The sequence below is a fragment of the Rhamphochromis longiceps genome, linkage group LG6 (genome assembly GCF_057381845.1).
Source record: "Rhamphochromis longiceps isolate RC_006_pf linkage group LG6, R_longiceps_female_GT1.1, whole genome shotgun sequence".
Lineage (NCBI taxonomy): Eukaryota > Metazoa > Chordata > Actinopteri > Cichliformes > Cichlidae > Rhamphochromis > Rhamphochromis longiceps.
This window is the reverse complement of record NC_140562.1, coordinates 17,587,549-17,728,833: the sequence shown is the minus strand read 5'-3', so window position 1 is coordinate 17,728,833 and position 141,285 is coordinate 17,587,549. Positions and strand designations below refer to the sequence as shown.

Below are 141,285 nucleotides of genomic sequence, written 5' to 3'. Positions count from 1 at the left end.
CAGCCGAGGATGAGCCTCTCGTTTGTGATGACAGAGCTGATGAGCTTGTCGTTGCTCGTGAGCACGGGGAGGATGTCTGGAATCAGGTGGGCTACTTTGTTGTCGCCTAAATAGATGCCGAAGTGAGTGAAGAGGGATCTGGGAACCTCTAGCACGTCTCCCCTGCGAAGGGGTGGCGATGGAGTGCGTCGCTCAGCGCGCTCCCGCTGCCGGCTTTCTAACCAGCTGGACTCAAAGAGTTTGAACTTGAAAAGAAGGGAGACCTTCTCCACCAAGAATGTCAGCAGCTGCAGCATCGTGAACATATGCGGAGGAAGTACACCAGAGTGCGTGTGTGGAATGGCCTTTTTATCCTTCCTCGCACGAGGAGGAGAAAGACCGTCCAGAAAATCCCAAGGGCACGATTGGCCAGGAGTAACTTTGCGCACGTGCGCATTCTTCGTAGTTCGTCTCTTTAGCATCTTGCCTTTAGTTGTTTTCTGCGGTGCACACATGCGCAATTGTTTTCCGCTAAACCGCTTTAATCTGTCTCACTGAGCGCAAAACGAACTCGTGTGAAATATTAGTTCAACGAGGAACGGCAGAGTACGTCTGCGTTCAGACTGCAGATTTGAAATGTTAAACAAGATGAACTCATCATGATATGCATCAAAAGTTTTTGAATACACTGTAAGTTAAGGGAAGTCCTCTTTCACAGAGGCTGTATAAACTCTATAAACTCTATTCATAACAACTGTACTGCTCTGATAGCCACTTGTGCTCCAGCCTTTATTGTGTTTAAAAGTGTAGGAGACAAACAAAAGCAAAGTTATAACTACAAAGGAAAATCTCTTTTTAAGTTGTGTTTTTCTGTATTTTGCATCATGTCAGCAAAGCCTTTTTTATTTATTTACTTAGTAAATGACAGATTTCTGGATATTCAGTATCAATACGTTTTTAAAAGCACAAGCTTAAGAAAAAGAACATTTGCATGAACAAAATCATTCAGTCACATACATGTGGCCAATTTAAAATCAACAGTTAACCTAATATCCATGTATTTGAACTGTGGGAGGAAGCTGTGGAAAGAACCCATGCAGATGTGGGTTCAACCACATCTGCATGGGTTTCAAAGCCAGGGGTGTCTTGCTGTCAGGAGATGGTTCTAACCAGCTCACCACTTTGCTCCAACTGAGTTTGCTCCAACTGCTCCAACCGAGTTCGATGGTGTTAGATACCTGTACATAAAACAACTAGAATAATATAAAAGAGTATTTAAAAAAAATAAAGTTAAATGAAAACTTTGTTCTCATTGGAGCTTTTTTCTGTCAAGCTAATTATTGTCATGCAAACTGTTTTTTTATTTGTGTTTTCAAATTGGACAATTAAGCTGATTATCACCCAAACAGGCATTTCTGGGCCGTGGATTTTGTTGACTCACAATCCGTCCTTTTCCATCATCAATCCAGGATCAGTCTACCAAAATAAGTTGGATGGCCTACACTTTCCCAGAGGAACCATATGATGAGATTACCTTAATCCTTCAGGCTTCACTTACACGCTCATCTTTAACCCAGATACAAATACTTTGAGAAACACAACAGCTTGTTTCGTTTTGTGCTTGTCTTTGGATCATTTGTTGCACATTTGTCTGCTGACCTCGATTCTGCAAAATCCTTTCAGAAAAGGATAAATCGTTGCTGGTATTTGACTGTGTCTGTGAGAAAGCCGGTTTAATGAGGTGTGTGTTTGATTAATGACCATAAAAAGCAATAAGCTATACAGCTCACTATAAAACTTGAGTTACACTCATAAATTATAAGCAAAGATGAAAATCAAAGTCTCATATCAATATTTGTGCTGGAGGTGTCCTAATTTAAGCTATGATTATGATTAATTAAGATTAATCACTTTAATTTCAGCGTAAATTAGTATTAGTAAGACATGTTTGTCTTTTATTATTAGTATTATTGGATAGATGAAGTCTAAAAATGCCAATATCTGCTTAAGGGAAAACCTACAATGTGTAGGTATTGCATCTAGACCTAAAGGTAAAGTGATTCTCTGATTTATAATTCAGTGTCTAAAACAATATTTACAATGAGAGTTCATTAAAAACTCTAATTGTGATGAATGAAGGACCCAAGTAAAAAGCAATGGGTTGCAATCAGTTGAAAAACTGATATCAGTCTCTCACGGCAGCAATGGTTGTTAGCAGTAGCAAACAACGAGATATTTGGCTCTTAGCTGGGGGTTATTTCTCTGTGTAGCTGACATCTAATGTCGAAAAAACATCAACGGGCAACAAGTAGCACGCACAGCTGTGAATTCACCTGTGGATGATAATGAAGAAGAAGCCACTTTCAGCTGCTCCCCACAGTGGGTGACTCCAAATTTTTGATTTTGTAGAGATTTGCACCAGAGGCTTTTTCTGACACAATCCCAAAAGGGATTTGTGTCTCCAGCTGGAACCAGCGACCTTTTGCTTGCCAAGTAAATGCTCTAGATGAAGTAATGTTTCATAAAAACTGCTTCGTGGTCCAGTTTTAAGGAAATCATGAGTAATGTTAGGCTATTCATGACTTTGTATCTGATGAGTGCGAGGGCCACAAACAGTGCACAGAACATTGTTATTGTTATGCATTCCACAAAGGTTCGATCTGATGTATTTCTTATTAACACATGAATGTGCATATACAGCAGACAAACACAGGTAGTTGCATTATTAACATAAAAAGTTTATTTCCACAAAAACACACCAGCAGAAACAAATAAAGTCTGTGTGACTTAAGCTGACTACAAATCTGTTACATTACATCCTGATATTAGAAGAATTACTGATGATGATAATGTACTTTTTACTCATTAGTTTGTGATATGTGGACAACAAAGTGTCAATGTCCCCGCATGTGTTACTGCAGATCACACCACCTTCAGCTGAGGCGACTTAACGTGACCGCAGGTTGAACCCGAATGTGGCCAAACCGCAAACCTTTGCCCTCCATCCTGGGGAGATTTACGCCACAGTCAAACAGCTCCAGAATTATAGTTGTGACCGCTGAAGCATCCAAACAAGGCTCTTTAAATTTAATTCCTGGTCAGATGACCTGTGAACTATGCTGACTTTGTTTTTCAGCTTTGGTGTTTAAGTTGATTACTGACATAAGGACGTATTTTCCTAAGATGTGGAATGTGGATGTTTTCATTTTAAAGAAAACTGCATTTATTCTGCATAATATTCTTGTGACCTATTTCCAGAGTATGCACAGTCTTTGTAAAGAAAACTAAAAACTTGCTTTTTTGGTTGCTTTGCATCCTGATAACGCGCGAACAGTGTAAGAATGTCAGTCGGGCATGAGCATGTGAACACATCGACAATGGCCCAAAACACATCTAAACATCCTGAACCCGGTGTTTAGAGAGCGTGCCTGTGTCTTCATGGCACTTAGAGAAAGAAAGAGGCACTTTCCATCTGGTGTCTCTAGAAAGTTCAGCAAAAGTTCAACACTGTTTAGGTTCATGGGCCTGGCAGTTCATTCTCAGGTCAGCGAGGCTTTATATCCATCCTGGGCTTGTTTTTTTTCCACATAATAAAACTTGGTCACACAAAGGTTTATCATTTAATGTCAACATGGGGCCCACAGATCAACCATTATTAAGCTATATTAAGTCACATGTATCTTTACTGTTTGTTCTGTTGTAATAACAAGAGGTGTGTTTGCTCACAGCACCTTGCAGAGATGGCCACAGAAAAAACTATTTTCAGCAGCTACACCTTTTTAAAACTACACAGCATCTTTGGAAGGATCTGTTTACTTAGTTGTGCCAGTTTATTTGATTTTTCCACCATACTGCAATATTATAGCAGTGAAGTCTGCAAACAATTTGCAGTAGAATTAAAAGTCAATTCTTTCATAAAAAGACAGCAGAGGTACTTTCAAACTCATCTGCCTCACGAGAGCATGTTTCCTGTAACTGTGACTCAAACAAGCAGAGCAGCATGAAACTGGAGCCTTGTGATGAGCTCAATTGGTGCTTTTACTGGGATACACACACAAAATTGCATTAGTGCCTGCATTTTTACCTGTAGTTTAGTTTAATGCTAACTGTATTGTCTCGCAGTATGTTGGTGGGGGTTAGCTTAACCCTCCACGGCATGATCCATCCAACTGATCCTTAAAATTTTATTTAAAAAAAAAAAAGAATGGCAGAACACTATTCAGTAAAATGAGGCACAGAAGAGAGTTTGACCTTTGACCCGGGGATGAAGCAATCCTTCAAGGAGCCAAATCCGGATTGGACGTAATGTCAGCTGCTGTTAAGACTAGTGTCTCCTTTATCTCTTTAAATTGAAAAAAACATATTAAAAATATGCATGTACAGAAATTTTTTTTTTTTTAAATATTAAAGTATTTAAAGAAGTAAGACACACTTTAATTTAATTCATTTACCAAAACAGCATTGTTGTAGGTCATTTCCTACAACATTATGCAGTTGCATTACAATAATGTTTGGTTTCTAAACTCTGGTCCTTGAAACTGCTTGTTTTAGGTTTTTAGGTGCTTCTCTGCCCCCACAGCACTTGATGTAAGTGATTTAATACCCACCTGATCATTTGACGTATATGAGCAGGGATTACAGTCACATTCCCAGAGCATTGTGTGATGGCATATATTAGCTGATTTGTTGACTGATTTGTCAACAGGGAACCCCAAGGGTGAAATTCATGTGATAGAGTAGTATAAAGGCTAGTATAAAATTCCTCATGATGTATGCATGTATCAGTATGTGTATTTTTATGTAGCAAGAAGGCTCAGGGCTCAAATGCACTGGGTTCATTAACTCAGTTAGCTGTTATTTCCCAACACCATAATAAAGGTCAAAAGCCATCTGGGTCTGCGGACACTGTGGAGTAAATCTGAATATGTGTTCATGTATTGTCTTATGGGTATTAAACAACTAAGTACTATTGGTAAATGCAATAAAAATGTAAATTCCCTCAGAAACACAGTATTGTCTAAAAAATGTAATCTGCTAACACTCACCCTGCATGCAGATTAAATGTGCATTGATGATGAGATTACTTCAGATGGCCTGAATGGGACTATATGTCCCTCTAAAATAAAGCAACTTTATAAAATGTTTTAAAATGGATTCATCCACAACAAAGCTGTTGTTAGTTACACTGATGTGTCCATGAAATTGGAATTAGCCACTGACAAAGAGTGCTGCAGTTACTCATTAATCATATCTGAGCTTTCTTTGACCACACGCCACAGTTTGGGGGTTTTCTTTGCTCTTTCACGTTGGTCTGTATTTGCTTCAGTTTGACTCCAGCTCAGACAACAGTAACGCAGCAGCACATGTGGTCCTTATAAATTAAGCCTGTAACTTAGCTGCTTTGTTTTCCTAGAAAAGTAGATTTTTCCTGCAGAATTAAGGAAGAGGATCGTTAGTGTTCCCCTGCATACATACAGACTGCAAAGTCCACAGGGATTATTCCACTATGATTATTTCCAACAGCATTTTGTTCACAGACACTTTGTAACAGAAACTTGTTTTCATGAAACTTCAGTAAGGCAAAGCTTACTTCGGTGCACTTCAGTGCTGCTTATGTAGCTTATTTTCAAAGATTTAGATAGTTCTGAAAATGGTGTTAGAGTTGTCTGTTCTCGCTCAACAACAACAAAAAATAACCATTTAAAAGTCAGTTCACTGCATCAGTTTGGTGGTGTGTTTGGTGTCCTGTGTATACAGTATGTGTCTTGTGGGGTCTATTGTGATTCCACAGCCACTAGTGGTTGGTTTTACATGCCCGTGCAGTCAACTTTCAAAATAAAAGTTTCAAAGTATCACAGCCTGCCCTGTTATTGTAAAACAGTTTATCTAGTAAACATATTTTAGCGACATTATAAGGCTTGGTGGATTCACTACAGAAAGGTTTTAAAGGCTTTACAAGTAGTCTGCCCGTTGTAGTTATGATGAAGGCCTTTCCTGATTTATACCATGACCATATCATCACATGTCAGAAACCACAGATAACTACTTTGCTAGGGTTGGGGGACCCTTGTTAGGATAGTAAAGAATAGTAATAATTTTAACCGGCTGACTGAGAATCAAAGTGATCATTAAATAAAATTACTGTTGTAGGGAGAAAAGTCTCATTCATGCAAGTGTAAATTAAGCAAGCCAGAATAATTTATTAATGTGTAATTTTGGTTATTGTCAGTATGGACACTTAACACTATCTTTTGTGTTGTTAATAATTGTCATTTTTAATCAGTCTAAAATATAAAATCCAGTTTTTGTTCACAGGAACATATTATGGCATTTTTACAAGGATTGCTTGTTGTTTGTTTTATCAAGCAAAGATTAAGAAAGGTAAATAAACTATGTTACAATCTGAACTCTTGGCTAGAACGAGCTCAATTACGCTGGTTTCCAAATTCAATAATACTGTCAGGTCTTAAAGTGCAAGATGAGTCACGATTTCTTCAAACTTGCTGACAGCCTTACCATCACCAGAGTTTACAAAGACGTACAGTACATGGCGATCTCATACAAGTGTCCTTTACCACAGCTATGAGTTTCAGACCGCGTCAGCTCCTGACAATGATGGCTGTTGGACATTTGAGTCACAGGATTTTCACAACAAAGTGAGTGGGATTGTTTACCTATGAACCCCTTATCAAAGTCTGGACTGAGGACCTTGTTCAGATAAATAACCAACAGAGTCGAGCTGCTCTTCATTCTCCAACGAGACGAAACCACAACTGGCAACCAAAGAAACATGGCTCCATCACTTCTTACAACAGCAGGGGGACTTTTATTACTTTTCTCTTTCTCGTCAGCAGTAAGTCACTGAGCACTGTTGCACTTTTGCTGATGTAGTTTTATTGAGCATAAAAATTGTATTGATTGTTCCTTTTTTGTGCAGCAAATCCGAGGAGACAACATACAAGAATGCAGGCTCAATGATGGCTTTGTAAGTGCGCAGCTTTAAGTCAAAGCTTTAAATGTTCTTTCGGGATGGATTATATTTCTATAAAAGCACACTATCGTAAAGAGTTTTGTTTGTTTTGTTGACATGCTCCATCTGTGTTTAGGGAAAATACTGTCCAACCACATGTGGAGTTGCTGATTACATGCAAACATATACAGAAACGGTGGACCGGGATTTGGACAGCTTGCTAAGGGAACTGGAAACAATTGCCAATTTGACTCGAGGGGCTGAAGAAACAATTACCTACATGAAAGATACAGCTGTGGCACATCAAAAGAGCTCTGACCCGGGTAACGCAGTTATTTTGTGACATCTAATCATCTTAACACTTACATTGATGCGATCAGGTTGAGCAGCATATTGATGCGAAATCGAGAATACGGTCAAACCAGCTCATTTTTTCCATTTCAGACGTGCATTTCAAAAGGTCAACAAGTATCCTGGATGATGTTGTTCGGTTTCAGAAGACCATAACTGCTCAAGAACGGCAAATATTGTAAGTTACCTTACCAAAAGTTCAATTTATACTCTTATAACAGTTAGTTACTCCACTGCATTTGGTTACAATGCTCATCTGTTGATTGATTTTTTTTAAATCAACAACATATAAATGATTCTTTTTGTTAATATAATGTGTTGTTGCTGAATAAACATGAACTTCTGTCACGTTCTCAATGTGCAAAACACAAAACTCTAAAGGAAGCTTGAAACTGAATCTCGATACATAGCAGCATCAGTGTCCACCTATTCCCACAGTTCAATGCACTCAGGAGACATTTGTTACCCACCCTATGTCCCTAAAAATCTTTGATCTTATACGTTATATTAGATCTTTGTATAAGTTTGGGTTCATACTCAGGATTCATCTCAGCTTTTTATCTATGTATAAAACCAAGGTACATGTCATAGACTGTAATCCTCCCTTCCAGTGAACTTCAGAACGTAATCTCCTCCAATGACAGAAGAATGGCAGACTTGAAACAGCTCTCGAATCAGCTGCAGCAGAAATGCAATGAGCCCTGCAGAGACACAGTTGAGATCCAACCCACCACAGGAACAGGTAAAAAAAAAGAAGAAACAGACCTCTAGGTCCGTTTCACAACAAGTTTCTCAATCTTGTCTCATCCAAACAACATTTGTTCTCTTTCAGCGTTTAGTCACAGGCTAAATCAATATGCTGCTTCAGAGCAGAGCAAACATTTATCCTAGATGTAATGTCCTGTGACCTTTTCTAGTGGATGTGATTACATAATTATTTACCCAACTTAGAAAATATTCAGGTTTTTGTGTTTCATAATAGGCTGCTCATTTTTTAAAATGCGTTTTTCTAATCAGACTGCCAGGACGTTGCAAACAAGGGCGCCACCACCAGCGGTCTTTACTATGTGAAGCCAATAAAATCAACGGAGCAGTTCCTGGTCTATTGTGAGATTGACAGCTTTGGACGTGGCTTCACAGTAATTCAAAGGGTACGTATCATCTGAGGCCATAAGTATCTTGATCTTACATTAAGTGATTCCTGTGTATTTATTTTGGGATGGAAATGAATAATAAGAGTCAGACAAAAGTCACGTACACGTGAAACCTAAGAGTAACCAAAAATCGAGGCTTTGGCTTTAAAAACAAGTCCTCTTCGGTGTCATTAGCATTTCTTTGGACCGTCCCTTTGACTTGAGAAATCACGACAGTGATTTAATAACAGAAATCATAAAATGAAACGTTTGTGATCTATTTTAATTAATCTCTAAATTTATGTAAAATTAAATATTCACTACAATTTTCATTAAGCCATGAAGGCATTAAATCATTAATGTTTTGTTAAGTAAGTGGAGAAACCACCCAATAAACTGATGAATCTGATCACGCCTTCCTGCCTACAGAGACGTGATGGCAGTCTGGACTTCCACAAGAACTGGGTCCAGTACAAGGAGGGCTTCGGTTATCTCTCACCAGATGACACCACAGAGTTCTGGTTAGGTAACGAGAAGATTCACGCGCTCACTACCAGCACCAATTTCCCCACTGTGCTCAGGATAGAGCTTGTCGACTGGGACGGCAACAAAAGGTACACACACACGATAACAGATTATGTAAGAAAGGGACTTGTGGACAAGGCAAACATGACCGCTCTAGTAGCGATGTTAGCTTAGAAGAAGAAAAGAGATGATTCAACAATTGTTACCAAAAACTAACTTTAGATCCACGATTCTCGGTGGCCGTATTTCTCCAGGTATGCCGACTATAACATGTTCAGAGTGGGACCAGAGATCGACATGTACCGGATGACCTACGGTTTCTACTTTGGTGGAGATGCAGGAGATGCATTTGATGGTTTTGACTTTGGAGAGGACCCCAGCGACAAGTTCTACACAGCACACAATGGCATGCAGTTCAGCACCTTTGACAAGGACAACGACAAGTACGACGGAAACTGTGCTCAGCAGGATGGCTCTGGCTGGTGGATGAACAGATGTCATGCTGCACATTTGAATGGAAAATACTACCAGGGTAAAACCCTCCTGGCTAAGAGCAGCCATAGTTAGCATAAACAGAGACAAATGCACTAATTAATGTGAGGTCTAAACTGTTTGCATTATCTTTATGCAGGTGGCAGGTACACTGAAAAGGATGCTGGTGAATATGGCTTCGACAATGGCATCATTTGGGTCACGTGGCACAACCGCTGGTACTCCCTGAAAGAGACCACCATGAAACTCATTCCCCTCAGCCGCATCACAACAGGAGGACAGCAGGCTGGAGTTAAACAGTTTGGTGGACTTGGAGATGGTTAAAAAAAGGGACCAGGTTTTTGTTATGCTCTCACTAACAGCCCTGAAAACTCCTTAGACTAAATAAAATGCCTCCATAGAAACTTACTGACTTTTTGTTTTTCTGTAATGTCTCCAGAATATCTGAGTTCCTTTTTCCTCTTCACTGTTTTTCACATCTTTAAATAAAGCTCTTTGCTTCTCTAGAAATGGGTGGTCAATATTTATATGGATCAAGTTGTTGTCAGCTCAGATATACATTAATGTAAAGTCAGTTTGGCTAGCTGCTGAATTATAAAACCAACAAAAAATATGTTTAAATGAAACAAAAATCTGTCTTAAGGTATAATGAACAGTCAGTTATATACACCTGTGTGTGAAGACATGCCCTGACATAAATGCCACCTTAAATACTTATGTTGTGTCCACTTTATTTGCTGTAATAAACCCCACAAACTGAATGCCACATCAAAGCCCTCTTACAGAACTTATTGCCAACTGAGTTTACTCTAAAAGCAACAAAACACGGAAACTAGGCCATGATTTTTTCTCTTTCATAAAATGAGCAGTTGTAAAATATCAGCATTGCCAGCGACCATCAAAGCACAACACCAAAAAGCTGGAAACACTTCAGTACGAGTACATAAAGGGTTCTTCAGAGAATATCTTCATTACAGTAATGAAACGTAAGGTAGGAGCTTAATAAGCATGCCCCTTATACCTTCAACCTTTTTATTATCGAAGAATTCATTCAATTTGCTGTCAGCGTTAATGTCGTTAGAATAACATTAACGCCATAACCGCATTAACACGTCAAATCTCCATATTTGCCCCCCGCCCCCCTCCAGATCTCCATCTCCATCTTTGCCCCCCTGGACACAATCAACGAGTTAACGCCATTTTAACGAGATTAACGCTGACAGCACGAATATGCAAGGGAGGTTTATGCCATAGCTGTGTAAAAGCAAGTAAAAGTACTAAAAATACTGACTAGCAATTCTTTATTATTTTTTATGTGCAAGCTCTTTAAACATAATATTTTTAATGCCACAATATAGTTATTTTTGTTATTCATGAATTTTCACATTTACTGTTTTTCAAAAAGCAGAAAAAAATGCAGCTTTAAAAAAATAGTTATTCATTTACTTGAATAATAAATACATTTACTGAAAGAATTATTCCATTAATTTGTGAGAAGTTCAGTGTGCCAGATCAAATTTGTCTATTAGAAATTGAAATTTAAAAAATAGCAACATAATTTTTGTTATCGTCATTAACGATATAATTTTGGTTTAAAACAATTTCTTGAGAGATTTACAAAGTATTTGTGTTTTCCTGTTTTTATGGCAGGTGGTCTAATGAATTAGTTACTGTGTGATCTCAGCATGTTGCTAACTGAACAAACCGTGTTGTGTGCTTGTCTGACCTAAAGCCATTTGTCGTATTGTTGCAGAGTTATTGGAAAATCACTGCCGTGTTTCTTTTGAACCACACCAACACCATTTATTTATTTTGTATTGTACTGGTTGTTCTTGTCCAGACGCATCATCAGACTCACATCAATATCTCATGGAGTTCAAATTCCACCAGATCCTTTGTACATAATTATGCCAAATGACACATGAACTGCTATGAACACTGACCAAAGACAGTCGGTGATATTTTTGTTCTGTTTTAGGTTTTTTTTTAAATTGTTTTTATTAGTTTTTTTTAACTAATCTCACAATAATGTCAGTAAAATATTCATCTTAAACTAGATTGTTTGAATTTGCCATCCCACGGCACAGGCATCGCCCACACACAGCTAGGTTAAAGTTTAGACTGGATAACCTTTGATAGATGTTCTCTTCTGGGCAAACATAGTCAGGTACAAGAGGAGGGATAACCAAACTATGGCCCGTGACACTCCCCCCCCCACCCCAAATTAACAAATAACATTCTCATTTTATAAAAAAAATTTTTTTAAATTCTGACATTTCTGTGATGAATACTGTGTAAAAGTATAAATCATTCGGTGTTTTCTGCAGTAAGAGAGTCAGACTTATAATAATATGTATTGATATTTTGTATTTTACTCCTCGATTGAAATTATGTTCCCATGTAATGATTTTTTTGGTTATGTTTACATCGTAGTCGAATGCTGTAGTTTGTAGTCAACTTTTACTTTTGTTTGAGTTATTTCGAACAATTATCGAGGTAAATAAAGTATGTTACAAAAGAGACTCGGTTTGAGTTGCAAATCCAAATCTAACAATTTCATCATCTCCTCAATGCAAAAAATGAGTAATTGTTATTGGGAACTTGCTTTGTTGTCATTAAGTGTTAGGGGCTGGGTCTGTGACCCAGCGTTTTGAGTTTATTTTGTATTTTTGTCTTTCTTCTGTTAAATTGCATCAATGTTGAGTTCTCATGTTATTTGGTTCAGGGTTCATTTGTGAGTTTCTTGCCCTCTTAATGGGGTTGGGACCATCAGTTGTGTTGTGCAGAAGTCATGTTGGTACACAGCTGACAGCCCTATATGACAACTGTTAGACTTCATATTATGAACTGAACTGAAGGTCAGTCAGTCCAGAAACTTGCTAAAACTTTAAATGTGTCCTCAAGTGAAGTTGCAAAAACCATCAAGAACTACGACGAAACTGGCTCACATGAGGACCTCTCCACGAAAGGAAGACCAAGAGTCCCCTCTACCGCTGAAGATAACAGCACCTCAGATTAGAGCCCAGATAAATGCCACAGTTTATTTTAGTTCCAGTAGCAGACACATCTCTACATCAACTGTTCAGAGGACACTATGCGAATCAGGTTTTTATGGTCAAATAGCTGCTAAGAAACAACGACTAAGGAAAAGCAACAAACACAAGAGATTCGTTTGGGCCAAGAAACACAAGGACATTAGATGAGTGGAGATCTGCGCTTTGGTCTGATGAGTCCAAATCTGAGATCTTTGGTTCCACACGCTGTGTCTTTCCACGACGCAGAAAATGTGAACAGATGGTCTCTACATGCATGGTTCCCACTGTGAAGCATGGAGGAGGAGGTGTGATGGTGTGGGGGTGCTTTGCCGGTGACACTGTTGGGGATTTATTCAAAATTGAAGGCACACTGAACCAGCATGACTACCACAGCATCCTGCAGCAACATGCCACCCGTTTTATGTTTAGTTGGACGTCCAGGCGGTGTAAGAGCTGTTTGACCAAGAAGGGGAACAATGTCCTGGCCTCCACAATCACCTGACCTAAATCCCATTGAGATGGTTTGGGATGAGATGGAGGTGACGACCTCATGAAGCTCATCGAGAGAACACCAAGAGTGTGCAAAGCAGTAATCAAAGCAAAGGTTGTCTATGTTGAAGAATCTAAAACATAAAACATGTTTTACAACATACTTTTAGAATATTTCTGCTTATCTGAAAGTCTTTACACGGTTTACTCTTGTAGGATCTATTTCTCTTCTTACATCTTACATTTCCCTCTCCTGAATTTTTTCCTTCTTTTTGGCTATTATAAAAAAAATTCTGCCCTCCTTGTAAGTGTCCCAGGAACCACATGCCCGTCCATGTAAAGTTTATTTTCTTCCCACATCTTTGCAGATTTGAAAGTTAGCTGTAGCACTATAAACTAAAATCTTTCTTGTCTGCCTGATATGTGTCAACCAGCAGGGGGCGGACGTGAGTAAATGTTAGGAAGCACTAAAGTCTAGGGTTAAAGTGTGCCATTCCACTACCTTCAATTATGCAAAATCATGCAAAATACCACACATTGCTGTCAGAATCAAAACTAAACAAAACCACATGAAAAGTGGTTGAAGTTATATCCTGATGAGTTTAATGGATCTGCCTCTAAAAATATGCACTTGGAGAGTAATTTACCCATATTGTAATAATACAACACCACTGTTTCTCTACAGAAAAGGGAAGCTAATTGTCCCCCTGAGTTGCAGTAGCATAGGTCAATTGATCATAATGAACCTACTGGAGCACACAAGGCAAATTATTACGTGACTTACATCTAATGCCTTAATTTCTGCATGGTTTTTACTTGATTTTTTTTATTTTGGTTTTCCTTACACTGCCAAGACAGAGCAAATAAGAGAGCCACCAAAAGTGGTCTTTACTATGTAAAACCATTAAAAGAAACAGAGCAATTCCTGACCTATTGTGAGACTGGAGCCTGTCCCAGGTGTAAAAACATTTGTTTTCTGATCTTCGATAATAATTTTTCATAAATTCCCTCTGTCGTCAGTTTTTGATGAAAAATCTATCAGAATTTAACAAATGGTTCTTGTCTCTGCTCATTTCTTAATGCCTGACGTGATGGCAGTCTGTACTTCCACAAGAACTGGGCCCAGTACAAGGAGGGCTTCGGTTATCTCTCACCACAGAGTTCTGGTTAAGCAATGAGAGGGTTTACCTGCTCACTACTAGCTCTAACTTCCAAGTTGTGCTCAGGATACAGCTTGTTGACTGAGAGGGCAACAAAAGGCACACACACACGATAACAGATTATGTAAGACAGGAATTGTGGACAAGACAAACACGACTGCTCTAGTAGCGAGGTTAACTTATAAGAAGAAGAAAAATGACTCAACAGTTGTCACCAAAAACTAACTTTAGATCCACAATTCTGTGACAGAGACAAAAGTACTAATTAATGTGAGGTCTAAACTGTTTGCATTATCTTTATGCAGGTGGCAGGTACACTGAAAAGGATGCTGGTGAATATGGCTTCAACAACAGCATCCTTTGGGTCACGTGGCACAACCGCTGGTACTCCCTGAAAGAGACCACCATGAAGCTCATTCCCCTCAGCCGCATCACAGCAGGAGGACAGCAGGCTGGAGTTAAACAGTTTGGTGGACTTGAGATGCTTAAAAGAGAGACATTTTTAATGCTCTCACTAACAGCTCTGAAAACTCCTTAGATAGGACTCGTGAAGCCAAGTTTCAACAGAAAACCACAGTTTTATTGCTGGCAATGAACAGAACAATGAACCAGAACCGGGAACACACAGGTAGACTCTGAAGGTACGACACGACACTGAGCAAGGGCAAACACTGGGCTAATATACACAAGGAAGTAATCAGGGAATGGAAAACAGACGGGAGACACAGCTGGGAGACATTGGGGCTAACGAGACAGGAGGAGCAAAGCTGGACACACTGACATAAGACACAATCCTTCAAAATAAAACAGGAAACAATACACACTAACCTAAGACACGGACTGGATAGAGAGAGATAGACTAGACACTGAACTAAACCTGCAATAAACATGAGAACACAAAACCTAAGAACTAATCCCTAAACAAGAATAACTGAAACATAGATTAATAATAATCATCATCATCATCACCAACACAAGCACTACAAGAGAATAAGAAAATAACCCATAATGCAAAAACACACCAAAACACAACAACTCAAAATACTGGGTCAAACTGACCCAGAATCGTGACAGGGGCTATGTTATTGGTGGGCTTTTGTCCCCTGCTATGGTCTCCCATGTCAAAGCTGTCCTGGGTGAAGGACCTGACAAAGAGCTGTTCAAAAACCCTTATGAAAAGATGATCCAGGGAGCAGTTCACCCTGCCTGATATAGAGTTACTTGGGCCCTGCCCTAAAGTCAGGCCCAGGGAGGGTGACCGAGGGCAAACACCTGGTGGCCGGGCTTTAGTGCATGGGGCCTGGCCGAGCACAGCCCATATAAGGGACGTGGGCCCACCCTCCTGTAGGCCCACCACCCTCAGGATTTGCCGTTGGGGGTCAGGTGCAATGTGTGCTGGCTGCGCTCAGGGGCAGAGACCCTGGCAGACCGATCCCCGACAACCAAGACTAGCAACTGGAACATGGAACATGACCTCTCTGGTGGGGAAGTAGCCTGAGCTAGTGCATAAGGTCGAGAGGTACTGGCTAGATATAATTGGGCTCACCTCAATGCACATCTTGGGCTCTAGAACTAGTTTCCTGGAGAGGGGGTGGAGTTTTCCAACATAGATGGCAGGATTCGGGTCAGGAAACAGGTCCTTACTGTCATTTGCATCTTTGCGCCGAACAACAGTTCAGAGTACCAGGTTTCTTTGATTCCCTGGGTGGGGTGCTTGAGGGTGCTCCACCTAGGGACTCTGTCATCTTACTGGGAAACTGTAACGCTCATGTGGGCATTAACAGTGAGCCCTGGAGGGGTTTGATTGGGCCAGATCTGAATCTAAGTGGTGTTTTGTTACTGGACTTGTTACTGAAGCAAACCACAGTTTGTCCATAACAAGCACCTGCGGGTGTCCATAACTGCATGTGGCAACAGGAGACCCTAGGCCTCAGGTCGATGATCAATTTTGTAATTGTATAATTAGATCTGTGGCCATATGTTCTGGGCACTCGGAGGTGCTGAGCTGTCAACTGATGGAACTGGAACCGATGGAGAATCTGAATGGAGGCGCCCAGAGCTCCAAACAGAAAGGAGAATCTGACCGTTAGTTGAACCTCTGATACAGATGGAACAATGTGGTTTTCATTTCAGTCATGCAACACTGGACCAGACCTTTTTCCTCTCAATGATCAATCTCACTGTTCACAATGAAGCAGTTCGCAGTCATGTGTGAAGTGGCGGGAATAAGAATCAGAACCTCCAAATCAGAGGCCATGATCCTTGACCGGAAAAGGATGGAGAGCTCACTACTGGTCCGGGACAAGTTTAAGTGGAGTAGTTTAAGTATCTTGGGGTCTTGTTTGCAAGTGAGGAGAAAGTGGAGCGGGAGATCAACAGATGGATTTGTGCTGCAGCGATGCGGACACTGTACCAATCCATCATGGTGAAGAGAGAGCTGAGTGTAAAAGCGAAGCTCTTGATTTACCGGTTGATCTACATCCCCACCCTCAGCTATGGTCACAAGCTTTGGGTAGAGACCGAAAGAATGAGATCTCGGATACAAGCGGCTGAAATGAGCTCCGAAGGGTAGTTGGCCCCTCCCTCTGTTCGTAAGGGACAAGGCAGTGTAAGGAGTTCGGCCATCCGGAAGTGGCTCACAGTAAAGCCACAACTCCTCCATATCTATAGGATCCAGTTGAGCTGGTTCGGGCATCTGACAAGGCTACCTGCTGATGCCTCCTCGGTGAGGTGTTTCAGGCACTTACCACTGAGAGGAGGCTCCAGCTCCAGGACAGAACCAGGATACGCTGGAGGGATTATATCTTTCGGCTGGCCTGGGATTACCTTTGTGTTTCCCTGGACAAGCTGGAGGAGGTGGCCACGGACATGGAGCTCTGGGCGCCTCTGCTTAAGCTGCTGCCCTTGCAACCCGGCTCCTCTTGAAAGATGTTAACTTTGTATGAATTTGAATTTAAACACTGGGACCAGGATAACAAAAGGTTGAACATAAGTGGTGCTGGTACTGAAGTAAGTGGTACTGACAAGTAAACTGACAAGAAAATGCAACCGAAGGAGCATTTTCAACTAATTAGGTTAGCTGACAGCAGGTCAGTATAAAAAATCAGCATCTCAGAGAGGCAGAGTTATCAGAAGTAAAGATGGGCAGCGGTTCATCAATCTGCAAAAAACTGAGGCTACAAATTGTGGAACAATTTCAGAATAATGTTCCTCAGTGTAAAATATGGAAGACTTTTAATATTTCATCATCATCTGCAGTGCACAGGGAATCTAGAGAAATCTCTGTTTGTAAGAGACAAAGCCGAAAATCAGCGTTGTATGCTGGTGATCTTCAGGCCCTCGGGTAGCACTGCATTAAAAACAGGCATGATTCAGCCATGGAATCACTGCATGGGCTCAGGAACATTTCCAGAAATCATTAAAACACTCTCTTTAGAGAGAGCAGTTGTCAACTGTCATGCCAACGTTCAGCATGCCTTCCTTAGAAACATACTTCATCAATACTTTCTTTTTCATAAAATTAATTGTAATTAATTAGCATCGCCAGTGACCCTGAAAGCACTGTGATATAAATGACACACTAGAAACAGTCCTGTATGGATACAAGATATGTAACTAGATCACTCTCCAGTTACAGTAACTCAGCGTTGTTGTACCGGATTCTGGATGTAGCAGCTTAGTAAGGATATTCTTGATGCCATCCATGGCCCCTGACTTTGTTTTATTAAATGATTATAATAATTTGCTTTGGATAATCAGTCTTTTAATCATTTTATTACTTTTTACTTATATTACTTGTGACTTTTAGATTTTAGTTTGCAGAAATTTTGACTTTTAATAAATATTATCTTCTTTTCCTGTGGTCGCCCAGATAAACTATCTTTAAAAAAAATGCCTAACTGAACAAACTGTGAAATGAAATCTTTGAGGACAGAAAACCATTTTGTCACATTGTTGCAGAGCTTTCAGAGCATCTCAGTTGAATTGTTTATTTTGAGCCACAGTTTATTTACTTTGCATTGAACTTGTAGTACATGTCCCCGTGCATCACCAGACTCACATCGATAATCCAAATTCTGCCCAGCTATTGGCATGTGATTTTGCCGAACAATGCGCAGATTTCTAAAGCTTCTTAACAGGACAACATTATGTTAGTACAGCCAGTGACTCTTTCAAAAGCCAGTTTGTTTGTTTTTTTATTAAATTGGCCTCAGAAATTTTTGAAAAACACTGATATAAACATGACTGTTTAAATTTACTCTGCCACAATAACGCAACACACACACACTGCACCATTTAGGTTCAAATTCGAAATGGATAACCATTAATAGATGTACTCTGCTGGGCAAACATGATCTGGCACAGAAGGAAGCAAAACCAAATTTGGCCCTGTCCTCTCACCAAATCTCAAGCACACCAAATCAGGAAATCAAGAAAATGATGAAGAAAAGTGTCGTTGAAATATACATACAGCCCTGAACTCAGTAAGCTTTATGACTGTGTGGCATAGAAACAATCAATCAATCAATCAAGGCTTTATTCGCCACGTGCAGGTTGCCCTGCAGTGAAATAGGACCCCCCCCCACCCCACCCCCACCTTACAGACACAACACAGACATTACATGGGGATACAGGTCGGAGATCTGTAGCATTACAGAAAAAAAACCACTGAAATATACACTACAATGGAAAAGTACAAGAGGAAAAAAAGAGACCTCTACTCATGCTGGGCTCCTGGGAGGAAAGCATGAGAACAGGAAACAAAAAAACTCCTCTGCACAAAAAAGCAATAAAATTTCCACAGCACAACATTATGGAACACGTGACAAGCCACAGGGTCGGGTGGGGGGTGAGGAGTAATCCGAAGCAAACACAGCAGCCATCCTGCCCAGCGCTACCATACAGCATACAGCATACAGGGCCGGTGCCTTTAATACCATCCGGCCCTGTATGCTTCAAGAAAAACTGAACAGGATGGAGGTGGACCCCTGCCTGGTGGCTTGGATCTCCGACTACCTCACCGACAGACCACAGTACGTCAGGCTGAAGGACATCACGTCTGACACAGTGGTCAGCAGCACAGGAGCACCACAGGGAACTGTGCTGTCCCCTCTTCTCTTCACCCTGTACACCTCTGACTTCTGCTACAACTCTGAATTATGCCACATTCAGAAGTTTGCAGACGACACAGCCATCATGGGGTGTATCTGGGATGATCAGGAAGAGGAGTACAGAAGTCTGGTGAGGAACTTTGTCGCATGGAGTCACACAAACCACCTGCAACTCAACACCTCAAAGACTAAGGAACTGGTTGTGGACTTCGGGAGGTCTAGAGCAGGTCCACTGCCGGTTCAGATAGAGGGGGAGGAGGTGGAGGTGGTCAACAAGTACAAGTACCTCGGGCTGTGGGTGGACAATAAACTGGACTGGTCATGCAACACAGAGTACCTGTATAAAAAAGCCCAAAGCCGACTGTACTTCCTCAGGAGGCTGAGGTCTTTTAACATCTGCAGGAAGCTCCTGAGGATGTTTTACCAGTCGGTGGTTGCTGGAGTACTTTTCTATGCTGTGGTGTGCTGGGGGAGCAGCACAGCAAAGAAGGACTCATCCAGGCTGGAGAAACTGATCAGGAGGGCTAGCTCTGTGGTCGGCATGAAGCTGGACACTCTGGTGACAGTGGCAGAGAAAAGGACATTAAAGAAACTGATGGACATTATGGACAATGCCAGGCATCCTCTGCACACGGCCATTAACAACCAGAAGAGTCTGTTCAGTGACAGGTTGCTTCTCCCAAAGACAAGAACTAACAGACTTAAAAACTCCTTTGTCCCACACGCCATCAAACTGTTTAACTCCTCTCTGGAGGGGAGAGGGAGGGGAAACAGGAGGACAAAGGAGGGAACAACTAAGCTGTAGTGCCTCTTCACCTCACTGTGCAATACCTTTGTGCAATACTTTTGTAAATAGTCAACGGTGCAATAGACTCAATACTTGAAATGTGCAATTCACTTGTATTTTTATTTTTATTCCTATTTATTCTATTTATCCCCTTCGTATATTTTATTTATATTGTCTCTGTATTTATATATATGTGTGTGTAATATTCTGTAACTCTGTAACTTCTGTCGGTGCTGTGCTTTTTTGGAAATCGAATTTCCCAGAGGAACCCACCCGAGGGATTAATAAAGTTCTATCTTATCTTATCTTACCATTCCAGTGCGGGCTCAGACCCGCTGTGTTCCCAGGAGGGAACAAGCATCGAAGGCGTTTGGAAAGGGAGGAGAGATGAGTGTGTGCATATCAGTGTATATGTATAAATGGTAAATGGCCTGTATTTATATAGCGCTTTACTAGTCCCTAAGGACCCCAAAGCGCTTTACATATCCAGTCATCCACCCATTCACACACACATTCACACACTGGTGATGGCAAGCTACATTGTAGCCACAGCCACCCTGGGGCGCACTGACAGAGTATGTGTGTGCGTGTCCAGAGTTCAGCTGAGACAGTGTCCTTCGCCCTGCTAGGCTAAGTAAACAGTCTTCCAGCCAACCCAATGTTGCCAATGTGGATTTGTTCAGGCTCTTATATTGAGGATTTCATTAGGGACAATGAAAACAGTTCCAGCTCACACATTCTGAGTGGAAGCTGAAGAAATGCCACTTTGACTCCATAAGAAACAGTTCACTGCTAACTAGGCGAGGACTAGAGCAAATGAAAGTTTGTGTAATATGGTTATGTCCCAACAGTTCTTTGTTCATCTACTGAACATTAAACATGACAATAATTTGACTGTCACCATCCATTAAAATAGGACCCTCTGGGAATCACCAAGACCTTGTATATTATGAGCTACTATTCATCAGTTAGAGGTTAGTCAGTCCAGAAATAAGCAGTCAAGGTGATCAGAAGTAAACAGACAGAACCATTTATAATAATAATAATAATAATAATAATAATACATTTTATTTGAGGGCGCCTTTCAGAAACCCAAGGTCACCTTACAAAAAACACAATTAATAAAAGGAACAATAGTGATAAAATACATAAAATAAGTTAAAATTACAAAACAGAGCGTGACAACAGATAAAATCAGCATTAAAGCGAATAAGCCAGTTTAAACAGATGTGTTTTGAGCTGTGTCTTAAATACGGAGAGGGAGTCAATATTTCTTAGTGCAGGAGGAAGAGAGTTCCAGAGCCGAGGAGCAGAGCGACTGAAAGCTCTGTTCCCCATAGTGATAAGGTGTGAGGACGGAACAGTAAGATGAATAGCAGATGATGATCTGAGAGTGCGGGAAACAGTGGTGATATGGAGCAGGTCACACAAATATGAAGGAGCAGATTTATGGATACACTTGTATGCAAGAAGTAAGATTTTAAAATTTATCCTGGCTTCTATGGGCAACCAGTGAAGCTGCTGAAGAACTGGGGTAATATGAGCACTTAACGGAGTGCAAGTTATGACCCGAGCTGCAGAATTTTGAAGAAGTTGGAGTTTATGAAGGGACCTTTTAGGGAGACCAAATACGAGGGAATTACAGTAATCAATACGGGATGTAATAAGACTATGGACAAGGATGGCAGCAGCATGGGGAGTAAGGAAGGGACGGAGTCGGTGAATATTACGTAAATGGAAGTAAGCAGACCGAATGAAAGAGTATTATCAAGTATGACACCCAAACTCTTAACCTGAGGGGAGGGAAGGGTGGGAGAATTTTCAACGTTAATGGAAAAGCTGTGGGATTTGGTTAAGATAGATGGTGTACCAACAAGTAAAACTTCAGTTTTATTACTGTTAAGTTTGAGGAAATTGGAGGAGAACCAGGATCTAATCTCAATAAGACAGTCTGAGAGGGAGGTAGGTGGGAGGGATGAATTGGGTTTAGAAGAAAGGTAGAGCTGGGTGTCATCGGCATAACAGTGAAAATTTAGATTATATTTTCGGAATATATAACCAAGAGGAAGCATATAAATAATGAATAAAAGAGGCCCCAATACTGAACCCTGGGGCACACCAGCAGAAACAGGATAGAGAGCTGAAGAATGGGATTTAAGTTGGATAAACTGAGTGCGGTCTGAGAGATAGGAGGTAAACCAGGTAAGTGGGGTATGACTAATACCAATGGAAGCTAACTGTCCAGTTCAGAGTCACACAGGTAGCTGTAGCCTGTGCTGTGGGGCGAGAGGCAGTAGGCCTACACTGAACAGACAGACAATCATTCTCGCAATTTAGAAGCACTGATAAACCCATGCATTTTTTTTCTTTTGGACTATGTCAGGAAATGGCTGGACACCACTAGATTTGATCCCTGTGGATGTAAAGAAACAATGCTAATCCAGAACAAGCAGCTATTAATGATAAACCTTTTAAGTGCAAAAACAAAAAAATCGTGGCCACAGCAATGGAAATAGGGCATTATTTCTACAATTAGCAGGAGTGGTAAGAAAGAAAGGAGCAGTAGAGCGCAGACTGAACTGGTTAAAGCAACTTGGAGAGCACAAATTATTATTATTATTATTATTAGTGTCAAGAAAAGAAGGACATGCTGTGTTCTCGCTTCACGCAGGAAATATAACGAGATTCGGAAGAGTAGAGGTTAAAGATTTGGCTTTTTTCCATTTCAACTTACCTCCTGGCCTATAGGTGGCGCTAATAAGCTGCTAGCTGTCCTTTTACCTCTTTACTTCCGGGGTATTCGGTCGTTGGAGCGTCGCGGTAGTCATGTTTTTGCGTCCGTGATACTTTTCGGGGAGCGTGCTTTGTTTACTGAAAAAAGGGATATTTTCCGCTTCTTTATAATACTGCTTTATTTTTACCGCCACAATGACTGAGGTAAGAAGATATTTGAAGTCCGTTTTTTTTGTGCTTCCGCCCGCCCGGCAGACACATAGCCACGCTCGGCTAATAACTGCAACCACACGCTTATGGTTTTGTTTGCATTACACATAGTAAAAAGTAATTACTCCCAAAGTTTGCCGTGGTTGCACTCGTTTAAAACCCACGTTTTACTATTTATTATCATCTACAGGATGTTCAGAAGCACTCAGTCCACACGCTGGTCTTCAGATCTCTTAAAAGGACTCATGATATGTTTGTGTCTGATCACGCCAAGTCCATCGCGCTGGATGATGAAAGGTAAACGTCACAGTGTTACCTTCTAATGATTTGAAGTTGTGTTTTGGGGTAAATTAAATTCACATAGCAAGCTCTAATGTCATGTGAAATTGTTGTAGAGGTTCGATTGAACAATTTTGTACTAGCGCTTTGTATTAATATTGCTCGCTAGTCCAGATAAATGAGGAGGGTTGCCTCAGGAAGGGCATCTCATGTAAATAAAAAAATCTTTGCCAGTAGTGAGACCTACTATCATTTATGGTTTGGAGAGATTGGCAATGACAAAAAACAGGAGCTGATGCTGGTGGTGGCAGAGCTGAAGAATCTTTTCATTGGGCGTGACTGGGGTGGATAAAAATGAGTATATTGCAGGGAGATCTCAGGTCGAGTACTTTGAAGACAGAGAGCTGGATGTAGAGAAACAAGGCGGAGATGTTTTGGACATGTGCAGAGGAGGGTTTGGACAAAGGGTGTTTAAGATTGACCTCCCAAGCAGGAGAGAAAGACAAAGGAGGACATGCAGAGTGTTTGACACAGGACGATGTTCAGGATAGGGTGAGAAGGAGACATATGTTCTGCTGTTGTTGGGGAACAGTCAAAAAAGAAGGATTTGTAGATGCAACACTAAAGAGCATCAATTTGTCAGGAGTTTATTTTCAGTTTACCAACAACTCTTTTTGTCTGTAAATTTATACTGACATTATGGTAATAAGTAGGAAGTTAAAGCGCTATCAATTTCCTGCTCCAAGAAACAGAAATCTCTGCTGCTGAACCCCAGAATGTAAATTATATCTACTTTAATACACCAGTAAAAACTTCAGGATATTTACTGTGTGTTGTTCATGTGTTTCAATATCATTATGCTAATTTAATCAAACATATTAGATGTTTTAAGGGGAAATGCATCATTATGTCATCTGCTTGCAGCCACAAGTTGAAGATGGGGGTTAAACTGAAAGCAGACTACGGTGCAGTGTTACACCTGCCCATCCTGAGGGAAGGGAAAGACAGAGCCTCACACCTTTCGGGCAGCATGGAAGGCCACCAGAACTACGCTCAGCCAGGTGAGGATGAAAGTGTCACTGCATGTCAGAGTCACTCTTAAGTGTGCCAACAATTTATTATTAACAAATATGTGGAAATGTAGATAATTTTTTTATTATGTTTTGCTGTCAAAAAGCTCCGTTTGTCTTTAAATTTAGCTTTTCTTTGTTATTCTGAAACCTTTTATTTCAAAACTACATGATTTAAAGACATTTTGGGAATATTATTTATGTTTTAGGTGAGGACCCAGAATACCTGATCACTGGGACACATGCCTACCCGTCTGGACCAGGTAAATACTCTCAATTTGTGACTTTTTAATTTAATTTCATCATCCAATTGGAGCGTTTATAACCAGTATTTTTTTATTCGCCAGGGGTGGCATTGACCACTGACACAAAGATGCACAGGAATCCCAGTGACACCGGAGTACACTCCATGGCGTTAGTTTTACCCCCATCGCAAGCTAGGTAAACTTTGGCCCTCACACACACAAACACAGTACAAAGGCAGTCAGTCACCAGTAGTAATTTAGCATAAAAGCACTAATAACAAAATGATGCTTACTCACACATAAACCATCATTTACTCTGTGGGTCATTTGTAGGCAGGACGCGAGTCGCACAGCAGCCAGTATTGCTGACATCCACCGGCATGCAGGAGGAGCAGAGCGATCTCACCCTCCGTCATCTGCAGTGGTAGGTCACAGTGTATTCCTACTTTTACTCAGCCTTATCGGTTTGAAAGAAAGAAGTGCAAAACTGATCATCCGTGTGTTTTCAGTCACTCCTGGAGGGAGGTGGGACCAGAAATTCTGCCCTCATGAGGAGAGCGCCCACAATGCCCAAACCTCAGTGGCATCCGCCATGGAAACTGTTTCGGGTAACTATAAATCATTTCAACTTTTCTAAGTTTAAGCTTTGCTCGACACGATACAGTGGGTAAGGTCTGGGTTCTGTGTTTTGCTTAACTGTAGTTTGTTTTGTCTGGTAGGTCATCAGCGGCCACCTTGGCTGGGTGAGGTCCATTGCTGTAGAGCCTGGGAATCAGTGGTTTGTCACAGGCTCTGCTGATAGGACTATAAAGGTGAGTCAAGCAGGAAATAACAGTAAGCGACAAACTAAAAATGGCTCATCTGACATGGACTGACTAAATTAGCTCTCCTCCGAGTCATCTCTCCTCGGGATCGTTACCTGTGTTTGTTTCATAGATTGTTTTCTGTAGGCTCCAACATGCCACAGTGCCTGCTTGCAACTTTAATACCCTGCTCTTCACAGATGATTAAGTTATACTAAAAGCCCAATTTTTACCTATTAAACTGACTATGTTTCTAAATTAATCTCAGATTATCTTAATTTGACTTGAAGGCTGCCTGTCTTGACAGATCTGGGACCTGGCCAGTGGAAAACTGAAACTCTCTCTGACTGGACACATCAGCACAGTGCGTGGGGTGGCGGTCAGCAGCCGCAGTCCTTACCTTTTCTCTTGCGGGGAGGACAAGCAGGTCAAATGTTGGGATCTGGAGTACAACAAGGTATACTTTCAAACAAGGGAGTTATTGGTTTGTGTCATTCAAAACAGTTTATTTAGCGGCTTTATGCTGTAATGATTTACACATTCACCTGTGAAGGTTCCTTTGGGAGGTGACACAAATGTTTTTTGGGGGCTGCATCTGGCATAAAAGCTTTTCCCAATAAAACAGGCACAGCCCTGGTGAATAAAGGTGCAACTGAAACTAGCTAACTTGCTTCTGTTGTGGCTCATTTTCTTCTTTTTCTCTCCTTGTAATGTTGTGGATGTTTCTTGACTATATTGGTTTATATTTTAGGTAATTAGGCACTATCACGGACACCTCAGCGCAGTGTATGATCTGGATCTGCATCCAACCATCGACGTGCTCGTGACGTGCAGCAGAGATGCCACAGCGAGGGTAAGCTCTTACTTTGTGTTGAATCAGCGAATGACATTGATGGAATGACCTAAATGGATCAGGTTTAAGCAGTACAGTGCAGAAAACTGTGTGACAAACAGCCACAGACTGAGCAGCAGGCATACCGTCATCTAAATGTTCTCCGTTGATGTTTCATCGTGGGACTTTCAACTGCGTTGGTATAACGACCCCTCACATATTGAGGTGGTTGTTAATCATAATGGAAAATGACCGAAACAGAGTAGAGTCAAGGCACATAGGTACTAGTGAAAAGAAACTTACCAGTCATGGATCGGCCCCCTCCAGCGCTCAGACCTCAAAGTGTGGGATCATCTTCACAGAGGAGAGAACCAAAGACAGCCAACATCCAAAGAAGAGCTTTGTTTGTCCACCACAAAGCCCAGACTTAAAATTACAAGAAAGCTTGTCTCAAAGAGAGAAGAGAAAATACGAAGAAACGAGGGGTGGCTCAACCCTTTTGCACAGTACTATATTATAATAATAATGGATTGCATTTATATAGCGCTTTTCGAGACCCTCAAAGCTCTTTACAGTTCCACTATTCACTCTCACATTCACACACTGGTGGAGGCAAGCTACAGTTGTAGCCACAGCTGCCCTGGGGCAGACTCTTCCACTAAAGGGCTGTGTTCAGATGTGATGTGGGTTATGAGATGACACTAACTGCTTGTCCTCCCGGTCCATGCAGGTGTGGGACATCAGGACGAAGGCAAATGTGCACACACTGACCGGTCACACAAACACTGTGGCCACGGTGAGATGTCAAGCAGCAGAACCACAAATTATCACAGGTACAATTATGTTTTTTCAAATCGCTCACAACAGCAGTATAAACCCCTCAGTAAGACAGGTTTTAAAGTGGTTTCTCTTCACTCTTGCCCCTAATGTGTGCTTGGTTTGTGCAGGGAGCCACGATTCAACCATCAGGCTGTGGGATCTGATTGCTGGGAAAACCAGAGCAACTCTTACAAACCACAAGAAGTCTGTGCGAACTCTGGTCCTGCACCCCAGACAGTAAGTGGTGTTTTATATGGTGGCGTTGGTTGGAGTGGAGGAAACGCAGCATGCAGACTCCTCAAACAATGCATATTCAAAATTGGTTTGTTGTTATAAATATGTTTTTACAGAAGCTCCTTCGACATGAGGCAGGTAAATGCAGGTGTTACTAATCGCATCAGTTAGTTTTAAGCCTAATTAATGTGATTAGTAACACCTTTGTTTACCTGTTTGATGCCAAAGTGAATCCTGTAATTTAAAAGAAATAAAGTTTTGATTGATAATGAAGATAAATTAAAGCTTGAGTCATGATTTAGGATTACAGGAGCACATTTGTTCATAACTTTAATTGCAAGAACTCATTAAGAGTTGTTGTTCTTCAGATATCGATGTCATATTTGTTGTTTTGCAGATATACTTTTGCCTCTGGATCCGCCGATAACATCAAGCAGTGGATGTTCCCAGATGGAAACTTCATCCAGAACCTGTCGGGCCACAACGCCATCATCAACACTCTGGCTGTTAACTCTGATGGCGTGTTGGTGTCTGGAGGTAATAAAGAGCTGCGGTGCTGTCTTTAACTGTCTGCCTTTTTTGTTTGCTTGTTTTAAATCATTTTATTGAGGCTAATGTTGACCTCATTACACACAGCCGACAATGGAACTATCCACATGTGGGACTGGAGGACCGGATACAATTTCCAGCGTATCCACGCAGCCGTGCAGCCCGGATCTCTGGACAGCGAGTCGGGAATCTTCGCTTGCATGTTCGACCACTCTGAAAGCCGACTGATCACGGCAGAGGCTGACAAGACCATTAAAGTTTACAAGGAGGATGACACCGCTGTACGCTACACTGTTACACTCTACTTGTATTTCTGTGCCGATTCTTATGCAGCAGGAAATAAAATAAATAATAACCATGTTTTCTTTCCTGCAGACAGAAGAAAGCCACCCAGTCAACTGGAAACCAGAAATCCTCAAGAGAAAAAGATTCTAAAGATTTATTTGTTTTTCTTGCCACAGTAACAGCAGTGAATTATATTTCCACCAACTTTTGTTTGCTTGTGCTTTTTCTGTCAGGCAAACTCTCAGCTTTCTCAGAAGCATGCTCTTTATTCTAAAAACCATTTGCAGTCCTCATTGTATGATGTTAGTCCGATAAAGCAGCCGTTACGGACTGCCAGGAACCTCCCCGAGCGTTTGTTCTTGATGATAACGGCTCTCTGATAGCTCTGATCCGACTCGTCCACCAACAGAAGCCACTCTTCACCTTCAGAAGGACAGACTTCAGAGTGGACCTGCTCAAGTCAAACCCTTCAAAGGAAATGTGTTTGGAAGTTTTAGCCAAGAAAGAAAAAACTTGTATTGTTTCAGCAGAATTGGTGTTTGTACAGACATGGAAAGTTTATTATGCTCCATTTGAATAAAGACCACATTTTTCACATGCCTGCGTTTGTTCAGTTGAGGTGGGTTTTGTGTACTCACCGAGGTATCCGTGGGTGAAGGCGTTCCTGTAGTACTTACAGCCGTCACCCTTGATCTCCTCTCAGTAGCACTGATCTCCACAGGACTCGCTGAGCTCCACTGTGGTTCTGCTTTCAGCAGGTTTCTGCATTATCTGCTCACCTGTGAGGTCAAGTTGGAACAGCAGAAATGTTAGATGAATCTAAAGTGGCTGCCACTTTGTAATTAAGTGGTTGACTATCAGTAGACTTGGGAAATGAAAGGCCTAGTAATGCTTAATATGTATTCATGCTGTGTACAACGGGATTATTCTATGAATAATTTTCCATATTTTTCTCCCAGTTAACAGTAATTGAATTGCTTTCATTAAAGCGAGTTTTTACCAGACAACCTTTCTATTGAGGGGGATTTATTATTCCTGTTGTGTAACGATGTTCAACTAAGTTTTTTATGAAAATGTGGCTCAGCTACGAAACAGTCTGGCAAATTTCTTCTGACCTCTGAAAATATCTTCACTTAGAGAACTGCTCATTGGTTATTTTCTCTTTTTGAGACATCCTTTGGCACATGGTGTTGTTTGTTAATGTTTCCATGGCTACCTAAGTCCTGCATGTAGAGCTTGGAGAGAGAACGACAGAAGGCTCGGCCAGGTTTCTTCTTCAGACGGGCTTTTCTTGGCTCTGGCTGCTCCTCCACCTCCTTCGGAGGTTCTTCAACCGTCAGTAGGTGGCCCGCATTATACATGATCTCCTCTTCTAGAGACCTGAGACACATGTCAAAGTGCTCTTCATCCTCCTCTGCATTTCTGGGAGACGACAGCATTGATGGTTGAGAGTTCAGATGTTACAGTTAGGTGCACTTGTGATCTCTAAAATATATTTTATTTAGCTAAGATATTTTTTTCCAAGACAACATGAAATGGTGACATTGTTCCAGGAAATTCAAGGACACGTGTGACTGAAGGACGACACTTTCTAACAAATGCAGTTTCCGTCCTGCTAAAATTTCAGGTTTTAAAACGTGTGCTCCTCACCTGAAGTCCACCCACAGCAGGCCTGCAGTGATCAGTCCCAGCCACTCACTGGCCTCCCAGTTGTTTGTCAACATCACCGGCATAATGATGACCTGCCGTTTTTCGGCATAGTTGAGTTCCTTCTTACAGCACTGTGATGCCTGGTAAGCCGGAGTCATAAACGGACAGATCACAGCAGCCTCTTCCACTCCTGCAGCCATGCTGAAAACGCACACAGATTTAATATGCACAACACAGTAGTGATGAAGCCCATCAGAGATTAGAACAGATGAAACCTGTTATCCACGTCACTTTGAATCTAAGGATTCTTAAAGCATGGTCAAAGGTTAAAACCTTTTGTGTCACTATTTATGGGGTAAAACTGTGGAATAGTTTTACTATAGATCTACAGCAATGCTCAGGAATTAGTAAGTTCATGAAAATACTTCGAAAACTGATTTTGGAAGAATATGATACCGATAAAGATGATCACCCATTGTATGTATAAAAATATCAAATTATATCCAAATTATATCAATCACGGTAGCCATGTTTATATAGGTTCTCCTCGTGTATTGTGTGGAGTATGTGATGATGGGAATTAGGTGAATTATGTGGGATCAATAAGATGTTGAGCAGGGGTAGGAATTAATAAGTATGTTCATACTTCTTCCTACTCCTTTTCAGACCAAACATTGTTACATTATGTCAGACGATTTTGTTTTATTTCATTATATATTTTTTGTTTATCTGAACACATACATGTGTGTGCTTATATCTACATATATATTCGTATCTGTAAATGAAAATATATGTAGTGTGTATATATTGTTTTTTTGTTTTATATGTCTGAAACAAATAAAGATACAATACAATACAATACAATACTTTGCACTCACGCGTCGTTGATGTTGCCCGTCACCCCTCCTTCGATGTCCCTGTGTCCATCCACACAGGGAGCCCCTCATCTTTCAGGTGATCGTATATCTTCTTGACAAGAGGCTGATCATCCCACTGGTAGGAGAGCAAAATGTGAGACGGCATTTTTTTGGTTTTTTAAATTTTACTTAGATTTATGAGAAAGAAAAAGTCCTGTGATGCTTTGGAGTGGGTGGTTTCTGAGTTGCTGAGCAAACTAACCCAGACAATGAGCCCCTTAGCTATGCTGCTTGTTTACTGTGGTCAGATTACACCTGTTGTGCGGTTGCAGCAGGCCATGATCGCAACTACAAGCTGCAGGACAAACGAGAGGTCAGCAATGACAGTAAACTGTAAGACCAGCATTTTCCAGCCATTCCTACCATTTATTATTTATACTGAGCACAGTTTAGACTTACAACAGACAGACTGAAGTCTGTTATGAAGAAATAAGAAACGCCCTATTTGTGTTTATGATACCATTTACTTTAGCTATGACGGATATTATTGTAATGTTTTTCTGGTTTAAATATAATTAGTTTAGGTTTTTATGCAACAGTGTTTTTAAAGAAGCACAAACTGCACAAACAAATTTACATTTATTCAGAAATCCTTGTACATTAGTATCAGCTGCTAACAAACTGCAATCATGTCGTTATTATCAGGGTGGTTTCTTTCATCTTGTGTTAGTTTTATGCTTCCGTTTCAAAGAGAAAATCATAAAAAAAAGTATCTTGTTTGTGAAGTTTTAAATATTTTATGCAGAAACATTGAAATATTCAGGAAAAATTAACTATCATCATTGTAAAACTGTAAAATTGTATATAAAATAGGTTTTTGTTTTTTTTTCCCCAGTGAAGGAAGCAAGCTCCCATGCAGTAATCATCTTTTATACATTTCAGAGCTCTTGCTTGCTTTATGCTCCTGAGAGCTGTGGCAAGAATCTTCCCATTGAACATGAGATATCAATGTAAAGCCCAGGATGTCCTCTATTTGGTACAGCAGGACTTATTGGGATAGCTAAAATAAGTCAAAAGATATAGATCAAGAATAAATGTCCATTACAGAGGACATAAATGAATAGGCTGGTTCTCAGCTATTCATGGACTTTGCAAATGCACAACCCCCACACAGCCACTAGGGGGACCCCAAGCTGCAAGCTCAGCCTCATATATTTGGGAAAATATTTAAATGACCTGTTTTCATTTGGAGCCAGCTGCTCTCTTCTGTGTGTTTACTGAAACACTTGTGTGGTTAAAACTGAAATGTGGGATATTGCCAAAGCTTGGCTGCAACGACAGGGAAGCTGTGGTGGATCATTTAAAAAAAAAAAATCACCATTAGGATATCTTGTTGTGAATGAAGTCTGCATATGATGTATGACTGACAGCCTCACATCTTCACGAGGAGAATAAGGGTGGCCCAGGCTGCAGTGAAACCCGGATTGCATCAAAATGTGTTTATTTTTTAAGCATAAAATTAAGAAAAGAAGAAGAAATCTACAGAAATATGCCCATGATAAAGGAAATATTTGCTTCTGTGGAGGAGGAGCCAGAATTTGAATAAAAAAATAAAAACAAAAACAGAAAGCTGAAGTTGAAGAGGATGTATTACTCTTCTTATTGTTGTTGGGCTTTTCTTATTTGAACTTTAAAATAGATGCTATAGTTTCTTTGTATTTTAATATGGTATTTCACTTTATTTTCACCTTATGGTGTAATTTTCACACCGGTGTGGATGCCAGTTAGGTTTTGATTTGAAATAGCGGTTTCATTAATTTTATGTTCACCTGGAAAATTTTGGAGGAAAACTGTGCGAAGAAGCTTCATTATTTACTTTTATGTAGATTTTAATTGCTTGCACCAATTTTTAGGTCTTTCATCTGAATTTGAGATACATAATTATCACCATGGATCATTGGATCAGCTTAAAGAATTTAACCTCTCCACCCCCACCCTCCCAGTTATCGTGTTATAAACAGCGATCCCCAAAGAGAATCTCAAAAAGCTAGAAACGGCCCTGATAAACTTCAGTATTTTGCTGAGAAGCTCGTGTGGATGTTACATTGAGAATCCTTAGACCTGAGGAGACATCGTCACCCCAACCCCCCTAGGACTAAGTGACCGGATAGCCTTGATTTTTCCTTTCTTTTCCTTTTAAAGAGTGGTACAGTTTCTGCTTTTTACCAGCAGAGTGAGCCACCCTAACACTTATATGTTCCTTTGCTTAGACGGGAGCACTTTATTAAATCACTTCAAGCTCATACTAACCACATTACCACAAAGGGCTCAACTGGTGTGATATCCGTATTTATTCCACTTTCCACCTGACTTCTTCCACAGGTCAGCTATACTAGGCCACGTGTCAGCAAGAGGCACTGAAGGTAATCTCTCAGCCTAATTAAATCTTAAGCAATCAGGGCCACAGATGGAGCCGACCAGCGTGGGACGCGCCGCCTGCCAGGAGGAGTGTTCACGGCGCACAGTTGGTGCCAGTCAGAGGTGTCGAGTTATGTGAAGGAGCCAAAGGGGGATTTGCACTGTGCCATGGCTGATTAGGCAACGGTTCACGCAACAAGCTACTGAAGTACGGTGAAGGAGAATGACCGCTCGCAGTCGCCCTGCGCGCAAAAACGCGTTCGTCCGTTTCGGTTCGGAAAAGTGCGCTCAAACGTGAGGACAAAACTGAGGACTTCGACTCGAGAATATGCTGGCGGGCATCGACCTCAACAAACCGAGAGCTCAAAGCCACGCGTAAAGGAGGAATGGGGTGCAAGGATGCCTCAGCTTCGCTCCTTCAGACGCTCGTCCTGTCCCTGCTGTGCGCACAGTCGCTGGGACAGGTCTTCAACCTCACGCTGTCTGTTAAAGAGGGTCTTCCGGCCAGAACTATCGTTGGAGATCTGGGAGCGGGACTAAGCAGGCCGAGCACTGGGTTTTTCATCTCAGAAAGCAGAGACTCGTATGTTTTCAGAGACTTGGAAATAGACGCGGACACGGGCATCATCTCCACAGCTGTAGTCCTGGACAGAGAGAGCAGGGATAAGTATGAATTTGTGGCAGCCACTCTCACAGGTGAGATGATAAAAGTGACAATAGAGGTGAAAGATGTGAACGACCATTCTCCCGTGTTCCCCTCCGAGCAGGTTGAGCTGGAAATATCAGAACTGAGCCCACCGGGGAGTCGGTTTCAGATTGAAGGTGCTAAAGACCAGGATGAGGGCGAGTTTGGTACTCAGGGATACAGGATCACAGAGAGTGAGATGAGTGACTTATTCCACCTGGATTATCGCAGTGGACCTGAGAACCACCTCAACCTGGATCTAGTTCTTAACAATAAGCTAGACAGAGAAGCGCAGGACTTGTACACGCTGACAATCGAGGCCTTTGATGGGGGGATCCCAGCCAGGACTGGGACTCTTCAGGTGAACATCCACGTCCTGGATGAGAATGACAACCCGCCTGTGTTCAACCAGACTGAATATCACACCTCAGTGCGTGAGGATGCTCCAGTCATGTCTGCTGTGTGTCAGGTGCAGGCCACTGACTATGACCTGGGTGACAATGGCAGACTCACATATGAGATCAACAGGAGGCAGAGCGACCCAAATGAGGTTTTCTCCATCAATGAAACCACCGGGGTGGTCTATCTCAACAAGCCGCTTGATTTTGAGACTCAGGCTTTTCATGAGTTGATCATCAGCGCGAGAGACAACGGGGTTCAGCCTGAGTACAGCAGCACTTTCGTGGGTGTCAGAGTGCTTAACATCAACGATAACAGCCCCACCATCAGTGTACTGTTTCTCAGTGACACAGGAGATGCTGTGGTGTCGGAATCAGCAGCAGTCGGGGACTACGTAGCCCGGATTTCAGTGTCGGACCCCGACCTCGAGGGGGAGAGAATCACTGTCACACTCGAGGGAGGTGATGGGAAGTTCACCCTGAAGCAGACAGATGACTTTCTGTATGCACTGTGTGTTAACTCTGAGCTGGACAGGGAGGAGAAGGATTTGTATGAGCTGAAGGTGCAGGCATCAGATTTTGGCAACCCTCCCCTGAGCAGTGAGACGGTTTTCCTCCTGAAGGTGTCGGACATGAATGACTGTTACCCAGTCTTTGAGAAGGATGCGTATCTCATAAGTATTTCTGAAGATGCTCCTCAGGGGAGTTCTCTCATCCAGTTTCAGGCTCGAGACGCAGATGAGGGTGCAAACTCAGAGGTCCGATACTCCATTCTGAAGTCCAACCAGGACAGCCTGATCGACATCGACCCGGAGTCAGGCCTGGTCGCCACAGCTGCAGCTCTGGACAGAGAGACGCAGATGGAGATATGGTTCCTGGTGGTGGCAGCGGATGGAGGAGAACCGGCTCTGTCATCCACAGCGACAGTCACGGTGCTCGTGGAAGACGTCAACGACAACGAGCCAGTGTTCGAGCAGCAGCTGTACAATGTGTCCATACTAGAGCAGAGCGATGTTGGAAGCTGCTTTTTACAAGTATGTTGGAGGATATTCAGCATCATTTTGGTGACTTATCTAAAAGAACAACACATTATTGTTTCTGAATGGTTCTAATTACATTTTCTGTCCAAGAAGGATCCACAAGATGATAATAATGATAATAATAATTGGCACTGAATCAGAAAAGCTTATTAACAAGGCAACAAATATATATATATTTTTACAATTTGGGGAGCTGACACTCATATGAAATCACATGCATATTTATTTATTTTTTTACAAGAACACATCCACACACAGACCAGGGGAGCGTTTCACTTGACTTGGCACTCATCTCAGTAAAATATCAGCTAACATGGATTCACAGAAACAAAAATAAAGATATCTTTGTAGGTTCTGAAAGATTCACAGTAAATATCCAGCATCTTGTGCTCTTTTGCTGTGTCTGTCTTATGTCTTATAAGACAAAAGTAGCCTTCAGTCTGTTTGCACAAAGCCGTCAGTGTTCCTCCTAAAGATGCTCAACATGCACCCTTTCCAGCTTAGCTCTGTGGCTTTAGTATGACAGATGTGCTGCCTGGTACCACACTCCAGCAGGCTGGCACAAAGTGCATCCCAACACAAAGGAACATTTGTTTAAGGGCACATTTTCTGCAAACAAGAGATTTGATGAATATATAAGGACTGAAAATTTCTAAACATCTGGCTGACTTTTAGTTGTTTAGTTCCCGATTCGAACTTTAGCTACGACGCTTCAGAATACTGAAGATGTCATCCAAAATAAATGCGAGAACTAGCAGGAGCAGAGGTAACCAGAATATCTGGGAAGTCGTCTATAAGGAACCCCCCTCTGTCGCATGATTTTGCAAACGCAGCACATATGCTTTATTCTAAGAAGCAAGCTTCAAAAAACTGAATGGGTTTGCGTGACTGTCCAGACCTTGACCCGTGTCTTTAAACTTCCTTTGATCAGAGTTCACAAACTGGGAGGTGATATCATCTTTATGACTGTAAAATGAGCGCTCTATCTGTGAGACATGTCTGCAGTCACAGCCACAGGCAGACATGAAAGGAGCTGCACAGGATATAAGGCGCGTTTTTACTATAATCTTTATACTGCAGGGATGGTCCTCGCCCTTTGATTGTGGGGATTTTTTATGCTTTTATTATGTTGACTCTCACTGTCAAAGGAAGACGCGTATTATGATTCATAGTACAAAGCTTAATCTAAAAGCTGGCAGTTACTGTAGTATGGGAGTGCTGTTTTACAAGGAATATTTCTTCTAATATATAAACACTTAAACATACCAAAAACTGCTAATTTTTACATAAAGTATTTGAGTAGGAGCACTTCATAATTTACTATATATATATATATATATATATATATATATATATATATATATATATATATATATATATATATATATATATATATATATATATATATATATATATATATACATATATATTGCAGTTATGTGCACACAAGCTTCATAAGATGAGGGACATGAATTGAAACACAAAGCATGAATGAATTCATGTGAAACTGCATGAACCACAAAGACTGTCTAGTGTGTGCTTTGATTCAAGAACAATATATTCGTTAATGCAGTTATTGATTAATAATAATTAGTCAGTTATTAATCACGTCCATGTCATTTCATACTGAACTCTTTCGTTCTCAGATCACTTAAAAACTGGGCAGCGATGAACACAAATGTCGTAATCATTCAATCATCACTAACTAAGGAGGTGTTCTTCCTCGCTTCATCATCATCATATAAGTTCAGTTATATTGTTGAGTTATTGATAAAGGCCTTGTTATTATTTTCATTTTCAACGAGCAGTATCAGGTACAAAATCTAAGCTCACCTAAACCAAATAATCTACCTGTGGACATTTTTCAAAAGTGTTTCTCTTAATTCTTTATATTTTTATTAAACATATTACATGTTTTACCTTTGTTTTATTTTTAGCATTACAGTGTAATTGTTTAGGGTTTCCCCTTTAAACATGTGCTTATTGAAATAAAGGATCAAGGCACCATTTTTACCAGAAAGGTAACAGTTACCTGTTAAAGTTGTGAAGAAAATCATCTTAGATGATCATAATTACACCATATGCAGCACATATAGCACATTATAGGCTGATGATAGGTTTTAAATTAATTATTTAATGTTTTTTTTTTCCCACATATGACCTTAGATATGAATATATAAGTTTTACACTAAATTGTTCCCAGTTATTCTGCAGCACTGGTTTTAATTGAATTTGTCTTTTGTGTTAACGAAATGATTTAAGATGTTTTCATTTTTGCACCTCCTGTTTTCATGCCTGCATTTCTCTTCTCTTTAGGTCGTCGCTACAGATGCAGACAGCCCTGAGTTTGGGACGCTGCTCTACTCTCTGTCTGATGGCTTCGACAAACAGGCCACACATCCGCTCTTCCAAATAAACCCCCACACCGGAGAGCTGTGCGTCTCCCAGGATATTGATCGAGATACGGGACAGACAGTCCACGACATCCTGATCAAGGCTGAGGATCCAGTGAGTGACACGCAGATATATAACAGTGGATTTCATTTAAACAATTCGTCCCTAATTTCTGGGTCCTAATAAAATTCTCTCCCTCAGGGAGGCTTGAGTGCTCAAACCTATGTGCACATTGAGATCGAGGACTTGAACGACAACGCTCCAGTGTTCAGCCCTGAGGAGTACACCGTGAGCATCAGCAGCCACGCGCAGCCTGGCACAGAGATCGTCAGCGTTATTGCCACTGACAGAGATTCTGGCAGGTTTGGCCAGGTTACCTACGACCTCCTTCCTGGCGACATGTCCACTTTGTTTTCGCTGGATAAACAAACAGGTAGGGCCGTAAAGATGTGAGAACACTTTCTGTTGTAGTCTGAACATAAGTGTGTGGACACAATTTCCAGTGAACCAACTGTTGCTTTTCCAATACTGAAATAAATAAAGCTTTGTGTAGGTTTCAGTCTTGGTAAAGGATAGCATTTTGACTTCTTAAGCTTGATTTGTCACATTGATCCAATCAGTAGTCTTTAAGTAAACCGTGTGACTGGCAGGCTCCATTATTCAGGGATAAACGACTGCTTACTTTGTGTAAGTCCCCATGAAATGATTGTCAATGTCACAGCTCAGCAGGGGTGATGCAGAAAGCCCCAAAAGGCTTAGATCCCCAGGTGGCTAAGGGGTAAGATAAGATTCGTGCTCAGCCAAAATTTAACACCATGAAATGGATAAATTATAGGAAAAGAAAACTTTAATCTGACACTTTTCTGCCTGCATTTGTTTATATAGACATATATTGATTCTCTTGCACTTATAAGATGCATTTTGGTTACAAAAACAAGCCCTGTCTTTCCCATCTGTCAATATAATAAATGTGAAGTGTTGTGAATCTCATTTCACACATTTGAAAAGCAGAAAGGAACTGGGGAAAAATAAAAACATTTTAAATTAATTTCTTTATGTCGTATTTTTCTTCTGTAGGAATGCTTCTCCTGACCTCCACTCTGACCCACCTGGGCACAGCTAATGTAAAGCTCTTGATAACAGCACAGGACGGAGGAGGCTCGATCTCAGTCAGACCTGCAGAGGTCACGATCAATGTTTTACGCAGTGCTCAGGCTCCAGCTGTGTTCCAGAGGTCACGTTACGCTTTCACAGTGCCTGAGGACGCACCACCAGGGACACCTGTGGGGACGGTGCAGGCCATCAACCCAACAGGTTAGACGTGTATTATCTGCTCTTTATTATCCAAACTGATGTTAGAGCAGCTGGGAGAGAGTCATCACAAGGTCCCAGACTCTACCTCTGCTGAACATCACTACAGCAACGGGAGAAGTTTAACAACTAAGATTTTGTTGAGTTACTGTAGAGGACACAACATACACCATATGGGGGAAAAAAGCACTGGGGTCACCTGTAACTTCACCTGCTCTGCCACTTCTTGGCTGTAACCCCACTAATAGGTGATCAGGGAATCACTTGGAGGGACGAAATCCCACAAACTTACTTGTTGCATTGTTGAAGTAACATTCTCAAATTCATTGAGCCATTTTGGCACCATGATGCTAAAATTTTATACTCCAATGGGACTGAAGCAGCTGAGTTCAATAACAGAGAGGTGTGTCCCAATACTTTTGTTCATATAGTGTAATTTGTCAGTCCAATTATACTCTGAGAGCTTCAAACTCTCAGTAAAGGATCTGAATCAGTCCCTCAAAATAAAACATCAGTTTTAAAGCTGAAAAACATTTTGAACATTTTATAAGTTTCTCTCTTCTTTATGCTTTTGTCACGAGTGCAAACAAAAGGAACAAAGCGTAAAAGTGTTCTTGCATAATAAAGCTATAGTAAAAGCTTCAAGCTAGTCCTGCTCCAGCGTCCTGCTGTAATCACGTGCTGCTGAGAGTTACGTTTGTGTGAGCAGAGCTCTGAAAATCACTGAGTTTGTTTTTGGCCGCCAGTTCAAAGAAATTCAGTTCGGATGGTTCGTAAACTTTATCAGCTTTATGGTAAGATAAGCTAAACAAGCAAAGCTAACATCTGTATCTTGAAATATATATTTTTTAAACCTATACAGCTGTTTAATATGAGGTGGATTAGTGTAGGTACTGACATTATCGTGCTTCATAGGTCTCTTGAAACATAATAACTGGATTTAGACACATTCAGAATAGGTGGCTGTTACACAAAGGCATTAATATCCCAACAGATGATTGCGACAGAAAAGTTGCTCAAATCTCCTTTCAGACATGAAGAAGCTAAAGTTTAATCTTTAATCCCTTTGAGTCTCACGAACACATGACAGATAATAAAGAGTAGCTGTGCAGTGTACTGCATCTACATCAGAAACAATCCTGTTACAGATCAACCTGCTCGTTTTCTTCCTTGTTGTTCTAAACTTATTTATTGGGCGCTTTCTGTTAAATATAACAGCAGGTTGTGGTGGCAACAGTTTAAGTAATAGAAGAGTGGATATCATTTATAATTTTATTCTCAGTATCTTAAAAAAACCTCTGCGTAGATGGTTTTCAAAGAGTAAAGGGATTCATAATTATCTCCTCATAGTCTTGTTTTTCCACCGAATGCCTTCAACAGCTAAACGCCCCAACAGCACTAGACAGTCATTCAAGGCTGTCTAATCACCTAAGAGATTAACACTTCGACTTAAAGCAGAAACAGCAGAATTGGGGCTGTTTGACAGGAGTCAAGCACCATTAAGCTCTCTGCTTGTTTCAGGAGTTTTTAGTTTACAGTCGAAGCACAACAAACACTTGCAGGGGATTAATGGGATCTTCTGGCCTGTGCTTTAATTACTTAAAGTGTATTAGCGTGTGTGTGTGCATTCAAAGTTACATCTGATTAAATCCCAAGACATCTAGAACAATGTCTTTAAATGTCTAATTTATGTAAGCCCTTTAAATTTTTATGACTATTTCAAAGGGAAGAAAGTGTTTTTTTTGTTTTTTCTACAGACTCCATGGAATCTGTATCTTATCGAATCTCTTCTGGAGACCCTCAGAGTTTGTTCTCCGTTCATCCAAAGTTGGGTCTGATCACTAACCTCAAGCCCCTGGATCACGAGTCTCAGTCGTACGCTCTTCTGGTTCTTCAGTCCTACACCGACGCCTCTCCCGTTTACAGCACCACCCAAGTCAACATCACTGTAGCTGACGTTAATGACAACGCCCCCATTTTCCCCAAACATAGTGACACCATCACGGTGTCACAAAACACTCGACCGGGAACCGTGTTGTTCATCGCTCACGCGCATGACTATGACAGCGGTGCCAATGGTCGGGTGCAGTATTACCTGAAGAGCAGGGAAAATGGCGTGTTTGTTATTGATCACAATCTCGGGACGGTTACGTTAAATGAGAGTTTAGAGATGGATCATCAGCAGGGATACAAGCTGGAGATTGTGGCCAAAGATGAAGGAGAACCTTCCCTGAGCTCCACCCTGACCCTCTCAGTAAACGTAGACCAAACGACTGCCGAAGACAGCCTGGCATTTGAGACCTTGATCTATCACGTGGAGATTGGGGAGGGCTACAGGAAAGATGCTCGGGTCATCCAAGCGAGGGCTCACCGAACCCGTGGAGCCCACATTTCAAACTCCGGCATCATCTACTCTTTGGAAGGAGAACCTGGCTTCCCTCTGGTTCCGTTTCGGATTCACCCAAAGACGGGATGGTTGTATCTCTCAGCCAACCTGGACTATGAGACAGAGTCCAAGTATCATTTTCGAGTGTTGGCTACGGAGGCTTCACTGTCAAATACCACGGCTATGGCCACAGTGACGGTGCTGGTGCTGGATATCAATGACAACGCCCCGGTGTTCAGCAGGGACGTTTACTACTTCACTGTGTTGGAGGGGTCGTCGCCACAAGGTCTGGTGGGAACCGTCAAGGCCGTGGATAAGGATTCTGGGAAAAACAGCCAGTTGTCCTATCTCCTGCTCTCAGATGGGAAATTCTTCCGAATCAATGCTAAAACAGGTACAAACACATCAAGTAACACCACCTTAAAGTTACCTTGTGCTCCATGGTCACCTATGTGACATTAACCTTTCTCCATTTTCTGCCAGGTGAAATCATCAACTGGGTGGCACTGGACCGGGAACAGTACAGCCAGCACAGTCTGAAGGTGATGGTGACAGATCAGGGTCACCCTCGTCTCAATGCCACCGCCATCGTTCACATCCTGATCGCCGACATCAATGACAACGCACCGCAGTTCACTTACCTGCCAGCCAGTAAAGAGCTGAATGTGCAGGTAAGAACGATGCGTCTTCATCACAACGTGATGCAACTACTGATGCAATCAAAAGCAGTCTTGATAAATTACAGTTACATCTGCGCTCCAAACTGCACATGCTTCTCAATAACATTTAGCTGTTGTTGCCTTTTGATGCATCAGGAAATGCATTTGTCACTTTAGCGGTAAAACTCAGGAAGTTCACATCTAGGCAAAAAACAAATTGTTAGTCTGTAAAGGTACTTTAATGTTGTTTTGATTAATACCTAACCAAAATGACAAGCACAAGGGCAGGAAAAAGTCCTTTACACTAAGAAAAAACAGAAATAAGAAGAAGACACAGAAATAGTGAAGACAGACACAGAGCAGCTCATGAAGCAGGCAGTTAAAGACATGGAAAAGAAAAACTACGTGAAAACTAAGTACAGTTCGACGAGTTAATACAAAAAAACATGACAATATTCCCCATATACCAGCATTATTTAATATTAGAAATTATTACACCGTCACAACATCCCCCACATGTATCAATACATGCTACACAAATTGATATATTATAGATTTTGGTGTCATCGTGTTGTCTCTCAAAGACCTAGTACCAGGCAAAAATGATCTAAGTGGGATAATTTATCTAAGTAATACTGTAGCATGTGTATATGCTAATAAGGACCATGTATGATCACTACACAACATATTATCAGCACACATTAAAAAGCAAGTTTAAGGAGAGCAAATATCAAAATATCATAAATTACTTCAAGCACTAATTTACTGTGAACATAAACGTATATATGTGCCATGAAAAAATGAACTCGAGATAAATATGACTTAGTGTCTAAGATTAGATACAGTTGTGCAAATTCTACACTATATCTTTAGTGTATGTGTTGTTATGTTGTCAGATGTAGTTATGCGCTCTACGTGTTCACTTCAGATATGGGCTGGTCTACAGTCAGGATCCTTGGTCACGAACATGTTTGCCAAAGACTTGGACGCAGGAGAGAATGGAACAGTTATTCATTCACTGGTCACAGGTGAGCTGTAAACGTGTGTCCTGACTGACTATACAGACTTGGTCTGAAAAAAAGTTTTTTTTTAGCTGCATGGGATGTTTTTGGTAAATTTTATGGTTTTTAGGGTGCTGAATCTAAAAATGATCTCCATTTCCCTCAATCACGTAATCACGTGAGTTCACATAAAAAACAGCGATGGAAAAAAATAAATATTATTATTACAATTAACTATGCATAGTGTTTCTGAGATTCCTTACCTTTCACTATGAACAAAATAAACCTGTTGGGACACGATCATCTGAGCTCCTCATGCCACCAAGCCCACCGCACCCCGACCCCCTGTCCTCAATTCCTCACATTTTCTATTTATATTTCTCTTGAGTTTCACTCTTAGAAATATTAAATTAATGTAAGAAATTATTATTGGATATGTTTTTTTGACTCAAGTATAGGATACCAGACTTCAGTTTAAAAAGGGGCATCGTACGCTTAATTAGACTAAAAACAAGAGTTGTGGAAGCAAACCTGACGAGGATGGAATTTAAAAGATATTTTTCATAGTTTCAGTGAGTAAAAATCTATAAGAAACAGTCAGAAAATCCCGTGCCGTTTTTTTGTTGCAGACCTGTGTTATTAACAGTTCGCTCTGTTCGCATCTCTTTTTGTCTGCTTTCGAAGATGATGATCTGGAGCACTTTGAGATTGACAGCGAAACTGGAGATATCACAACAACAGAGCTCTTCAACCAAGATGCAAAAGCGTACTACACTCTGAAAGTGACCGCCAGGGACAGCGGAGTCATCTCTCAGGAGGACACTGCAGTCATTCATGTACAGGTACGGGCTGTGCTCCAGTTAGGCCACACCTTTAAAAACAGTGACATATTATTTAATTGCAGTATGAACGATCAGCTTTAAGTCAAGAGATTTTACAAAAATACTGCATTAACTGTTTTGGAAGTTTACACTCATTTTTATACAGTACAGTATTTTATTGCTTTATTGTTTGTATCTTTTCATGCTAACTTTAAATTAATAACCGTAAAGAGTAAAGCTGGGTTTGGACAGGTGCTTTCCTCCCATAATCCAAACGGAGGGAAAAAAGGTAATTATAGCAAACTAAAACTTTGTCTTTTTTTTGTGCTTTTCAGATTCATGGATTAGAAGATCCGTACGGCCGCTCCGATCGCCAAATTGTGAGACGCATTTTGGTGCGGGAGGACACGGAGCCTGCGACTGTTATTGGCTCTGCACATGTTTCAGATAAAGGGAGATTTCACTATTCCATCACTGAGGGGGACGGGAGTGTTCACTTTGGGATCGACAGCTCCTTCGGTGACATATACATCAACCAGCCGCTGGATTACGAGGCTGCCATGCAGTACTTCCTCGTGGTTCGTGCTGAGGACGCCAGCCTCATTCCCATCGTGAATGTGTCTGTTCTGATTTGCGTGATAGTGGAGGATGTGAACGACCACACGCCCTGGTTCCCTGATAAACTGGTGATGTTTGGTCTGAGGGAGGACGCTGCAGTCGGATCGTTGGCATACGCTTTTCATGCCAGAGACGCTGACGGGACCTTTCCAAACAGTGCCCTCCGCTATGAGCTCGCCTTTGACGCTGAAGTCAGCGGGTCATCATCACCCTTCCCCTTTCGGATCGACCCTTACACGGGGAGCCTGACTGTAGCAGCACCTTTAGATCGCGAGAGCACCCCCAGCTTCGCATTCACTGTAACAGCCACAGATCAGGCGAAGGAGAAGAATGAGCGTAAACAGGCTTCGGTGACGGCTCAGCTTTTCCTGCTGGACGTGAACGATAACCGGCCGGTGTTCGTATCGGCAGACACAGCTCAGGTGATGGAGGACGCAGAGGTGGGGAGTCTGCTGCATCATTTTGTGGCCATAGATGGAGATCAAGGTGAAAATGGGATCGTTTCCTTCTCTATTATTTCTGGAAACAAGAAAGGCTTGTTCACACTGGAGGAGAAGACAGGTATTTGTGATTTTTGCACAGCGGAAAAAATTTATTCTAAATAAAATTTTACCTAAAAAAAAAACTCATCAGACTCACCACATGAATATCAGACATATGAACGTCTGCTGATTCACAGTGAATTCAAACATCAAACATTTCACTTTTAAATGTGAAAATTAATTCTTCTTTTATTTCCTTCCTTCTTTTTCAGGCCTCTTGCTTCTCACTGCCCCGTTGGATTATGAGACAGAACGTTTCCACCGTCTGACCGTCCGTGCGCTGGACCAAGGCCTGCCCTCACTCTCCTCCACCCAGACTCTGACAGTGGAGGTCGGGGATGTGAATGACCAGGCGCCTGTGTTTAGTCAAACCATTTACACCGCCACTGTGGCAGAGAACAGAGACCCTGGAGAACCAGTGATCAGGGTCTCTGCCACTGATGAGGATTCAGGTAATAATTCATTTGACTGGCGATACGTCAGAGGTAATACCAACAAATAATGGCTGAAATGGGACATTTATACTGAGGTAGTGTACATTTAATTTTGAGCTCCAACTATTTAAAAATTCCTAATTTTTGATTATATTTCACAGCATTTAAATTTAGTTTGAAATTGCCCTGATATTAAAGTGGAGACGGCAGTTTCCCTGTGAGCTACCTAGATGGCAGCACTAGCACATGTCCATGAAGCCTAAAACCATAAATCCGCTAACCATGAAAAGATGAAGGCATCAAAATAAAGTAGGAGCCAAATTGCAAAACTACAGCTTTTCCTGGCAAGACAAAGTACAACAGTCCATGTTTATTACTTTTTTCTCGTACCATGTGCCGTAATGCAGCTCAGCTTCCTTGTCGAACTTCAGCTCTGCTGTTTTTTCACTCCATTAACAGTTTAATTGAAACCACACCCTGCTGTTTTCCTCATATGCTTTTCGGTTTGTCTGCTCTGCTCATTGCACATCCCACCGAATCTCATTCACCCGACTCTTTAATCATATTCCCAAATCTACACATCGACACTGTTTATTTTAACACATCGCGCACGGGGCCTTCTACATCCCTTTTCGTCTCCTCATTGTTGACAGTAGGATTCTTTTTAAATACTGGAGATGGAGGGCGTGCGGCAGGGGGACCTGTACAGGAGGGGTTTCAATGTGAACTAACATTCTTGGGGGTGAGAATTGTCCAAGAACAGCAAGCAGACAGCTCCTCTGGGAAATCTGAAAGGTCCTCTCTCATCATGATTTCCATAATCCAAGCCATCTGTGCCAATAGGCGCTGTGTGTTCTCATCCATCTCCTCAAATCGCCTCGTCTGGCAGGCCGGCCTGCTCTCCCACCAGTCTTATTTGATTATCATTTGTGCTGCTTTTTTCCCTGCAAACTCTCACCAGAGATGACCATTGTTTTGTGTCTCTGATGATCTATGTATGTAAGTTTCCATGTGCTGGAGTCAATCACAGAAGAGCTGCAATGTGAATGAGTGTGACAGCTAAACTTCTGAGCCTTCTGGATTTCCCTTTGTTAAGCAAGAGTTGAGATTTTGGGAGGGATTTTTTTTTTTTTAAAGAGTAACTGTGCTGTCTTTGTGTTCAAAAGAAGAGTTTGATTATTTACAAAGAGGTTTGATGGTAAGATTTGGTCATTGTGCCAGGGTTGCACTTTGGCTGAAACTTAAATGTTTTGATGGAACACTTTTGTTTGTTAGTACCCGGAGTGGGAATTGTTTATGGTTGTTTATGCACAAGAGACAAAAGTGACACGGTTTACACCAAAAGAGTTATGAAGAAGACATTGACAGAGTTTTGTAGTTTTGACACCTACCAAGCAAACCAAGTTAACAGCAATGTAAATTAAATCAGTGAACCAAACAAAGCTAAGCAGAAGAAGTCTAGTAATCGAGTTATGCTCTTATAAAACATCATACAAGTGTGTGAATAGACCGTAATTTCAAAAACGTGCAAATGCCCCGTGATTCAAATGTTTTACTGCTATCAGCATAAAAGATATCTTAGTAATCATAGCCTTAAATGCTATACGCATTCCTCGCCTTGTTCTATCTTCTGAAACTAACGTGATGTGAAACGTGCATCATTGTGATGGTCATCAAGACCACAGCTTGCACGTAAAGTTGAAGTGAACTCTGCGTTTGCTTCGTATCACAAGAACCATAAAAGCTGCAAGCAGCAGGCTTTCGCTGAGGTTTTAACTGCCTTGTGAAGTTCAGTGGCCACATTGTTCTCTTTTCCTTGAGATAAGCGCTGCCTGAAACAGAAGCAGCAATAAACATGAATGGACTTGAACTAAAGTTGAATGTGTGAGGTAGATAACGATTCAACGACTAGAGGTATCGGTTTTTCTGGAGATCGTGAGCATAAAAATGCACTGTTGTTTTTGACATCCATAGTCTCATTAGAGAAGCCACATTTTTTGTCTCACCAGTGTTAAGGCCATTTATATCTACTTGAAACTGGAAATGTTTTTTTCAATAGAGAAACTAGCGTGTATCGTTTGTCGGGGAGCATATCTGTAATGTAAATCACTGGATTTCTGTAATTATGCAGCATCATCTGATATATGATCAAGTTGATTTTTTTTTTCTATTAACCTTGATTTTCCTTTTTTTTTTTTTTTGCTTGAGCATTTGTTTTGAGGTCTGTGACAGCATTTACATTCGCCTCCTGTGTTCATGTCCTCAGAGGAGAACGCTGTGGTGTGGTACAGTCTGCTGCCGGGTCCCGGCTATGAGCTCTTCAGCATCAACCCGTACACCGGCCTGATTACCACCACCTCCTACCTGGACAGAGAGCAGCAGCAGCATTTTACTCTCAGAGGTAGGACACATAAGCAAACATCTGTTAGTCCTGAGCAATAACATTTTAAATAACAGTTTTCAACAATAAAAGCCAGAAGTAAAGCACGTATCTATTAACAAAAATGAGAAAGTTTAATTATAAGTTCAGGGTTAACAAACTCAAGGGAAAATCGGCAGTTGTGCAAAACAATGCAGTAAAAGTCACATGTTTAATGACTTCCAGAATGATAACACTGAAGACATCAGAATTATGCTCAGAAACTAAGTAACTCATCACCAAAATGGATTTTTTTTCTGTAATAAATCAGAGCAATCTAATACAACAACAGTGGTAAAAGGAAATCTTGTGTTTGTCAAGTGTCGTGACAAACGCGCCAGTCAGTCGTACAGCATTGGGCAAAAGTCTTGGGAAATAGGTGGAGGAGTTTGTTGAAACGTGTAAAAAAGTTTTCTTCTAATGCTTTAAGTAGTCTTCAGGAATAATTCTCCAGGCTTGTTGAAGGACATCTAGAGCTCTTCCTTGGATGTTGGCTGCCTTTTTTTCGGTTCTCTGTCAAGATGATACCACACTGCTTCAGTAATGTTGAGGTCCGGGCTCTGGGGAGGCCAATCCAAGACTGATGGTGTTTAATGGTGTGTTTTTCTATGCAGGTATGCTTTGACTGCATTGGCAGTCTGTTTGGTATCATTGTCAATCAGATACTTTTCAGATAATATTGCATAGTTGAACAATACCTGACGGTACATTTCTACGTCCATAACTGGTTGGAATGCAGCCGCAGACCATGACTGAGGCTCCACCGTGTTTTACAGATGGCTGTAGACACTCACTGTTGGATCTCTGTTCTGACTTCTTCCCCACATATTAAGATGATTTGAGCCAAAGATTTCAAATTCATTTTCATATCACTCCATAAGACCTGATTTTCATTCTAGTTTTTCTGTAACTTCAACCTTTTCTCCTGTTTCTATTCTTTAAGAATAGCTTCTTGAAAGCCAATAAGACCATTTCTGATGAAGCTTTAGTGAACAGCAGATGGATCAACTGAAGGGACAGATACATCTCTCAGGTGCTTTGTCAGGTCTTTGCTGGATTGTTTTCCGATTTGTTAAGGACATGACTTTTAGATTCTGTTCATCTCCTGCAGATAGTTTCTTACTCTTGCCATTTCTTCTTTTTTCCTCCAGTTTCCTCAGATTTTATAAGAACGTGGTGCACACTAAGTTTTCAGCCAACAGGTCTTTAAGAATCATCTTGTTGGTGCAAAAATACATTACTATTCCTGTCAAATGTGTTATGTTTGGTATTTTTTGTGGATATAACCAACGATGAGATGTGTTTTTGTGGCAGGGCGCTAGAAACAAAGGGAAAATGAAACTGAGAATGAGTGAAAAAGCAGCCAATGTTTAGCAAAAAGACTTTGAAAAACCTCCAGAAAGACCTGGAGAACTATTGCTCAAGACACAAAATATAAAGAAATAAGGGGTGGCTCAAGGCTTTTGCACAGTACTTAAAGTCAGTGCAAATTTCTGTAATTGTTCAATTACAGCCTGTCAGGCAGAAGATACAATCTGCTGATGAGGCAGTCTGTATGGAGGTGATGTTTGTGTTGAGCTGCCCTGTTATTGCATCACTAATGGCTATGATCAAGATGTCCTGAGGAAAACTGGTTTCAAAGACATCCCAGCTAATGTGACAACAGCTGTGTAAACAGAGGAATTTGATTCCTTTCATATCACGACCTTGCTTGCTTAGCCACACACTCACAACGATAATTGGGTGAGAGCCTGCATCTGAAGGGTTATACAAATACTTTCATTCTGTACCTTCTCCTTTGTCACGCTTCACCGGCAAAGCCGTAAAGAATTTAAGGTCGACTTTCTCCGTTAAAGCAACGTTATTCAGCAGATTGATTTATGTTAAGGAAACAGAAGACTGTTAAAGGGCTGAGCTACAGTATAGCTAACCTCTTCTGACTGCACCGCTACACCCTTCTGTCTTTTCGAGAGTTTGCTTTCGCTCTCACATGGGTGCGTGCAGTAATTACATTCAACAGATTCACCAGCGTTTGGTGAAATGTTTTCACATATTTTACCATAATATTTGTACAGTTGCCAGTATAATTAAAAATAAAGTCCCAGTAATTAAATATAATAACAGGAAGGCCTGAATATTTAGAAGCCACGCCAAAATCTCACAGGGCTTATTGGGAAACACTGAAATGAATTGGAAAGAAATAAAAAAATTCTTGTCAGCATGTGTTAAAAGCTGTGTCTCATTATTTTCCGTTGACTGATTTTGGAGTTTTTACTGCTATTTTTTATTCATTTTCAGGCACAACAAATACCTATATTGAACATAAAATACACAAAACAAAAAACAAAACTTGCCTGAAAAAGACTATTAAACATCCAATCTGGCCACACAGTGTCCAGACACACAGCCAATAATTGCCTCATTGCTGTGTTGTAAGAAAGAATCTTGAGTAAAATTGTTACATATAATGTGTACAGCATGGCTTTTTAAAATTATACTCTAGTGTTGAATGAGTTATTAAAATAACAGCGTGTGACATATCTGAGACATTCAGACATTAAGACATCAGGTTTACAATAGCTACACTTTGCTTTTGGTGCTATTTGGATGCTATTTAAAACATGCCAAAGAAAAATAGAAAAAAGGGTCTAAAGAACATGCTAATAGTATTAGGCACTTGTTGTTTAAAACATCAGTACTTATTATAAAGCCTGTGGGTGTCAAGCATTTGAATATTTTAGTAAATAATTAAAAAAGAACTGGTGAGGAAGCCTCTGTGTCCTTCCTTTCTGTTCCTATCTCCAGTCCAGGCTCGTGACAGCAGCGCTCGGCCACTTTCGAGCACGACGACGGTGATGTGCTCTGTGCTGGATGACAACGACAACCCCCCAGAGTTCATGCAGTCATCCTTCCGCATCAGCATCCCGGAAAACCTTCCTCCTGGGGTCATCCACACCGCCCAGGCCTCTGACCCAGATCATGGAGAAAATGGCACCATTCACTACTCCATAGTTGGTGAGAAGATCAGACCTTGTTTTGTATTTCAAGCAACTTGAAAGTTTTACCTGTACTTCATGCCGTCATTCAGTGAATTCAAGGCTACTACTGTAATGATGCCACCTTTGCAACAAGTCCATTATTGGCTCGCATAAAGTGGCAGCTCAGGCAAAGTTGCAGAGCAGGTTAGTTGAGTGCTGATGCAGTCTGAGCAGCTCTTGTAGGTGCGTAACTTGTGGGTAGTCCAGTATTTTAGAGCATATCATTTATTTAACAGTTAAAGACTTGCACAAACTGTCTGTAGTGAAGGGACAAGCACAGCTTATCTACTAACTTCTTGGTTCAATATTGAGCTGTGTGCATATAATGTTTCTGCTTGGAGAGACCATTAGCAGCATACATTTAGTCTGACCTTCAGATAAATGAAGCAAGCAAAATTCTAAATGGATGAATGTCTGACTGCTTGCTTTCAAGACATCAAAAGTGCATTGTTGAGTCGAGTGGCCAAAGTTAAAGTGGAATTATCCTTTATTTCCTTTCCACTGATGTCATCTCTGATTGTCTGCAGGTGAGGACTACAGAGGTCGGTTCACCATCAACAGTCACACCGGAGCCATTAGCACCACACAGGTCCTTGACCGGGAGGAAATGCAGAATTACACACTCACCATCCAGGCCCGTGACTATGGCCCCACCCCACTCAGCTCCTTCACCCAGCTCCATCTGGTGCTGCTGGACCAGAACGATAACATCCCTTCCTTTACCCGCAAGAACTATCATGCCTCTATCAGCGAGGGCCTCCCCGCAGGAGCTGAAGTCCTGCGTGTAAGTGCGTCGGATCCTGACGAAGGGTCTAACGGGGAAGTGACCTACTCCCTGACAGATGATAACAGCCAAGGGGCCTTTTTAATCGACGCCTTCACGGGAGCGATCCGCACCACCAGGTCTCTGGACCGAGAGAGCAGAGCTCAGTACAGCCTCAGAGCTGTCGCTACCGATGGATGCACTCAGGGACCGCTGAGCTCTTTGGCGTCGGTCACCATACAGGTGGAGGACGTGAACGACAACATGCCGGTCTGTGAGCAGACTCCCTTCAACGCGTGGGTTTCCATGAGGACGCTGGCGAACCAGATAGTTACCACAGTGACAGCAGCAGATGGGGATCAGGGTGAGAATGGGACGATACATTATGCGTTATCAGACGAGGACAATCTGTTTGACATCAACACAGAGACTGGAGAGATTTCGCTGAGAAGACGAGTGAGAGCGGGTTTCTCTGGGAGGAAGCTGCAAGTTGTCGTTTCAGACAGAGGACATCCTGCTCTGACCTCTACCTGCCTGGTTTTTATCCATCTGAAGGGAGAACACGAAGGACTGCAGTTCACAAGCAAAGTCTACAACGCCAGTGTCAAGGAGAACAGCAGAGCTGGTACGTTGTATCTGTTTGTCTTGTTTTCACCGATACCACTGAACAGCTCAGTCATTGTTTTTGTCTTTTTCTTTCTAAAGGCACTTGGATTGCAAAGGTGGAGGCCAACGACCAAAGCAGCAGCAGACAAAGAATAACATACACCATATTTAGCGGCAACGAGAACCAGGTTTTCTCCATTAACCGTCACACTGGTAATTAAAATGTTAATTTCTAAATACAACTTTTTAACCAATAAAACCGTCTAATCCCGCAATTTAGGTTTTCTGTTAGTTTTTTGTATTATCCCTAAATTACCCCTTTTCAAAAAAAAAAAAAAATCAGCTTTTCTGGTCCTTCTGCATTTTTTAATACATAAGTATTTCAAAACCATGTATGATTTTATCATATTTTCCCCCAAATTCCTTTTTTTGACTCACGTCTACATAAAGTAACCGTGCAGACACACCAAGTCAAATACACAATCTCATACTGATGTTGGACTGAACGTTCACCACAAAAACTTGAACCTAAAAGTACTTCTGTCGACGCCTTTGTTGTCAGATTGAAAGCTGTGTTTTTCTTTCCACTACTTTACCATGACTTTTCTATTATTTGGTGAAAAAAGGCCAAAGAGGAAAAGGCCCTGTTCACAGAAGGGCGTGAAGTAAGATGTCAATTAAGATTATGATTTCTATGATTTGTGTTTTTAAAAATAAACCTTATTGGCTTGATATTAACTGAGCTGTACTTCCTTTTGAGTGCAGCTTTTACCTTCATGTTACCGTCTTATGTAGGTGAAATCCGAGTGCAGAAGGATTACTCTCTGGACTTTGAGGTGAACCCCCACATCCAGCTGGTGGTGCTGGCTGACAGTGGGCTGCAGACAGCTCACTGCAGGGTCTCCATCACTCTGGTGGACATCAATGACAACGCACCACAGTTTGAACACAGCAGCTACAGGACAGCTGTCTGGGAGGGCCAAGTGCACAATACCTACATTATGCAGGTAAACTTTCGGTAATAACGCCCTCATTGATGTGAGATGCATGCAGTGATCCCTCTAATACTGACCGCTTCTCATATTTTGAACAGGTGTTTGCCTCCGATGCTGACAGCGGCATGAACGGCCAGATTGAATACTCCATTCTCTCTGGTAACCTTAATGGAGCTTTCATTTTGGACTCTGTACGAGGAATCCTTGCGACCAATGTTTTACTGGACCGCGAGATCACTCCATCATACAAGTATGCTCAAACTGCTCAATAAAAAATATTAAGTAAAACTTTATTGCACACATAAAATTGATTCTACTTCCAAAATGGAATCAGCTACAGTTGCATGTTTCTTCTACTTCACTTCTTCGTAAATGTTAAAGCATTTTAACTGGCGTAGTACAGCAATTATTTTGGTGGCATTTTACAATCTTCCTACAGTCCTGGTGAAAAGAAGATACACCTTCTTTCATTTCTAAGCTTTTACGTATCAGGATATAATAAAAATGATCTGGTTCTTAGCAGGTCTTAAGCTCAGATAAATACAATATCAGATAAATCACAAAACGGGGCATATTGCACCCACTCTGCCTCCTGAGATGCAAAACTTCTGGAACAATGTCTGCTGGACAGATAAGATCAAATGTCTTGTTAGGTGAAAACCACACACAGCATATTAGCAATAGTCAAGTGTGTGGTGATTTGGGACCTGGGCACCTCGTATACCAAGTCATCTAGACTCAAATATGAGGCCATGTGCCTGACAGGTGAAGTCTGAAATTGGGTCATGTAACAGGAAATAGATCCCAAGCACAGCAGCAAATCTACAAAACAAAAGGGAAAAGAATGAAGGCGTTGCAGTGACTCAGTGAAAGTCCAGACCTCATACTGATAGAAATGCTGTGACAGGACCTTAAGAGAGCTGTGCACAAACAAAGTACCTCAAACCTCAATAAGCTGAAAAAACATTGCAGAATGAGCCAAATCTCCACTACCATGTGAGAGGCTGATAAAGTCATACAAAAACGATTAGTTCAGGTTGTTGCTGCCAAAGTTGGTGCTACAAGCTACTGAATGATGGAGTGTGCTGAGGTTTTTCACACACTGTTTGGCTTAGTTTTGATAAATAACTAATGATATGGTGTAATGTGTTGTTGCTCATCTGAGGTTGTATTTATCTGATCTTAAGACCTGCTAAGGACCAGATTATTTTTATTTTATTTTTATTTGTAAAATGTTAGAACTGAAAGAGGGCGTACTTTTTTCTACCATGACTACAGGTGAAGATTTTCAGGATTCAAGGTAGCAGCAGTTTGGTTTTTTTTTTGGTTTTTTTTTACAAAGTACTGATTTGTCTCTTTTACAAGAAGGGGCCAAGACAACGTAATAAATCTGAATTAAGCCACCCATGGAGCCTGTAGTTACAACTGACAGTAAGCCTAACCCTCTTCACTGCACTGGTCTTCCATTTCTTTGAAAGGCAGAAAGGAATAAGATAAGATAACCTTTATTAGTCCCACACGTGGGAAATTTGTTTTGTCACAGCAGGAAGTGGACAGTGCAAAAGTTATGAGGCAAAAATTAGAATACAATAAGAATAAATACAGTACACAACTGTACAGAATAGAATAAAATAAAATACTATATACAGTAGAATAAAATAAATATACAATAAGATAAAAATAGAATACAAATACAAATACTATATACAACTGAGTAAAAATACAACGATGACAGAAAGGATTATTGCACTTAGTATTATTGCATATGTATGGATGTGTGTGCTTGATCAGTTAAAGTCTTTATTATGGAGTCTGACAGCAGTGGGGAGGAAAGACCTGTGAAATCTCTCCGTCCCACACCGTGGGTGCCGCAGTCTCCCACTGAAGGAGCTGCTCAGTGCTGTCACAGTCTGCTGCATGGGGTGGGAGATGTTGTCCATCAGGGATGACAGCTTAGCCGCCGTTCTCCTGTCACTCACCACCTCCACTGGGTCCAGAGGGCATCCTAGAACAGAGCTGGCCCTTCGGATCACCCTGTTCAGTCTCTTCCTGTCCCCAGCAGAGATGCTGCCACCCCAGCAGACCACACCATAAAAGATAGCAGAAGCCACAACAGAGTCATAGAATTTCTTCAGGAGTGGGCCCTCCACTCCAAACGACCTGAGTCTCCGCAGCAGGTACAGCCTGCTCTGCCCTTTCCTGTAGAGGGCGTCTGAGTTATGAGTCCAGTCCAGTCTGTTGTTCAGATGAACACCAAGGTACCTGTAGCTGTCCACAGCCTCAATGTCCATACCTTGGATGGAATAAGACTTGACTAACTTTTCCTCCTCCACATTACAATAAAACAGGATTATATCTTTGTGATTGTGGGTGTAACCAAGAAACTCTGTTTTACTCTGAGTCAACAGGCCCGCTCAGCTGAAAAATGGATTTGAGAATTTGACTAAAGCTCAGTTGTATTATTTGCTAATTTCCTACCTTTCTATATTACAGGCTGGTTCTACAGGCAGCAGACAGGGGGAATCCTCCACTGAGCAGCACCGCCACCGTTAGGGTCCAAGTGGTAGATGTCAACGACAACAGCCCTGCCATTCCCCCCATGGATCCTGTACTTATAACTGAGAGTAAGCCTAACTCCTGTCAATGCACTGCTCTTCCATTTCTTTGAATGGCAGAATCTCTTCAGTACATCAATACTTACAGTTTTTGTAGGACAAGATTTAAATCCAAGTTCATTGTAGTTTAAACTACAATCTGCTATTCTCTGCCTAGATCTGCCAGCAGGATACATGGTGACCCAAGTGACTGCAAATGACGTTGACCTGAGCTCGACTATCACCTACAGCTTCTCAGACAACAGCAGCACCAATATTCCCTTTGCTATCGACCGGTATACTGGCGTCATTACCCTGACTCGAGCCCTGGACTATGAGGAGCAGACAGAGTACACTCTGACGGTCTGGGCATCTGACTCAATTCACCAGACCAATGGAGAGGTTAAAGTTCAAGTGCTCGATGTCAATGACAACGCTCCAGCGTTCACCCAGGACTCCTACCAGGTGCAGATACAAGATTTTTCAGTCAGATGGTTGAAAGCATTCATAATCTTAATTATGTGGTACTCAAAATATTCCCCCATATATATAGATATATAGATATAAAATAAATATTCCCCCCTCTAGCAGAGGCCTGCGCTCTTCTGGACAGCACCTTATATACCATATACCAGCACCACATATATAATAACTCATCAAAGTTTGGATTGGATCATTTTCCTAAAAGCCCGTGGCCTAATTGAATGAAAGTTAGAAAAGGAGGTGGAATATGTAAAGAGTAAAAACTTTCAGTAGATTCAGAAAACTTTCTGCAGATGTGATTTGCTCTTTGTTTTTCTCTTGGAGGTGGAGTTATCAGAGCTGGTCTCAGCAGACACGTTTGTCGTGTCCGTGTCAGCTACCGACAGAGATTCTGAACTCAATGGCAAGATCAACTACAGACTGCTTTCATCTCCCCTGCAAGGCTTTTACATCCAGCCAGAGGATGGTAAGGAACGGTGCAACTCATGAAAAGGGAAAGTGCTCCCATACATGATGTATGAACACTGACAGCAAACGATTACTCTATACTCTTTGCGCACATGTATATGGCACATGCAGTATCTAAGTATACCAGAGTTACTATACTCTATACTCATACTCTACTGATATCAAATGTTATGACTGTCTAGTGGTATGATTTCTATATTTAGGAGTTGCTCTCTACATTGAAGGTATCTTTACTTGCACAGTTAAAGTCATGCATGCCTTAACCAACGGCACACTGAAAACCTGACTGGGAGCAGCTCAGGATACAGCAGGAAATGATACTTGGACTTTTTCTTCTGCCAGTAGCATTTTAGCAATGTGGAAATATATTTTTGAAGTCTTGTGCTAGTGAGGTTCTTGGACAAGAGCGAAAAAAAGCCGATTAGAAGTCAGCAAGATAGAGTGCTTTGGATGAGCCGTGCCTGTGTTATTATCGCCCTTTTAAGAATCCCTAAACCCAAGAAAGAAGATAAATCCTACATAGCTGAAACCAAACCAGCTCCCCTCAGTTCTGGCCAGTTCTCTTTCACTTAAGAGTAATTTATGGGCTTTTACCAGGTTTGAACCCCAAATTTAATATCAGAGAAATGCATTTGCCCTGTTTTGTGGTGAGATGCACTAATGGAAATTTGCAGCAATGTTGCCGAGTATGGTGTTTTCTGTGGTACGGTGTGTCTCTGTTAGAGTAGAGCCTCAGAGTGAATGCAATCGTCCTGTAGAAAACCTTAAGTGGCACTGAAGTGGAATAATAAATTAGATGAACAGACACTTTGTTGCATTTCACCAAGAAAATTGCCCTTCCAGTCAGCACATGGAAATAATGTTGCAATGCTGTGTCTAATGACCACGGTAGTTTTGATTTAACCCTTAATAAATTGATAGATTGTTACAATACACTGATCTTAAGAGGAGCAAATCCTTCAACTGTATATTTCTTAAACTGAAGGCCAGGTCTTTGAATTCAGTGAAGAATATTTTGGTCTAAATGACCATATAACCATGTATTTATTTGCTTCCTGATATGAGCTTCTTTTCATATCAGGATTGTCCACCTTTCTTAGTCTCCGAGTGCTTCTTGAAATATCCAGTGTGCATTGGGATCATTATTCTGCTGCATTGAGTCTGTTAATCCATCTTCACAAAGAAAAATGAAGCATCTGGTGTTGTGCTGCTCCTCCTGGGTCAGATGAAGTCCATTCAGGGAAAGTGACCAACTCCAAAATAACCAAAAAAAACCCTTGAAAGTTCCCACCAGCATGTTGCACTGTGGATTTTTCTTCCATGGCAGAGTCATTATCTCTAGTCTTTGTTTTCTTGTATACACATTTCGGTTGCTACCATAAGCTGAGAGAAGAACAGTTTGTTTAGAAATCACTATGGGTGCTTTACAGATTACACTTGATTTAGTCATTTCTATATCTGTGATGAAGTTTTCTGTCCGTCGGGCTTGATGTAGTGATCTTCTGATTACTTTTCGTCTAACAAATCTTGCTTTACAAAAATATTCTATTGTTCTCCCTACCGAGAGGAGGAGGGGTAGATACCAAAAACAGCTCCAACTCATGGTCACACTAAAGTCAGTAAAACTTTATTTTACCCACATTTTTTTATAGATCGTCTTCAAATTCCACAACCTCATATTAGACCTCGGGTGGCATGACTGCCTTGGTTGGCTAAACATTTGACCTTTGTTGTTAGCGCCAAAGATCAAAGTTGACCTTGGAAAAATAATTTCAAGTAACCATTTTGAGTAATATATCGTATGAAAGGGCATGGAGGGAGCTGTACAACTTACTCTTTAGGTTTTCAATGTAACGCCTTATGATGTCACAAAGACACCGTAACAGGCTGATGTCGTCATATTGTAATGAAAGCAGGCTGACGTCAGCATGTTGTAATAAAAACATCTAAGTTTTAGTTTAGCCCCTGGCCTTCGGTGGAGTTGTGCTCTCAGTGTTCTTGTTTTACTATGTTCTGTTTTAAGGGTTGTCAAAATATCTGATTATTACCAGATTTGTTGGTCATGTTTTTACATGTGGTTTCAGACATTCGGATCCACAACATTTTGAATCATGTTACTGACTACCTGAAGTTTTATCTTTGTTCCCGTGCTTGCCAGTATATATATTAAAACTTATTATTAGATGCAGCAATGTATTTCTGTCATAGATGGTCATAGCTGGGAAGACTGCAGGCCAAACCAAAACCAAAGTACTAAACTATGGGCTAAACTTCCAAAGAGTTAAAGAGTTTTGCAATATTTGGCATGTATTGTAAAAAAAAAAAAAAAAAATTATTTCCCCTTGTTGAAAAACAAAGATGTGAATAAAGCCTTTATATTAATTTAGCCTTTATTTTAAGCCTATGATTATATGCTAATAGTCCTGTTTGTGACTGTTACTGCCTTTAGTAACAGTCATGAATGTTAGAACCATTATCAATACAACAATATCAACTGGTCCTTTAAAGCAACTCATTAACTGATGGGAATATATTCTATTTTGCAGGGTCTATTTTTACTAACAAGCCCTTAAAGGCCATCACAAACAGCAACCTGATCCATCTTCTGGTTGAAGCAAGAGATGGAGGAGATCCTATGCACTCCACCGTTACCTCCATAGACGTGCTGATTTTGGACACCAACGACCACGAACCTTCGTTTTACCAGGACATATACACACTCACCGTCCCGGAGGACACGCCTATAGACACTACCCTGCTGACTCTTTCTGCAGAGGACCAAGACTGGAGCCCTGAAAATACCTATTTGGACTATACCATCACTGGAGGAAATGAGGAGAAAAGATTCTGTCTGGAAGTAAAAATGGTTCAGATTGAGAATCAGATTAAAAATGTTGGAAAGCTTGTTCTTTGCAACGCTTTAGACCGTGAAACTACTGAGAGCTATGCATTAACAGTGAGCGTTTCTGATCGAGGAATGCCTCCACTGAACAGCTCTACCGTCGTCATGGTGACTGTAACAGACTGCAATGACAATGTCCCTGTGTTTTCCAGCACAGAGTACCATGCACAAGTAAGTGAAAACAGCCAGTTAGGTACCAAACTGGTCCAGGTCAGTGCCCACGATCCCGACCTCGGAACCAATGGCCTGGTGCGGTATGATATAATTTCTGGGAACAGTAAAGGTCACCTTAAGCTTGATCCTCAGTCTGGCCTCTTAGTAGTCAACAACTCTCTCGACTATGAAAAAGACTCGAAATACATCCTCACCATCAGAGCATCGGATGGTGGCAAATCATCTGAAAACCATAAAGTGGCATTTACGATTGTCTTCATCGCGGTGTTGGATGAGAATGACAATACCCCATATTTCATGTTTCCTACAGTTAACTGTTCTGTGCTGGAGAACCTCCCTGCATTTACCCATGTATGTTCTGTTCACGCTGTTGACAATGACTTAGGCCCTTATGGGCAGCTCACCTACTCTGTTATGTCCTCCTGCTTCATGAACTATGGCAGCGGTAACCCAGAGAGGAAGGAGGCCTTTGCCATCGATCCCCTGACAGGCGACATTCACACCAGACAAACCTTTGACTACGAACGAGAAAGCGAGTACTGTTTTATAGTGGAAGCCAGAGATAAAGGTGACAAAGCTGCTACAGTGAGAGTCCAAGTAAATATCAAGGGAGTGGATGAATTTAGTCCGGTCTTTACCCAGAAGCAGTATCACTTTCTGTTGCCAGAAAACGTCAAGCCTGGTGATACGGTCGGTTACGTGATGGCAATGGACCATGATGGAGGTGTGGACGGGGTGGTGGAGTACTCACTTGTGAATTCATCACCTTTTTTCTCCATTAACAGAACAATTGGGGCTATCTTTGTTTCTGGTCCTGTGTATCATAGGGCAGGCAGCCAGGACATGGTAGAACTGGTTGTTTCTGCAGCTAGTCCTAGATTAGGCTCCAGGACTACAACCTGCCTGGTTTTTGTCAATATCTCTAGTTCAGCTGAAGCACTAACTGGAGTCCCCCTGGATACTCATATGCTCAGTTTGACTGTTTCATTAATCATGTTTCTCTTTCTGCTTATCCTTTTTGTGAGCTTGGTTCTCAGATGTAAGCTCAAAGATGCAGCCATCAGAAAGGCTGCTGCCATTGCTACGCACTTGAGCCATGGCACAAGCTCGCTCACGAGACATAATAACCAAACACAAAGTTCCATGTCTTTGCATGACATTACACGCCCAAGCATCATGGTGACTAAAATGGACATCTCAAACCCATATAATCCATCAGACTCGAGCGGGCGAGGTTCAGCGGAAGGCGAGACAGCCGAGGACCAGGAGATCAAGTGGATCAACGAATACCCCTGCCGTAAAAGAAACGAATCTGCCCAGAAGTCCACAGAGATCCCAGACTCTGCCTTACTAGGAGATAATATCTCTTGCAGTTCCATCGATGTAGGACCAGAGCACATCTTATCAGTCAATAAATGTTTAGTCTCAGGGATAGCCAGCACAGAAAGTCTCTACCACTTCAAAGAGGAAGGAGGCGGCGAGGGACTACTTCCTGGAATACTCAGGATGAGAGATTTAAAGGAGAACATGGGGATAAAAGGGTTCGCCCCCCTTTCTGAAGCCCAGGCTTCTGCAGATTCTCTCTCCTCGCTGGTGTTTCTAGACGAGGAGTTGCAAGGTAGCTACTGCTGGGACTACCTTTTGGACTGGGAACCCCGTTTCCAGACTCTAGCCTCCGTATTTACTGATATTGGGATGCTCCCTGATGAGGAACTTGAAGGTGGCCGTGAGGACTTAGCAGCAGAATCGAGTTGTCTCATGTACCCACCACCTCTTATAACAGGGGTAGCACAGCAGGGCATAAGGACCGTTCCTCCACGAAAGCCAGGGCGTGTGCCAAGCATCGTCAGACGACCCTCTTACCGGAAATATGCTTATTCCCCCTTAGCCAGGAACACTGGACTTACCCCTTCAGCTATGACACCTAATTTCTCCCCATCACTGTCTTCGCTCACTATAAGGACCCCCAGTGCCTCACCAGTTGTCTCAGACACTGGAGTTGGGGGGATCAGACTTGAATCAGGACCCCTCACTGCTAGCCTTTTAGAGGCAGAAATACAGGTATAGCCAAAGATTTTAAGTGACATCACTTTCATTTACGATTCACCTTTTGAAGATTTTTTTGGGAGACACTGCACAGTTTGGTTGTGATTTTGCTGATATTCAGATATATTCCTGGTATCATTTCCATAATAGTCTCATTGTCCACTTGTAGGGTTTTAAGGGGTGATACAGTAATACAACACAATAATATCCTATTGAAGTTATTGTAGTGGTTTGCATTCCGGGCGAAATCGTAACTCACTTCAGTAAAAATACTAAATTAATATCTGGAAAACCCGGCCTGAAACCTGTCTTGCATTATATCCTTGTTATGTACATGTCTGAAAAAGAGCAGATGTTCTAGTCAGCAATTAATTACCGAATGTTTTATTGTAAACATGTATATGAGCAGAAAATGAAACACTTTGTTATTGCAGTTGGTTGCAGCTTCTAAATGGAAACTTTTTCATGGTTGATTTAACTTTAATAACCAAAGAAAGGCAATATTTTTCTGCGGTTAGCTATGTTAGCTGCTTCCTGGAATAATAAAAAATGGTATTTTGAATCCAGGCCTTTTTGCCTCCCCTTTTCATATAATCTCTCAATAAATCCCAGTGAGAAACAGAATACATTTTATTCCTTCAATTTAATACTTTAATACTTTTGAAGCTAAAAGAAAGACTGGGTTAGTGCAGCTATCTCTCAAAACCAAAATGCAGTTCAGGAATTCCTCACTGGTACGAAGTTTATACAGATTGTACTGTTTCTGCTGTCTCTATTCCTGAACCAGCTCCAGATTTTTGTCATTTTCTCATGATATATATTCATGATTGTTTCTGTGTGCTGTCTGTAAACTTTGGCCACCCTGTTAATAAACAGAACTTTAGGTATAATTTTCAGAGAAATGTATAATCTAATCTAAAACATTTGTAAGTAAATAATTTGTAATAAAAAAGTTTCTCTTGGGCTTTTTTGTGCTACCGAGTTTCTTTAGGATAATTCGATTTGCATGTGTACGTATTTCCTCATTTCCAGTGATAAAAATGTTTTTTTGTCACTGTAACTGAGAATTAGTGACATGAACCAGTAATAAAGACAGGATTCTTGTGGTGGGGCAATAATAAAACAGCTCTTTAAAGGCATTTTTGCAACAAATACATTAAACTTTTATGATGTGTTTTCCCAGGATATTGCATTTTACGCTTCAGACGGTTTTCTTTTCATGAATCTGGTCTTTCACATGGTCAGCTTCAATATTTTGCATCTGAACAGCAACAAGAGGTTAAATTCTTTGATAATACTTTACATAAGAAAAATGGGATAAAGGTTTTCAAACTATGTGAACACTTGTGGTGGTGTGCAGCGCTATCACAGATTCTGTTCTTATTCTTCACTTTTAGGATCCTGATGTAAACATTTACATCCTGTGTAAATGCTTTTTATAGACCAACACTATAATATGTGTACACTCTCGAACCACTTTGTTAGGTACACCTGTTAAAGTGTTTTTTAATGCAAATATGTGTCTATCAGCCAATCAAAGGGCAGCAAATCAGTCCATTTAGGCACATAGACATGGTCAAGATGACCTGCTAAAGTTCAAACTGAGCATCAGAATGATGATTGAAGTTATTTTGCCAGTCCTTTAGTATTTCAATTGTCCACACAACCATTTCCAGGGTTTACAAATATACAGCAGCAGCAAATCTTTGCCTGGTAATTAAACATCAAAACATCAGAGTCTGGCTTTTCTAATGTGAACATTAATTCAGGTTATGAAACAAACTGATTAAAATAGAGGAAAGCCAATATCATCACTAGTATATTTCAACCTAGTACTTACTGATGGATTATAATCCTAATAATGAGTTATTGTTGTTATGTTTCCCCCTTTTATTTCAAGTTTTCGAGACCTCACATCTCTCCTGTCTTGTTTAAATGATCTGAAAGTGGTTCAACATGGCTCCACGTGGTCTGCTGTTAATCCAAGTGTGCTGCCTTTGGGCAACATATGAGCCGAGGAAGCAGAAGAGCTAAAGTCTTTATCAGATAGTTTCACAGAAGATAATAAACAGTCGAGCCTTGAACTATACTGGCCAAGTGTGCCCTGCATGTAGCCACTGAGAGATGTTTAAGTATTTATTGACTTAGCCAGCTTCTCTACTGCACATCGCAGGGCTTTGACAAGCTTTCCACTCTTCTGTATTTGTGATTTCAGTGGGTCTCTGGCCTCAGGACCACAGTGATGAAAGATATCTCTAACTATATCAGGTGATCTGGCAAAGCAAGCTTGTGTGTCTCAGCACATAGCTCAGCAGTCCCTGCACCAATGTTAAGAGTTATTCGGTGGATCTTTATAAAACGCTGCCCATCACTCAGGCAGTCAGGTATGAGTACGTTTACAAAGAAGGGTCAAGAAGTCTCAACCACACTAAAATGTTTCAGTACTTACACGAAAGAAAGAGAGGTTTGTGAATAATGTTGAACACATGCTTGAGAAATGTTAACGTCATATTAGGCTGGCTTAAATCATCAGCATGACCAGATTGTTCAGATTGTTTATCCACCGTGTGCTAAAATATTACATAAATGTTTATGTGGACACAGGGGGACCACATCCCAACAAAGTAAATGTGAGGCACATAGACTATGACTGTGTGCTACAATGCGGGGTGTCCTGCTGAAAAGGTGGTCTAAAAAATCAGAAATATCTCACAAACTGCAGGCTAGAAGTTTGGCGTCCAGCATGTGAAAGACAAATCTACTTGGTTTAACTCGCTCGCTAAAGCATTCCAATAAGCATACGCCAAAGTCTATTTTTATCATGTTATCTGCTATTATTGTTATCTAGCGTCTGTGCGGTCTGGTAACACTCTTTGAGTTTCAGCGGGCTTACGTCACTACGACTCTTTTTGAGCATCACATTTTTTGTGATACTTGGGTAAACTGGTCCTTATGCAGCACGTTTCTATTTTATCTGCGCACTTAAGGCACTTTACACAACTCGCCTCATTCACACATTCATACAAGCATTTTTTTTCTATGTAAGTGCTTTCTATCTAACGATGGATTTGTTAGGAGAGAGCAACTTGGGGTTAGTATCTTTCCCAAGGATTTTTGGCATGTCCCGCTCTATCCCCTGAGCTACAGCCACCCTGTGTCACTTCATGTCATATTTACCATAGTCATGGTAAGCAGCAAAAGACAGTGATAAATAGTGCTGCTATCTTCACAGCCATTAGTTATGACAGCGAGAATTTAGAAAGTATAGAAAACGGGACATCGTCTTACTGAACTGGAAGCCTGAAAGTCAGATTCTGACGCAATGATAGTCTCATTCTGTTTAACTTCAAAGGCCAGACTGACTCTGTGCAATAACCTATTGTTTTATGTTTGAGAGGAGACTTTGTTATACCATAACCCATAGAAGCTGTAGTAGCAGTTTGTCAGGCAAGTAAGTCAGCTTTTGACATGTTAATTGAAGACTTGCTATAGGCTGATTTAAGAGCCATATGTTTTACAACCATTAGATTCTTCTTGACTTCTTCCTGCTGTGCGTCATTAAGCGCAGTACTCGATCTATTTGAAAATTCCAAAGATTCGGCCATCGAGAGGTCTGGAAACGAAGGCAGTCTGTTTTAAACAAAGAAAAGCCACAGCTGCCTCTAAAACCTCCTCCTCTCTTCTACTCCACAACCACTTCAGACACTTCTCTTATGTACACATCTGAGCTCACTCCTTCGCAACAAACATTTAGCACATCTTGAAGCATAGTCACTGAGAGCAGCACTAAACAGTTTCGCCTTCAAAGAGCCGATCGTCACACCGTTTGACACGTTTTGAACGGTGGATGTTTGGGTCTTGGGATCCAGGAGCATTGCTCCCTGAACAAAGGTGGTAATTCTGCAAACTTTACCTTCTTACAAGTCAGACGTATGCATTCAGCTCAATGAGTGACTCTTTCATTTTTACTGTAACGTGCAGATGGTTGAAGTGTAAATTAAAAGCCTATCGCCTCATGTAAAAACAACATATATATATATTGCCAACAGCTACAGAAACAGACATGTTTCCTGGTGTGCACAAAGAGAAAAGTCTGTTTATTGTGTATTTTGGGTGAGACTGAAGGCAAAGCACAGTACATTTTATTGCTCATTACAAGATGATTTAAGGGTGGCATAAAATGTTCCTAATTCTGATGCGCTCCTCTGGATACGTGATTATGAGAAACTTGAGCTGTGTTTTGGGTAGGAAACTTTTTGTGCGGTTAATTTTATTTGAGCTCAGGACCTGAGACAAAGCTCTTTGTTTTTTATTATATAGAGGGTTTTTTTGTCGTTTATATATTTTGACAAATGCATCACCACAACTACCAACGCAAGGCAACTTATATAAGACTATGAGCTTATACTGGATCCTCTATTGTCGGATCAGGTCGAGCTAATACTATTCCTCCTGAACCAGGTTTTCCTACCAAAAAGGAAGAAAAGAAGAAAAACGCTCGTTCGGCCTGATCAACTGGAAGAAGAGGCACTGACAAATAAAACCCAGCTGTGTTCTCCTCCTGGATTGGATTTCATATTTATCTCTCTTTGCATTCTGTTGAGATATATGCTGGCCTCTAAACAAGTTTTGCATTGTGGTTTCTGGCTCATATCACAGGGGGCTTGAGGCCCTATGATGCACTGAAAGAATTTAGGTTACTTCAACTTGGCTGAGAAACTGTTTCACGTCGAGGAGCAATCAGGAATACAGCTGAGGTTATAATTAAACTGTTTACATACTCATCATTAAAGGTGTTGATGACTGTTAGGGGTTTTTTTTCTCCTTTTGGCAAAACAATCACGATTTAATGGACAAGTATATAGGACACTATACAGGATGCTGCGAGGCATATTTGTGTGTTTTACCTCACACATGTGTTTGTGTTTGTGTTTAGCTAATCAGGAAGTTTGAGCAAGGACCAGTTTAATGCAATCATAGGGTTCTGATACTTTATATTATTAGCCATACACATTGGATTTAAAGAAAAAAAAATACAAAGTTTGTAATGCTAGTTCACCTGCTGATACTAGTACATATTGTGAAACAGTAATTTTATAATACACAAATATAGACTATATCCATTACTTGCACTTGGCACAAATGATCCCTAATACATGTGTTTACTACTGAGAAGCATCTGTAACATCAATCTGAGAGCATTAGCTCAAAATCACAATAAAGAGAGTGTTCTCCATTAGCACAATACATGGCACGATGATACAGTTTATCTGAACAAGGTTTGTTGTCTATCAGTGTTTTTTCCAGCATTTGCGACAGTCCCGTCCAGTTTGTGCCTGTTTGCCACAGTCATATCATATGAAACGGAGATTTTGAATGAATAAATATTGTTGTTCTGGCTATCCCCAAATCTCTTAATTTCCTCCTAATTTAAAGCTACTAACAAAGTTATTCGAGTATTTTCACAGACTAATCCAAAAATTATCTACAATGCAGAAACATCAATCTTTATAAAAGTAAGTTCACTCGTGGTGAACAGTGTGGGGTGGCATGGAGACCATGTGTGGCCAGCTCATTGGGAACGGCTAAGATGTTCTTGATGCCCAGATTTCTTTGGTGGCAGCTTTAGCATGCAAAACTTATCTTCATCTGAAAGCTTTGGACCCGTGACCACTAGTCCACTTTTAACCAAGCTAGGATGCTCTTGCTGTTGGAGTGGCTTTGCTGTGCTATTTGTGATGTGACGGTGTTACCTCCGTTTTCTGAAACTGTCTTAATGCACTGCGTGTGAAGCTTGTTACTGTTCCTACCGACGAGTTGAGTTTATACCAAAAAGTTCTACTTTGGTTTCATCTGACCACATGACATTCTCCCAATCCTCTGCTGTATCATCCACGTGCTCTCTGGCAAACTTCAGACGGGCCTGGACATGCACTGGCTTCAGCAGCGGAACACGTCTGGCACTGCGGGATATGATTCCCTGCCGTTGTAGTGTGTTACTGATGGTGACCTTTGTTACTTTGGTCCCAGCTCTCTGCAGGTCATTCACCAGGTCCCCCCGTGTGGTTCTGGGATCTTTGCTCACCATTCTCATGATCATTTTGACCCCACGGGATGAGATCTTGCGTGGAGCCCCAGATCGAGGGAGATTATCAGTGGTCTTGTATGTCTTCCATTTTCTGATGATTGCTCCCACAGTTGATTTTTTCACACCAAGCTGCTTGCCTATTGTAGATTCACTCTTCCCAGTCTGGTGCAGGTCTACAATACTTTTCCTGGTGTCCTTCGAAAGCTCTTTGGTCTTGGCCATGGCGGAGTTTGGAGTCTGACTGTTTGAGGCTGTGGACAGGTGTCTTTTATACAGATGATGAGTTCAAACAGGTGCCATTCATACAGGTAACGAGTGGGGGACAGAAAAGCTTCTTACAGAAGACGTTACAGGTCTGTGAGAGCCAGAGATTTTCCTTGTTTGAGGTGACCAAATACTTATTTTCCACCCTAATTTACGAATAAATTCTTTACAAATCCTACCATGTGGATTCATGGATTTTTTTTTCACATTCTGTCTCTCACAGTTGAAGTGTACCTCTGCTGCAAACTACTGACCTCTGTCATCATTTTAGGTGGGGGAACTTGCACAATCGGTGGCTGACTAAATACTTTTTTGCCCCACTGTATATGTAAATGCTGTTAAAATGTTCTGTGTAGATTTCATGATGTAGATGACTGATTTATAATAAGTTACATAATTTCATGAATATATATAGTTTGTGTTGAAATGTCTTTATTTGAAATGTACATGTGTAAAGTGTAAGAGCTAGTGTCTCGTGAGAATACCCTTAACGAGAGTACACAAGACTTTTCATGGACTGCGAGTGAGCAGATGTCTCTCATGAAGCGATTTTAAGCTAAAAGTTTGCTAAAAGAAAAGGCAATACAAGGACTTAAGGACCTCTTTTCAGGACAAGCAGCCAACGAGGTATTTGTCATTTGAGAAATGTTTTTTTTATTTGTGTTTGGACTTAATATGTGTACTGTAAAGTTGCCAATTGGTTTGTACTGTTCGCTCGTGACCAGTTCTCACGGCGTAATGGCGTATCGGTGTACTGGTGATGGTGAAGCTGAGGAGAGAAGGCCCAAGTAATAAACGCCCGTTTCAAAGAACCGACCTGTGTCTGTGTTGTCGTGAAGAGAGCTACAATATATATTTCTCCACAAATCTATAAGCTCATCCATGCTGTGCTGCTGAAAGATTATATAAACATTGTCACACTGAGTGCACGTTCTGTGATTAATTTACAGGCTTCAACGCATTTGATAGGTGACAAAAGAAAAGTTAATCATCGTGATTAATTAATAATGAGGGCCGTTTAGTATTTATTTATAATACAGAGACTTTACCCACAGACATTTATAATCTTAACAAATGATAGCAATGCTATTTACCTACAGGATTAATCACAGAACAAGTAAGCTGCACTCTGTACCCATATTTACCTCAGTTTTTATCGGAAACATGTGGAACATCCTTTCGATGCTTTTCAGATGTTTGACAAGTGTGCGGGACGATATACACCAGAGTGCCTTGCTGTGCCTGCTCCTGATGAAAATTCATACAGACATGATGTGAGATAGCTGAGCAGAGCCAGGAACAAGAGGTTGAAAATGGGGTTCACGCTGCAGAACTGCAGAAACAGACTAGAACTGTTCTGCACATTCATGTTAAGAAGGGAGTTTCCACAGGATTGCATGGAGAACTGAGTAAACTTAATTTAGAGAAAACATCCATATCTCTTAAATATACGAAATGGTTCCTTACAAACAGCAGCACTATTCTCCATTCAAATATAAGTGATAGTTTTACTCTATGCTATTTAAGAGGAAAATGTTGCACTTTGCATTGATTGTTATGAGGACTCCAATCACCTTCTCTAGTACAGTCTGTTTCCAGTTACAGCCTAAAATAGTATATATAGAAATGTCCATAAGACATTTGGTAAAGAAATTTAGTTTACATTGATTCATAAAAGTCATAAAGGTTCGATCATCTTCAAAACTTCTTGAGCACCACAATGAAGCTGTGTCCCAATTAAGAGACTGCACGCTTGAAGTACGCATTTCAAGTGCGGTTACGTCACCGCCACACGACGACGGCTGTCCCAATGCGAAGTGTACTTCAAATGCATACTCCAAATGCGCCGTCGAGTTCCCCAAATATCAAGCGTGGTCCGGTGCACGCTTCGTGTCCCATATATCCCACAATTCATAGCGCGGCGGTGGGTGTGGATAATTTTGGGGGGGGATGTGACAGACTTCATAACAACTTTGTACTTGAAAGCTGTGACAGCTCATACCTTAAACATTTCTGAATGAACTTCAATCAATGATAAACCTTTTTTATTGGAAATTAATTTAAGAGAGTTTAAGTAATATTCAATTTCAATCAAAAACAAATTAAATGATGGGGTTGATGGGGTTCCGCTAAGCGGAAGGAAGGGGGGCCGGGGACTGGTGAGTGTCAGCACCACAGTCCAGGATGAGACAACGAACATCCAAGAATACATTAGGAAGATGGCCCCAACTGACCGAGTGCTCAGTGAATACCTCAGGCAGCAGAAACCCAAGAAAGAGGAGGGAGACGAGGAACCATCATGGAAGGACAGGCCCCTGCACGGTATGTACCACCGGCAGATAGAGGAGGTGGCTGATATCCAGAAATCCTACCAGTGGCTGGACAAAGCTGGACTGAAAGACAGCACAGAGGCACTAATCATGGCAGCACAAGAACAAGCTCTGAGCACAAGATCCATAGAGGCTGGGGTCTATCACACCAGGCAAGACCCCAGGTGCAGGCTGTGTAAAGATGCCCCAGAGACAATCCAGCACATAACAGCAGGGTGCAAGATGCTAGCAGGCAAGGCATACATGGAACGCCATAACCAAGTGGCCGGCATAGTGTACAGGAACATCTGTGCCGAGTATAACCTGGAAGTCCCGAGGTCAAAATGGGAGATGCCCCCAAGGGTGGTGGAGAATGACCGAGCTAAGATCCTGTGGGACTTCCAGATACAGACGGACAAAATGGTGGTGGCTAACCAACCGGACATAGTGGTGGTAGACAAACAGAAGAAGATGGCCGTAGTGATCGATGTAGCGGTTCCGAATGACAGCAATATCAGGAAGAAGGAACACGAGAAGCTGGAGAAATACCAAGGGCTCAGAGAAGAGCTCGAGAGGATGTGGAGGGTGAAGGCAACGGTGGTCCCCGTGGTAATCGGAGCACTAGGTGCGGTGACTCCCAAGCTAGGCGAGTGGCTCCAGCAGATCCCGGGAACAACATCGGAGATCTCTGTCCAGAAGAGCGCAGTCCTGGGAACAGCTAAGATACTGCGCAGGACCCTCAAGCTCCCAGGCCTCTGGTAGAGGACCCGAGCTTGAAGGATAAACCGCCCGCAGGGGCGTGCTGGGTGTTTTGTTTTTTATATATATATATATATATATATATATATATATATATATATATATATATATATATATATATATCATAATAATCTGACAATACTATAATATTGGCCATCTTATATGTACATTACCACAGTGAGATGACTTTAGTCTCATGAACAACATTAACTAATTGTTATTTACTAACTAATCTTAAATGACTGTTCAGCACAGAAATGAAGCCCAACAATCATGTTTTACAGTCCCGTGGTCTCAGCCTCAGATACTCAGCTAATCACAGTGATGTCATGACAAAAATGAATGACCAACAAAACATTTTTCTCCTTCATTTCTGTCAAACAATGCTGTATGTACCGTGTCTCGCGGTTAGTATCATGGTTGCTAGGCAACCTGAACAGCGCGACGAAGCGTATACCGTCCCATTTCACAAGCCTCTCACTTCCGCACTTCCCGTACTTACAGTACGCACCATCCGTAGTACGCGTAGTGTGCGTACTTCAAGCGTGCATACCCTGAATTGGGACACAGCCTGAGGCTGGTATTTTATAGCTTTGAGTAAAAGATATAGATGGATTGTTCTATGTTTTAAATTGATTTGTTTGGTTTTAGACTTACCCATAATCTTCAGTTATGCTTCTGTATTGGTTCACATATTTTTCAGTTCCATTATAAGGATTTTAGGCGGCTGAAGTTTTCGATTAGCTAAAACACTACACTATTGAGGTTTAGCAATCACGTGGCATTAACTTGCCTGTTGTTTTGGATGTGACAATGACTTTGACACTGTAGGAGCCAAGAAACCAGTTCATGCCCATCTTGCAACACCAGAAAAATGTGTATTTGCTGACCAGTTGACAAGTGGTTGATGACAGGCACTGGGAAAGTGATTGCTAAAGCCCCAGGCACAGTCCCCAGTCGGTGACTCTCTGGAAAGCAAAGGTTGCTAGGGGAAAATGTATATACCCTGATTGATCGGATGGAAAAAATCTCATGGAGCACACAGACTTGTTTCCCAGCACTCACTAAATACTGCCTGAACAAGATTAAAACTGTTAAAAAGTGATAACTAGAAACAGAGTCCATTTACCTTCAAAGTAAAAGCTGCGCCCTGGCAAACATGTTGGCTGTAGTACTGAGGCACAGCTTTTACTGTGAAAAATTTTCAACCTTTTATGACCTCTAGTAGTTAGCAAGTGTTTGCACAGAGTATCTTCCATGCAAACTAGAGGAAACTGCGACAATCTCCTAGCAACCAAAGCAACAATAAGGAGGGTTTTGGTGCAGCACTGATTTTGCAATCAACTTCGCAATATTTCGACACACAGCAAGTGCTTAGCTTATGAGATATGACAAATCCGACCGTTATTGCTCTGCTAGTTGTGATCATTTGCAGCTTTTTGAAAATATCCCCACACAATAATTCTGTTAACAGTGAAAACCGTTTCCTGCACGTAAACATCACTGCCTGAAAACAAAGGTTAGCTTGAAGCATATAGCTTCTTGTCAGTACAGATCAAAAAACTGTTTGGATTTCTGATTTTTGTCATTCTACTAACCACCTGTGTTTATTTCTCTTGTTTGTTGTAGCTTGATGAGTGTCTATAGAGTGTAAACATTAATGCACTCAACATAGAGAGTGTAAGTATGGAGTTTTGCTATTTGGCTCCACTGCTAGTTTTGTTCTTTCGGTGCAATGTGTATAAAATGTCTATATGTGAATCTACCTTAGACTAAGATTTTCAAAGCCAACTTTTCAGGAGTATTTGCAACTAGTACCAGAAGTTTTTGGATGACTTTAACATTGCACAGGCTGTCACTGCAGGAGTTGTGACAGAAGTTGTGTCACACACACACACACACACACACACACACACACACACACACACACACACACACACACACACACACACACACACACAGATTTAGGATTGGAGCCCCTTGAACAAGACCAGTGGGGAGAGGGAAAAGGAGCTTTGTTGGGAGGGTCAGACTTTGGATGTATGAAGGAGCCTCAAGCGTCACATTTGGGTCCAATCAAATCAGTGATGTTTTTTGGCTATGATATATAAAACAGATGGACAAAAAGTGGGAGTATGATTCTTTTGTTGCAAAAGCTGTTTGGAGTGAAAAAAAATAGCATTCTTTTTCTTTCTAAAGAAAAATGACCTGCACTTTTCAGCTTTCCTTTATATTTAATTAAATGTTATCTGCTTTTCCATGTTGTTTTTTTTATATTCATGTGTGTTTTTTGTCTCCTTGCATGCAGTCAGTTTGACTCCAGCAGTGATTATCTTTCAGGTTCTGTTTCTTCTGTAGCCTGTGTGGCCGTCTGTTAACATTAATAAAATCTCAGCTTCTAACGTGCCCATAATTGTGCCACAGACTTAAGTGTGAATGTCACATTAAAAGAGTGTCTCTGGACATGCGAAGTTGTCTCACACCCTCAAATGACCTCTAACCTCTCAGGAAAACAGTGGGGGAAGGGGGACGCCTGGGACCGTTGGGGGTGGTTTTAGCCACAAGGTGAAAACCTAAGGGCAGGTGCTCCCTGGTGCGCCCCTGTTCCCAGTATAAGAGTCTGGTTGTCCTGTGATGGATGGATCTATCTGAGATGCCAGGACCCTATGGAGCAGAGTCCACAGCAGGGGAGGCACCATCTGGGAAAAGAATGTCAAGGTTGGCCCGAGGGTGGAGATTTATGTCCCAGCCTCAGGTTCAAATGGCAGTGTCTGACGGTGTGTAGACGAGGCGGCAATGACAGCTTTCCTTCCTTCTTGTCCAAAAAGAGTCGGTCCATTTTTGTCTTTGCAGACATCAAGAGGATGAACGGGATCAAACAATGTTAAGGGTCAAGTTTTTTCCAACTGGGCCATATTCTTTTTTCACTGGGTGTCCTTCACCCAGTGACATGAAGATAAACTTAAAAATAATACAGGTAGCAAATGACACAGGCACAAACATCAATCTCTTGTGGTGCCAGTTTTGTTTTCTTATGTCAGTAGAGCTCAAAAAAGGATAGCCGATGTGAGGGATTTTTTGTCTATATCCTTCCTCCAGAGCGTTCATAAATTAAGGACAGGCCGACAGACTGGAACAAACACAGCCAAAGATTTTTTTCTTACCCTGTGGTGGGCATTACCCAAGTTGTTTTCTGGGTCACTTTACCATCCTCTATACACACTCACACGCACAATCCAGCCACAACAAACATGTGAAATAAACACAGGTGGTAAGTACCATGAGTTCATTCTCTGACTACAGAACTACTCATTGGTTAGCTCAGGATAACTGAATCAGAGACCCCGTCAGTTTTTGTTGTTGGGCTTATAAGTGTCTGTGCCGCATAGAGACGTTTGAATGGCAGAGGTATTAAATAATAAAACCCAAAGACACAGATATGTGAGACAGAGGAAATTAATCAGTACATGTGTGTGTGTGCGTGTGTAGTCCAGATAGGCCTTATTGTGGGGGACTGAATATGTTTACACAATCACATTATGGGAATCTATAATCCCTATGAGGACCAAACCATTTACATAAGGTAAAGATATGATTCGTGGTTAGTTTAGCTGAGCAATAAGAAGAAGTGGAGAAGTGGTCATTAAGGTTAGAGAGTGTGTGTGTGTGTGTGTGTGTTATGTTTGTGTGTTTGTGGGAGTTGGTGTGTGTGAGGACCAGTTTGAGGTTTACACCATCAAAGTGAGGACATTTTGGAAAATGACAAATTGTGGCTGGTCCTTACTTTTCCACACCACCTCAAAGGGGTGAGGGTTTAGTTTTAGGGTCAAAATTAGGTGTAGAAAATGTTAGGGTTAGACACTGTTTAGAGAAAGCCTCACAAATGTGTGTGTGTGTGTGTGTGTGTGTGTGTGTGTGTGTGTGTGTGTGTGTGTGTGTGTGTGTGTGTGTGTGTGTGTGTGTGTGGATGAGGTGGGGGAAGGGGTGGGAGTTTTGGGGTAGCCAGCGCTGTACAAGAGAAGGAACAATGTTCCATGTGGAGTTCATTTTATCCCTTTACTTTGCGGATAATACGGAGAGTGTAGAAGCATAATGCATCTGTGCAGTTAAACATGTTTAGTTGACTGGCATGTACAAGGAATGCGACTCTGTGTGTTTTTATTTTAGTATACAGCACACGAACAAAGACATACGTACTGTGTGTGTGCAGCCTTTACATAGAAGGAAGATGTAGTACAAAAGTGCAAGAATAGGAACCAAACAGGATTTATACATCTCCTCCATAACAGGTCGGCCACGCTCAAGGAAACTTTGTGCGCACATTGCCTCACATATATATATGTTTGTTTAAAAAGATTTTAAATTACAATTCTCTTGTTTTTAATGTATATTGGATTTGTTTCTTCATCACAGTGCGATGTTACATTCGCTGTTTGAGTCTGTCTCACACGCTATGTGCAAAGTAAATTGCCTCTATATAACTTAACGGTCGCCAAAATTTGTAACCACGATGGAATTTTGCTCAAGTCGCCTTTAAATAAAGAGCAAATAATTACAAATAAAAGTCTTAGATATCATAGACAATTAGCTTAAGGGCAGATAATTTAATGTAGTTAAGCTGAAGATATTTTTGATGAGCATTAGGACTGCGTAAAAACTCTATTTTTTATTTTGAGTGTTTGTGAGTGTTGTTAATTATTCCAGTAGCCGGTGTTCATTAACAGCCACATTTTTTCGTCTATCTGTATACAGTGAAATAACGAAGATATTATCTGTTATTCCACCGTTGCACTGTTTTAATGCAGGAGTGATGCAAAAAAGCAAAGCAGACCTGACAAAACACAGCCATAGAGTGAGGTTTTTGATAGTTAAATTGATAGTGGAAGGAATTATTTCAAGCCAAGGTTTAAAATCTCAGTAAAATGTGAATGTAGTTTCTCTTTGTTTCAAGCCATTATACTAGACTAATGCTGGCTGATAGATTCGACTGTGTGCAGTCCATAAAGATGGCGATTTCCTAAATGCTGAAAGACTTGAACTTGTATGCAATTGTGCATATTTGGAGAGCCTAAGCCGTTGGATATCTTGTTTTCTGATTCCTGGATGAAGCAACAGAAAATAACATTTATTTCCAGAAATGGGGCAATCAAAACACTACTATTATCTTGACGCTGAGCAAGTTTGTCACTTTTGGCTTGCAGTTTTAGCTGTAGACATTATGCATGGAATAGATTAGAATAAATGTTATTTTCAGTCTTGTATAGGCTGAATGTGTCATCTGATAGGGCATACGTAACTTCTGGCAGAATGAGGCAGAGCCAAGGAAATGTTTTGGCAGCAACGCTGGAAGCCATTGCCATAATTTAGCCAGGACTGTCAAGAAATTATGTGGAGAGCATTTAAGTATAAATCACAGTGAAAAACAGGAATGACTATGGTTTCTCTCTGGTCACGTAGCATCTTTTGGTGCAGTGGTGATACTGCAGAAAACACAAAACAACCAGAATGTCGAACAATTGGAGCAGAACTTATGAGGAGGCTGTTTCACTGGATGTTTGAGGTTGGAAAAGCCCTCAGCCTTAAAGGGGTGCAATCATTTAGCAAATGTGAGGCCAGTCTTTAAATGTGTGCAGTGGTGTGTCTCCCCATTTTCGGCTAACTCTGGGTCTTTTCCTCTTCGTCTCAGCAGGGCTCTGCAGGTTTATTATGCACCGCCTCAGGCTTGTTCCATCTGCCTCCTTACACCATTAGTCTGAAACACACACACATACATGGACACAAGGTAGGGGTGCTACTCTAAGTCAGGGCTAACATGCTCTCTTCTGGGAGTGCACTGAGGAAAAATAAACAGCCTGGTGATTCTGTCTGGTGGGTCTGTTGGACTACTCAAGACTGGGACTTTTACAGATTACGTCCATATAGGAGAAAACGTCTACTTTTGGAAAGGGTCTCCAAAATAAACTTGCAGAACTGTAAAATAAGAGCACTAGACTTTATTTGATAGAAAACCTTTAACATGAGCTATTAAATTATTAAATGCATAATGAAGTTCATCCAGTCTTTCTCTGGCTATGTGTCCTAGTGCAGCGGTCCCCAACCTTTTTAGCGCCACGGACCAGTTTATGTCCAACAATATTTTCACGGACTAGCCTTTAAGGTGTCGCGGATAAATAGAACAAAATAAAACCAGTGGCGGTACCAAAACAAGAAGATTTACTCATAACACACAAGGAAAGACCCGGGGAAACAGAGTTAATGATAAAAACGATTTAAAAAAACAACGATAAAAAACCAAAAAAAACCCCAGAAAACCAAAAATTTTACATCCATCTACACTTTAATAATTGCTTAGACATGTTTGTAAATTAGAAGACGGCATTATATGGATGTGATCACAAGTTTCAGCTGTCGTAGCTTGGTTAGCAGCTGATATAGTAGTGTAGCTGCTGTGTTGTGACCTTGTGAGTATTCAGTGCACCTCCGTCAGACACATATGAGATATATTTAACTGTTTTATAAAGATATTCGATTTTCAAAAATAAACTATTTTTAGTAGATTATTGTTTTAATATTAAGATACGATCAAAACTCTACTGGAGTCATTTGGTATCCCAACCCGGTACCACGGCAAAACGTGTAATAGACCCCTGTCCACCATGTCCATTTCATGATTTGTCTCTCCAAAATGTGAAATGGACATGGTCACTTTGAGGCTATTAACCATGAACAATTACCAGGAGATGGAAATATAAAACAGCTGACCTCTGAGGATAGGCTAACATTTTCAGTTTTAAAAAAAAGCCATTCTACATCTAAATTTATCTGGCAGAATAAACGACCAAGGGTCAGACTCAAAATGCTAATGTGTGGAAAGGAAAAAGGGGGCCTCAAGTTGCCTAACTTCAGAATGTACTATTGGGCAGTTCAATTAAAATCAATGGCTGCCTGGATTATTCATGATTCAGAAATGCAGTATCTATGGAAGAGTATTCATTACCAGGTATCTCCCTTCGGAGTCTCCCATTTCTCAACCCACAATCACGGAAAAAGATTAAAATAACTAACCCATGGGTCACCGTAAAGATTTGGAACCAAGTGTTAAAAATGTTAAAAGGGAATTTGACGATGTCTCGAGCGGTTCCCATAAATGGAAGTGTTGAGTTCCTTCCATCGTTGTCAGATCGGAGTTTTGAGAGGTGGGCGGAGAAAGGATTGATTGCAGTCAATCAGCTGTTTGAAAAGAATACTCTTAAAAGTTTTGCCCAGCTAAGGGCTAAATATGCTTTATCCCCAGGGGACCATTATAGATACTTACAGTTAAGGGCATAAAGACTGGGACAATATTAGAAGAGAACCAATCGGTTTGGAAAACCATTTTATAAAACTGCTTGAAAAGTCAGGGACATTGAAAAACCAAGTGTCTTTGATCTGCCAGAAACTACTGATTGACATGTCTGATAATACCTATCATATAAAACAACAATGGGAAATGGAGCTCAATATAATGTTGGATGATGTCACACGGGAGAGTGTCTGTTGTGGCTGCCATAGAGGGGTGGGTAGTCAAATGTGGAAGGAATTTGACTACTAAATTAAGATTTTTTTGAACTCCACTGAAAACCTTTCTATCCAAAAGTAGTGTCAGTGATAAATGTTGGAGAGGGTGTGGGTTTGTGGGGGACCAGACGCATATGTGTGTGTTTACATACAAAAGTACTGGATGGATGTCAAGAACATTATACAAAACATATTGTCAGTCAACCTCCCAAAGGATCCTCTGATCTTTTTGTTGGATATCTTTCCTGATGGTTTCTCCTATGAGCAGCACTTTCTCCTGCATCTCCTCCTCATGACTGCAAGAAAAATGATAACAATTCACTGGCTCAAACCAGAAACACCCATGGTTGCCCAGTGGCTTCTGAAAACTAGACATGTCTATACGATGGAACGGATAACAGCTCAACTACAACTAAAAGTGCCAACCTTTGAGAAAAAATGGAGACTAATTATAGAATATCTTGAAAGGACACTCAAGCCTTAACGTCTGTGCTTAGGTATTGGTATGTATGTATATGTATATGTGTATATATGTTTTTTCTTTTAAATTAAGTTTTTGAATAACCCTCACCATTATATGCTGCAGATTTGGTCTCAGGTCATGTTGTTGATGTGAATTGCCTTGTTATTTTTGGCAATAAAAGTAAAAATAAATAAATAAAAAAAAGCCATTCAATGTAATTATTAAACTACACGCAGACACATAATTATTGAGCAGTTGATCAGTATTTCACACACAGTACATGTGCGTCACACTAATAAGGTTAGTTAGCCTCTACTGGCCTTTTTATGTATATTAATTTTCTTTATTTTTTTTTATTTTAAGTGTATTTACTCTTACATTTTTCAGTTGCTTGACTGATTATTACTTTTTTTTTTTTAATTTGTCTACTATTGGTGGAATTGAGGAAAACATGGTTAAAATCGAAATGAATTGTTAACATAAGATATTTAGGTTGTTAAGTTCTGTTTGCATTCTTCATTCTCTATTTATGGTCTTTATGTTTACATTTTTTCTACCATCATTGAAACTGAGGGCTACAATGTATAATTTAAAAACCTGGATGCCAAAGGAGGGAAAAGCTCCTTATCTAAATCTTCATTTATTAAGAAAACAGACACAATGCATGACTGCTTCCCTGATGCTTGTGCCATAGCGTCACTGTTAAACCTGCCATTACTTTGTCACATTTTTCACTGATACTATTTTATGTGTTGTGTAAAATGTCTTGCGAACCATTTCCCATTTATACAGCACTTACATATTCATAGAATAAAAGCGTTACAGGTGTTACCTTTATTTTCCAACATACCTGAGTTACCGAGTCACTTTTCCATCACACTTCTAGTAACAGTTTGTTTGAATATTATGTCGATATTAAAACTAATTTAAAAAATCAACTAAACAAACCAATATCAGCCAAAGTGCTTCACGTGGTTTTGCTTTTAATTGTTATTCTACAGCACATTCGTATGTATATCATTTGTTTATACTCCCTGTAGTTTTTGGCAGGGAAAAAAAGTTGGGCGGATGTTGGCACAATGTATGTTTTTCTAACACATCTTTATAATTTAATGGTTTTGTCCCTGTATTCAAACTGCAAGAGCAAATAGCAAGTCCAATCCTGTTTCATGGTTTTGAGCCACTTTTAGGCATAGAGGATCGCTGATACATAAGCTTAAAAATAGACATATTTAACATATTTAATCTTTTATTTGTTTTAAAACTATTAAAATACAGTTACGTGAAAAAGAAAGTAAACCCTCTTTTTACTTGTAATGTTTTATGTATCAGGACAAAATAAAAAGGACATCTGGTCATTACCAAGTTTGAAAATTACTTAAATACTGAGATGAATAACAGCACATGTCATGTTCCACCGTATCACTATTCATTTAACAAAAATGAATCTAAAGTGTAGAAGCGGTGTGTACACAGAGTAGCTCAGTAGCTTGTAGAACTACCTTTAGATGTAAGAACTTAAAGTAATCAATTTATCAGTCTCTCACGTCATTGTGGAAGACTTTTGACCCACTCTTCTTTACAGCGTTGCTTCAGTTCATTGAGGTTTGCAGGCATTCATTAATGCACAGCTCTCTCGAGGTCCCACTACAGCATTTCAATCAGGTTGAGGTCTGGACTGGACCATTGCAAAAACCTTGATACTTTTTCAGCTATTCTGTTGTAGATTAGCTTTCAGACAAATGGCCGTACATTTGACTCCAGAATACTTTGGTATACAGAAAAGTTGATTCAGTGACTCACCTCTACCACTGTGCTTGACTCTGTGCTTGCTGCTATGCTGTATTTGTTGCATTATGGCCAAACATCTCCATTTTTTTTTATCTGTCTAAAAGACATTGTTCCAAAAGTCTTGTGGTTTGTTCAGATAAATCATTGCAAATTTAAGCTCTGCTGCCATGTTCTTTTTAAAGACAAGAGGCTTTCTCCTGGCAAACCTTCCAAACAAACCATACTTTTTTTTTTTCGTACTGTCATGAATTCAATCAAGTTTAACATGTTGACTGAAGTTCTCCTGGGAAGACCATGGCAGCTGTCTTGTATGTTGTTAACAGTCTTTTTCATTCTAGGAGGGTTTGAATACTCGCTGAATACTTTTATAAAGGTGTTCACAGTCACTGATGATCAGCTAATCAAGAGTGTTTCATTAGCAGCCTCTGCCTGCTTCTTACTTTCTCTAATCCTTAAGATCTAAGAAGGTGCTATTTTTAAGTCCTGCTGAGGCTCATTCTGGGTAAAATCTCATTTTTCTCAGCTATGAAATGTGTCCTTGTTGTGGTGTCACAACTGTGAATGAATGCCATACCTTTATTTACACTTGAGCCCATGTCTGGTATTCCGGAGGTCAGTGTGGGTCAGCTGCTAACCTACTGCCACCATCACTAAAATGTCTGTTTTCCGCCTCTCAAAGTCCTGTGATGAATGTATGTGAGGTTATATTTTACAACCCAAACTGTCAAATGGCAAATGATCAGTGACTTGTACCAGCATACTAATTAGTTTGTGTACTGGAGAACTGTAGGAAGCAACTTAACATCCTATAATTATGTAATTTTATCAAAATATTGAATTCAATTAAACATATATGCATTCGGAAACACTTTACATATTTAAAAAAGTGCTCACAATAAAAAGCTAAGGAACAAAAAAGTTCTTCATTGAGATGTTTTTATCAAGCAACAGGCGGCTACCTAGAGTCAGGTTGGGGCACAGTACTGAAGAGCGAGCTAAATGTGCTAAGATTTTTAAAAAGCACGGTCACGGGAAATTAAAATGAACTTTGTGAAGTGCAGAGAGAAAGTGCTGAAGATTTAAAACATCATTGCATAAAAGATGCTGAACAAAGAAGGCTATCACTCATTTCTGCAACACTATGCCCTGTGGTCACCACTTGTTTGGAGGCGATTTCTTTCTACAATAGCACAATGACAATTTAAAGGCCTCGATTTCAGAAAAAGCTGCAATACAGTATTATTCTTATGCAAGGTGCTTTAGGAAGCTAGACCCAAAAAAGTCAGCTGCTGATGTATTTCTTATTTGACTCAAACTGTGAAGGACAAAATAATAAGCATTATTATTTCCACTATTTAAAATTACCTCATTCCTTTCTTTTGTCGTTGTAACCGATTTGACAAGTAAATGGTGGCTTTTGATAAGATAAGATAAGAAAAAAATTATTTTGCACTCAAGTTTTGTGAGTAAAAAAGTGAAGTTTTGAGGGGGTTTAACTTTTGTGGAATGAGTGATTTGGAGAGTGGCAGGACTTTATGATGCTTTCCACCATATGGATGGAAATTCTGTACATGTAATTTAGAAAGCACTTTAGTGACTGCAGTTCTGTCACCGCAAAGTTGTAAATATTCCATCAGAGCCCTTCACGGTGTGAGTCTTCCAGTTTCAGTATGAGTCAGCGGTCAAAGAGAGAGACCCTACAGATAGACCTGCTCTCCGTGCTGATCCAGAAATATATATTTTGTGTGCTTTTGGTTGTAAAAAATAAACATTTTGTTGTTATTACTGTTATTATTTCTTACCCAGCATGTGAGTAGTACTAATTACATGACTCTATACTAGTCCTCAGTAGAGCAGTAGTTAAACATTTTGACATTTCACTCATTTGTGAGGTTGCGTCAGGAAGGCCATACATCTGGCATAAGAATCTGACAAATATAGCATGTGTTGCTACCTGCTGTGGTTGATGCCTTATGAATAAAGAAACAGCTGAAAGCAACTTTTTTTAAATTTAGATTATTTAATCTGTAAAGGAATAACAACGACTATGGTAGTAATTCCTTTTCTTTCTTTTTTTGCTATTTCAAGGTACTGCTCCTAATCAACAGCTTCAACCTCAAGCTTTTAGACTCTGAACCTTTGAACAGAGCTTATGGTTAGCTGAACTCAGCTAACACCTGTTGCTGGGTGATACTCTACAGACATAAGAGTAGGATACACATACACACTAATTTGACATTGTGATAAAAACAGATGTATTTCCATAAATGGTGGAGTTATTGCTGTCTTTAATCACCCTACAACGACTGGTCAAATCACACAAATACAAATGAATATTCTTACCCTCCACGTATTTGCCCATTTCTCTGTGCAATGCATGCATCTGTAATATGGATTTGGTTATGCCAAAGCCTGGTATTTGTGTCCCAGCTGCTGCACTGAAACCCCATACTGAGTCAATTAGACCTGTACAATAGGAACATCAATTACGCCAAGCAGGCACGATCTATATAACTCAAGGGGCTCTAACGAGATTAATTCCTCTTGGATGGGATGAATACCTTCCCAAATGTTTGTGTAGAAAAAGAGTAATTCAAGTTGACACGCTCATTAGTGCATTTCAAGACAATGTTCAGAGCCGTACAGTTGATTCTCAGTTTGGTGCCTCTGAATATAAGTAAAGGTTATCAGTCAAGGCTTTGTAGTGGACTAAGCATATTTTGTAGTTTCACAGTTAACACCAAGTAAAACCATCTCGGTAAAAATGAGTAAAGAATTTTGACTCCAGCTTGCAAAATTATTCATTATCATTATTATTAATAATAACTTTATTTGTATAGTACTTTTTAAATCCTGTGGTTACAAAGTGCATCACAAAAAAAAAAGCAAAAAAAAAAAGCCACACATTAAATACAGACACATGCAGTCCAGCACAACTTACACACATTAGATACAGATTATGGTCAAAATTAACAGGAGAAAGATCAAAGAAACACTAAACTATAAAAATGAGTTTTCTGCAGTCATTAAATAAAAACATACAGATTGAGCTGATCTGATAGGCTGAGGAAGTTTGAAAGTTTAAGTGCTCCAACCTCAAAAGCGTTGTTGCCTTTGGTTTTAAAAAATGAGAGTGGAACAGTTAGGAGCCCCTAATCAGAAGATCAGATTGCTGTTATAAGGTCACAGTAGCTCTGCTATAAAGGCAGGAGCGTGTGTGTGTGTGTGTGTGTGTGTGTGTGTGTGTGTGTGCGTGCGTGCGTGCGTGCGTGCGTGCGTGCGTGCGTGCGTGCGTGCGTGCGTGACATGGACTACTTTTTTCCTCAACTCAACACACAGTTGGTGTATCAGTGAGCATTGACTATAGCTGGATATGTGGGGGAGACTTACACCACGGAGCCACTGTTCATTATAATGAAAAACATGTCACCTGGTGCAGCGCTGTGCCTCATTCATGTGTTTCCTGTTTCAGACTGACAGTAATGGATGTCAGTGACACAGTGAAGGAAACTTGATTTGCCTTTGGCTGCAAATTTCATTCTTGGATCAATTTGTTTTTGTTTATGGCTTTTTAATGAGATTTGTTGACAATCAAAAATATATAAATGATTAGCAGACCTGTCCTTTCATTTACTGAAAGCTAATGTATGAAGCTGTATGAGCCTGTCTGCGTGGAAATGGTAAAACAAAACATACCAAATGAAAAACAGCAGGCCTGCGTTTGCATCATAGTTTGCTGATGCTCCTCACACTAAGACAAGTCTTATAAACAGTCAATAAATTGATGTCTCGAAACATTTGCCCCTAGGGTCCAACTTTGTTTTGAGCTTTGCCCCAGTCTGTGATCATATCTGTCAGTAGTTTGAGTCTTTATGAAAGAAAAAGAATGAAAGAAATGAGAGGAGCATTGTTAAGTAAAAACAGTCAAAGCATGGGGGCGAGGTTACTGAGCTAAAGATGGGATGACGAGCTGCTTCTCGATTTTACACAGAGTTGTAATGAGAACCTGCTGGGGTAACGCTCAGCTCACGTCTCCGCTGAGCCCCCAAACTTAAATGTCTGTGAAAGTGCATTTGTAATAGAGGCTTTGTGTTTGGAGAGATAAACCCTTAAACACTGTTAGACTTGATCCAGGCCATCCCCCACCCTTTGGATCTGGTTAATCTTTGATTTAAGACTTTGGTTCTTGTAATTTCCAAAGCTGAGATGAAGCCCTGACGATGCACTCCTCTGTCTGTTCGCCCACATATTTTACATATGCGATTCTGCAGCATATCTCCCATAACGGTTTGCATATGAGGCCTGCTTAAATCTGATCTTGTTTAGTGGCCCTGGGGGTAGATTTAGTAACGCGTTGCGCCATCGCAAACTGCACTTTGGTGAAAAAAAAGTACTGTCAATACTTACAAAGAGAGCGCAGTGACAAGAGTGTGTATAAGAGCTGGGAACTACAACTGACCCTGATGCATATGTGTTTCTGGGAGTTCCTTTCCCAAGGTGCAAAAAAAGGGAGGAGAAATTTTAAATCAAGTGCACAAACTGATTTACTAACGTCTGCAACTGAAATTTACTATCAGCACAGGGCAAACCCATACTTATCACACTTGGGCTTTAAGTTAATGTGTTTCCATAGGTCACTTCCTGTTAAAAGGGAGTTTTTCCTTCCCACTTTTGCAAAGTGCTTGCTGAAGGGGGTGTCTGTGCATGGCGGGGCTGTATTATTACTGCATTATTGTAGTCTTTACCTTACAATATAAAGCGCCTTGAGGTGACTCTTGTTGCGATTTGATATATACATAAACTGGAATTGAATTGAATTTGCTGGTGATAAGAGAAAATTAAAAATAGAAGAATCTGAAACAGGTTACGAAACAAGTCTCTGGAATTTATGCTAATAATCGTGTTCAATTTCAAAGTCAAAAGTCTCCCTGCTTTGTTAGTTCAACCAAATTACAAAAATGACATAGCATTTAGGTCACTTACTCTAAGTGGGATATTGTCTATGAAGAATAGGTGAATTGCATGAGAACAAACAGGCACTGGATGAATGTTAAATGTATCCATCATAGTGCTATTAAACTGGTGAAAGTGTAATCCTCAACCCCCACAGCACTGCGCAGCTGCAGCTGTCATTGGGCCACGGAGGCAATATGTAACATGTGCCACTGCAAAGGTTTTGTTTCATTGTTTTAAAAAAAGAGTGTTGAAATTGCAGAAATTGTTTGACTTACTTTTAATCAAAAGCATAAATCAAGATGTAAAAAAAGAAATTAACCAGCATAGTGAAACAGCTGTTTCCTAAGAAGCAAATGACATGATGCTGAAAATTCAAATGGATAATGAAAAGTTCATCACCCCAGAGGAACTATCATGCTGATGCTTCTCTCCACTTTTGAATGAATGCTTCAGTTATCTGCTGGACGCATCGCAAAGTTTTTTCTTAGTTCTGGACAACAGTGGACGTCTATGGCACTTTGTGACATAAGCTACTAAGCAACACTTACTAGTGGAGGAATTTCAGTGTGGCTTGGGAGGAGATTTATTCCAAATAAGAAAAACATAAATCCTTAGATTTCACCTTTAATTTTGAGGGCATGCAACATTGCAACCCTGTTCTATTTTTTTCTATAATTATTATAAAGAAAATTATTTTATTTCAAATACAGGAAATACACCATTGGGACATGAATTCGCTACCACTGCTGCTGTCCTCTAACGATTCTTGGAAATAACTGCAGCTGTATCTGCAGGAGGTAAACGGTTTAACACTTCATGTAAGTGTGCAAAACTGTTCTTAAGATACTCTTTAGATGTGCCAGGTTCACCAAATCATTTATATATTCTGTCTTGTTTTCTTATGGAAAGAAAAACAGCAAAGCGAGCCCTTTCAAAACTGGCACACGTGGACCCATAAACTTTAATGACATGTTTAATTCAGAGCAAATAAACTACAACTGTTTTCAGTTCAAATACCTTTTTGACTATTACTTAGAACAAGTGACTCATAACCTTTTGGAATGATCGAAGGAATATAAAGGAGCACTGACAACACAGGAATCAGTGTGTGGCACTTAATTAATGCTCCTCAGGTCTTCGCCACTGGAAACAAAAGCCACGTTGCTGCAGGGCTCTCAGGCAGCAGGCATCTCACAACAGATATCTGGATTTGGGTAAGTAAAAGCCAAAAGCATGTGCATATCTCCACGGGGGAGTAGCCTAAGGAGGAAAATATGTTTCTGTGATTTTGCTGAACTGATCCAAAGGCCAAAGTCCTAATTCATTTCAGCTCCATTCAAGTGAATGTGAAGAGGAAGTTCAAGCCTGAGAATAACCACGCTGCTCTCTGCAGACGTGACTGTAGCTCATGGGGGTCTGCGAGTGGACATGAGCCAGAGCTGCAGTGCCGGAGGAGGCAGATTTGGTTTCACCCCTGGGTGTGCTTTGTGCAGGTCTGCTTCTCACACCAGGGCAAACAATATTTCACCATGTGGTATGGAACCTGCAGACCTGCCCGGAGAATTTCACCACTCCTAATGATGGAAAATTAACGCTCCAGTGAACTGAGCTAAATGCCCCTACTGACATTTCTAAACTATTTGCAAAAAAAAGAAAAAGAAAAGAAAACGGGGGATCACTCAGGATGAATGTCTGTTGATTTGGGCGTAATGAGGGGAACCTGTCAGACGCATTTGTTTTAATTTCCACGGAGAGCCAGAGATTAACTCGGGGGAGGGAAGCTGTCAAGAAAGCGACTGGTGATAAAATACTACGAGCCATAATTAGAAATCAAAAATGCCTCTACGCCCCAAAGGAGTAAGAATTTCGCGGGGAGGGGGGGGGGGGGGATCTTTGACCGAGAAGACAAATTTGTCCACATGGTTCACCTGATAGGAGGAAAACCAAATGTGCTGAATGAAGAGGTCTTTGCGCATATTATACAGACTCCTCCCAGACATGCCGGGAAGAAAACCTCCTGTCACAGTAGAAGCCTGCCACTGACAGAAGCTCCGTCCAAAGCCTGAAACTTTCACATACACCAGACAGCATGAGAGCTTTGACTCCGACCGTGGCGGTGCTGTGGGTGATAACAATACCCTGCCTGCAAGCAATCCACGGACTGTATAACTTCGGCCAGCATGAACTATTCTACAAGAAGAACAACTGCAAGGCAATCCCTGCAAATCTCCTGCTTTGCCACGATATAGAGTACACGGAGATGCGCCTCCCGAACCTGCTCGGACACGAAACCATGAACGAAGTACTGCAGCAAGCGTCGTCTTGGATCCCGCTGGTCCAGAAACAGTGTCACCCGGACACGAGAAAGTTCCTCTGCTCTCTTTTCGCTCCGGTCTGTCTGGACGATTTGGACGAGCCCATACAGCCGTGCAGGTCTCTCTGTGAAAACGTCAAGCGCGGCTGCGCGCCCGTGATGTCCGCCTTTGGCTTTCCGTGGCCAAAGATGCTGGACTGCGAGCGCTTCCCACTCGACAATGACCTGTGCATACCGCCTGCAAGCATCGACAGCTTTGCGCCAGCCACCAAAGAGGGTAACCAGGCGCAAACATTCTGCATGAATCCCAAATTCACTTTGAGGCACACTGGCTCAAAATTCACACATATTTGCAGCTTCATAAAAAAAAAAAAAGTTAAACAAAAAAATTAAAATCGACGCATGTGTTCTAGTCATGTATATTTAGTAAATGCACAAATCATTTTTTAATATTTGCCTCATTTGATTCCCGTTTCAGCGCCCAGGGTGTGCGATGCTTGCAAGGAAACTGATGAAAATGACAACGAAATTGTTGAGAACCTCTGCAAAAATGACTTTGGTAAGTCTCCCCAACCCATGCATCAGAGCATTAGTACATCAAGGTCAGCATAGCTTAGGGGCCCCTGAGAGCTCGCCGAGTTGTCTCAGGGCAGCATGAAGAGGAGAATCAGTTAGGCCTCCACCCCTGCATGGATTTCCCACGTCTTTCATAAGTGAGCATTTCCTTCATCTCTCGCTCTCTTTCTTCGTTCTGCATGCACTAAAGCTCTGAAAATCAAAGTGAAGGAGATCGCCTACATCAACGGCGACACCAAAATAGTGCCGGACACGAAGAGCAAGGCAATCTACATGGTGAACGGCGTGACGGAGCGAGACCTCAGGAAGACGGCGCTGTGGCTGAAGGACGGGCTGCAGTGTATCTGCGAGGAGATGGACGACATCAACGCCGCATACCTCGTCATGGGCCAGAAGATGGATGGCCATCTGGTCATCACCTCTCTGAAGCGCTGGCAGAAGGGACAGCGCGAGTTTAAAAGGATTTCACGCAGCGTCCGCAAGTTACAGTGCTAGGGAAGAGGGGGGAGGAAGAGGTGGGGTGGGTACCTGCATGTTAAGGTTGAAGGTCAAGTTTTGTTGAAGGAGTCCTTCTTTTGTGGTCGCAGTTCTGGTTTTTCTGCTCTAGAGCGCAGCAAAGACGTTTGCCTGGCCCCAGAGGACGCACAGCTTACTGTTTCTCTCATTGGTTTATCATTGAATACAGATAATGTTTAAAAAGAAGAAGAAGAAGTTGAAATGGGGTATAAAGTATAGATAAACACGCTTGAATAAACCAAAAATCTTTTATTTGACTCTAAAACTATAACTGTGGTTTTTATTGTGAAAATCAGACTTCCAGACAGACTTCCATTCAGTTTGTACGCACCGGTAACATTGGTGCCCCCTAGCTGCCAATTTCAAACTGTGCGTCCCTCCCCAGCGAATGGTCTTTGCTGCGGCCCCATCAGTTACAGTTAATTGCACTCAGCTGCTGTCCAAGGTCCAGAGCAATCACAACTTACACGGAGAGAGTGAAAACTAGCAAAGCTTTGAGTCCAGGATTTGAAAATGACTGACTCTACTTATCACTGGCAGATGTGTCATCCTGGTAAAGCTCACAGAGTGAGCTCGTCAGACTTTTAGGGCGTTTTTCTCATCTTTTCCAGGAGGTCAAATCAGGTGTTAAATCTTTTAACATTATTGTTTTTTTTAGCCGTCATTTCTATAAAAGCCCCATTTAAAATCAACAACAACACGCAGACCTGGACAGCTTTGAGATCAGCAGCAACAGATCTGGTGATGTACTGCTTGGATTAAGTTAACAATGTATTCTCATCTTATAGAAAGTCACTTCTGCCTCAGATGCTAACGCGGATTCATTTTACACAGTGCCCAGCGATTAAAGCTGTGATCCAGGGGTGCCTAGCGCGAAGCATACAGCAAATATTTGTAGTTTTGTATTCCTACCATTTCCTCAAATGAGAGATAGCTGGCTATATTCTCTTCCCGTTCAGTATTTTAATAATTCTTGGTAAACGTTTTGTACTTGAGCAACTGCATAATTTTCTACCACCATATGATAAAAATATTTTTTTACTCCTAGACACTCATGTGTCATGTAAACATTCAACTTTGCATCTTCATTCTGAGTGACGCAAACTGCTTCTTGGTATTGATGATTGGACGGTTTTGATGAGCAGGTAGTTTGGTAAATGCAAGTAACTGTGTGTCTGTGTGTGTGTGCTTGAAACATAAGTCATTTTGGATGTATTACAGTGTAAATATCAAATACTGTCATTTATTCTTGTGTAAAGTTTGCAGCAATTAAAAGATACAAAGTTAATATTTGAAATGAGCCGGTCCATTGCTGTGCACAGGAGAGAGGTCGTTTTCCTACTTTAAAATAATCTTGATCCCACAGCTATAGGATAGAGAAACATACTGATTTAACACTGCCATCTAGCGGAATTCACTGTTAAAAATCTGATCATAGATCACTGGATATGCACTCACCGGCCACTTTGTTAGGTACACCTGTTCAGATTCTCCTCTATGCAAACATCTCATCAGCCAATCACGTGGCAGCACGTTAGTGTATTTAGGCACATAGGCATGGTCAAGATGACCTGGTGAAGTTCAAACCGAGCATCAGAATGAGGAAGAAAGGTGATTTAAGCGTGTTTGAACATGGCATTTGTGAATATTTCAGAAGCTGCTGATCTGCTGGGGTTTTCCAAAACAGCCATCACTGGGTTTTACAGAGAATGGTCCAAAAAAGAGAAAATATCCAGCAAAAATAATAGCAACTTGTTAGAACCAAAGTACACAGAAGAACATCTCTGAATGCACAACATATCAAATGTACACCTGTGGTGGGCTGCATCAGCAGAAGTGGGAACCACTTCTGTCAACTAAAAACAGGAAACTGAGACTACAATTTGACCAGGCTCACCAAAACTGGCAACAGAAGACTGGAAAAAGGTCGCCTGGTATGATGAGTTTTAATTTCCTTTGCAACATTCGGCTGATAGGATCCAGATTTAGCATAAACATAATGAAAGCATGAAAACAATGGTTGAGGCTGCTGCTTGTGTAGTGGTGGTGTGCATTTTCTTGGCACACTTTGGGCCACAGCCTACTTAAGTATCTTTTGATGGCTGCTCCCAGCAGAATAACTATGCCACATACCATGTCATGTTCTCACACTGTACACTGTACTCAAATGGTCTCCACGGTCACCGGATCATAGTCTCAGTGTGCAGCCGACAAATCTGCAGCAATGCTATCACGTCAATATGGGCTGATATCTCTAAGGAATGTTTCCAGCACCTTGTTGAATCCGCGTCATGAAGAATTAAAGCATTTCTGGGGGCAAAAAGGGGTCCAACCAGATACTAGCAAGCTGTACCTAATACAGTGACCAGCAAGTGTAACGATGCCAGTTTGTATTTTAACATTTAAATATTTAAAAAGTTAACAGTTATAAGATCCATAAAATTAATTGTCTTATTGTAAGATTTGCTTCTGAACACATTGAGGTTTATTCAACACCTTTAGTAATTTTTTTAAATCACTTGAAGCTCCAATCAATCGGTGTTTAAAAGGCAGATAAAGAACAACTGACACTAGTAAATGTTCATTATTTTTGATTTTCTCTTTCATCTTTGATCACTCAATCTAAAGGCTTCTTACATTCATGATGAAAAGATTAATATTTTCACTTGAGGAGCTATTTTCTCTTATGTCCCGGCTCATAAATTAAAGAAAGAGAAAGGACAAACACCCTCTAGATCAGGGGTGGGCAGTTCATCTAATATTGAGCAGAACTAAGTTCACCTTATCGTCCCCAGTTCTCACGTGGCCACTTGGGAAACCTAATTCCCCACTCCTGACCAGCAGTGTGGTCTAGCCCTTGATGTCAGAGATCTAAAAGAGAAAAAGGGAAGGGGAAACTGGAAAATAAGTGTTCTTTCCAAATTTTTCCAATCACCAAATGAAGCAACAGGTGACCTAACAAATTCCTGAGCCGACACAGGAAAAGCCCCAGCACATGATACCTTACCAAAGGTCTATACTGAACACAGAAAATAATAACCCAAGACCCATGAAAAGGTCGACATAAAAGCCACAAACCAAGTTACTACCACACATCAAACAAACATAGCAACATGTAACAGTAGGCAAAAGGAATCTGTTGCCACCACAACGCAAACTGTCACATAAAGCGTGGTCCTAAACCACAAAAGGGTTCTCAAAGTAAAGTAAACACACAAATGTCCAAGTACAAATGGAGACCCACACCCACACACATGATCACAAATAGCGTGGTCGATACCACAGAAAGTTATTTCATTCGCCTAGTGAGCAGCAGCCACAAGTGACCTACCAAAAGTGGGCTAACGCTAAAGGTCACAACAGAAAAAGACTCACTTCATCTTTAAATAGCAACCGATAAATGTTAAAGCACACTCTTGGAAGTTCATCGAATGCTGTAACAAAAATAAAATATACGGTACTATATAATTTTATTATGATGGTGGATTATGGTAGTCCACAGCAAATACACAGCTTTCCTGCACTGAGCAGAAGACCATCAGTGGCCATATAAGACCAACAAAACCTGAAGACCTCTGTTTTAGGTTATCAGGCAACAGCCAACCATCATATTCAATGACGAAAACCGACTTTTTAATGATTTCGTTGAACTTTTCTTTTTTCAAGATGGAAGGATTGTACAGCGTGCATCTTTAATGGACGCTGTACAATGGACGCTGGCTGTAGCTCAGGTGGCAGAGCAGGTCAGCCACTAATCAGAAGGTCGGTGGTTCGATCCCAGGCTGCCTCCTGGCTGCATGCCAAATATCCTTGGGCAAGATACTAACCCCGTGTTTGCCTACTGGTGGTGGTCAGAGGGCCCGGTGGCGCCAGTGTCTGGCAGCCTCGCCTCTGTCAGTGCGCCCCAGGGCAGCTGTGGCTACAAGGTAGCTTGCCATTACCTGTGTGTGTAAAGCGCTTTGGGGTCCTTAGGGACTAGTAAAGCGCTATACAAATGCAGGCCATTTACCATTTAAAGAACTGGGTGCACAAGTTTGAATTGATTTTGATTTTCTTTAATCAACAAAATAAACACAGGCAAAATATTATACATGGACTCACTTAAATCTTTTAATAACTGGTGCTGAAGATTCCACAGTGTTTTTACCTTGACTAGGCCAAGGCCTATTAACTTCTCATTAGTGATCATACATGATTAATAACCGCTGACAGTTTCTTTTTACCAGCATAGAGCATAGAAAGGATTTATTTGTTGGCACTAATTGGATTGACCAATACTCAGAAAAATGGGAAAGTCCAAGAAACTCAATGAAAATCTAAGAAGTGAGAATACAAGTTTGGAAGGTCTCTTGGGGCCATTTCTACCCAACTGCAAATTCCAAGAGCACCAGTTCAAACAGTTGTACACAAGTACAAATTATTTTTATGTGTCACCACTTTGCCAAGGTCTGGAAGAAGAGCATCACTCTTAGATGAAAGGAAATTGGTTGAGATATTCAAGAACGACCCAGGAACCACCAAGCCTGCCATGAACTGGAAACACTATTGGAATACCAGCATTTACAGAGTTTTACATCATCATGGACTGAGAGGGTGCCAACCAAGGAAGAAGCCCCTGCTCCAAAATCAGAACCTTCAAGTTCAAGTGCAATTTGCAGCTGCCCACTTGGACGAGCCAAATACTTTGTGGAGAAAGGTTTTATGGCCAGATGAGACAAAGATTGAGCTATTTAGGCACACTGATAAGAGGAGGTTTGGAGGAGTAAAGGTGAGGCTTTCAAATCTAAGAATACTGTACCAACTGTCAAGTATGGTGGGGTAGCATCATGCTCTGTGGCTGTTTTGCTGCCAGTGGTACTGGTACATTGCACAAAGTGGATGGAATAATGAAAGAGGAGGACTATCTCCAAATCTACACCTTTCCCTCAAATCAAGAGCTAGATGGTTGAAACTTAGACAATTGGATCCAAGTTTGGGACTACGGTCCCAAACACACATCAAAAATGGATTTTGAATGGATAAAGCAGGATTCTGCCAAGAAGAGCAGTCAAATATCCAGCCAGAATTATGCCAGAAAGTTGTTGATGGCTGCCCAAAGCACCGAGGTGTAACTTACTAAGGGACATTTAAATTTGCGTATATGAAGTATTTGAGCCTATATGTCTAATTGTTAATCTGTGTGGATTACAGAAAATCCTAAATAAATTCAAACGTATACTTTCAATTTGTGTTTTTTGCGTCATTGAAATGTATGCTGTACAATCATTCCACCCTGGAAAAGAAAAGTTGAGAGAAATTGCCACAATATTCATGCCGACAATGAATCTTTGTCAGTGCTGCACCCGGCTTGAGGAAGCTTTAAGCACTAACCTTGGAAAGAGGCACCAGACCACAGATATATTTAACTACTGATCTTTAAAGTGTTATCGTGTAAGTGTTATGGGGGCATAACGCTTACATGATTATTATAACTGTTGGTGCTTCATTTTCCATGGACTTACTGTTTCGGCATTGCAACAAGTACTTAACAAAGCCTCTTTTCATAGCGGAAACTCTGAAGTTTATATATTTCCATTCTACAAGTTACTGTACTACTTAACATGAATGGTGTTTAAGGTGTTTTGCCACCTGTTCACAAGGTGTCAACCGATGACTCTTTCAGGAAGTCCCAGACATTTTACTGTCACATGAGTTCTGAGACTTGCCAATCACATGAATGAAGGTGTGAATCATCAATAAGAAGGGGTGGTGTTGCTAGGATGAGACTGTAAAAGAAGGCCATAGAGAACTGAAGTGATTCAGGTCAGCATTAGGTTTTTTTATAGACAGAATCTTTTGTGGAATCAGTTAGTTTCCACCCTGACACTTCTTCCCACCTTCCTACAATTTTTTACACACTTTACACCTCAATTCTTGCTGTTGTAACAAGCGTCACATGACTGCCATGTGACATTAAAAGACATTAAGCTTCACACCTCTCATGTCTCTTGGTGTGATTGACCCAGAAATACCTGGGACTCCCCACTGGCCAATACAACTGATGAACACTCTTGGTCTTTAACTCGGTACTCCTACTGTCTAGACAGTAGTTTCATTTTGACCCGATAATGCTTAGTACACTCTTCTTGTAGTCCAGCGATGAACCTAAATGGAGCACATGTAGTAAGTGTGACCTATATATGCTAGTTACTGTGCATTTTGTTTAAAGTGTCTGAGAAAAAGGTTACACACGTAAACTTGGAACCGTTTCAGCTAAACGATTACACACACTGTACTCTATTGGGTGTATTTATTTATTTATTACCTCCACATAAATATCTAGGTTCTTGGGACCCGTATTAAGACTATACATCCAAAGCACACATTCATTGCTAAAAGCACATCAGTCCATGATTCAACAGTATGTGTTACATCTGTATTTTATACAAAATTGCATAAAAATAAAGCCAGCTACAAACTGCAACAACAAGTATAATGAATTAATTTGGAATCAGTGGTGTTCTTTGTCATCCATGTGTAATTACGTTTTTGTAGTGAACCCTTTTTTAGGTAGCACTTAAAAAAGAGAAAATGCATAAGAAAAGTAAAGATCACGATCCGTTTATTCATGAGTATTCCCAGTTTGCAGTACCAAGAGGTCACCATGAACTGGAGCTGCTTCCAGTACAGCTTGGGTAAATTCTTGATTTGCTACCGTAAGAGACATTGTGTCACTTCCCAAAATTTCAGAACAAAAACCAAACAAACACACACAAAAACGGGATGACAATGTTCAGTCATAGACCGCTGCATCCTAAAATCAGCCATTAATACGGCACCGGTGTGGTCCTTAATGCGTAATTCTTTGAATGACAATGCATTGCGGTGCATTTAAAGCTGTGGGAAAAATTAAAGCCTGACAAAAATGAGTGGCGCGCATGGGGAATTTGTTATGACACTACGAGTAAATGCCCTAATGTGACTTTTAGGGGACTGAATGTGTAAAAACCCGGTAAACTACCGCTGGGAAATTAGCGTTTTTCATTTAGTATAATCTGATATTCCTTTCAATATTATAGTTTATACTTTCTGTAGAAACCAACAGCAAGCAGCATTTGGGTTGTATAAAATAAAGTTGACTAAAGTGCAAGCCATTCCCTTTTCTCCCTTTTAAGCCAAAGCTATGCATCCTTATAATAATGGTGGCACTAATAAAACACCGGTAAACATTTTTTTTTTTTACATAACTTAATTTTTGTTCGCTCTAACTAGGAGTAGTAGATTTTCCGACGTAATTGAAAGCAGCAATCGTCTCTCTTTTTTTCAGCCTTTAAGAGACCTAGCTTAAACTTTTAGCTACATTTAAAATATATGTTTCTTTGTTTACCAAGTTGTGCCAAGACGCTATAAAATGTTTTTTTTTTCTACCTGTGGATATCTACAGTGAACCTTTTTGAACACAAGCATGGCTCCTTTTTGACGAAGCTCAAAAAACTCCGCGGGGAAGTTCCCTAGGAAATCCCCGGTTCGGGGGATATTATTCTCTGATGAGCCAAATTTGAGACAATTGACGACGTTGGTCTTTTTCTAAAGACACGGGGCTCGAGGCAGAGGCGTCAAATGCTGGATTTTTAAGAGACTGGTGCGTCTGTCAAAGTCTACAAAACCCGCAATGGATAACGTCAGTATAAACACCACGGATAACGACATGCTCAGAGACAAAATGCGGAGTTACAGCGTGCTTAATACTCTGTATCATGAGACGCGGCAGGAAATAGACCTTCTGAACAGACAGATCTCTGTAAAGGACGGTGTTATTGCAGATTTAAAAGCCAGGCTGGGGAGACACGAGAGGCTCTACATGACGGTGGGAGATAAGGAGTCTGTGCTCATCAGTCCGTCCAACTCTTTGGTGGAGAGTTTACTCAATGAAATATGCAAACTAAAACAGAAGAAGAACGAAGGGGACTTGAAGGCAGCCCGACAAGCTGAGGTAAAAGCATGCTGATGATTGTACACAGTCGATGTTTCTCCCTACAGCTCTAATCAGTGATTTATAACCATATATAGATTTTTTTTATATATCAGTTTGTTACCCTGAACTGTAAGCTGCTGTCTACTGTGACGCGTTCATTTTACAGTCTCTACTGCAGAAGTGTTCAGGGAACAAAACATAGAGCATATCTGACATATCAGTTGCAAGCTGTTGTTGCCACGCCATGAATCTGTCATCATTGTTCCTCAGGAGATCCAGAGGCTGAACACTCAGCTCAGGGAGAAAGAGCTGGAGCTGGAGACCATCAGATGTCAGCCGGACCACGAGAAGGACCGGGAGATCCAAAGGCTACGGGTAGCCTTGCAGGAGAGGGAGCAGGCTGAGGCCACCAGAAGTGTCCTCTGTACCTCCCTGGCCGAGGAGGCCGACCAGCTACGCAGGCAGCTCGGTGCAACTGTTAAGGTGTGCCAGGAGCTGATGGCGAGACTGGAGAAAGACAAAAGGGGAGGAGGAGAAGTGGAAGATGTGGCCCTTACGCAAAAGAATGCAGAGGTGTGTAAATGCTTTTAGAAGTCACCAGTTGCTTTTGTAATTTCTTTTTTAAATAGCTTTATAATACAGCTGTTTGTTTTCAACTTTTCAGGGTCCTGTTGTAACCTCTGTTTTCTAATCTTTTACAGGTGCCAGAGTCCTCTGAGATGGGTAGTGTTAATGCCCAAATCCGTCAGCTTCAGGAGGAGAATCAACAGCTAAAGCAGCGTGTGGCATATGTGAGTCTCATTAGTGTTGTCTGAAATCAGTCAGGAAAAAAAAATAGACATGTGATCTGATTATGTCCTTAAGGAAACACATTTCAATTACTTTTGCACACAATATTAACACTCCAGTGGTGGAATATAAAACATGGTGCATGATCGAAGGTGTGACGTTTTGTTTTTTTCAATTTCCTTTTAGGTACAAAGCCTGAATACTCAGTGGCAGAAGTATGACTCCAGCAGGGAGGACTATATAAGAGGTTTATGTCAGAGGCTGAAGGACGGCACCGGGCAGGGCTTGATGCCTGCGATGGGCTCCACCAACACTGGATTGCTTCATCAGGAGATTTCCAGGCTCAACGGCTTACTGGAGGAGAAAATGAGGGAGTGTGCACGGCTTGCTAGAGAAATGGATGACATCAGAAGACAAGACAAGGAGCAAATTCAGACACTTGAGCAACAGGTTGGTGCGATTTCATGCCTGGTGATTGGCTGAGTTCTGTTAAGCGTGGTTATAGTGTCAAATAACTAAATATGAAACTAAATGTGAAAGAGAATTTTTTTTTTTTTTACTTTTTTTTTGCTTCCTAAGGTTCTTATCTACACTGATGACTTTAAGTCAGAGCGTGCGGACAGGGAGCGAGCGCAGGGCCAGATTGATGCCCTGAAGGAGCAGGTTTCTCAGCTAAAACAGCAGCTGCACAAACAGGTGAGACAACAGCCCTGCACTTAGGTGCATGAGTGCCTCGACAGAAGCACGGACTTCCTTTTACTTGTTACCACCGTCCAGTACGTGTAGCTTGTGCTGACAGTGTACGTGCCTCCCTGTCTTCAGCAGGGAGCTAGCAGAGAGAGCAGAGACGTGGTTCCCTTGTGTCACGTGCACATAGGACACAGGATCTCCTCAAAGCGAAGTAAAGACACGTCAGAGCCTCTGTTGAGGACCACTGCTGAGAGGCGGCAGCAGCACCAGCAGCACCAGCAACCTGCAGCTGCGGCGGCAACCCCAAACTCTGCCTGGAATGAACACCCAGGCATGTCAGAGTTGCAGTGCCCGCAGTGCCTCGCCACGTTCAGTGACACAAAAGCTGCAGAGTACCTGAACCACTGCTTAGAGTGTGCCCGAGTGTAAATGGAAGAACACTGATTTGGAAATAACAGTCATTTCTTACTGACAGTAACTGAACACTGAAGACCAGCACTACACTGCAGAAAATACCCCGAGTGGAGATTCCAATTCTGAGAAGCTTGACTACAAATCAAACAACTGACTTACCTTTTTTCTTTTTTTTGTACATAAAGAAACAAATCTGTACAATTGGCGCATATATATATATATATATATATATATATATATATATATATATATATATATATATATATATTAGTTTTTATCCGATGTCAGGTTCTAAGAGTACTCCTGTGGCATTGCGGGAGATTATTGTGGTGGGGAAGAGGATTACTGATGCAATATACATGGAATATAATATACCTCAGTGTCAAATTACAAACCTGTTGCACTTTTTTGACATTTAGTTTAAAACTTAATCGTGGAGTCGTACGATGAAAGAGAGTCACGATGCATAAGCTTCTTATTTTGCATCTAGATGAGAATGTGGTGCTATTGAACTTGACATGTTTCTATTTTGTAAAGTATATATTAATAACAGATTTACAACTATGTAACTATTCATATTTATTCTTATTGTTTAAATGGCAAATCATTTTATTGCAATATTTGGTTGCCTTCCCCCACCCCACCAAAGCCATTAAATATATATATTTTTGGTAAAAGTTTGGGATAAAAAAACAACAAAAAAAAAACGTGGTTGAACCAGAAACAGATGTTGGAGATCAAATTTTGATCAACTTGTGTAAAGATTGCATCTCAACTGGCAGTATGCTTATTTGTGGAGATGTTGTTTCTGTGGCGGCAGTACCTTATTTTTGTAATAAAAGACAGTTTACCCACACACGTTATCTTATGGTGATTTATAGATGGGGTGGTATTTTTAATTCTCGAGATAGACAGCACCCAAGATCCTAGCCGCTTAACCACGAAAATTCTGGCACTTCTTAATCTGTGTGCATGTCATTTTAGCATGTCACGTGTGTTTTTTATGTGTGTGTGCGTGTGTGTGTGCCTGGTGGAAAACCCCTTCCCAGTGTTGCCTGAATGGGCACGCTGTACTGTGACAGCCAGATTCCCAGCTGTTATGTAGCTGAAGCAAACACTACAGGGGTACTGAGAGCAGCGAGCAGATACAAGGGCTCAAGTTACATCCAAACCAAATGCCTGCATATCAGTCAGTGTCTGAAAGATCGTGCATTCAGTCACGGTGAAGTATCAGTTTGACACACACGCACCAACTGTGCTGTTTGGTGAATCACTTGTCATGGGTTTGGTGAAGTAAGTGCAGGAAGCTGGACATCCCCTGTTTTTAAAAAGGAAGTGAACAGACGCAGTCAAACAGCTGCGGTACTTTTGTGTGAGCGAAAACGTACCTACCTTTGCTGCAGTGTGTTTTTTTTTTTTTGTGTTTTTTTTTCTTTGTTCAGGCCATGGGCACATTTTAGGACTGGATTAGAGCCTTTGAAAGAAAACATGTTTTTCTAAGGTCTTTTAACGTAAACTTTCAACAACGAAGCAACTTCTTTCTCAATTCGGTACTCTCAGGCGGGGTTTGCCCTTTTTTTTAGCTTCTTTAGCAAGCTAGTTTTGTGCAACTTTCAACTACTGTTTCTCACTCGCAATAACTAGACATTTTTAAGATAGTAAAAGTCCCATAGTCTTACCTCAGACATTTGTCAGTGATTTTTCTAACACCATAACTTATTTACTCATTTATGTTGTGCTTTTCATCCACTGTTAACTGGTTTTATCTTTATTGCTTTTAAGGCCATTCTCCCTTTAAGCTAATCTCCTTCTAATTGGCTGTCCCTGACAAACGAAAAGGTCAACTAAATCTGTGTCCACTTGGGATGATCATATTAAGACATTAGGATGTCATATTGCCAGCCAAGAGTAGAAGAAACTGTAGCGAATTGAGTATTTAGAGCAGTCTAAAGCCTGAGCTTTAGCTCATTGGAATTACTTTGAAACTCTGGCCACATTTAACCCATTGGGGTGTACATCATTATTGGTCATAACCTTAATTCTCCCCTAACCTTCGATTCTCGAGGAGGCAAAAAAATGTCTGTCAGTTAGGATGATTATTTTCTCTGCTACACGATGGCCAAGGGTCTGGGAAACAGGTTAATAAAAGCAAAAAGTTGATATTTTAATTTCCTAATGCTAGAGTTGCCTCATCCATCGAGTGTTCAGTTGACAGAAGAGGAGGGTAAGGGTTAGAATCGGGGTCAGGGTTGGAGTAGTCATTGATCACTTGGACTTAAGAGGGTTAGTATGACCACTTGACCTTTCCTTGTCCACCACTGTAACAAAGACAGAGGAAAAGCACAATATTTCCTGTATACCAATAAAATTACAATCAATTCAGTTGAACTTTTTTTTTATGTCAATACATTTTTGCTTCTGTTTTTTTTTTTTTTTTTTATTCTTGCATTTCAAGAGATATTGATATGGTCATATTCACTGTCAGTACAGTGAATATGACACAAACGTATGTATGACCTAATAATCCAAGACTTAATTTGTAGGGAGTTTATGGGTCATTTGTGATCATTAGACAGAACCAGGCTAGGCTTGGTTTCAGTCTTCGCATTGAAGTTTGTGGCAGACATTCTAGCAACAATAGAAATAAGGTTATTGTGGTTACGGAAAACGCTTTAAGTAAAAAGCAGTGAAACTGACTACTACTGTAAACAAATTAACGCTTCAAAGCGGGTACAGCACCCAAGTCCCCAAGGTTTTGAAAAGCTACCAGACAGCATCACATGTTTCCTTACTCATCAGCTAACTGGGGGAGATACTGGTGACTGTATCAGTTTCCAACACATTTACACACATTTTCATTTACATAACACACTATCTTGACTCCAGTTTAGAAGCCCACGGAATAACTGGTTCCAATTTTGGCTTTGAAGGGTAACTTTAGCATCTCGCCTATAAGGCAACCACAGGAAGACTGGTAGAAATACACACAGGACAAAAAAAGACCACGAGCTGCCATCTGGGGATTCTCCCCCGCCACCAAACACCTACACATTTTCAACAGGGTCTATAAGTGACTGAATTATCACACGCCGAGGCTCTACACACCAATCTGAGAGTGGAAAAAAATAAGTCACACGTCCCCACCTGAATGTCTGGGAACTTTTTCTAAGAAATAAAGAATAAAAAAGAAAGGTTACAGTGGTAGACCAGTTCCTGTTGGAAACAGGTTTCAAAGCATAAGGATGTAATGACTGACGTAGCTTTCACAGCTACTTGAACAGAGAGGGAGAACTTCACCCTGACTTCAGTCTGACACTTATCCAAGCAAATACAGAATAGATGTTTACAACCTTTAATCTTCTGTGTATCCTAAAAGAATGGGAATTTCCCGCCATCGCGAGGGAATTCCCGAAAAGCACATACGTTTAGTTGAAATGGAACACAGTAGACTTGGGAAAATCATTTTAATTTAACATTTATAGGCTTAGATCACTGGTATTAGCACCTACTTCTTCTTCTTTTTTAGGATCCCTGGTGAGGAAGTCCAAGGTTTCAGCCATCAAAAGCGACACTGTGGCAGACTGTGAAGGCAGTAAGGAAGAGGGGATTCCCTCCTTAGAAATGTATGTGATCCCAAAGTGCTCCAGGCACTTAACAATGAAAAGCCCAGCTTTCTGATTACAAGCTTTGAGGCGGATCTGATGCCTTTAATAAGCCACTGACGCTCACCCCTGTCATTGTCAGACTGATCTGCGTACACAGTTTTGTTTACCTTTATTCATCAAGTCAGCTTCAACAACAAAAGTCTATTTTTTTGTAAGAGACATCATAAAGCAAGTAAGTAATTTTTACCTGCATGTGGGATTTTTTTAAATTTTTCTATTAATTGCATAAACATGTTGACGAAAGCGGCCTTTATCTCTGCATTTATCAAAACACACACTGCACCATTTTCTCATAATATTTAGATCACGGCCTACATTTGCACCTCGTATTTTTCTAGGTGTTTTTGCCCTCTGTACATTTGCGTACTTTTGCACAGCATTTACATAATGTGGTAGATCCGATCTTACATCACCGGTGACTGAGAGCAAGGCCACGCTATAAACAGCCAGACAGTCATTCATAACTGAAATATTTTTGAGTCATATCTGCTGGTGCTCACTAACCAGTCTTTTTTGCTTATGTATGAAGTGCATCTACCCCGCTGCTCTCATTCACAACGGCTCGTACTGAAATTCCTTTGTTTTAAGAAGCAGTCGCTCATGGGAAAGTTGAGAGGAAGAAGTCATGGTGATGACCACAAATGCACCTCACTTCCTCTTCCACATTATCCATTTGGTCCTAAATATAACCTCTGAATGTACTGTACGACCAGCGTTTACCATCACTGCTTGAAAATCCATCCCAGTTTACTTTATGGGAATAAACAAATGTTACTGAAACTCATGGTCAGTTCCTGAAATCCACTGAGGCCATTTGAAAGAAGTAAAGGCTTAGTTACGGTTAATGTCCAAGTTGGTTCTTTTACAAAAATTTGTCTTTTTCATAAAACAAACAAACAACCCAAATACATGTGCTTGTCCTGTCAGTCGTGTTCACTGAAAACTATGTATTAACTCATCTATTTCTAGAGAAGCCACAGCATGACCTCATTTCATGCTCCCTTCACCCGGAGGGAATGCACTTGATTTCGTAATTGCCTCAAATCAGCTCTACAATGAGCACATACGAAATTAAGTTACATGTAAATGTCCAAAGTAGCCCGGTGGCAGCTGTCTTTTTGTTTAATGTACCTCATAACTGAAACTAAACCTTGGGATCAACTTGACTCAGTTACAAAGCCCTGCTAGACTGACTATGACTGCAAGTTTGTGGATTTCCCAAAAGGAACTCATTTATGAGGGTGTGACTCACCCTGCAACTTTGAACATAGCCACAGACGGGCAGAAGGGCAACAACGGGTAAAATTCCTGGATTAGCAGAAGTACAACTGATTCGCAAATTCCGGATTTGGAAATGATCATCTTGAGATTTCTAATTTACATTAGCTGTAAGAAATTTTCAGAAATGTCCCTAATTGTTGAGTGTGCTTATTAGAAAAAAAGGAGTATCTGTTTTCATTGGTGTCAAATATAAAGCTACAGTTAGTCTTTTTTAAAACAAATTTAAATAACAGTAATAAATAATGGATTAATTTGTGGACTTTTCTTTCTAATGTCTAGTAAATTAAAGCCCTTCTCATAGCTGAAGGATAATTATAATGATAACTCATGCAGTTAGTATGGTAGCTAAATTGCTAATGCAACTCCACCTACCTGGTGACAAAAGTCCTCTTGTTAGCAAGCTGGTTTTCAAAGTTTGTGTGGCATGCCCCAACTTCAGAAGCCAAAAAAGGTCTGTGCCCACAGTTTTTATCTTTAATGTTTATTGTTAAATAAAAGTATAAGGGCCATGTGGAATTTTAGCTACCTAATGGTGTAGCATAGCCAAAGTCCTATTTATTCTTTCTCTCTCTCTATATATATATATATGTATATATATACATATATATATACACACACACACACACACACACACACACACACACACACACACATACATACATACATATATATATATATATACACGTCACACAGATTTTGTGCTAGCACAAAATGAGCTTAGTAAAATAAATAAATAAAACCCGAGTTGAAAAATTAAGCTAATCCAAAAAGTGCTAAAACCTATAGTTTCTCGAATGGCCATTTGAGGTTTGCTCCAATAAAAGAGTCGTTATGTAAAATCAGAAGCACAGCCTGGTACAAAAACTGTTTGGGGCTATTTTTTGGTGCTTGAAAAGAGTTAGACTTGAGGAAAAGATGCTTAAGACTACCTTGACTGAGATGACCGAGAAGCTACAGAGATTGTTTTGTGCTTCCGGGCTGATGTTTAGGCTGCTTAAATCATATTAAACAGAACTTCAAAGTTATAAGTCACTTAAGGATACAGGTGCTTTTAAGTAAAAGGTGTATCTTCTTGGTTTGCTTATTTGTAACAGTAGACATTATAAGGGGGTGGTTTGTGTAATGTTTTTGCTATCTGAGTTTGATTTTATGTCTGTCAGCCAAAATTTGCAGCCACGGTCCATTGTGTTTTCACCTTGAGCAGGGAAGCCCAAAATAGTGTTAACTGATTACCCGTATAGACCAAATGTGATCACAGTTGTGTTAAAGTTATTCTACAGATGTGTTTGAATATTTGTGAGAATGGTTAGAGTTACAGTCATGGTAGAAGTAAACCACGCTCTCTTTAAATTCTAATGTTTTATGTGTCAGGAAATAATCTAGTTCATAGCAGATAAATACAGCCTGAGATGAACACATATTACACTGTGCAAGCCAAAATGCAGAAGTAGCATGTAAAAACTAAGTGCTGCTAACATAAGAATTAAGAGAATAAGTAGCAGCCAGGCATTGTTCATTAAATGCAATGATTAACTGAGCAAATGTGAGCACCTGTAGAAGGACAAGTTTTGACATTTTTGCTGATTTAAGACATTCAGGTCTGCGTGAACACAAGCAAATATCTTAAAGAAGCAGCTGTTGCTGCTTATTGATCTGGTGAGTCCAAGTCCATCATTCTAGAGTATAAGTATAAAATCATACAAGACAGTTTTGAGTATTCCCAGGAGTGGATAGTGAAGCAATTCACCCCAAGTTCAAAGAAACTGCAATAAATCCAGGAGCTACATCTCCTAACAGACCTCAGCTAACGTGCTAAGTGGTAATGTTCACGACAGCATAAAAATTAGAATAAAAAATGTGGCTTGGTCAAATGGAGGTGTTTGGCACGGTTGTAGAGGGATGGTGAGTCAGGCTCTAGGCATTGTAAGGATGAATGAACTGGAGTAACATTGTAAAGAAGAGAATGTCCAAAACTGTTCCACAATGAGTCTGTCGCGGTCCATACGACAAACTTGAACGAGAGACTGACAACATTCAGGCACCAGGATGGTTCCACATCTACTGAGTCATGAGGTGTACTTAGGTTTTTCCACACACTGCTTCTGCATTTTAGCTCAAATATAGTTAAAACAGTGACGCTGTGTAACATGTTCATCGAAGATTGTATTTATGTAATTTTAAGATCCACTATGAATCTGTTTTATTTATTATTATTTTTAAACATAAAAGCTTAGAAGCGACAGGGTGTGCGTTCTCATTATACTATGACTCTATGTCCCGACCAAATGTGTACTCACCAGGCAGGTGCATTTTTATAACCGCTGGACCCAGCGAGGCAAAGCTGCCCCATTTCCTTGTTTACACTAAGCTAACTGGCTGCTAACAGTAGCTTCACATATCGTGAACTGCATCTGTAAATGTATGTACGTCTTTTGACATTTTGGTTTGGCTTTTTTACCGTATGTAGGAAATAAGATGTGACACAAGACACATAATCCTGCCATACTACTGTATTCCATCTTTCAAAAAAGAAAGACAAGATTTAATATTACTTAACAATATGTTAAAAGTAGCCAGTTTGGCTTTAGTGTTAATACAATATACACTCTATAACAGACTGATAGTGTGAGTATTGTTCTTTTTCAATTTCATTCTGAAAGTATTCTGATACAAGCTGGCTACAGGTCAAAATAAAGAAAACATAAACTGTAACTGGTACACGTTTACTCAACAGTTTGTTAAACAGAACTTAAAAACCAAAAAAAAAAAAAGAACAATGTCAAGTATTACGCCTTCCTCCTTTCTGTGAAATAAGGTGGAAGTAGTTGGTGGGGTGGGGGGAGGGTTTGGGAGAGTGGAAACCAGCTAACCAAGCTCCCTTGTCAATCGTGTGATGAGAGGCCGTGCTAGGAACAGGAAACGATGGGATAGTAAGCCACAATATGTCAAATACAGCTTTTAATTCATTACATTTCTCGCTTTTTTTAAGTTTCCATTGTCTCTCTTTTTTCTTTTTTAAGGAAACCTTCCAGACATAATAAGCATCTTTTGACTACAGTTAAGCCAATATAAGAAAATAATTTCAGACCATGGCTTTTTTTTTTTTTCTTTTCTTTTTTTTCCTTTTCAGTCAAGAGAAATGCCCAACTCAGACTAGAAGCACACAAGCAGGCAGGAAAAATTAATCAGATGTAGAGTAGCATTTTGTGATTCTGTGTCATTTCATTTCTTTTTATTTCTGCAGGTGGATCAGTCCAGATGGGTCTGTGTTGGAACCACACAGTGACAAGAACAAAGCAAGGCAGCGTGGGTGTGATTTGGGCACAGCAGGAGAAGTTCCAGGAGGATAACAGTTGGGTGGAAGTAAAGGGATAAGTGGAGGGTCGGGGTTGGGTTTGTATAGCTGTTAAGGTACTGATTCTGTCCTGACAGTCACTCACTAAACACCCTCAATGTGCAGCAAACGTAGCTTTCTTCAAGCTAAAGTTTGACCAGTTGATGGATAGCCGTTGACGGGTCTGCCGGGCAGAGTCTAAGCAAAATCTGGAAAAGAGAGAAAAGAAGGAAGAAAGCTGACATTAGGCCTTTGAGGTAGGGAAGAACACATTTTAGTAGTGTTCCTCCAGAATTTGGTCAAACGCACCTTTTGAAGTACTCCACCTCCCTCTCCGTTTCATCCATTTCAGTGCTATCCAGGTCGATGTCTTTGGGCAGGAATACATCATCTAAAATAAAAATAAAACATTTTCATATATACATACACAGAAAAATTCATCTCTCATTGGTCTCATACACATTTTCCTGGTTCTAATCTGTCAGGATTACGTTTCCAAGGTGCTTTAACATTTCACAGCACGTCCGAGTTTGGGATCACAGCAAAGCTGGATTAAGAAATACTCCCTAGCACTTGCTCATGGTGATCAAACCTTGCTTATTACAGAACATCCAGGAGACAAAGGAAAACAATGCAGAACACTTTGTTGTTCCGACTTTAGCAGCAGGACAGGGTAGTCCGGACTTGTACACACAGAAGATTAAAACCAACCTATCGAGCTGTTCATCTTGTCCGCCTTCTTCTTCTTGCTCTTCTTGGTCTTGCCTTTGGGCTGTGGGGACTCTGCGGTCGGAGGTTTGCCGTTCTGCTGGGTCTGTTCGGACTGGGAGGTTGGAGGGGGAGACGGAGAGGGGTTTGACACAGGGGGGCTTATCCTGTCTTCCTTTGTTTGGGCTAGAGGTTGGTGTTGCTGCCTTTTACCGCTGGCACTTCTGTTATTGCTCCTTTCCTCCCTCTGGGGTTCACTGGTTGGGAGAGGAGCGAGGGCTTCAACGGGCCTAGTTCGCATTGCTTTGGTGTCTGTTGTAGTGGTAGCGCCATTAGCGAGCTTTACAGGCGCATCGGAGCTCTTGGGTAACTCTGGGGCTTTCTTTACAGCAGCCTCAGAGGTGGGCACTTTAGCGGACTGCTTACCCTTAGATTTACTGCTGACCTCGAGTAGAGAGGAGGTGCCGTTGAGGAGATCAGGTGGAGAATTGGGGATGTTGGTCTCAGCGGTAAACCCCTTTTCAGCAGCGCAGTTTGGGCTGTGCTGTAAATGGGGCCGGGGTAGTGAGTCAAATCTGGGTTCCTTCTGGTCAGGGAGGCGGATGAGAGTTTGAAGCAGCTGTGACTTTCCATTCTGAAGATTATCTAAGACGTTCTGAGCTGTCTGTTTAAGGGGCTGTGGATTGTTGTGAGGGGGAGCGGTATTTTCCTTTGCTTTCTCTTTCTTTTTCTTTTTGGCAGCACGATGTTGCTGCAGCTCCTGCAGTCGGAGCAGTTCTTTTTGAAGCGCTTCTTCCTCTTCCTGCCTCTGTCGCCGTTGCTGTTCCTCCAACAACTGCTGCTCCTCCCTTTCGCGGGCCTCCGCCTCCAGACGGGCTTTCTCTTCCATCTGAAGCACACAGACATTTACTATTAGTGTACTGACAACTCTGACTCATAAAAAAATAATAATAATAAAGACCACTGAGTGCTATATTTCCAAGTATTCTAGGAAAGTGGTTCATTTCAAAAAGGCCTCTGGCCTGATCAGCAGGTAGTTACCTTCTTTTGTTTGTGCCTTGCTCGTTTTGCTGCCTTAGAACTGGAAGCGGGTTTACTATCAGCACTGTTGATAAACTGCAACAGGTCCTCCACCCGCCTGTGGTCCTCCACCCCTCCATCTCTTTCTATCACCGGCTGCTGTTCCTCGCGTTTCGGCTGTTCCTCTTTGCGTTTTGTCAGACGTAAGCGAAGCTTCTCCCTCATTTCTGCATAGTTTCGACTGGTAGGAGCAGCTGGGGGCTGTGAATAAAACAAAGGGTGTCGCAATCAATGAGGGTACGGAGGAGGAAAATAAAAATAAATGAATCATTTGGAAAAAACAACAACAACAACAAAAGCAAAAAAAAAAAAAAAACACCAACAAGATGTTAATCTGAGGTCAATGTGTTTGCATAAACATGCATGTCTTACCCCGCCATGTCCGAAGAATTCGCAGTAGCAGCAGTCACAGTACTTTCCTTCTTTCTGGTTGGTGGATGTGGAGGTGGAAGAGCTGTGCTCCGAGCAGCTGTCCTCGTCCTGACTCTCCTCTCCATCATATGGCGGATGCTCGTACCCCCCATTCCCTTCACAGCGATGGCCTTCACAGTCAGGATCACTGAAATAAATAATGTTTTCATGTTTCAGTACTTTAAATTCAGTTTGGATTGCTGCGACAAAAAAGAAATAAGATAAATAATCTTTCCTGTGAAATCAGACAGCAAACTTGCCTGCAGACGCTGGGTGGGGCACTGATGGGCCCATCCATTGAGGTGGCCAGAGGTTCTGTGGGTGGGAGGCAATGACCCTGGTGGGAGTCTGCAAAGTCTGGAGCTGGAGTGGCCATTTTTGGGAAGGGTTGTGATCCTATTATCGGAAGGTGCGCAGTGGGTGCTGGAGGGAGCGGGGGCCCCGAGAGAGGAGGGAGGGAGGTAAGTCCTGTGGAGCCATTTCTAGGGGTGGTTGGAGTGGGTTGCCTGTGGTCCTCTTTACCTAGATTGTGAAATACGTCATCTAGAAGGGAGGGAAAATGGCCAGAATTACAATATTTACATTAACAAAATACACAAAAGAAAAAATCCCCACATCATCAAAAACAACATGATCGTGTTCAGAGCTTCCAGACAGGAAAACAAACAAGCCAAGTGTTGCTGACGCATGCTTCGCACGTCAATACCACTTCTTCTAAACCAGCGCAACGCAGTTTCAGCTTGATGACCTTTTGAATATGAATTATAACGCTGATATTTATATTTGCTCATCTAAACTTAGATCGACCTCATATATATCTCTCTATCTCAAGCCACATCATTCATTTCACCACAATACAACGACCAGACATTTCAGAATAAAACACAATTTACACTTTACTCCAGGTTATCTGAGTAATTGATGAATGTGTGGACATAAGATTTGAATTCACCATTCTGTCAATTCTTAACTGTGCATTCAAGCATAGACACAGTAGCAAACCTTGCATAGTAAAACATGCTTGCTACAGTTAACACTGAGAAAAATATAAAAGAATAGGCATCCTTCCCATGTGCTTTACTATTTGGAAAGGTCAAAGAGGTAATAAATACCATAAAAAAACCCCCACTATAATAGAGAAAATGAATAATTATCCTGCTGAATAAAAGCTATCAGTGACAGCAAAATTTGTATGTGATCAAAACTGATGACACACCCAAATTTTCAAGGGGACTTATCAATTAGTTAAATATGTACTCTTACAATGAAGGATGCACAATACACACTGACAAGTTTCCCCGTGAGTCAAAAACTCCGGTTTCAGACCCCTAAACGCTCAGTTTCTTCCATTTCTGCCTCTGCATAATACCAAAGACATCCGACATGATACCTGTGAGCACAGCATCCACAGCCGTCAGATGGTTGTTTTGTTTGAGTAGGTCTAACCACCTTTTTTCAGCCAATTAAAAGAAAGGCAGTTTAAATAGAGGAAGCTAAAATGGTTTGTTTCAAACAATTGATGGACCGAGGGGCTGCACCCAAAAATATTTTGATGTATGAATAACACAGAGCTGGGGTACGAGAATAAAATACGGCGGTGGAGACGACCACAACGAGTCCCTTTTAACTGTAGGTGTTAAATTGTTTGAGTGTCCCATCATTTTAATAACAAAAAAGCCCCATCAGTACAAACCTAACCACTACTCCTACTTCCTATATTACCTAAAGAGTTGGGTCTTTTAGATGCTAGGTGGATGGGTGGGTTATTACTTGACTGGACAGTGGTAGCAGTGCAGGACACTGAGGACGTGGAGGCGGAGGTAGCCATCACCACTCGATTCGTCTCCATGAAGGCATCCTGGAAATTGTAGAGACACTTCTTCTTGCCGCCGGTCTTCTTCTGCTCTTTGGCTTCTGAAGAGGAGCATGAGGACGAGGAGGATGACGACAAAGATGATGACAAGGAAGAAGACGAGGAAGGGGGCAGAGGCGTGGGCAGTGAGGCATGTTCCCCTTGGGGGCAAATAGATGATGTTGGAGGGAGGGGGACATCAGCAAGTGGTGGTCCAAGCATATCACCTGTTGGGTTAGGACAAAACATAAGGGAAGACATTGTCTTAACGATTCTTTTTAAATGATTTCAATATGATTGGTGATTTGTGCCGTGCCAGGGCGGCTCACCTGGAAGCGATTCGGGCAACAGCACAGACGGATTCCAGCTCTTCATCACAGCAGCGTCCCATAAATTCTCAAACTTGAGCGAGAGGCACTGCAGAGAGCTGTTCCAGTCACCTGCACTGCCCGCACCGCCGAAGCAGTTCTGGTATACATGCTCTGGTAAAGACGCACTGAAGGCTGGCTGCTTGGCCGCCGAGTGGTTTGATATAGGGTTGGGGGGCAGAGGCTTAAGGTGGGAAAAAAATGTGATTAGTAAGGGAATAATGAGATGAACAGGTTTGAGTTTGGCACAAAGTTCAGGACTGCTCTGTTCTTTTTGCTTTTTCCCCCCTTCCCCTAGTTTAGGTTCAGTCTGTCCCCTTGTGGCAGAAAAAAGGAACTGCAGTGACACTAAATGAAACTAGCGTACAACTAATCTTAGGATTGTTCTTGGAACCTTAAAAAAAGAAAAATCCCCAGTGATAAGGAAATGAATCAATTTTCCCCTTAAAGACACTTTCAATGCTAGAATTCTACATACTGATCGGAAGAATACAACTTACGTCTACCTCTAAAAACTTGTTATCCTCACCTTGTTGTGTGTGAGAGGTGGGCTTGGTGGGTAGAGTGTGGGGTGCAGGAGGGGCCGGGAGAAGTTGTGTAGGGGCAAGTGGCCGTGGATGTGTGGGTACAAGTGGAGGGCGGGGTGTGCAGGGGGGGTCTTGCTGTCTGTGAAGAATTGGTGTCCAACAGCGGGGGGAGGAGGCGCAGCGTGGAGCCGACTAGGGGGCAAACACGTGGCGGGGCCCAGGGTGGAAGAGCTGGGGTCCTGGTTGCACACGTGGCACTCGCAGGCATGCTGGGCCTGCTCTGCCTGAGGGTGGGGGTAATATAGGTTTGAAACACGTTGATTTAAAAGAGTAATAACAGCTAAATCATGTATCAGAATGTAGTAGTGGAGTTCATTTTTCCAATTCAGCTCCATCGAGGATTTCATTATTATTATTATTTTAAATTAGTGTGACTACACTACCAAGTTTTTATCTCCGCTCTTACATCAGAATTAAACTGATGTGCTTTTTGTGTCACATGAACATTAGTAAAGTGGTTCAGGTCTCATCAGTGCCACTGCACGGATACACGGATACCCTGCCCTGCAAATAAAGCACCTCGTTTCGTCAGTAACAGCTGTACCTGGAGGTGGCAAGGATCGTGGCCAGATAAGTGTGGCATTAGCTTTAGTTATAGACTTTAAAAGACAAACGAACAAATAAAATAAATAGCAAATGTCTTCTAGTCTTTAATCCACACAAAGAGTATAAGGGGACTTTCACTGATGCACAGATGACCACGTCTAGTGTTTGTATAGTAATACCACTCATATTATAATGGACTAGCAACTCAAATTAATACTGAAACTACTGGAACCACATTGAAACTGAAATGAGCAAACCCAGTCTAAGCTATAACAAAAAAAAGAAAAATTAAAACAAAATTTAAATTCATGTAAAAAAAAACAAAAAAAAAAAAAACAACACGCTCCTGCGATAACCCCGGGACCCACAGCAACAAAGAACATTCTTGTTCTGTGATCAGTATTTTTAGATCTCTCGTCACACAATGAGTGCGTCTGAGCATATGGCCCTTAAAGGAAGACAAATGAAGGCTCATTGTATTTGTATAAATACCTGCTGGTGGTTGTAGGAGGGTGGAGGACTATTGGTCTTTCCTGAGGAAAGCTGTTCCTGCTGCCCTGGGGGCTCCCCACCACCCTCGCTATTAGCTTCCTCCTCGTCACCCTCCGATGAGCTGCTGCTGCTGGTAATGCGAGGAGACTGACACAGAGAGGTGCAGAACAAAGACTGAATTAGTATGTGAGGACAAAACATTTCCCAAATTACCCGTAACCCACTCATAATGAACTGCAGCTTCATCATCCAGAAACCCGGCAGGGAAATTCACAGCTAATCTTGGGCATTTTTTGGGGGCTGTAGAGGACTCACCCCTGTCTTTAGCGCCACGTTTTCACCTTCCCCGTTGATGTCGTTATGAAGACCGTTCACAGCAGCAGTCACCATACTGTTGTCCTCATAACCACTCATAGGGTACATGTCCCCAAACTTACTGGACAATGGAGGCACTTCGTCATCATCGCTAATGCTACAACAAGAGAGAAATGAGAAGTCAGGAAGAAGAAGAGACTATTTATCGAAATATCAGTTCCACTTTAATAGCACTTATTTTTATGTTAACGCTAAGATTGGGGAAAATACTAATAGATGACTTACAAAGTGTTGGTGTCTCCTTCAGGCAGAATGAGTCTCGGATGCTGCTGGATGGTGATGGGAGAACTGGAGTTGGAGCCGGATGCTGAACTGCCGGAAGAGAGGCTAGGAGGGTGCACCCCTGCCAAGAAGTCCCGGGGAGGATCCCCTTGCATGGGTAGTTTGATGTGGAGGTCTTCAGCGATAGGAGAGTCCATTATGCCACACGTTAGGATGTGAGAGAGGCTACAGTCGTCACATGTGCACCTGTTGAAAAAAGTTGAGACAAAATTTATATTGTGATACTGATTACAGGACTCTCTCAGTAAAGTTCTTACATGAAGTATTTTAAAAAGACAATTCCCATACAGTCAAATGAGTTAAGTGGCTTTTTTTAATGGCGGAAAATGGTCTTCAATACATCACATGTTGACATCTCGCTCTCCCATCTTTAAATAGGTTCTATAGCAAAGTGACAAAAGTCTTGAGCCACACCAGTGACATGACCCTCACCTCATGTCACTGCTGATTTTCAGACCACCTCTTGTGTAATTTGGCATACCTTAGCCTTGGCTCCCCATTTCTCCCTTCCTTAAGAATGGCTTCTTGATAGCCACCCTTCCACCAACATCATTTCTAACCAGGCTACAGTAAACAATAAATGGTTACAGTGTCAGATCTTTGCTGGATTGGTTTCTACTCCGTAAGGACATGACTTTCAGACGCTTTTCATCTGCGTTTTTTTCCCCTCTCAAAATTTCTCAGGACACCCTACACAGCATGTAGAGATGTGCCATGTTTTCAGCTAATAGCGCTTTGTTTTTGCAAAGACACCAGTTTAGACCTTCAAACTGTTATCTTATCATTTTTAATAGAAATCGCATTATGTGTAGACAACACTGTTTCATCCTTTGAGTTCTTATGCTGGAATGATTCATAGGTCAGTGTTAGGTGGCTAACAGAAAGAAAAGAAACCTCTGAAAATGGTCAGGTACAAGGACTGCACTGAAAAAGCCTGAAAAAGACTTAAACTATTGCACGAGCCCACAAAAAAAAAAGAAAATAAATTCTGGCTCCTTGGAAGCAAAATATAAAGAAATTGCTCAAGACTTTTGCACATAATAATAATAATAATAATAATACCAGCAAGTAGAGGGGGGTTCATTTAATTTCTTCACAACTAAACATAACCAGTCTGTTCACTTATTTTATACATGTTATCCTTTTTTTTTTTCCCCCCCTGTGAAGATAATTTGAATTATTTCTGAAATTCACTGGACTAAGAGTAACGTAATCCCAGGCCAGACAGGGACAAGCCACTGAATCCTGACAGCTCACCTTCTTCTGTAATTGCAGTTTGGACAGTCTGGAATACTCAGACGAGATGACAGCATTCTCATTGTGTCTGTGAAGTTGTTATCTCCGGTGGGGGATTTCTTACTGTTGGGTAACTACAAAAAAACAAAAACAGAAACCATTACAGCGCTTTGAAGGACACAACTGTAAAACTCCATTGTAAAATGACAGCGTCATAATCATGTGCCGTACCTGTTCTTCTATAAACCTTCTTTGCTTAAAGAATTCCCAGTCCTCTTTCAGCATTCCCTGCTTTGTCTTTAAAGTCTGGAAACAGGCAGATAGTAAGAATCAACAAAGACTTTAGAAGCTTCACAAATCAAAGACTGAAAAAAAATATCTAAACAGTCACAGAGTTTTCATTTCACTTACATTTTTGCTAATTAAAGACTTGTGTGGCTCTGTTCTTTGGTTGGTAATATTCTGACCCTCCACCTTAAAAAGCATCTACAAAAGAAACATGTTACACAATTTATTATTCTCTGTACTGAACATGAGCGTTACACAAGACATTCTTTTACTGCCCTGCGTACCTGTTCATCCACATAGTCATCAATCCTCTTCTCACAATCCTGCCACTGAGCGGCCACTGAAGCCATCTCCTGCTGCAGTTGCTGGTAGCTCTCTAATAACGTCCTGTACGTATCTTCACTGTATGAATCATGGGAAGCTGTGCCATGCCTGTGGAAAGAAAACAAAAGCAAAAAAAAACCAAATAGGGATTAAGGATAAGCCTGCTGGCTTATGGCTCAGTACTGTGGAAGCTTGTTCAAAGGCAGCATCTGAGAAGGTAATGTGCAATTTGGGTCTTTATTAGCAATCAAATCATCACGATGAGCGTCTAGTCATAGAGTCTTCCTTTAAATAGAAGTGACGTCTTACCTAAGCTGTGCAATGAGTGCCGGTAAACTGCTGTGTAAGATCGGTTCGGAGAAAACCAGATTCTCGAAAAGGTGTTTGTTGTGCAGCTCCCAGGTCACCTGAAATTTCTGGAGGTGCTCATTTTCCTGGGGAAGAGCAAAAAAAAAAGGAAATAAAGTTAAGAATGCGATGAATATGTCAAACGTGTTATTGTATGTGGGGGAACAACACTCGGACGAACCAGGGTGAGCAGGAAGCTGCTGATGGTTCGTGCAGCTTGACAGAGGGCGTTGTATTCCTCCAGCAAAAGTGAGATGAACTGGTGGGCTTGAGGAGGACCTTGGGCTGCAGCTATGGTCCCAGGTGGTCCCGTGTTCTTGGAACCTGCAGAAAGGTGCTTCAATAGACGCACTTTCATTTCCAAGACGTATTCCCGAGCCTGCTGCTCCAACCGCTGGTAGAGCTGATAGGGATCCTTTTCACAGAGTCTGCGGGAGAAAAACAATGAACATAATGTGGGAAAAGAAAAAAAAATTCCCCATCTATTGATGCTACCAGCACGTAAAGCTCTTCTTTCTCTTGTAACACTGTCTGTACAGTTTAAAATCTCCCAATGTGAGTCACATAGTTTCCTCAATTACATCATATTAAGTAATCCAATAGGCTTTTTACGGGCCTGTGGACTTGTTCAAATACACTGGAAAAACAAACAAAAAAACCCAAAACAAAACAAGGCAGCAGTTTCAGTTTGTTGACATCAGCGCAAAGGCTCCCACGCCTCTGGTTGTTTTCAGAGAAGCTCCCTGTTAACAGGGACCTCTAGTGGCCAAACACACCCCTGAAAGCCCCTGAAAGAAAGACCTGAGAAAGAGAGGCAGGATTTCTGGTCGTGGTCATACCTGTCCACCAGCTCCTTCATGCCCTCCTTGTCTCTCTCTAGAGGCTGGTCGTGGTCATCTGCAAGTGGCGTTCCCGTCTGTCTGTAGATGTAGCGCACCAGGTAGCGAAGCTCTGACCAGTGGTTCTGCAGCTGCTGCGACTCCCTCTCCGACTCGGCAGAGATCTCCCTGTAATTCCCACAAATTCATTAAGAATCAGTGAAAAAAACAAAACAAAAACAAAAACGCAAGGAATCAAAGAGTCAACCTGAACTGACCGCCTCTCGTTGCAAGCTTCGCAGCTGCACACTGTATCAGCAGGCATCGGCGTGGTGAGGTCCGGGGCAGGAAGCATGGGTAGAGTAGGCGCAGCAGTGGTCAGTCTGTCCCCTGTGGCTGCCTCCTGGCCCAAGTTTCCATTACCCACAGGCATGTGCAAAAGAAAGTCCTGACTCTGTAGGCATTATGAAGGAAAACAAAGACATCACAATAAGGCATTGAACAAATCCAGAAACATTTTTATTAGTTTACTGTGATGCTGATCATTTTTCAGGAGCCGATGGTGACACTGGGCATGTCGCACGGCTGTCCAGAAAGCTGAAAATAATGTGCTAACATATAATATGAATGTCAATCACTTCTCTGTATTTAAGAGCATTTTTAATCATTTCAGTTGATTCCTCTTCAGTCTCTTCAGCTGTGGCTTGTCATAAAATAATCTCTGATCATCTCATGGATCTGGCTCTGGACACTGTGACAGCTACAAGGCCCTGAAAATGACTGCTCTGATATGTCCAGCACCACATGACGCTCAGCCTATTTACGTTTATAACGTGTTGGACAGTAACTACAACTGGGATGAGCACACAGTGCAGTCTTTTTTTGGTTTAGAGAAAAGTTACAGTTACAATTGACAAGCATCAGGGCCGAGATCAGCAAACCACTGTGAGAACTGACTTATAATGTCACACCATCATTCACTCATCACCAGAAAAAGCACAGCATGGGGCAGACTAGATAGAGAATATATGTGCAAATTTTCTTTTCTGCAGCTATTTCAAAATAAAAGCTCTCCAGTTGCTTGGGCCCCTTGACTACAGGACCATAATGCTGTGAGTCAGCAGAGCACGCCCCTGCAGTTAGGATGCATTTAACAATACATTTAAGAGGATGCCAAACCCAAGACCACCATCCAAGGCTAACGCACCAACAACTAAGAAAACATAGGACTGAGCTCCAAAAAACAAACGTTTGGGAGTTTTCAAAAGCAACTCAGACTGAGACTTTGGATGAAGAACAAAAATGTAGGCGCAATCTTACCACCTGCCTACAAATAAAAAGCAAAATTTCTTTTAGAATTTGCAAGAACGGAAACAAAGTCGAGTCGCTGCCTTTGTAAATTTGTCTGTACAAAAGTGCTTTTATTAATTACAACTAATAATCACTCCTACACACATTCAACCAGGAAAATAAAAAGTCACTTTGTATTATAGGGGGAGAAAAAAAAAACCCCCACTGATTTCAAATCACAAGATTTTTCCACAGGCAGTCGGTCATAAAGAAGCTCTTTATATACAGAGTAACTGGAGCGCACACTCAAACACACGTCATCTTACAACACAGGCCTGAGAGGATATTTTCAGTCACACTTGGGTGTGCAGAGGAGAAAGAGAGAAAACTAATTAAGACGACAACAGCAACACTGCCACTTATTTTCTTAATTAATCATTAGGAGTATTAAATGTGACTACGTGTTAAAATAAAGACTTAAATCATTATGATTTTTATAATTAGTTCCTTCATTTTTAGATACAGATGCAGCTAATGCCATAATCACAACTACATTTTTATGTACCATTTATTATATATCAAAAGCATTTCATCCACTGAGATACTTTTTGTTTAATTAATGTACCTGAAAAATTGAAAAAGTGCACATTTCAAGCTGAAGCTTCTAGAAGTCGCTACCTCGTTGAATCAATTCAAGCTTGTGCAATCGTATTATTCTGCTTCCATCATTACGTTCTTACAGCAGCAGCTGCTGCTCACGGTGGCTGCATCTGTTTCAGCCGTTCTGGCACAGAACCAGCAGTGCCAGGTGAACGCAGGAGCTGCATCATCCACTGAAAGACCGCAGCTGTGCACGTTAAACTGCAGATATGTGGCATCCGTGTTGAGCCAGAAAACCGACTGAACGGCGGAATCGAGCAAAGGCTTGACACGCAGCACTCTCTCTCCATGCACAAACTCTTTATAACTTTAATTCTCTTCACACTCATGTGACTTACCCCTAAAGACTGCTCTAGAGTAGTATGTCGGTCCTCCTTCTCCACTGTGCGCCTGCAGTCAGAGCACACCCACAGAGGCAGCTGTAGAGCACTGGGAGTCTTGGCAGGCTGTGCCGTACCGTTCTGGCCTGAGATGCTTGCCTCTGAAGGCACGACAGTGTCTTTACGCTCACATCGACACAAGAGGCAGCGATCACCAGCAGTGTAGGGCGCTCGCTGGTTCAGGCCAAATGTGAATGGGGTCTGTGGTGGGAAAGAAAAATATATTAGTTTACATGAAGTCACTGTGTTTGATTAAAATCCCCTAGATAGAAATGCAGTGGCTGTTGTCATTTATTACTTAAGGGAATAAATAAAAGCAGGTTATTTTTTCTTCTAATAATAATAATAATACAGATGTTATTTTAGAGGAAAACTCAAGTTTGTGATCACTTGAACTGCTAACCAATCTAACATTCACAACCCAATGTACTCCAGGTACAACAGCTGTTTGAACAGGCCCGCTGTACTTCATTAAATCACAGGAACTTTAACACAGAGTCCTTTCAGTGCGTGAACCACAGAGGGGCACAAACACGTAATTAGAAGCTAGAGGCTTCAATTAATGATATACACACTGACTGCTTGTGACGGTGGGTGGGATGGCTATGGGATTTTAAGAAGAAGGTTGACTTCCATCTATTTCAGCTACATTTTAAACGTGTACTCCTGGAGACTGTGACTCAGTGAGTACTCTGGGTTAGAGCGGGGCAGCTTTACACTTAACGGAATATCAGCATCTATCCAAACATGATATGGCCTCCTAGTACAGCTATGGTATGAATTTCAGAATCCTATGTTTCCTCCTTCTTAAATTATCACATTCTCAAACTCAGGTGTCGATATTGTAAATTCTTTTTTTTTTTTTTTTAAATTAGTGTCAGAAAGTAGCTGAACATTGTGTGACACATGTTAGTTAATCATTTACTCATTTGCGTTGTATCCAACTGCTCCTAATCAGTGTGTAGTGTTTCACACAACAAACAGGAGAGTTGTAAAGTGCCCTCTGTTGGACAAACTATGCAACGCCAACTCTCATAACATAGTTGAAAGGCATTTCTCACCCTTCTTCCTTACCTTTTTAATTTCCATTTATATATTATTTATCCATGTATTATTATTATTATTATTATTATATTATTATTATTATTATTATTATTATTATTATTATTATTATTATTATTATTATAAAAGATCAGCGAAAAAAGCAAATATTTGCAGACAATATCTGCTCACTGATCAATCAGTTGGGTTCTCTATGATAAACAGTACATTTCATACATATATTTCCTCGTTCCTTGTTCAAGTTCATGTTCGTGATGTGTGTTGTATGGATTTGAATTCTGAGGAATAACGTCATTAGTAATCAGGAAAAAAAAAAAAGGCAGTTATCAACACTTAAACCCTACTGTTAAAAAAATAAAAAATACAAATGCTGGAGCATCTGAATGTATGAATAACTGAGGCAAGTCCTACCGAATATGAATAAGTTCCATACTTAAAAATGACTGAATTAACAGAAACACTGAATGTTTAAATCTTGAGTGGGTTTCCACCATTTAGCATACACACAGTTCTATTGTCAAGGTGTGTATTATTCTGGTAAACTGGACATGTCTTTGAGCGACAAAGGTTCTGTATCATTGAGTGGATTCAGAAACCCTTGACTGTACTTTACCTGAAGGACTCCAGAGAAGTCAGCATTCACCGGTCCTTCTGTAAACTGTGGTGTAACGCCGCTGTTCACTTTGACCTGATGGACACAAAACAGCTCATAGTTTACAATGAACTCATCCCTTTCTATTTATGCAAGTGATCAATTACACTAAGTGATGACACAGTTTCTATATTACACCTCAAAGCTTCTAATGTTTTCTGTATTATTTTCTGGGTTTTATATTCGACTGCATATATATTTATACTGATAAACCTCTCATAGGTTCACACCAGTACACACTGCATACACAGAAAACCTATAAACAAAAGTGCCCAAAAATGATGTACGCACATTTAAGGAGTCAACTCAGAAAAATTATAGCAAAACATAATCTCTATCTAGCCATGCACAGACTGGCAGAAAAGGAGTCGTAACTGATCATTTAGACTAAAGGATTAAATTCAAGCAGTTTCATGTTATGTAAACTTAAACGACAAATTACTGTTGCTGCTGCAGGCTGACACAAACCACCATGGTAGTAATCGGTGCTATGAGAAAAACAAGCTGGCTATCTGTGCATGTACTGTTAAGCATTAGTAATAACTGACATTTAAAAATAAAAATGAATGCTGCAGTAAAACATGCACATAAACATATTGTAAATGACCTGAACAACTAGGAATCCAGTTTATATCAAGGCTCTCTTCTTTTTAGTAACTGCTATACTGTCACCTTGCACTATATAGTATATAAACACGTACTAGACAGTGTATGCTTACTTTATGGATGACTAAAGTAAGGTGTTTAGTGCTAACAGCATTGGTTTTTCTTTCTCTGTGTTTCTCTCACACACTGAGATAGAGCGAGGCTGAGTCACTGAGATAGGTGCAGATAGACTGGTATTACTTTGAGGAATTAATTTTTAATTTAATTACCGTTGTCTTGACAGTTTTTCAAGCTAACACTAGCTCCTGCACTATGACTCACAGGTGTTTCTCCTGTTTAGCATAGGCCTGACTGAATGACCGGTCTTTGTTTAAGCTTCATGATATTTTGTGTACAAAAAGAGTAGACAAAACAGCAGTGGCTCCAAGTAGTCACATTTGGTTTTCCATAATGGTTTAGCCAAGAAATTTCTTATATCATTTACCTTATTAGCGCAGCAGTGAATTAACAAAGTTAAAATGAATAAAGTTACGATGAAATAAATGAAGCTTGGTATGACTAGGGGTATTTTTCTTTATTTTCAGCGATATTGTTGTTACCATGAATTCTTCTGCCCACTTGTAGCGGAAAATCTGATACTGTAACATCACTAATCCCAAACAAACAACACACACACACACACACACACTTTCTACGTGAGAGACCAGAATAACTACAAAAGCACAATAAACGTACACAGAAGCACAGACAGGACATAGTTCCCTTCGATGCAGAATACAAAACACTCAAGTGTTATTTACGCGACCCATTAAGCTAACCAACATCTCCGATCTTGTAAATAAGCTTGCTAACCATCTTAAGATTTCACTGTTAAGTTTCACTATCGTGGTATTGAAGTATACGGGCTCATTAGGCTAACGTGGAGGAGGTAGTCGAGTACTTTAGCTGGTCCTCTGGAAAATATGACCAAGTTAAACTCAAACCTTTACAGACTAGAGAAATAGAGAGAGAGAGAAAAAACGACGGAAACTCGGAATTTAAAAACGCAAAAACAGTGATGAGATTGTTAGTGCTCTTGACTGTTAGCATAAGCTAGCATCAGTGTTTACCTAGGTGATAGCAGCTTTTGAGCCACCTACGTTAATCTTAATGTTATTCCCGAATAACTTTGATTCGAGCAGCCCAATCTATACCTGTGCTAGCCATACACGGAGAAGAATATTAGATCAACCAACTGCTTGATTGTGTCTAAATCGTTGTCGATACACCTACGACCTCTTAACTTAAGCTAACGATGGTAGTGTTAGGATTTCGCCAAGACTTTAGTAAGTTAGCCTGACGTTTAAGACAGTGTGTTATATTACACTGGGGACTGTTTAACTGCTGGCGATTATTTCACAAAGAATAAACAACTATTATTAGCTGTGATTAAGCCGGTTAACTACCAGCTACGTTGCACTTGTTAGTTAGCTAGCTAGCTAGCTGCCTTCCTCGCATCAGTCTCGGGCCCAAATCAGATGTGTCGTTGATAACGCTCCAAGCTCCTTGCCCCTGTTTTGACATCCAGTAGTGTGACACTCTTACCTCGTCGTTTATGCCCGTGATGGATCCTATATTCCCGCTGCCTGCACTGCCAGGTGTCAAAAAGCCGACGACAGAGGCAGGTGCTGCTGTTCCCTCACAGCCCAGGGCCGAAGCAACCCCGGCCTTGCCACCGCTGGTATTGCAGACAGCACTGCAGCTACTGCCACCGCCCCGCTTGTTCTTCCTGCGTTTAGCCCCCCGTTTAGCATCGGTTGGACTCATTTTTCCCAATAAAAGAAGCGAGACAACTTGCCGTCCAGACTTAGCAGAGTCTCAAGTGGAATGCCTGTTGCAATCACTCGCGTATAAATCCTGGATAGCAGTATAGAGACTCTCAAAACGGCAGACACTCAGTTCCATCAAAGTGCAAGCCGACTTCATATATTCCAATATGGCCTCTGACTGGACTGCCTCAACCAGGGCTCAGATCGCGTCGAAACGTAAATGTGCGTCCTCACCCAGGCGCTCATGGGAAATTGAGTTTGCCATGGGAAATCACTTTCTAAGCAGATAACAGGGAGAAAGTTGTAGTTAGCGGAGATAAACACTGACGTTGAATGCTTTACAAACATATCGGTCTTCTTCTTATCTTATCCTTTTGCCTTAGATTATATGTCTCTACTCGGATCTAAAATAGATAATAAACGTATTACAAGCACCCGACACAAACTGCAAACAACACATTTTAACAGCAGGGGGAGAGCGCATCCCGCAAATGGTGTAGTTTGCTTCAGCTGACAGCAGAGGCCCAGCAGAGTGGAACAGTCTTTCCGGGCAGTCAAACAGCGAGTCTGGCGTCTTTGCCGAGAGCGAAAGACAGCCGATGATAAACTGCTAGTACATCTATATGCACCGTCTGCGTTAACAGCCCTTTGCGCTAAAACATCCAGTGCGGCCCGGTGCTGAGGATTTCAATAAGCATCTACAACGGCTAACGGGGCACAGCTAAAACAGTTAGCCGCATCCGCACACAGGTAACGTGAACTAAAGTTTTCTTCTTCCCTGTTTAATTGTTGCACGGATGTGCACATCCAGCGAAGCTTGAAGACACTGTCAACTTTAAGTGCTTTCATTGGAAGTTTTTCCTTAGCTGCCTGTAGGCTTGTTAGCTACTTAACGCTAGCTAACTACACGTCAACAGCTGCGATAGATTCACGTTAAGTCAAATTAGTGGGCAGCTCAGAGCTAACCGACTAGCGGGTAAAGCTAGGGAACGGTTTGGTTGATGCATACTTATCACTTTTATTATGTTGCAATCTCAATAAATGAAATGAATTAGCTGCATTATATATTTGGTCTGGCAAGTTTGTTTTTTTTAATCACTTGTGAACAGCCTTGCAGCAAGTCACGTGACTGCACTTCAACAGGTAACCTTGATAAACTCGACTCTGTTCCGGGTAGTACTAGCAGCATCCACGTCGATTTCCACAATGTCATAAAGGCTATAAACCTGACGCGGTTAACATTATGTGAAAGGTGCACTTTGTTTCCGGCAGAGAGCTGAAAATCTGGAAATTATCCAACAGTTCTCTAATGTCGGAGGTAGTTGCTCCAGTATCACAGGTGACAGCTAACAGCCTGTAGACGTACCTGTAGTTTTACAGGTACGCTTTAAAATGCAAGGTAAAATTCAATCGAAATTTACCTTAGAATAAATAATAAATAGAACTGTAAAATCCTGTTGTGAGTTCTGGTTAGGGATTGGATTACACAGCTGCTCCTGAGTGTAGTTTAAAAATGGTGTCTATATGTGAGCCACTTCACTTTCCTGTTGTGCAAGTGCTTTCATCAATAACAGAACCCCAGTTTGTGCCTCTCACATGCATTCGACTCAAAGTTCAAACATGGCCATTCGATAGACACATTAATGTGCTGGAACTGTAGGACATACACCACAATTACAATTGGTCTTTACATGTGCCTGATAGGCAGACTATTCAGAGGTCTGGACTGGGGCAGATAAGGAAGTATAGTACATGGATGTGCTGTAGGCGTGGCCCAGAGTATGTATTGTGCAGCCTCAAATCCCACTACTCGTTTAAACAATGTGAATTTAAACGATTCTTACTTTGTACAAAAACATGACTTTGTATAAAGTTAGGAAACCGTTATTGTGATTCCCTGGTGTCGTATTTAATAAAAAGTAATCACTCAGTGAGATACAGATACACAAAGAAGACCATGAGAAGTCCTAAAATACCTTACAAGCAGCAGTTAACTAATTTCCCTTTGTTAGTAGGGGCACTATAAGCAGTCAGCCAGCTTCGTGGGACTTTTTCATACTTGCCTGTCTGTCTGTTTCCAGGTATGTCTGAAGTTAGTCTTGAGGCAGAGTCGGGGAAGACCTCATCCGAGGAGCCTCAGATGGATTGTGAGGAGGATGGCAAAGCAGAGGAGAGTTTGAGCAAGGAGTTAAAGCAGGAGAGCGTAGACAGCAGCAGTGTCAGGGAGGACGATGTGATGTACGACATTGACATTAACAGTGATGAAGAGAATGCAGAAAGCAGTAACAGGAAGGGACAGAAGCCGCATGATGAGGGCATTCAGAGCGAGACTTTGGCGTCTGGTCGTGTAGCCGATAGGGGACACGAGACGAAACGCAGCATTGAAACGGCTGAAACACCACAGGAAAGCGGAGATACTCACACTGAAACAAAGGTGACATTTACCTTCACTCTGAACAATCGACCTGTCCTGGCACTTCCTCTCTGCTCTCGCTCATGTTGCCATTTTGTCCTTGATTTGCTGTTGCGGTGGCGGTATTCTTCCTATATAATCAGGTTAAATATTGTTGCGGAGCTTTATTAGAAGTAATCCAAAACAAGAAACTGCGTTATTGTGTAGAGTGATTGTGTTTGTTTCCCTCTTTTTACGTTTGCTTTGTTTCATCTTCCACTTGCTTTGCAGGAGTTACAAATTAGCTGGTTTTCTCTCTGTTGGTGGTGCGCTTGGTTTTCTCACTAGTTACCAAGTGTTGCTTTGTAATGTGTTTGAGGATCATCAAAGCCTCGTGCACTCTGCTCTTTTGGCTTACAGCAAAGTGATTGCTAAGAAAAGAAATGAATTTCTGTTTATTACTTTGTATTATTGCAAATATACATGTGTTACAAAGTGCTGATTTGTCATGGTTATCCCCTGCTGGCTGGTAAGTATGAATCTATGCATATTTTGCCTTATTTAGATTAACTGTTAACTGAAGGTTAATGTGCGAATGACACAGTTTCCTCCACTTTTTTTGCTAAGTTGGGCATTCTTACATCTCTTGAGTTCTGCACATGCCGGTCACATGGTTGGCTAGAGAGATTTGGAGTCCTGACTGAACGTTCACAGGCAATCCCACATTTATTGTTTCTGGAATGTGACTCCTTAGGTTGTTGTTTTGTGTTCAGTTTCAGGCTCAGCGCCAGCATTGAATGTGGCATCCCAAGAATTTCATATCAGAAATTTTAATTGTTCTTCCCATTTTCCTTTAGTCACCCTGCATACTTTTGACGTAGACACATTTCAGGTTTTGCTTATTTATTTTTTTGGTGGTGGGGTGTTTTTGTTTGCAGTTTGAGCACAACATTGCGCAACGCTAATGTGTCACGTTCGTCTGTAGTTTGCAAGACGCCATTAGCTGACACAGCTAATTGGACAGTAAGCTTATTGTTATTATCCATCCCTCCCTCTTACATCATCTTGATCTGAATCCAGGTTACTGAACCGTAGGGAATGGCAACCTATGACATGCCATATCTTGTCCATTTGCACGCCTGACTCATTTGCAGCCAGTGGAATAACACTGTTAGCCAGTTTTTCTGCAGACTGTGGGTGTGATCATTTTTGCCTCAAGGCCCCTGATAATTTGTTGTTCTGTGAATCGTCTCTTTATGTTTTGTTTTGGGGGTTTTTGTTGGGATTTTTTGGATAAAAAGAGTCATTAATATGGATGCATGGACAGCTAGAATTTGCTGCTAAAAGCACCAATAACAGAACTAGTCAGCAAATTTATTTACACATGTTCTTGTTCTCTGTTTGTTATGGGAGATGTACCTTTTTCAGGCAAATGGTTTGAACCTGAGTGGAGCCAGTCTTACCTGCAGCTGGTAGTTGGATAAGCAGAGCAGTGCTTATCTGTGCTGCCTGCCTGCCTGCAGGTTTCCTATGGCCTTTAAGTATTAATGTGCCAATCACATGGTGCAGCCAGCAAAGCAGTGTCTTTATCGCCCATCCCATCCTGTTTTTAATGTGTTATACTGTGGATCAATAAGTGAAGCAGACGATTCTGTTTTTGATCAACTATTTTGATTTCCATTCACTCAAACACACTAAACTATTTTACATCAAGTGTTCCCCTTGAGACAAAATGTGATCAAAGCAAAATGCCAAATCTATGGCTTTGCAAAGTATTTGAAAATGGTATAAAGTGGTTTACACACCATAGCTGTTGTAAGTAAAAATGGCTCACTGCAGCTTCCAGTATATCTTATTTAGTTGCATTACAAGCTGCAGTCGAATTCACAAGTCCTAATTAGAGCTGGAAGTTCTCACAGGTGATGGTATATGTTAGAGTGAAACCTGAGCCATGAAGTTCAGACAGTTGGCACTAGTCCTTTGGTTATGATTGTGTCAAAGCACAGACCTGAGGGCAGAAGGTGTGCAGAGGATGTTGGGTTCTATCATTCTCAAACAGAAGAAGTTTGGAAACACCAAGAGTCTTTGTAAAAACGGGTCAAAAGAAGTAATTATAGACAGAGGGCCTCAGTCGAACAGGTATCCAAGAATCCAGTCTAGTCTGTTTTGGTCCATTGTGAACGACGTTCGAATAGAGGGGGGAAAATGGTGCAGCAGTCACCGATCGAGCCTGCTGGGAGACGCATACCGGTAAGCAGATCTTAACAAGGAGAAGCAAAATCCTCTGTCCTGAGGAACCAAAGAGGGAAATATCTACCCACAATTCCTAAAGACGTGTGTGGAGAAAAACCTGACACTGACCACCACCTCATTATTACGACCCCTATGCTGAAACGTGGTGGTGGCGGCATCATGCTGTGGGAATACTTTGAAGCAACAGGCCCTTGCAGATGTATGCAGATAATGTAGTGCAAGCCTGGATTGAATTTATTTCTCAGGATCTCAGGCTGTGTTCAAAGTTTATATTTCATGAACACAATGCCCTGGTGAGAAAACACAGGAGTGGCTTTGGCTGTTGCGACCCAGCTAGAGTCCAGACCAGAATCTCTGAAGAGACCTGAAAATGGCTGTGTGTCCAAAAACACGTGCCAAGTTTGTAGGATGACTTTCAAATAGTGTTGAGGTAGAGCTGGGCGATAGAACGATAACGATATGTATCGCGATATAACTTTTACTCGATAGAGAAATTAAGCTATCGCGATAGACCTCGCCGCTCTTGTCCTCTTAAAAAAAAAAAAAAAAAAAAAGGTCAGCCAATCCAAATTAAGTAGCGCAGAGCCGAACCAATCACAGCCGCAGCGTCACGTCGCGTGACTTGTTACGTACCGCACAAGTGCCAAGCCGCACGTGTGTTTGTTTGGGAAGCAGCCAGCGCGTAATGGAGGAAATGAGTGCGCCGACTAGAAAAATCAACGGAGCGTGACCGAAGAGAAAACAGATGATGGTTCCAATGCCGGAGAGATTGTCGAACGGAAGAGCCATAGAAGTTCCGTAGTGTGAAGGTATTTCGGCTATTTCAAGTCTGACAAAAAACAGAGTAGCGTGCACTGTAAATTGTGCCGAAAGCAAGTCTGGAAATACAATAAACTGGTGCATGCGTCACACTGTGCGCCACGTTATTGTTTCGGTGAAATGAATTTCTACAATACTGTTACTGTTAATTCTACTCTCTGCAGTGTTTAAATGCTTACATATACACACAGTTACTGTCCCTCCACACATACGACTCGGTTCTGCTTCTATGCCCCAGCTTTGTTTACTTTTTCCCACCGAGGCTTCTAGACTTCTGATTGGCCAACATTTCTGCACGGTTAGGAATCTAGCGCCACCTGCTGCTTTGGCATGTTCATAGCAGCGTTTTCCTTCATTTCTGCCTTTATGTGTGGACGGGATTATTTTTTTAAAACGAAAACGGAAAATCTCCGTTTTCAAAAATACCCGTGTACGTGTGGACGTAGCCTCAGTCTCTGACTGGAAGCACTAATTCGTCATTCGGCTTTTGTCAGACTAAAGTAACTGTTAAAACTGTTTGAAAAGCTCAGCTATACAACAAGGAGAGATTGAGAATTTCCTTTTAGTTCTCAGTTTATTTGATATTGACAAAAGTTAGTCAGTTTTGTCTGTTCTTCTGTAAAACAAACTAAGATTTATTTTTAGAATTAATATTTTGTTTCTAAGTGGAATTGACAATTTAGTCTGTTTCGTTTGTTCTATTTTGAAACTTAAACGCTTTAGCGGCTGCCTTTTGTGTAGTTTGCAATATTTGCCTTTATTTATCTGAAAAAGTCTCATGTTCCTTAAGTACATCTACCCTGTTGAACTTATTATGGGAAATAAATATTTAAATAAAAACAAGCTGCTGATTATTTCACATTTTACTTGTGAGCAACGGCACATTTAAATCTTAATATAGTTATTTGGCTTATATCGTGATAGATATCGTTATCGCCTGAAATGAAAAAAACATATAGTGATATGAAAAAATCTCATATCGCCCAGCTCTATGTTGAGGCTATAGTGGCTCCCAGATACCCTGTCATGGGATATTTCAGTGTTATATTTTTTGATAAATGTACCAAACATTCCCTTTCTTATTGTGAAGTATTGTGTGTGTGGGTTGATGAGAGGGAAAATGCTGTAGGGGTCAATATAAACTTACCGTTGTGTTCTCACAGTGAAACCACTCAGCCTGTTAAGACAGGAACCGGCTCCTCTTACCAGCTGATCTGGATACTACTTGCATTATTTAGAAAGGGGTCAAGATTCATAAATAAAATATCTTGCTCAAAGATGCAAATTCCCCTGTACTGATTATAAAAACACCTCACTTTAAATGCTTTTTTCCCCCACACACTAACATTCACAGGCCTCATAAAAGCTTCCATACAGAATGTCATAGTGATTAGGTCAGTGTCCCAGTTTTCAGGTCCACAGTGATTAGGCCATAAAAAAGTACTAAAACTAGCACAGCTGTATCTTCATCCTCCAACTGCAGGCAGATTATTATAGCTTAAACCAAAGTGATGTGGCCATAAACTGTCTCCACCCTGCGGTTTGCTCCGAGGTTGAGCTAAACAAGCCAATGTGTCACTGCATCATGATTAAGGCTACGATTTCTATTTTTCATGGCGAATAAAATGAGGACTGCCACATGATTATTGTGAGAATTGAGTTTTGTTCGATGCTTATTCCAGCTGGATAGGGTGAGCTAATGCTCACGTGGACATAGCCACAAAATTTGGGTATTGTCTGTTTAAGGCATTGCAGTGGCAGATATTAGGAGATGTGGAAGGCCACTGATGATGCATTCTATTCTGTGTAGCTTTAAGAAGTAATGTTGTGAAATAGGGGAGTGTGGAAAGCTGATGCCGGTTGTTGTTGCACAAAAACTTCATATCCTGATCGGTGCTGAAATCAATCAAAGCAACGATCTTAAATCTAATCGTAAATGAAATCTTTTCATCCTGTCTTGATAATCAGTGAAGAAAACTGTGAGAGGAGGATGGGTTGATCAGTGTCGTGGTGATGCAGCATGGTTTAGGTATGTTAATGTAGAATAGTCAAACTGACCATGTTAAGTATTTGTTGAGGTTAAATATTAAAAAAGCAGTTTAATAGTCAAATTGTTATTTATATGTCACTGAATGTGAACAAAAGTGCTTAAGTTACAGAAAAAACCCCACTAAACTTCACGTGAAACTCTTACAACTATATAACCTGCAACAACTGCTGTGTTCTTGGATCTTGGCTATGAGTACATACAATCACAAAATGAACATGCTGTTGGCCATTTAGACTATAACGCACTTGGAAGATGTTTACTTAAAATTATAAATCCAGTGAGAAATAGGGGGATTTTTTTTTTTTCTTCCTATTGACTTCTGTATATTAAACTTATTTTCAACCAGATGATGAGTCGCCCCCTGCTGCCCATTTGAAGGACGCAGCTCCTCAGCACTAGCTTAATTTTAAGCCCTCGACGATGCCTCTCTTATTTACAGTCTATGATATCCAGTCTCCTCTTTTTTTCCTTGAGAAATAACCTGCTTCATTTAACCATCCTTATTGCAGGAGAGCACAATGGCCGAGGAGTCCCACAGAAGCACAGCGGCGGAGATCCCCGTCACCAGCAATGGAGAACTAGAGCAGAGCCCCGAGTCTGTATTCAGCAGGGTAAGAGATGAGCTTAGTTTCATTAAACCTTAAAAACTGTGCAAATATCTATGAAGAGTATGTGTCACAAAACAAGGGAAACTTGTATAAAGGGATGTATTTGCTATTTTTAACAACTGATATTTAGTTTGCCACGATTTCTAAAAAAGAGCATTAACTGTACACTTTGGAGCAGCTCTAAGTGGCAGATGTTTGAGGGTAAATTAATTTAAGGCAGTCAAGCAGTGATGTAATGGTACAGTAAAGAAAAGCACTTTCCACCAATCACATACAGACCCCAGACACATTTCTTTCTCATCAGTCTGAGAGTTGGCAGTGGTTCCAGCTGATTGCTCCTTATAGCTCACAGTCACACTGCCAAGTCTGTTCAGCTCACAGACAGTATAAAACATGGACATAGCTACCGTCATGTCACCTGCGGTTCTCTGAAGTTCTGTTTTGAAACCTCAAACGAGTGTTTTCTCAGTTACCGTCTTGGTCGCGAGACATCAGATGTGACGAGATGGGGCGGGTCTGGCAGTGAAACCACTTCGTCATTGGCTAATAACTTATGATTGACAAGCCCATGAGCGAGCAGAAAATACCCCAGCTAATCTTCTTTTTCACATATAATATGACCAAGTTTAACAATTTTATTTTTTTTTAGTCAGTGTGACACAAGAATGAGTGACTAACGAGTGAGTTCAGTAACAAAGTGTTTAGAGTTTGGGAAAGAGAGCCATTTTCCCATAGACTTCTATAGGACTGGAAGTCTTTTTGCAACCACAGCTATCGCCATCTGGTGGTCTTCAGATAGAGTGCAAGTTTTTAAGCACTTCAACGTTGGCCTTTTTCCAGTCAGACAGCTGTGTTCAGATTTTTTTTTTTTTTTTTTTTTTTTAACTGTCTATGGTGTAACCACAAGCATGTGTGGAACTTTAAAATGTTTAATCCTGATAAAATAACTTGCTGAGGCAGGAACTGATAAATTACCGGAAGGTTCTTACCTGGTTTCATCTGACTTGATTTAACTTGAATGTGAATGGAGGAATGAAATAAATATTCTTATATTACTTATTCGTAAAATGATAAAAACGTTTGATACATGTGTTCCATGCCACTTGAATCCTGCTGTGATAAATCAATGTAGAGCCTGCAGCGTCTACACAAGTGGCCAAGTCCTTTGTTAGTGTGTGACAAGTATTAAGCGGGATAGCCAGATATCTGGGGAGGTGCATGTCAGGTCGCACCATATGGCTTCATATACCTATAGTGTAGATCAGGGGTCTCCAGCTCCAGTCTTCGAGAGCTACTGTCCTTGACAGCTGAATCAAATGGTTGAATTACCTCTTCAGCATGCCATCAAGTTTGGCAAAGTCCTGGTAATGAGCCATTCACTTGATTCAGGTCTGCTGGAACAAGGATGCATCTAAAAGCTGCAGCACAGTAGCTCTTGAGGATTGGAGCTGGAGACTTGTGGTGTAGATGGTGATAGTCATGGAGGGAGTGGTCCTTTTGATTGGCTCTCGCTTTAGGAAGGCCTCAATATGTGTAATGGTGACAGGAAAACCATAACGCTCCATGTTTGTTTGTTTTTTTTGTTTTGTTTTTTATGGTCATGGTTGCTGGTGACCACATGGTCATAACTCTCCTGAACTTAAACACAACGATTCAGTGCTGAACGAGATGAATTGATCCTAGGCACGGCTGTTCGAGCTTTCTTGAGTGTGAGGTTAATTTGTTAGGAGTGGTGAATGTTTCACAAATTGTTGCGTGCCACCCTGTGTGTCTGCACTGTTAGTGGGCAAAAATATATTACATTAAAACTTTAGATGGTATAAAAGATTTAAACAGCTTGATAAACCACAGTGGAGGTTTTCTCTCTTCTCGACCATAGCTGTATTTCAAAAGTGACTCATAAATTTAGCTTCACTAAATCAGTTGTTAATGTGCGCACCCATAAGACCTTCTTCTGATTAAGCCTTTGGGGACACCCACCAATCATCTGTAGCTTCCACGCAAAGACTTCCTGTTCTGCTTGCTTGTCAGGAAGGCAACTAAAAGATGCTTAGAGAGAGCTAAACTGTTATCAGGGGATAACTGTAGGTTTCAGACTACAGAAGGAAGCTTCCAGTCCCTAAGAAATCAAGTCCAGATATGTTTTTATGTTTGTGTCTGTCAGGTCTACTTAAACTATTTTATCTTTGTTTTGTTTCCTCCCGTAGGACTCTTATCCCAGTGGCCCAGGGGCCATAAACCTTTCAGAGACTTGTGTCACATCAAGCAACTTTGCCTCAACCACGGAGGGCATCATTGAATCAGGACCATACAAAGGTGAGCCGTACTCTCCCCAGTTTTACGCCTGTTGCTTTGTGGACCGTTTCCTCACTATTCAGAGGTTTTATGAAGCAGCATCTCTGTCAGTGTGTTGTCAGGCTTTGTCAGCTTGTTACATTATTGGATTTTATTTGCAACATTCTGAGTTTACAAACCACCCATCTGTCCATGTTCCCACTGCCCCACTTTTGTTTTTGTTTTTTTTTAAATCTCTCTGAAATATAAAAGGTAGAAATTTGAATTTCTAAAGCTGGACATCTAATTGAATTTAATGAGTTTGCTGTGATCTTCACATCGTATCGCCCCGTCTGCGTTTTATCATCATGTCCTTGTTACAAATGCAAATAAAAATCTCCCCATAGTGCGTAGAGCTGCTAGAGCCCATTCACCGCCATGTTGCCATGGCTATTTTCCATGTTATTTACACTGGCTGAGGTAGGCTTTTGTTCACAAGCACGTGAGCTTGGGGGGGGGGGGGCACAGGAAATAAACACCAGTAAGAAAGTCCCCCTTATACTTGTGCTGGAAAAAAGGTAACGCACTAATGATAACTCTATCTCCCAGGGTCAGCAAGCCTGCCCGCATCTCCCGTGTCACCTGTAGCTCCCAGCTCGGCTGTTGCCAGCCGCCTGGCGCGCTCTTCCAGCGATAGTCAGGCTGAGAAAGGTACCTCGAAGCGATGGTGTATGAATCAGATGAAGCAACACGATTTTCTACGCAAAATTAACCACAATCTACTTTACCGCCTTTGGTTCTCACCAGGTCCTTACCTGCTCTTTATTCCTACAGGCTGTGCTTCGTTGCAAATCAAACCTTTCCTCTCCCTTCCTGTTTGTTGGCTCTTCAAACTTTGCCTTTGCATAAGACCGGGCTAACATAAGTAGTGTTATGCTTTGCACTGGCAATCGGTGAGCATTTAAATGCCCTTTAGAGTCCTTTTACTGAGGTCTACATGTCAGAATGTCTAGATTTAACTTCTTGATACCTTTACATTTGCTTGGCTTGGAGAAAAAAACTGCCTGCAAATTTAATCTCAGTGGGTTTTCCTGCATGCAGCCTTTGTCCTCGCGTAATGTGGCACCCGGCATGTCTTTATGGAGCCTCAAAGCTGCCATCATGTTTTTGAAAGGCGGTCAGATGAGAGAAAATGGAATAAATCAAAACGTTCTTCACTGCTTTGACATTTGATTTTAAAACTATCACTTAAAGCTACTGTAGCTGACCTTTTTTTTTACCTTCAGATGATGACCACCTTCTACAGTTTCATCAGCTCTGGAGCTCCGTATCTTTCAGCATTTCTCTAGACCCAAAACAAAATGAAGCTCCTGTCATTTACAATATTTTAATGCTGTAGAGTTAATTTCAGCTGGGCTGGGCTGGGCTGGGCATAGATATCACTTTGCTAAGTGAATAACTTTCACTCTCCAGGCTCGATGACAGCACAGCCAAAGAGCGGAGCGGTGGTGCTTTCAGAAGACTTAAAGAATCCAGCGATGGAAAAACTGGACTTAGTGAGGAAGTGGAGCATCAACACATATAAAGTAAACCTCTCTTTAATTGATTTATTATTATGTCCTTTTTCTAACCTCCTGCTTCTTCTTCTTCCATTTGTAAACTGGGATGTTAGGAGAGTGATCGACATTCTGTCACTTTAGACGTTATTGTGACTCCACTCTTAAGTAGAAACTCCCAGCTGTCCCTGTTCTTATGTTTAAATTTCTGTTTCTCTATTATTTGCTTGTTTTGTTTCAACAATCCTCCTGTCCTCCACAGTGTACCCGGCAGATCCTGTCAGAAAAGCTGGGTCGCGGCTCGCGGACCGTGGACCTGGAGCTAGAGGCCCAAATCGAAGTCCTCCGTGACAACAAGAGAAAGTACCAGCATGTGATCAAGCTGGCTCAGATGCTGGCCAGTCAGCTCTCCCAGATCATGCAGACACAGAGGCAGCTGGGAGATGCCTTCGCCGACCTCAGCCTCAAGACACCGGAACTCCACGTGAGTCCCCATAAAATCTGAAAACCGCCAGACTGGATTTAATACAGTTTAAAAAAAAAAAAAAAAAAAAATCCTACAGAAGCTATTGGCTTGTGATCCGTCTGAGGGCTCTGAGCTTTCTTTGGGTTTTTGAGGTATGTCAAACATGAAGCCAAAATTTTCAGTGTCGTGAAGGTGGTTCTGCTTCAGAGTGTCTAGATCACCATAGCAGCTCATGCTCAACATATAACCTTGTCCAGAGGTTATGAGTTTAATTTTAAAGATGCTTTCAGTACACAAGCAGATTGGTTTTGCGTGTGTGATTTTAATTAATTTGTTTTTTTTTTTAATGAATATCTGCTATGAGTGAGATATAGATCATCTAGAGCCATATTTTACTGACATCACAATAAGTCCTTCTGTGACGTTACAGCAGCACAACCTGTCTATGTTGCATTGGCGCTGTAATTTGCATGTCTTCAGTGAGGCAGGAAAGCCATTAATATGTTTTTCTGCTTGCTCCTCCTATCCTGCTGCGTCTGTTTTGTATTGTTGAATCTGCAGCTTATAAAACACTGATCAGAAAACTTGATCGGCAAGATTGGATCCCATTTCACTTTGATCTGGTCTCTTTCAGAACGCTATGGGACAGCGTCAGACCTGATATGAACTGAGTAGCCTTTAATTTTCATGCCATTTTTTTGTATGAAGTTTGAAGCTCTGATGATTAGAGATCCAGTTAGAAGTAAACAGTAGCAGTGGGCAGTAAAGGTTTTCTGCAGCAGTACTGTTGCTTTCTTGAAATATTTATTTATTCATTCATTCATTCATTCATTTATTTATTTTCTATAGACCTTGATCAGCCATTATCCTCTTATGTCCTTTTGTGCAGAAGTACAAAAACACATCAAATGTCCGCTGCATAAGTTAACAAAGAGAGGTTTTATTCTTTTAGGTCATATTTGTTGTTTTACTTTCTAGTATTTAGAGGAATCTTATGTGACAGCATGCACACATTAGTTAACCTCCTGAGACCCAAACTCTTCCACGGCATGCATTTTTAGTTTCTCTTCGATATTTGGGCATATTGGGACCAGATGAAAGTAAAAACAAAGAATTACCAGGTTTTTTTTTTTTTTTTTTTTAAACCTATATTTTTGTTTCTAAGAAAAATGAGAGCCACATGTGAGGATATTTGTTTAAAATTTCGATAGAACAGTAGCAGTATAATGTCCTCATAAGTGGATATCAGGTGCTTGTAGAGCAAAATTGAGTATTTTGGTCTAAATAACCCAAAATGTGATGTCCAAATATGTGGATGCCAGGTCCTAGGACATAGGTGTCAAACTCTGGCCCGCGGGCCAAATTTGGGCAGCCTAATTACATTTGGCCCGCGAAGCCATACCAAATTACTATTAGAGCTGGCCTACTGGTATTATACAGCTAATATATATATTGTTTAGTATTAAGCTTTGCTTGTTCCATATTCAGGTTTTCAGCAAAACGTGTTTGAGTCCATAAGAAAAGATTCATTCTTATATCTGGAGGAATAAATATATTTCAATAAATATTAACATTATCCCGCGACTTTGTTCCAGTTTTGAATTTTGGCCCACTGTGTATTTGAGTTTGACACCCCTGTCCTGGGAGGTTAAGAGTTGTCCACCATTATTAGATGTGATACACTGGTTGCTAGGGAACAATGTGTATTCCCTCGACTGAAACCAGTGCTTCTTTTTTCAGGTTGCTTTCAGTCACTGGTTGAAATCGGTAGCAAAGAAGTTGGTTGTTTGCCAGCAGTTTGCCACAGCTGAATTTAGCTTTTACCCCTCAGCCCTAAAAGGCTGAGGGTTATTGCCGCACCGCCGCGTGGGCGGCGTGGAAACCTAAGTTGGTGAATGCGTGAAGCTTGTTGTATTTAGTTATGGTGGTGATAATTCATCTTTAGAGGCTGCAGTTTGGGGTCATTTGAAAAAAGTGAAATCAGAGCTCTTTATTGCATTGTGTAATGCTGAACTTTAAGTTAATTGAACTTTCACGATGCCTTGAGTCTGCATTTTTCAAAATAAGTTTGTGTGTTAGTCAATTAAATTTGTGGAAGGTCACAGCTTAAACCCGTGTGTTTAAATTTTAATTTGGTGCAATAAACACAAATAATTGTGCCTGTTCTTTTCAGGAGGAGTTTGGATACAACGCTGAAACCCAAAAGCTGTTGTCCAAAAACGGAGAGACGCTGCTGGCTGCCATCAACTTCTTCATCTCCAGTGTGAACACGCTCGTGGACAAAACAATCGAAGACACCATGATCAATATCAAACAGTATGAAGCTGCAAGGTAATGTGCACACAGGCTTAGTTCTACTTCTGCACCAAACAGACTTTTATTTAATTGTGAGACACAAGGCTTTGGCTGGATGCCCACGGAAACGTCTTTCTCTAAAGTTCAGACATATAAGTTGTTGTGTTTAATTTGATGAATTACCATTTTAATTAAATTGGACAGTTTTAATTGTGGACAAATTGAGTTGTGTTTAAGCTGCTGCCGGAGATTCAGGTTGTTGAGGTTGCGGAAAAACAGACTCAAGGACAGCTTTTACATCAGGGCAATATTTAATAATAAATTTACGATGCACTAATGTAAAACTTTTTTTTTTTTTTTTTTTTTTTGTACAAAAATTATTGTTGATTCAGTTGACGCAGTTTGCGTTTTTCTGATGTGGTTTATATATTTAAACACTCCTAGGGTTGAGTATGATGCATACCGTACAGATCTGGAGGAGCTGAATCTGGGGCCGCGTGACGCCAACACCGTGCCGAAGATCGAGGTGTCTCAGCAGCAGTTCCAGACCTACCGCGAGAAATACGAGAGGATGCGAAACGACGTCTCCGTTAAGCTGAAGTTCCTGGAGGAGAACAAGGTTGGTTAGGTGCTAGCTCGCTCTACATATCACTGCCCACGTGTTAACTTTCAGCTAATTGTGTCGCTTTTTTGCTCCTGTTGTCTCAGGTGAAAGTTCTGCATAATCAGCTCATCCTGTTCCACAATGCCATCGCTGCATACTATGCTGGAAATCAACAGCAGCTGGAACAGACACTCAAGCAGTTCCACATCAAGTTGAAAATGCCAGGCGAGGACAGTCCATCTTGGCTGGAAGAGCACTAATCATTCCTTTTCGGCTCCATTTGACAGGACATGTCAAATTTACAGAGAAACTACAGGAGCTTTCTTCCCTCTTTAATGCTATTCTCGCTGCTTTTCGAACTTTGAGAACTGTAAATGAAAATAATGCAAAAACGAAAAAAAAACAAACTCCCACATTCCATTTGTCTTTGTTAAATCGTTTTCCTCCTTCTTGGTTATTTCACATCATTGAAACACGCACTTTTGCACTGTTTGACAGATGTGTCAAACAGATGTTGCTGCAGTAAACGCGTTTGGAAACTCTACATGGCCTTTTGTATTCCAGCGTATGATTGTTGTATCCCAGCACAGTGGACATGTTGGCTTTGTAAAGTGGGGCAGCTATGGGATCAAAACAACTGCCGTTTTACTCACATTCTTTATACTGCTCTTATCAGCCGATGAATGCTTTGCAAAAGATAAGCAGGAAGCTTTTTTTTTTTTTTTTTAAATGCAAATCCTTTAATGAATTGATCAATTTTACTCACAAACTCTGATTAAAGTGGTAGTTTGATATTTTGGGAATTTGCTTTCTTGCCGAGGCTCATGTAAGATCTGCTCTGTCCTCTCAGTTTAAAGCCAGCAGCCGGTTAGCTTAGGATAAAAACTAGACACGAGGGTAGCTTTACTCTTTCCACCGGTTAGAAAGGAACCTGCCTCCTAATACCTCTAAAGTTCATGAATACAGAAAGCCAAAGTGTATGAAATCAAGGTGTGCTTGTGCAGAGGTAAAACCAGGCAGCCATGTTTCTAATTGTGAATTTTATGCTAAGCTACTGTAACTGACTTCTTCCTCTGGATGAGCTAGATGGCTGTCCATCCCCACATTTGTGCAAAAACCAAAGTTTTCCCAAATGTTTGAAACACTCCGTGCAAAGAGATGGCAGTTCAGATGACCTTTACACAATCCCTCTGTTTTTAGGACTTCTGGGGGTTTTATTGTTGTTGTTTTGTCTACATTTAGGGCTCGCGGTTGAATGGGTAAAAGTGTTGATAAAATGAAGGATCAGCCTTATGTGAATAGATGTGCCTTGATTTCTTGAATTGGTTCTCCTCAAATCCATGCTGTCTGGTCTTCTTGTTAAAAGCAGGTGCGCTCGCTACCAGTGTTCAGAGAATGGAGCAAACGAGCACCTTCCACCCTCTGAGATGGATCCTGTACAATTTTACACGTTTAAACGCAGCACAAATAAAAGGAAAACTCCAGTACCTTAGTGAAGACGTGCTGTTCTCAAACATACTTATCCATATTGCACACGTGCACATTTCTGAAATTGAGATCAAAAACTTGTTAGAAGTGTGTGACATGTACGTTTTAAACCAAAATGCAATTAACTTGAGAGATATTGTCTTTTGTAAATTTAAACACCAGCATTTTTTTGCATAGGCTGCGTACGGTTTCCTTCGATGGGCTGTGCGAAAGTATGATTATTCCAAAGGGGACGTTCTGTCTGCTAGTGTGGTCCTCACTTTGTGGATTTGTACTTCTCCTGTGGCTCGCTATAGCAGTGTGAGAGCGTGAATCTTGTACAACAATCTGTTCCTTAAAATAGATGGCTATATATTTTTAATCTCTATTTGATTTTTAGTATGACAAAAATGCTGCCCTTTGGCGTTGTTTTCCTAAAGACCTGCATAATGGTGTGCTACTGTGGTAGCACCGTGTCACAGTGGGCATCTACCTTTGTAATAATGAAACATTAACAAATGTTGAGTTAAAAGGATTCTGAATGTTGTGTAACCTTTTTGGGGGGGGGAAATAAAACATTTTTAAAAAAAGTGTCTCCAGAGTTCAGTGTTGGTGCTGTAATTGGGGGTAATGGTAGTAGCTTGTATAGAAAGTCACCACCAGGGGCCAACAAAGAAAAGCAGGCTACTTTTGACCTGCCGGTGAAAATATATCCTTACGGGTTATTTATGCTTTTCTTTTTCTTTTTTTCTTCAGTGTCCCATGCCAACAAATGAAGTCTTGGAAATGTTTTCCATTGCTGGGGGGGGGGGGGA

The 141,285-nt window shown here is 41.1% G+C and overlaps 10 protein-coding genes and 1 pseudogene across 15 annotated transcripts in view; 8 read left to right on the top strand and 3 right to left on the bottom strand.

The window, feature by feature from the left end:
• Window positions 1-544, bottom strand: part of lrata (lecithin retinol acyltransferase a) — a 1,301-nt gene extending 757 nt beyond the window's left edge. The window contains exon 1 of the mRNA XM_085408523.1: window positions 1-544. This exon is cut by the window's left edge and continues 238 nt beyond it. Within this exon, the coding sequence (XP_085264649.1) occupies window positions 1-494 (494 nt within the window). The 5' untranslated portion in view covers window positions 495-544.
• Window positions 545-6,536: 5,992 nt separating this feature from the next.
• On the top strand, window positions 6,537-9,938 carry fgg (fibrinogen gamma chain). Its single transcript, XM_085409510.1, has 9 exons — window positions 6,537-6,832; window positions 6,917-6,964; window positions 7,086-7,272; window positions 7,394-7,478; window positions 7,912-8,042; window positions 8,318-8,451; window positions 8,863-9,047; window positions 9,213-9,490; window positions 9,590-9,938. Exons 1-9 carry the CDS (start codon window positions 6,770-6,772, stop codon window positions 9,772-9,774), a joined length of 1,296 nt encoding a protein of 431 aa, XP_085265636.1. The 5' UTR covers window positions 6,537-6,769; the 3' UTR covers window positions 9,775-9,938.
• A 12,887-nt stretch (window positions 9,939-22,825) lies between these two features.
• Window positions 22,826-28,689, top strand: plrg1 (pleiotropic regulator 1). 2 transcript variants are annotated; one of them, XM_085409507.1, is made up of 15 exons: window positions 22,826-22,969; window positions 23,166-23,272; window positions 24,179-24,315; window positions 24,534-24,587; window positions 24,672-24,765; window positions 24,903-24,993; window positions 25,079-25,177; window positions 25,289-25,381; window positions 25,680-25,829; window positions 26,124-26,225; window positions 26,935-27,037; window positions 27,152-27,260; window positions 27,655-27,794; window positions 27,894-28,087; window positions 28,182-28,689. In XM_085409507.1, the coding sequence occupies exons 1-15, from the start codon at window positions 22,961-22,963 to the stop codon at window positions 28,239-28,241; spliced, it is 1,542 nt and encodes a 513-aa protein (XP_085265633.1). In that variant the 5' UTR covers window positions 22,826-22,960; the 3' UTR covers window positions 28,242-28,689. The 2 variants fall into 2 exon arrangements, with proteins under 2 accessions (XP_085265633.1, XP_085265634.1); XM_085409508.1 differs by lacking the exon at window positions 23,166-23,272.
• LOC146667815 (uncharacterized) lies at window positions 28,379-30,764 on the bottom strand (annotated as a pseudogene).
• A 2,638-nt stretch (window positions 30,765-33,402) lies between these two features.
• LOC146667814 (protocadherin-23-like) lies at window positions 33,403-42,791 on the top strand. The gene is made up of 7 exons (XM_085408810.1): window positions 33,403-35,133; window positions 37,456-37,647; window positions 37,735-37,966; window positions 38,611-38,847; window positions 40,602-41,624; window positions 41,714-41,901; window positions 42,786-42,791. Exons 1-7 carry the CDS (start codon window positions 33,403-33,405, stop codon window positions 42,789-42,791), a joined length of 3,609 nt encoding a protein of 1,202 aa, XP_085264936.1.
• A 65-nt stretch (window positions 42,792-42,856) lies between these two features.
• Window positions 42,857-45,373, top strand: LOC146667813 (protocadherin-23-like). Its single transcript, XM_085408809.1, has 4 exons — window positions 42,857-42,917; window positions 43,575-43,732; window positions 44,047-44,890; window positions 45,084-45,373. The coding sequence occupies exons 1-4, from the start codon at window positions 42,857-42,859 to the stop codon at window positions 45,371-45,373; spliced, it is 1,353 nt and encodes a 450-aa protein (XP_085264935.1).
• A 5,791-nt stretch (window positions 45,374-51,164) lies between these two features.
• Window positions 51,165-61,814, top strand: dchs2 (dachsous cadherin-related 2). Its single transcript, XM_085408808.1, has 9 exons — window positions 51,165-51,174; window positions 51,290-52,150; window positions 52,231-52,344; window positions 52,927-53,138; window positions 53,225-53,376; window positions 55,620-55,750; window positions 55,899-56,185; window positions 56,528-56,669; window positions 59,218-61,814. The coding sequence occupies exons 1-9, from the start codon at window positions 51,165-51,167 to the stop codon at window positions 61,812-61,814; spliced, it is 4,506 nt and encodes a 1,501-aa protein (XP_085264934.1).
• A 26,166-nt stretch (window positions 61,815-87,980) lies between these two features.
• Window positions 87,981-90,667, top strand: sfrp2 (secreted frizzled-related protein 2). The gene is made up of 3 exons (XM_085409506.1): window positions 87,981-88,571; window positions 88,773-88,853; window positions 89,061-90,667. The coding sequence occupies exons 1-3, from the start codon at window positions 88,070-88,072 to the stop codon at window positions 89,363-89,365; spliced, it is 888 nt and encodes a 295-aa protein (XP_085265632.1). The 5' UTR covers window positions 87,981-88,069; the 3' UTR covers window positions 89,366-90,667.
• A 6,013-nt stretch (window positions 90,668-96,680) lies between these two features.
• Window positions 96,681-100,082, top strand: tnip2 (TNFAIP3 interacting protein 2). Of its 2 annotated transcripts, none has more exons than XM_085409505.1 (6): window positions 96,681-97,358; window positions 97,611-97,913; window positions 98,042-98,131; window positions 98,316-98,579; window positions 98,709-98,825; window positions 98,955-100,082. In XM_085409505.1, exons 1-6 carry the CDS (start codon window positions 97,038-97,040, stop codon window positions 99,246-99,248), a joined length of 1,389 nt encoding a protein of 462 aa, XP_085265631.1. In that variant the 5' UTR covers window positions 96,681-97,037; the 3' UTR covers window positions 99,249-100,082. The 2 variants fall into 2 exon arrangements, with proteins under 2 accessions (XP_085265631.1, XP_085265630.1); XM_085409504.1 differs by having other exon boundaries at window positions 98,952-100,082.
• A 7,040-nt stretch (window positions 100,083-107,122) lies between these two features.
• fam193a (family with sequence similarity 193 member A) lies at window positions 107,123-123,875 on the bottom strand. Of its 2 annotated transcripts, none has more exons than XM_085409499.1 (23): window positions 123,463-123,875; window positions 121,234-121,308; window positions 119,517-119,759; window positions 117,507-117,682; window positions 117,250-117,417; window positions 116,592-116,838; window positions 116,372-116,496; window positions 116,023-116,170; window positions 115,862-115,936; window positions 115,682-115,756; window positions 115,472-115,584; window positions 114,158-114,400; window positions 113,873-114,029; window positions 113,558-113,704; window positions 112,462-112,743; window positions 111,894-112,116; window positions 111,435-111,791; window positions 109,973-110,255; window positions 109,674-109,860; window positions 109,263-109,502; window positions 108,225-109,110; window positions 107,823-107,904; window positions 107,123-107,722 (listed from the first exon to the last, which is right to left on the bottom strand). In XM_085409499.1, the coding sequence occupies exons 1-23, from the start codon at window positions 123,682-123,684 to the stop codon at window positions 107,629-107,631; spliced, it is 4,848 nt and encodes a 1,615-aa protein (XP_085265625.1). In that variant the 5' UTR covers window positions 123,685-123,875; the 3' UTR covers window positions 107,123-107,628. The 2 variants fall into 2 exon arrangements, with proteins under 2 accessions (XP_085265625.1, XP_085265626.1); XM_085409500.1 differs by having other exon boundaries at window positions 111,483-111,791.
• Window positions 123,876-124,176: 301 nt separating this feature from the next.
• On the top strand, window positions 124,177-141,063 carry arfip1 (ADP-ribosylation factor interacting protein 1 (arfaptin 1)). 3 transcript variants are annotated; one of them, XM_085409501.1, is made up of 10 exons: window positions 124,177-124,436; window positions 125,768-126,120; window positions 131,710-131,811; window positions 134,016-134,124; window positions 134,692-134,793; window positions 135,556-135,668; window positions 135,901-136,122; window positions 138,278-138,435; window positions 138,844-139,018; window positions 139,108-141,063. In XM_085409501.1, the coding sequence occupies exons 2-10, from the start codon at window positions 125,770-125,772 to the stop codon at window positions 139,261-139,263; spliced, it is 1,488 nt and encodes a 495-aa protein (XP_085265627.1). In that variant the 5' UTR covers window positions 124,177-124,436; window positions 125,768-125,769; the 3' UTR covers window positions 139,264-141,063. The 3 variants fall into 3 exon arrangements, with proteins under 3 accessions (XP_085265627.1, XP_085265628.1, XP_085265629.1); XM_085409502.1 differs by lacking the exon at window positions 134,692-134,793 and having other exon boundaries at window positions 124,179-124,436; XM_085409503.1 differs by lacking the exon at window positions 125,768-126,120 and having other exon boundaries at window positions 124,182-124,436.
• The last annotated feature ends 222 nt before the right edge of the window (window positions 141,064-141,285 follow it).

What these genes read in the sequence shown, in the direction of transcription:
- fam193a (XM_085409499.1), bottom strand. Translation starts at nt 123,684, where the DNA reads ATGAGTCCAACCGATGCTAAACGGGGGGCTAAACGCAGGAAGAACAAG. An exon ending in ATGAAGGAGCTGGTGGACAG is followed by an intron (nt 116,839 to 117,249) that starts GTATGACCACGA and finishes TTTCTCCCGCAG; the next exon opens with ACTCTGTGAAAAGGATCCCT. An exon ending in ATGACTATGTGGATGAACAG is followed by an intron (nt 115,937 to 116,022) that starts GTACGCAGGGCA and finishes TTTCTTTTGTAG; the next exon opens with ATGCTTTTTAAGGTGGAGGG.
- plrg1 (XM_085409507.1), top strand. An exon ending in CCAGAACTACGCTCAGCCAG is followed by an intron (nt 24,316 to 24,533) that starts GTGAGGATGAAA and finishes TTTATGTTTTAG; the next exon opens with GTGAGGACCCAGAATACCTG. An exon ending in TGGCGTGTTGGTGTCTGGAG is followed by an intron (nt 27,795 to 27,893) that starts GTAATAAAGAGC and finishes CATTACACACAG; the next exon opens with CCGACAATGGAACTATCCAC.
- sfrp2 (XM_085409506.1), top strand. Translation starts at nt 88,070, where the DNA reads ATGAGAGCTTTGACTCCGACCGTGGCGGTGCTGTGGGTGATAACAATA. An exon ending in TGCGCCAGCCACCAAAGAGG is followed by an intron (nt 88,572 to 88,772) that starts GTAACCAGGCGC and finishes TTCCCGTTTCAG; the next exon opens with CGCCCAGGGTGTGCGATGCT. An exon ending in CCTCTGCAAAAATGACTTTG is followed by an intron (nt 88,854 to 89,060) that starts GTAAGTCTCCCC and finishes CATGCACTAAAG; the next exon opens with CTCTGAAAATCAAAGTGAAG.
- tnip2 (XM_085409504.1), top strand. Translation starts at nt 97,038, where the DNA reads ATGGATAACGTCAGTATAAACACCACGGATAACGACATGCTCAGAGAC. An exon ending in TTACGCAAAAGAATGCAGAG is followed by an intron (nt 97,914 to 98,041) that starts GTGTGTAAATGC and finishes AATCTTTTACAG; the next exon opens with GTGCCAGAGTCCTCTGAGAT. An exon ending in TAAAGCAGCGTGTGGCATAT is followed by an intron (nt 98,132 to 98,315) that starts GTGAGTCTCATT and finishes ATTTCCTTTTAG; the next exon opens with GTACAAAGCCTGAATACTCA.
- fgg (XM_085409510.1), top strand. Translation starts at nt 6,770, where the DNA reads ATGGCTCCATCACTTCTTACAACAGCAGGGGGACTTTTATTACTTTTC. An exon ending in TTTTCTCTTTCTCGTCAGCA is followed by an intron (nt 6,833 to 6,916) that starts GTAAGTCACTGA and finishes TTTTTTGTGCAG; the next exon opens with CAAATCCGAGGAGACAACAT. An exon ending in CCAACCCACCACAGGAACAG is followed by an intron (nt 8,043 to 8,317) that starts GTAAAAAAAAAG and finishes TTTTCTAATCAG; the next exon opens with ACTGCCAGGACGTTGCAAAC.
- LOC146667814 (XM_085408810.1), top strand. Translation starts at nt 33,403, where the DNA reads ATGGGGTGCAAGGATGCCTCAGCTTCGCTCCTTCAGACGCTCGTCCTG. An exon ending in TTGGAAGCTGCTTTTTACAA is followed by an intron (nt 35,134 to 37,455) that starts GTATGTTGGAGG and finishes TCTTCTCTTTAG; the next exon opens with GTCGTCGCTACAGATGCAGA. An exon ending in GCAGGCCATCAACCCAACAG is followed by an intron (nt 38,848 to 40,601) that starts GTTAGACGTGTA and finishes TTTTTTCTACAG; the next exon opens with ACTCCATGGAATCTGTATCT.
- dchs2 (XM_085408808.1), top strand. An exon ending in CAAGGAGAACAGCAGAGCTG is followed by an intron (nt 52,151 to 52,230) that starts GTACGTTGTATC and finishes TTCTTTCTAAAG; the next exon opens with GCACTTGGATTGCAAAGGTG. An exon ending in GAGATCACTCCATCATACAA is followed by an intron (nt 53,377 to 55,619) that starts GTATGCTCAAAC and finishes TCTATATTACAG; the next exon opens with GCTGGTTCTACAGGCAGCAG.
- LOC146667813 (XM_085408809.1), top strand. Translation starts at nt 42,857, where the DNA reads ATGTTTGCCAAAGACTTGGACGCAGGAGAGAATGGAACAGTTATTCAT. An exon ending in CTGCAGTCATTCATGTACAG is followed by an intron (nt 43,733 to 44,046) that starts GTACGGGCTGTG and finishes TGTGCTTTTCAG; the next exon opens with ATTCATGGATTAGAAGATCC. An exon ending in CACACTGGAGGAGAAGACAG is followed by an intron (nt 44,891 to 45,083) that starts GTATTTGTGATT and finishes CTTCTTTTTCAG; the next exon opens with GCCTCTTGCTTCTCACTGCC.
- arfip1 (XM_085409501.1), top strand. Translation starts at nt 125,770, where the DNA reads ATGTCTGAAGTTAGTCTTGAGGCAGAGTCGGGGAAGACCTCATCCGAG. An exon ending in ATACTCACACTGAAACAAAG is followed by an intron (nt 126,121 to 131,709) that starts GTGACATTTACC and finishes TCCTTATTGCAG; the next exon opens with GAGAGCACAATGGCCGAGGA. An exon ending in TCAAGACACCGGAACTCCAC is followed by an intron (nt 136,123 to 138,277) that starts GTGAGTCCCCAT and finishes TGTTCTTTTCAG; the next exon opens with GAGGAGTTTGGATACAACGC.